The sequence below is a fragment of the Lutra lutra genome, chromosome 5 (assembly GCF_902655055.1).
Source record: "Lutra lutra chromosome 5, mLutLut1.2, whole genome shotgun sequence".
NCBI classification, from domain to species: domain Eukaryota; kingdom Metazoa; phylum Chordata; class Mammalia; order Carnivora; family Mustelidae; genus Lutra; species Lutra lutra.
Genome location: NC_062282.1, coordinates 40,790,001 through 40,934,179, shown reverse-complemented (window position 1 = coordinate 40,934,179; position 144,179 = coordinate 40,790,001). Strand labels below are relative to the sequence as shown.

Here is a 144,179-nt window from a genome sequence, read left to right as displayed (position 1 = left end):
CGGGCTGCAACGACCCTACAGCATTCCATATTAAGACGTGCACTGTTGAAGCAAACACACCTTGCTACTCTCAGAAGCAGACAAATTTCACTTTGGAAAAATTCTAAATATTATAAACTTTTATGCAGAACAAAAGCTATCTTTAGAAAAGTTCCCTCCTTTGATCTGCATCTGCTTTCTGGGGCCACACAATAAGCTAAGCCTCTTATATACCAGATAGTATGAAAATCTTACTTAGAGATCTATTGTTACATTTGTTCATTCCATAAGTATTTATTAAGCACCTACTATGTTCCAGGCACAGTAGCCGTGAATAAAGCAAAGCCCCTGCCTTCTCGGAGATGATATTCTAGTGGTGGAGTGAGATAACACATGAAAAAAAAATGACAAATGCATGTATAAGATAATGTCCAGTGCTGATAGGTATTTAAAGAGAAATCATTCAGGGGGTGCTGATGTGAATGGGAGGTGCCAATTTACAGAGAGTGGGCGGATACAGTGAGCACAGACTCTTTGAATCTATTAAGGACTTTATTGTACGTCCCTCGTAATACAAAAGTAAGATAAAACTGTTCTTCATCTTAGAGTTATAAACATCTGGACATGATTTGTATTCCTTCTAATTTTAGAGCATGACATGGCATCTGGAGATGGCAACGCTGTGAGAGAAGAACTCGTAAAAGAGAATGCCCGCTCTCCTGTAATGAAATGGTTAAATCCTCGCTGATCCTGGGTGGGATTTCTGAGAGAAGACTCTTATTTTAATGATCATTCAACACACAGCCAACATTTTAGGAACTGTCTAGATTATAGCATACGGACGTGTGATCTTGGAAGGCCAAGTGTGTGGGTCCAGGAAAAAAAAAATGTAGGCTACTAACAACCCATAAAATGCATATGACTGAACACTTTTAGATATTTGTTAAATATTTGAATGCATATACATTTGTTAAATATGTGTTTATAGTAATACCGAAGAACTGAAAATGCAATTTAGATAATCTTAATGTGAATGCAGATCAGCCAAAGAGAGAGCTAGCCAAAGCTGAAGACCAGAGTGAGTCCACATGTCTGTGACTCGGATGTACACTGATGTTGGGATACAGGATGGTGGGAGAGTTAGGAGTGAGAGAAGGGGGGGCAGGGTGGAAAAGTATGATAATTAGGTCTTCCTTGTGGTAACATCAATAGAGTTTAGTTGTGCTTCTTATTTACTTCGGAAAAGTCAACACAAAACAATCCCTGAAGGAAGTGGGATGTTTGAGTCTTGTGGGAGGTTGAGGAGCAGCCTTGAGTAGAGGCAGATTTCAAAGGGCTGCTACTTGTCATGCCCAGCTTACCTTATCTGAAGGATGATTCTGAGGCAGAGGGCAAATGTACACTCTCATAAATGGTTTTAAAGAATGTCACCCCAGACTGAGAGAGCTAGGAAGTATTTTGCCCACTTGGAGGAGATGTGAAGGCAAATATTTATATAATTTTGTAAACAATTATGTTAGTCTGAGTCACCCTCCATACTCATCCTTAATCACCTTGAGAAGATGAACGAAATACTATTTGTTAAAATGGGTAAAAGTGTCCAAACACCCGAGGTAGGGTAAATTTATTATTAATAATTATAGCAATATTAATAGTAATAAGCATAAGAGAAACCTAGAAAAAATTAGTCATTATGGATTTATAAAATCTCAGAAAATGAGCAACAGAAGAAATTTATTTAAAAGTGTAGTGACTTAGATGAGTTTCAGATTTAAAGTAGAAAATACTTTTTTAGGAGGTTTGGAAAAGAGTCAGTTTTCAGTAGGAAATGTCAACTTTAAAATATTGTTCATTTTCTTATTTTTCTTTCCTTTAAAGTTGGTTGATAAGTGGAATTATGAGTACACTTGGGAGGACCTTAGCACAAATAGGACTGTTGTACTAGGTTTTGTTAGGAAATATTTGCAGAAGTATTTTATTTGGAGTGAAGATTATTTAAGAATTATTTCACTATTTACCTATATTTTATTCTCAGAGTTTGCCAACAGAGTTGTGAATGTGTGTGTGTGGGAGGGTCTTTGAATGTAAGCTGAATAAGCTGTTAGGATATGTTTTAAAAGGCAAAGTTTATGATTGTTCAATAAAAAATAAGACAGCTGCTTCGAGTCCATTCATGACTTTGTTAAATCATTAAATTATTTAAAAGATTCATCCAATGAATTGGAACTCTTGTATGCATATTAAACGGAGGCTTCTGAACTGACATTGCTGCTACAGATGAGCATTTTCTGTCAAAACTTGAGGCTATTTTTTCTTTGCCTCACATTTTTGGTCTTCTCGTGCCTTACAACCTCTTGAAAAGCAGGTCCTCACATAATATCTCATCCTATAGAGGCAAAAACAAAAGAAGTCTTCTGTTAGTGTCTGAAGGTGCTTACTCTTTAGAAGACGTAGGCAAAGACGAACATTTCAGTGCGTGTATAAAAGAATAGAGCAGGGAGCCTGGGTGGCTCAGTCGGTTAAGCACCTGACTTCGGTTCAGGTCACAATCTTGGAGTCTGCTTATCCCTCCAGTCCTCCCCCCTCTGGTGCTCTCTCTCTCTCTCTCTCAAATAAATAAATAAAATCTTAGGGGAAAAAAAAAGAATAGAGTAGCCTTTAGCTTTGTAGCTTGAGAGTATCGTATCCAGCAACAGGATAAGTTCATTCAGCCTTGTGATGGGCAAATTAGGAAAACATTTAAATGAATCAACACAACGCTAAAAAACATTGTCTATACTAGCAAAAACATCAATTTACCTGAGTTAATCTTTTTCCTTTTTTTAAGATGGAAGAAACTGGATGTGAATGAGATAAAAAGTTATATCAACATAAGATACTCAAATTATTATTAAATTAGAGTAATGATTTAATCAAATCAAATAAAATTAAATTAATCACTTTAAATTAATTAAGTTAATCAAATCATTTAAATTGATTGAAGTAATTAAAAATTACTTTACCAGTGTGCAGTGAGGTTCAGGACATGCTATCAGAGAGTGAGGTTACTTAAAGATCCCCAACTTGGCCTGAAGCACAGGTCACAGCCCAAATATTCCTTGGGGAAGGGTGGATCGTGGAACAAAGGGGACCATGCCAGGACTTGCCTCTTTTCACACTCTGCAATAGGAGAGACCATAGGCAATACAATGGAAAAGGTGGGCTCATCTGCTCTCAGGTGCAGGTATGTTTTCTAGCTATCCAGCTTCCTGGTACCGGGACCTCTTTGTGCCTTTCACTCCCAACACTAGTCCCTGTCCATCCCACATTGCTCTGTAGCCTTCTGACTCTATTCTTCAGAGAAGCTAATGGAAAATCTTTGGATTTTGCACTTTTTGATTGCAATATTTTTGAGCATGCTATTTTAAACTATACGCATATCATAGGATTAATGCACTGTGTTTGTTATGAAATATATACTCAAAGTGGAAATTTTTAAGAGATAAAAAATAAATATGAAGGGGAGTTCTGAGATGTTTTTTCCTGCACCATTATAGACATCCCAGGAAACACTGGAGAAGTAAAAGAAAATGCCCTATGTCAGTGGTCTCCAGTGAGACTCGACCTCATTTGATATTGAAGAGAAACCAAGCTGGCACATATTCCACACAATAAATATTTCTGGAATGAATGGATTAATAGATGGATGATGGATGGATGGATGGAAAGATGGATGGATGGATGAATGAAAGTGTGGTTTGGTAGAGAGATGGATAGAAGGATGTTTGGGAAGAAAGATGGGTGAGTGAGTGGATGTCTGGAGGAATGAATGAAGAAAGGAATGAATGAATGAATGAATGAATGAAGCAGGTGATAGGCCTATCTCCAGCAGAGCAGGTGGAGCAGATGGCCTCCCATCCCTTTCACCTGCCAGCTACCATCTCCCCAATGGCTATTATCCTGCCTATTGGGACCTGAGGAGATTGAAAAACATGGGAACATATGTGACAGTCAGTGTATCTGACAAATACAGTTGCCCAGGGCAACAGAAACAGGGAGTGCTTCTCCATCAGGCAATGAGGACATTACTTGTGGTAACAAAAAGTGTAAGGTAATTTTAGTGGTAGTCAGATTGAGTTGTCATTTTCTGTGAAAGGCAACTGGGGAGGACTGTTGTTTCCATCTCATATTTTATTATTTTCCTTTATCCTGAGGTCCCTCAGAGTAAAGGATCAGTAGATATAATTCAACATCACATAGATATTTGGAAGGAAAATCAATTACTTCTGATCATCTATAGTTGGTGTTAATCGTTGAATGAAGGCCTGGCTTTAAAAGGGTACATGTCACAGACCAGCAATTCTCTAAGTTTATTATACATTAGAATTTTCTGGAGGCCTTGTTAAAATACAAATTGCTGATTTGGTATGTCTGAGATGAGGTCCAAGGATTTTCCATTTTAACAAGTTCCCTGGTGATGCAGATGCTGCTGGTTCAGGGGCTGCACTTGGAGGATCACTGGTAAAGGGAGATCTAGACTTGCCTAGAAAGGAGATAAACTAAGGAGTGATCAAAACCAGGCATTGCCCAATTTTCCCAACACCATTTATTGAAGAGGCTGTCTTTTTTTCCATTGGACATTCTTTCCTGCTTTGTCAAAGATGAGTTGACCATAGAGTTGAGGGTCTATTTCTGGGCTCTCTATTCTGTTCCATTGATCTATGTGTCTGTTTTTGTGCCAGTACCATGCTGTCTTCATGATGACAGCTTTGTAATAGAGCTTGAAGTCCGGAATTGTGATGCCACCAACTTTGGCTTTCTTTTTCAATATTCCTTTGGCTATTCGAGGTCTTTTCTGGTTCCATACAAATTTTAGGATTATTTGTTCCATTTCTTTGAAAAAAAAAAGGATGGTACTTTGATAGGGATTGCATTCAATGTGTAGATTGCTTTAGGTAGCATAGACATTTTCACAATATTTATTCTTCCAATCCAGGAGCATGGAACATTTTTCCATTTCTTTGTGTCTTCCTCAATTTCTTTCATGAGTACTTTATAGTTTTCTGTGTATAGATTCTTAGTCTCTTTGGTTAGGTTTATTCCTAGGTATCTTATAGTTTTGGGTGCAATTAAAACCACAATGAGATATCACCTCACACCAGTCAGAATGGCTAAAATTAACAAGTCAGGAAATGATAGATGCTGGCGAGGATGCGGAGAAAGGGGAACCCTCCTACACTGTTGGTGGTGCAACAGCTGGTGCAACCACTCTGGAAAACAGCATGGAGGTTCCTCAAAATGTTGAAAATAGAACTACCCTATGACCCAGCAATTGCACTGCTGGGTATTTACCCTAAAGATACAAACGTAGTGATCTGAAGGGGCACATGCACCCGAATGTTTATAGCAGCAATGTCTACAATAGCCAAACTATGGAAAGAACCTAGATGTCCATCAACAGACGAATGGATAAAGAAGATGTGGTATATATACACAATGGAATACTATGCAGCCATCAAAAGAAATGAAATCTTGCCATTTGCGACGACGTGGATGGAACTAGAGGGTATCGTGCTTAGCGAAATAAGTCAATCGGAGAAAGACAACTATCATATGATCTCCCTGATATGAGGGAGAGGAGATGCAACATGGGGGGTTAAGGGGGTAGGAGAAGAGTAAATGAAACAAGATGGGATTGGGAGGGAGACAAACCATAAGTGACTCTTAATCTCACAAAACAGACTGAGGGTTGATGGGGGGAGGGGGGTTGGGAGGGGGGGTGGGGTTATGGACACTGGGGAGGGTATGTGCTGTGGTGAGTGCTGTGAAGTGTGTAAACCTGGCGATTCACAGACCTGTACCCCTGGGGATAAAAATATATTATATGTTTATAAAAAATAAAATTAAAAAAAAAAGGCATTGCCGACCTTGTGAAAAGAATGCATTGCTTCCTAACCAGTTGATATTTCCTAACCAGTTGATTCATTCAACTTATTTTTGTTGTTTAAAGATATTTCACTATTTAAGCAACTGCGAGGGTTGAAAAATGTCAGAGAAACTTTAAACCATGGGGAATTGTCAGGGACAAATAGAAAACCATCAAAGGAGGCTGGAGGTGGAATTAGGAAACGGTCAAGGGGTGTGTGGTCTCATTGGAAGAAAGACATTCCAGAAGAGTCACCGAGGGTGCTATGTGTCATGAAGAGATCAGGCAGATCTAAAGAGTCCTCAGGAGGTCCCCAGTGACCATAAGAGAGCTGTGTCCATGGAGAGGTCAGTGTGGAAGCCTGAATGAAGTGTACTAAAACTGCATGGCAGACAAGCACTTTTCTAGAAGGTCATCTGGGAAGGACAGAAGGTCAGTTAGCTTGCAACTAAAGAGAAGAGCACCTAGATACTAGGAGAGTATTTGTTTCTTTCTCTTTCCTCAAGACTAGGGAGAAACCATTCTGAAGCAATGATAGAGTCTGATGTGCTTCCATTAATCCAGGTTATACCATTCCATTTATATAGATTCTTGTGACTTAATTCTCACAATGTTTATACATTTTCAAGCCCTCCAAAAATACAGTAGTACACAGAAAGCCAAAATATTGGAATTGAGGGGAGGGGCCCAAAGAATTCTAGTCTAAACCTTTTCTTTCACAGATGAAAATACCTAGACCCAAATAAATTTGGTGATAAAGTCTTGTGTGTGGTGGTGAAAACGACTTATCACCATATCACTTTTAGCCATTCAATATTTTTAAGTGAAAACATTCAAATCTCTTGTTTACTTACCACATAGTCATATATATGTATCTCTTGTTTACCTACCACATAATGTGTGTGTGTGTGTGTGTGTGTGTGTGTAATTTCTGCCAGTTGACATCAAAGCTCGGAGTCATTGGTTCTTAAACCTGTTTGTGCCAGTTATCACTATTGCTATATCACTGTTGCAACTCCGAGCTTTGATGTCAACTGGTAGAAATTCAAGCATGCAGGTGCCTCCCCCATGCCCCTGTGCCAGCATCCTTCACCATACACCATGGACATAGCCATAGTTGAATGGCATTGGGAGAGCAGGGGGACTCATGGTGATCTCGGTGAGATGATAAAGGGGAGGCCACTTAAGAGCACTTCTACTGTATGTTAGGTGTCAAAAAGCATCCTATGATGCCATAGGAATAATCTCATGTTTGTGAAAAAAAAAAAACATATAAATGGATATAAATGGAGATATTAATGGGGATGCTTACCTGATTCTTTGTATTTTTAATGATATTCCGAAATCTTTGCCATTAGTTTTATAATTGGGAAAAAGAATAAATCTCTCTCCACTTTTGGAAATGGAAATTGCAGCAAATTCAAGCAAGTGAAAATGAACTTGTGGTTTATTGCCTACATGGTGGCTAAAGGGCATAATCCCGTAGTTGTCATTTCAAGTGGTACTTGGTCATCTTGGCACTTGGTTAGCTATAGAAATAGGATTTCAAACCAAGTAAATGTAGAGAACTGTAATTTTCTTGTAAATCCTAGGAAGGCTACAAAGCACATTAGCACATTATACTTCTCTTCTGGGGGGAAAAAAAGTCTGGCCCAACAAAAGCAAAGCCAGTGAATCCTTAGGAAGTATTGATGAAAATCTCTGGATCATAACACATTTCAAATTACGATATACCTTCTGCACCTACACACAGAAATGCTATCTGCTTAAGCGGGTGGTTAGGCCACCAGGGTTTTTAAAGTATTTCCTGACACCTGTGAAGTTGGTAAATATTTCCTGTTTTTGTTGTGTCTGGAGAAAACAGGAATTTACAACTTGGAAGTGATTATTGAACAAACACTGTAAACGACGTCTCCATAGGCATTTCCCCAGTAGGAGGCTTCATTTTCTTCAAATCTATCATAACATATTTCTCTTAAAGGAAAAATGTAACTGTCATACTAACCTGACAGCTAATTGAATGGTAGAAGACATACCTTTAACCAGGAGGAAGGCACCTATCTTAGTCATGCTGTGTGTACTATGCATTTTCAGAGTTTAAATATAAATTCAATTGAAGTCTTTAAAAATAAGCAAAAGTGAGAAAGTGAACAATGAATTCTTATTGATGGCTCTGTGTTAACTACGTATAGTTAGTTTATTTGAAAAGTGTTTTTGATTATCTTAAGTGGTGTGGAAGGACCCTAGAGTTTTTGAGTCAGAGGGAGGCAGGATTAACTCATTGCAATATTGGGTTTGTTATTTCTACATGCTCCCCCTTAGTGTCCTCTGCAAAATGTGGGTAATGGCTTGGGGGTAAAGTTGTGAGGACCTTAGCTCGTATTCTATGTATGCCATTATATCCTCTCATTGTGTCTGGCATGTACGAAGGTTTCCAATAAATGGCAGATAATTTAAAGTATTGTCATATCAGCCAACTTTATTTTTTGTTTATATTTCAAATGTCTATTAATTGCAACAAGACAAATATTTCAAATATTTTAAGTGCTCCATTAAGGATGGACAGAGATTGAAGAAAACAGACTCCTTAACACACTTGAAGATGTCCATAAAAGGTAAATAACTAATCAGTGAAATTCGATTAGTATCATCTGAAACTCTCTCACAATTCTACAAAAGAAGTGACTATTTTTAAAGAACAAATAATAGTGTTCTATTTAAATCTCCAAACAATTATTAGCATGCTCCTGAAAAAAAAAAAAAGGTACAATGCTCCAGGAGAATGCAAGGGAGCCCTACAGATGTGGCACACTTCCCTGTGTGTTATTTTTAGTTTTCTATTCCTGCCTTTTATTTTGGGACTTGGCCCGCTTCCTTTGTAGTTTCCCCTCAACTAGTTCATACCTTTCTTTCTTATATAATGCATTTTAAGCTGCCTTTTTTTTCACCTCTCAAAGGAAACTCAAGGAATGTTGACCAGCTCAGAAATCCCCGCTAGTCTTGGCAGAAGCCGTGTTCTTGGTTTGAAACAACCTTGGAAACCCAGGATCTTGGTTGACTCTCTAGTTATTTAATGAATCAGAGCTGTGGAGGCATCCGAGAACAGAGATCAGTGGATTTTTGAATACCATTTTCCTGAAATTGTTTTGTGGCCTCGAAAACCAGAGGAATTTTTGTTAGATTATACAGAAGCAAAATCCAGTTTACCAAATGAGGAGAAGGTCCAGTGAGTGTACCACAGGACTCTTTCACCTTTTACCTGTGAGCGCTTAGGCAGTCTGCTTGGGGGAACATTCACTCTGCTCAGGTCAAAGGAAGCAGGGTGAACAGATGAGAAGATATGGTCCCTGTCTTTAAAGAGCCCTGCGCAGATGGGACAGACAGAAGTGAAATGCACAGGTGCCCAGTTCAATCATGTGTTGTAACTTGTGGTTCTTTGGTTGCAAGCAACACCAAACAAAACAGTGGGAAAACTGATTCAGCCAACTTCAACATACATGTAATGTATTTGTAAGATGGTGGTGCCTTGCAAAATGGGACAACACCACACCTGCTGAATCCATTGGTTTGGAGGATGCAGGACAGTTGGGGAGCAAATAGACATCACACTGGGGTGCTGCTCGGACCAAGAGCTACAGTCAGTTTGTTCATATCCCAGTGCTTCTTGATCATTCCAAGCCTCTCTGAAACTTCTTTTTTAGGATGTTATCCTCTGACCTTATGGCCCATTGTAATGAATAACTCTGTTGTGACAAACATTCTTCCTTTGTAGTTGGATTTCATTTTTGGACGTAGCCAAAGCTGTTCAGAGCCCAGTCTGGCCAGTAAGATGTTGATCAATTTGGGCAGTGCCGTTCTGGAGAAAAACAAGTTGCATAAGATAACAAGAAACAAGTAGGAGTAAAATTTGGGCAAGGAGTACCTTAGAGAACCAAGAAACTCACTCCATGGTCTTGGGGATTTAGGAAGTAGGGGGCCCCCCAGAGGTCATTTGTGTCATTGGCCCTTTGGGGAGAAGCACTGAATGTGAACACCTTACTCAAGTGTTTTTGCAGATTGGTTGGAGCTTCTTGATGCATGGAGCAGAGTCATGACTAGGTTCAGATGGATCCAGGAAGGAGGCAAGGGCTAGGGTGTCGGTGGCAGGAAATCATCACAGTTTGACGACTCTCTTGACCTATATCATAGTCTGAGCAATGATTACTTGTTGTTTTTTTTTTCCTTGAATGACTTTATTTGATATCAAATACAAAAACATTATTACTCCCAATCTCTTTAAGGCAAAATGATCTTAAAAATCCAGTTATTTAACATCAATGACTTTTTGTTCTTTGTCTTGAAGTATTACTTTTAAAAACCTTCTTCCTTTCAATCCTACCCAAAAGGCTGCAATTTACGTTCAAACAGGAAAAACAGACATGTACATATATTGAGAGAGAGGGAACATGCACATTTGAGGAATCTGGATGAAGGGTACGTGGGAATGTTTTCTCTTCTTCACTTGTTCCATTAATCTGAAATTAGGACAAGGTAAATGTTCAAAAAGATGATCAGTGATGGTTTGATCGGCATTTCCATGTTGCTTCCTTGACCTTCTTTTCTTGTTGTCTTGACAACAATTAGATCAACGTAACACCTATTAAGGACCTCGAAAACCACCACTCTTAGGAAATGTGCTCAGGGTGGTGACCACCCTCTTGCTTCCAAGGCTATGGAAAGGGCCCTTTCCGGCTCTGAGTCTGCCTGGTGGCCATGACACCCTGAAGTAACAATAAAGGCCAAGACTATCATCAGGGAGACTAGTACACCTGGTTTTTGCAGGTGGAGTGCAGCCAGGCCAGCGAGCGCCAAGTCAAGGCAGCTACAACGCAACTGCAGCAACATAGTGATTAGTAGTGTCCACCCCCTAGTGAGATGATCACTAGGTACCTCCTCTGTTCAATATCACCTTCTTTTATTTGTGCAACTATTTGCCAGACAATAAAGGACGTTATGGACCCAGCAATTCCATTTCTGGGCATTTATCCAAAGAAAATGAAAAACTAACTCAAAAAGATGTGTGGAGCCCTATGTACACTGCCGCATTATTTACAGTAAACAAGACATGGAAACAACCTACATGGTCCTGGATGGATGAATAGATTAAGAAATTGTGGTACACACACACACAAACACACACACACACAAATGTTATTCAGTCATTAAAAAAAGAAAACTTTGCCATTTATAACAACATGGATGACATGGATGGATCTTAAAGATGTTACACTATGTGAAATAAGTCAGACAGAGGAAGACAAATATTAAATGACCTCACTTATATGTGGAATTTAAAAAACTAAACAAAAACAAAAAACGAACTCACAGATACAGAGAACAGATAGGTGGATGCCAGAGGTGGAAGTGGGAAGTGGGCAAAAGGTATAATGGATATATAAATATAATATACAGAAGTATATTATATATATTATATTTATATAATAAATATAAGAGATGAAGGTGGTTGAAATGTATAAACTTTCAGTTATAAATAAATAAGTCATAGGGATAAACACACAGCACGGCAACTTTAGTTATTAACGCCGGACTGCATCTTCGAAAAGTTGCTAAGAGAATAGATTTTAAAAGTTCTCATAACAAGAAAAATAAGTTTGTAACTAGATGTGGTGACGGAAATTAATTAAAGCTACTGTGGTGGTCATAACCCCATGTATGCAAATATTAAATCATTAAGTTGTGCACAGGACACTAATATAACGTTATATGTCAATTTGCGTCATGAACCATGTTTATTTGTTCCTATTCTAGCAAGATTAATACTCTGTTTTCAGAGTTGAGGAGATTTTAATAGATGGGGAGCTTATTGCCAGATTGATATACTCCCTTCTTGAGGGGCTGGTGGTGGTGAAGGAGCCCGTGCCTGCACGTCAGGTCTGTCATTCTAAAATTGTGAATAAATAACATGGATAATGTGGATAAATATGAATTTTGACTGCTCAGGGGGTGAACACTAAGATGGGAAAAGCTGGGCCAGATGTTGTCACCTCTTCCAATGCGTTTTCTTTCCCTGGAGTGCTGCCCTTATGGAGTTTTTAAGCGCTGTGAAGTAAGGAGAAAAGGGAGAGAGGGAGCCAGTGGCCCCAGGAAGAAAGCATCCAAGGGCATTGGGAGAAACTTTCTCAGATGCCCTGTTCAGCTGTCTCCTGATGGGCAAGGGGGCTGGAATGCAAGTGGCTCTGGGGTTTCTTCTTTGAGGACATTTTCTGTGTCTTTTGGAATGACACACCTTGGCTGCAATGAAATGAACTCCACTCATCGCGCTGTGGGAAAAGTTTTTCCTGTAATGACTCAAAAACATGGGCTTGTTATTCTGAAAAAGCAGAGCACATCCTCATTCCACACAAACAATGTGACACAGACCTGGAGCCGGGCCAAGGTTTTCTATGAATAGAACTTCCCCAAGAGAGTGCTAGAAACACTTTGGATTCGCATGGCAATCCTGGCTGCCTGATCCCAAGAAAGGAAATGATAGACCTGCTCTTCAAAGGTGGAAATGAGAAGGATTCCCTCTTGAACTCCCACACATGGCTGGACCAGGGCTTCCTGGTAGGTTCCTGTAGATGTCTATACAATCGAGACGATGCTGGTGACTACCGTGAGAGGCGTTTGCATTTGCGTTGCATTTCGAGAAGTAAGATGGGTTTCTGCAGAGAGAGAGCACACATAAATGAGATATCCTGGAGGCAGTAGATGGCGTTGAACAGGGAAGGGCCAACTGGTCTGGCCTGTACCATGCTCTGCAAAGTCTATGTTTTTGTCTAGGCTTGTTTGATTACAAGAAACAGAAATCCAATCAAAAGAGCTCAAGGGGGAGTGTCATTTTGAGGATATAGAAATCTTATAAAGTAGGCCGGTCCTTTGGGAATTGAGAAGGAATCTGGAGTAGAGAATGCTCCTCTCTCTCCTGTGGTCACAATTCTTGTGACTTTGTTCCTAATCTTGTTCGATTCTTTATGCCTTGTCCAGTCTTCTGTCAATTGTCTTCTTCTGGTTAACCATAATATTAATAATCATACCATAATACCAGTAGTGGCTAACACTTGTTGTGTGTTTATTCTGCATAAGGCATGTTCTAAGACCTTTTCATGTATTAATTTGTATAATCTTCACAACAACCCATGAGGCGGGTACTACCTTTATACCCATTTTCCATTTGAGTACACTGAGGCATAGCAAAGTAGAGTAGCTTGCCCAGGATCACACAGCTGGTATGGGCAGAGCTGGGTCTCAAACTCAGGCAGTCCGGCTCTGGTTTGACTCCTCCATTACTTTGACTCACACAAAGCATTGCCATGTTTAGGCAGTAATTTCTACCCTAGCCCTACATAAACTTTTTTTTAAGTTTTAGTGTTCCAACACTCTACAGGACAATCTTTGGGTGTATTAGCACAAATTTGTGAGAGAAAAATTCTGCTTGGTCACAGCCTACCTTTTTTTAAAAAGACCGCAGTCTCCTCATCTGTGAAATGAGGGGTTTCACTGATTGACCTCTGAGACCCCTTTCTGTTATTCTATCTTAAAAGTCTTGAATTAGACTTCAATCCGTGGGGCTGTAGCGATTCATCTCATTGCTTGAGGTGATCGAGAATAAGAAGACTGCATCCAGGAAAGACGGGTGTATGTGGGTAAATCCATGAGCATACTGGATAATTGGCTGCCCATATAACACAATTTGAAGACACCAGAACTGTCACCTGTCCTCAAATTTCTCCTGGTCTAGCAAAGTGCCTGAAACTCCAGTAATCATACATTTTTAGGCTTGGGGGCAGAGATCTAAGTTATTTGTGACTATGTTTGCTCAGCTCTCTCTAATCACACTGGCTGTAATGCATCTTTTTCTCTTGCCTATAATGTCCCAGACTCCCATCTTCTGCTGCGTTAACTCTTAGACATTCTTCAAATTTCAATGCAACCATCCACTTTTAGGGAAACAGTCCCTGGGTTCCTTGACTTGGCTAAGTTCCTGTCTGATACCAACCAGTAACTCTGCAGGCAGTAACTATGTCAGCAATTAGCTATCAATTAGGCACATACCAGGTCTTTTCATGAGATTATAGGCTCCATGAAGATAGACATTTCATCTCATCGTTTTTGTTCACTACTTACCTCTAGGAAGCACATAGTGCTTGGCATCTAATAGGGACTCAATAAATATTTGTTAAATGTTTAAAGACAGCTTGCTTCATCATGGAAAATTATGTATAGCAAAGTTTTTCTTCTTGTGCATTTTTCCTTAACTTACATTTTACAAGTGTTGTCTGTGATTGGCTAAGAGCAGTGACAGGTGAGGAAAGAAGGTCCTAGAACTCCAACTCTTTCATTTAGTCAAGAGATAGCAGATGTGATCGGGATTTTCTTCCATGACCTTTACCCTCTCGATATAAACCCTTAATGCCAAGCATCATGTGGGACCCAAAGTCTCTCTTAAGAGAGTTCAACCAAGGTTCAACTCAACTTCAACCCTTAATTGGTAAGGTGAAAACCAACTTGCCACTCCTGGAAAGAGCTGAATTCACATACCCAGTTTACGTTCCTTGTTAACAAGTGTTCAGGGATCAAAGGTAGAGCTTGTTGGTGCTATTAGTGGCAATGAGAGATGGAGAAGAGCTGTCTTGTATTCCACACATCTCTTCACTGTACAAGAAAGACCGCCCCCTCCACGGACCCTTGATACCCAGTTCATGCCATCTAAAGGACAGACACAAAGGCAAAGTAGAATGTTAAATCTTGAGTTTGCCTCCTTGTCTCCCATTCTCCTCAGTATCCAGGAGGATATCAGTTCTGACTGTGTGGTCCTGACAAATCTGCAGAGAACATCGTGGCTCTGGGAAGCAACAGAAGAGCTAACATGGAGAGCATTGAGAGGCAATGCAGAGGGCCATCCACAGCTAGGAAGGATAAATACAGTTGTGCAGGTCTGTGGTGGGAATTGCAGCGCTGTCCAGAGACTCCCTCAGGAATGGAGGACCTACAGCCCATTTGCTAGGAGTGCTGCCAGCAGGCAGAGGCCCTCAGCTGTCAGCTTCCATCATTGCCTCTGCTGAAGAGAGTCTTTTTGAGGGGCTGTCTGAATCTACATGGCAGTCCCCTTGCTCTTCTTGGTATCTCTCTTAATGGTATTCCAGCTTCAAATCTTTTAGCAGGGTTCCCTGAAGTTTCCATGGAGACTCTGTGACAGCTCAGCTTTCCATATATCCTATCCTATTCCCTTTCCCCTCCCTACCCATCACTTCCCTTCCCTTCCTTTCCTTTCCTTTCCTTTCCTTTCCCTTCCCTTCCCTTCATTTCCCTTCCCTTCCCTTCCTCTCCTTTCCCTTCTCTTCCCTTCCTTTTCCTTCCCTTCTCTTTCCATCCCTTCCTTTCCCTTCCCTTCCACTGGTGTTGCTCCAAGAGTACTCCCTAACAGACCACCTGCACATCCATCTCCATTTCAGAGTTGGCTTTACATGGAATTCAACCTGGGACAAGGACTCAGCCTAGAGGGTTAGTGGGGGTTTCCACACAGCCCATGTTTGCTCACCAAGATGCACCTTCCTTTTTGTGATCATTTGCCCTATGGGAACCTTCTCTGAAACTCCTCTGCCTGAAGGAAGCGCCTTTGTGTAATTCATCAGCTGGGAGGAACCACCTTTATAATTCATTTGCCTAGTTGGTAATCTTTTGCAATTTTCATTAAACCACTGAGAAGTGTCTTTGGCCAACCCAAGCTCTATATCACCAGGCCTATTCCCTAAGTTCAGATAAACTATAAAAAAGATAAAAATATTTCTTGGGGAAAAAAAAATCAAGGAGGAAGTGAAATAAACTGTCTTGAATTTGAGGAAAAAAACTAAAAGGAAATTCCATAGGTAGTTCTTCAAGGCTCAGGTCCTTGGGATTTTATTAATATGAAGAAGAAAAATGCAAAACGGAAATCACTCTTCAGATTTAAAGGCAACCCCTCAGGTGACAGGAAAATGGCTGAGGAATCACTGCTGCTTGCTGTTTAGGCACAATCAAAAAATATTTTTGTGTGTTGTGTGGCATCTCTTGGGTATTGCGATAGCTCACCACTCTACCCATGGGCTCTTGGCAAACAATAGACAGGAACCAGAGAAAAGACACAATTCCATCAGGACTGATTAAATTTAATTTTAGGCCAAGTAAAAGAAACTCGAGATGGAACAGCCAAAGTGACCACATAGTAAAAATAGAAAAAATTCCTTTGTAAGTAGGACTTGAGACAATGAGTTAGGTTTGAAGATTTGCCTTGAATTGTTATCTGTATGTGTTGCTACCCTGAACAGAATGTAAGCTCCTTAAAGACAGGTGAAGGTCAGTTTGTATCCTTGATAAGGCTTGTCCAACATTTCACATATGTTAGAGGGGAAATCAAGTGCTTAGTTATGAATGAATGGATGAATGAATGAAGAGTGAATAAATGAATGAATGAAACAGCCCCTACTAATCAACCCTGGTCTTTCACAAGATGTGTTTTCACTGATTTATTCATTCAATAAATTTAGTAGCTGCTTTCTATAAACCAGATCCGGGATCTACAAAAGCAGTTCACAGTTCAGGAGAAGAGCAGACGATTTTAGAGAGGACAATATATTGGGCTAAGCTCTGAAGTAAGTTGTGTCCTGGTCGACCAGGGCCTCAGAGAAACATCTTGGGAAACATAAACTGAGATTTATAGTGGTTTGGTGAGGAACAATGTAGGTCAAGAATGTATGAGGCAGAGAGAACAGCTTATGCAAAGGCCTGGAGGTTTGTGAGATCGTGGCACACAGGAGGAATTTTAAGTAATTCTGTGACTAATGTATCTAGGGGTTGGAGAAATTTAAGATGAAGCTGCCAAGGCAGGCTCCACACAGATAGTAAAAGGTCTTTAATGCTATATATGGGAGTTGATTTTCTCCTGAAACAAATTCGAAGCTGAGCACAACTCTGTGCACAGTTGCATAATGATGAACTCAGTTCTGTATGTGTATACCGGTGGAACAGACACGGAACGACAGGTGGAGAAGTGTGCTCTTAGCTTTTTCAAGGTAGATGTAGTCCAGTAAGGAAACTATGAGGATGGTAAGTACCACAAGCAGGAAATTTGACCTGACAGGCTGTTTATTATGTTGTGGGATGACCTCACATCCAGGTTTGGATAAATACAAGTGCTATCCATACATGGGTAGAGAATTCCCAGTCCTCAAAGCTCTTCTAGATGTGATACCTTATGGATTCTAGCACTAGACAAGGAGATGGGCAGAGATAGCGATATTCCAGACTCCCCAGAGGGGAGTGAAATGGCAGATCTAAAAGCATGCAGTGATTCATTGTAGATACCTTCCTTCTATAGAAATTGTGGTTGCTGGAAGTGATCCATTTACTAGAAAGCCAGAAATCTGCATGTGGGCCTTTCCACACTATTAGTTCATCATCTCTGTAGAAACAGGGTCCTGGGCTAGCAGACCCACTGAGGAACAAACCTAAACAGGAGGTGATAAAGTGACCTTGAAGAGGTATGGGTTGGGGATGCTTTAGGATCACTGATTTACCTGTTACCAACACTCTAGTTAATCATTGGCAGCCCGTGTTAAATTATATTTGATCTGGGCAAACTAGTACAGTCTTCTTTAGCAAGATTCCAGAATGGAGATAGAGAGCCAACAAGAGTGAAGAAAGCAGTAATCCAGAGGAAGAATAAAATCCTTCATGAAAAAGGAAATGAGTGCTATTGGCTCCAAATTCTGCTGTTAGATTTAGAGTTTGTTGCTTGTTTTAGCACTTTGTATAAATGTGAAAGTTAGCAAAGTAAAAATAAATAAATAAATAAATAATAAAAATTTTAAATATGTTTGGGATCCAATATTAAGATAAGTAAAGACTCACATTGCTTTTGAGTACATTTTATTTTCATTTTTCAAATGGAGTGTTTGCCAAAAGAATGAGTGCATTTGAAAAAGTTTGGCCAAAAGATCCATAGACATATTTTGAATTTCCTATCCTACAGTTTAAATGGAAAATCCTGCCATATATTTTTGTAGCTCTCCAAAGCAGTCATTAGCTTTATACTTACTATGTTCAGCCTGGAATTTAGTTCATACAGAGTGTGTTGCCAGGGCAGTCTTTTATTTTATGTTGAATGTTTGGGGTTTTTTTTGAAATGGAATATATTTATGACTTAATAGTCAAGAACCAAAATTACTGTAAAACCACTTTGCCACCAACATTTTTAAAATGTCTCCAGAAATAACAAAGACTTAACTTCTCCTCTTAACAGAAGAAAGAAAACACATTGAAAATTTTAAATTACAGTTATCTTTTACAACTTAAAATGAGTTCCCATTTCGTATTTTTTTACCACTAGAGCTATGATTTAAAAGGAATGTATTATTTTTTAAAAAAAAGCAAATACACTTTTCTTTTTGTCCTTGAATATAAAAGTATTGATCAATTTCTGTCAAAGTGTCTCAATAGTTCATGTTTGAGTCATGAATCACGGATATTGAAAAAACAAAAAAGACGCAGCCAGATTAAAAACAAGATAAATGCCCTCATGAACAATTCTCATGAAATGGAAGATGCTAGAATGCGGTGAGCATGGCTAAAGCCACGAGCCTGCTGAACTGTATCTGCATCGGAAATGAGGGTTTCATTTCTGCAAGGATGGTGGGGACAAGGAAGCATTTTAAAAGGCAGGCAAGGAGGACTCAGACTCACTTGAAATGATGGGACCAGGTAGGCTTTTCGTAGATGGTGGAGGTAGGTTGAAACCTTTGCCAGAGCTGATTTAAGGAGGCTTCCGAACTGAGGAAAACCTGCCAATGTAGTTCTATGGGCCAAGATGCCCTTTGACTGGATGGATGAATCTCTACTTTCTGCAACAATCATCACCTCAGAAACTCCCTGGTCTGTTAGGTTACAAGCAGGACCAGTGGCATCTGATGGAGTCAACTACAAAACTACTAGATAGGGATGAGAGCATGGAGGAGGAAGCCAGAGAGAGAGAAAAATCCCACAAGAACAAAATCCTAAAACTTTCCACTCAAAAATATGCCTCCATACCAGAATTCCAAAATACATGTAAAGAGAGACAGTCAATAAAAATCAACAATTGGAGCATGAATTTTCTGAAAAGGAAATTAATTTTATAAGGCCTGAGCCCCCTAAAATACTTTTAAGTTTTTACACAGAAATTCATACACACATGCAAAGAGAAATGTGTTAAGAATAGGAAAGAAAATGTGTTAAGAATAGAGGGTTTAAAAAAAAGTCATTTAGAAATCTTGGGAATATAAAATATATTTTACCCCAGAGGTAAAAATAAAAATAAATATATCTACACTGAGCTACATGTTAGTGGAACTGTAGAATTTAGGAATAAAGACCAAAAAAAAAAAAAAAAAATCTAGAGTTTCCAGAGTGAAAAGAGAGATTCCTTGAAAAAGAGTAACATTTGGTCTGGAAGGGTCATTGGTCTGGCAGTGATTTCCTATTGGCAACAATAGATGCCACTAGAAACCGGAATAATATGTTTGGTGTTTTAGGGAAAATGACTAGCAACAAGACTTTTATATCCAGATAAACTGTCACTCAAGGATAAGGGCAAAATAATGGCATTTTCTGATGTGCAAGTACAAAAGGACTTTACCATCCACAGGTCTTTAGTGAAAAAATTGCTCCTATATCTACTTCAACAGAAGGAAAATTGCCAAAGAATATACACAGAATTAAAGACACAACTGTGGGGGCGCCTGGGTGGCTCAGTGGGTTAAGCCGCTGCCTTCGGCTCAGGTCATGATCTCAGGGTCCTGGGATCGAGTCCCGCATCGGGCTCTCTGCTCAGCAGGGAGCCTGCTTCCCTCTCTCTCTCTCTCTCTGCCTGCCTCTCTGTCTACTTGTGATCTCTCTCTGTCAAATAAATAAATAAAATCTAAAAAATAAATAAATAAATAAAATCTTTATAAAAAAAAAAAGACACAACTGTGAACAGAGAAATAATTTTTTTTAAGTTGGTAAATTGAGTTAAAAACTGACAGGAAAACGATCATTGCGTGTGTGTGTGCATGTGTTCAAAATAGGTAAAACTGAATTTTGACAATCTTACAATAATAGATAACATTGAAAGAGTTCAGACCTTTCATCTGTTCAGGGTAGAATTACTAAACTGAGCAAAAAAAATTCAAGTCATCCAAAAATCATACATACTCAAGAGTAACCACAAAAAATAAAAATAATAACTTCAAAACTCAATGAGGAAAAAAGGAACAAATAAAGAAACTTTACAACCTTTTTTTTATTGTTTCTGCCTTCTGTTGAATTTATGAGTAGAATAAAGTTTAAACAATAAAGGAAGAAATAAATTCAAATATATGAAAAAGTTTAAGAAGTGTAAGTGGATTCCCTGCTCATCCATTAAGAAAATAGAAGTTATTAGATTGGATAACAAAAAGCTAAAATCTATGTTTTCAAAAGTCATACTCTGACCTAAAGTGAAATCAGAAGATTAACAAAAAAGAAGTGGTAAAAATGTATTTAAGGCAAATCTAGAAAGTAATGCTTGCATATGCATATATTTTAGGGTTATTTTAAAACTTCAATACAAAAATGAAAATACTTCTCTTAAACCCCATATCACCAATGATGGTTTCATATATAAAAGAATGAGTTCTTGGATTTTCCAAAAAGCCATACAGGCCATACCCTACATCACACCGTGCAATAATGAAGTTGTCATTTGTTGATATTGTCTTTGAATTACTCAGCTTCTGATAGGCCGTTGCCTAGCGACTGAGATTTTGAGAGCTAAGTTGGCAGTAGCCGTGTTGGGTTCTGAGGCTCCGTCAGCGGACCACCATGCATCCACTCACTGGGAAGAACACCATCTATATGAGATCTCTTCTGTTTTTAAAGATTTCATTTATTTATCTGACACAGAGAGAGAGATCAAGGGTAGGCAGAGCGGCAGGCAGAGGGAGAGGGAGAAGCAGGCTCCCCACCGAGCAGGAAGCCCAATGCGGGGCTCAATCTCGGGACCCTGGGATCATGACCTGAGCCAAAAGCAGACACTTGATGACTGAGCCACCCAGGCATCCCCATATGAAATCTTAATATTAAGAAGACAAAATTCTTATCCCGAAAACAAAAGTTATTGGGCAGTGTTTTGCCTTATGATAGATGTCTTTCCCCAAAAACAGAGCTGGTGATAAAGTCTTGCATGTATTTTCAAGTACTCACAGGGAGTGGGAGAGAAGTGAAGAGAAGAGAACAGGGGAGCAGGGAAAGACATTATTAGAATGTGTTATAAAGCTGATCAGTTTGGGCCTCTTGGTCCCCCATCTGTGGGCCTTATTAGAAACTTTAGGAAACGGATCTCAGAGCAGTACTCCTGTGAGGTGACAGGGAGAAGCATGTGTGCCTCAGCTCCTGGTTCCCATTAGAGAAGGGAGAAGACCTCTGGGGTAAACTCCCTGACATTTCTAGGTCCTGCTTATCCCCATTTGCATCCAACTTCTAGGAGAAACCGGAAGCCACTGAGAGTTACTTAGCATGGATAGAGGGGAAAGGACATAGAAGCTTTCATGAAGCTTGTCAAAACCCAGTAGAACACTTTGAGTTTCAGACAAGGTATCCTCAAACTGTCTATGCAGCAAATGTCAGAGCAAAAATGGAGGACAGCTTTGATGGCTTAGATCATTAGGTTACCCACCCAGTTTTTACCCCTAGACCTGGTTGCCCTCTATTTGAATAATGAGAGCCCACAGTGATGCACACCCTGGAAGTAAACAGAAAAGCAGTTTGGGAGGAGGATGGAAGATTCACGTCAGGAGTAGGAAAGGAAAGCTAGTAGTGCGGATAGATTTTGCAAAAATTAAAATCATTTCAGAACATTCACTTGCTCTTGGCTGATTCTAGCATTTGATTGCCCCCCAAAAAGCTTTAATTGGGATAATGTGCCACCATTCAGCACTAAGGGCCTTCATTAGGCAGAATTCGCACACACTCCCCTAGGAGACTGGCTTTCTTCTGTCCGGCCCATTCACCCTCGCCCTTCCTTTGGCTCAGCCACTGAGCTCTGTTCACCTCAGCCCTATCAACATGACAGTAGCTGGCTTGGTTTCACTCAGAGGCAGTGGTAAAAATTATAGAATTGGGGCAAAAAAATGCCATTTAGAGCTTCTTTCCCTAAATGAGATGGGGTAAGTGGTAGGCATGTAAGGCTTTGTGACCTTTCCAGTTTACTTTAGCTTCTCTCTCTAGTTCCTGACTAGAGCACACTGATAGCCCACACTAGCTGACTGCCCCCCACTAGCCCTAAAGGAAGCCGGACAAGGATGATAGCGTGATAAGTCATAAATAGGACTGGTGGCTGTAGAAAATATTACTATTCTAACGTCTGACACCAAAATTTCCCTTAAGGAAGAATCAATCAGTGCAAAAGAAAAAAAAAAAAGCAGTATCCCCATTGCCTGGAAACAATGTGATAACTTTAGGCGAGAGTGAGCTCCTTCTTCTGCAAGAAGAAGGAAAGGAATTTATTTTTCTGGGCGGGGGCGGGGGGGTGTGTCATTCAATTTCAGCTTGATGACCCCGGGCTGCTTCTCTAACCATCCCTGAAGGCTGCTACCTTCCATTTTGGAAATGGAGATGCTAGTGAGTCGATCTAAGCCATGACAACAATATTCCATTTTTTAGAACAGGTAGGGCTGTAGAGATGAAAGAACAGAGGAGAAAGAAGGCCAATAAGATGGAGAGGGGCTGAGACCAGGCAAGATGAAGGGGCTTAAAGCCCAAACTCGCTGCTGGGTGAGCTGGGGACATTTCCTGAATGGCAACATCTCTGATTTAATGTGTAATCGTTCGTACTGCTTTGTTGTAAATGTGCTGTCCGTCCCCTGCGAACAAACCCGAAATCTTCAGGGAAGTCTACCACGCTGTCACATTGTTTTCTCCTTCCTCTGTGTCACCTTAGAAGGTTGCTTGTCCCCCTCTTAGATACTTGTCGTGTCTTCCCTTGTATTATCATTATTCTCGGGCTTGTTTTACGACCCCTGCTGGAGTGTGAGCTGCGTGAGAGCAGAGACCATTTTGTTTACCGCTGCTTTTGTCCCAGAGCTGTCTGGGTCTTGCGCATTCAGTAAGTGCTTGTTAAATGGAATTAACCGCAAATTCCAGAGAGAAGAGGAGACTGGATTAAATTGGTACATAGCTTCCATGTGCCAAGTTCTGGGCTAGCAGGTTAAGTGGGATAAGCAGGCAACTTACACATGAAGAAACCAGGGAACAGCAAGGTTAATTACCTGCAAACGACACATCTTATACCAGAAAGAGAAACTGTTGAAACTGCAGAGGAATGCTCTGTGTTGTCCAACAGAGAACTTGGCTCTGTAATGACATTTAAGATCCCCCTGTCTGTGTAAATCCCCAGGCAGTGGAGGGGAACAGCAGGGGTGTGCTGGAAGCCCGATCAGAGATTTGTTGCAGAAATGCCTTGGCTGGTGTCATCCTGACAAGAATTCCATTTCATGAACTTAAAAATCAATCATTCTTTCATCAACAAGGAAATCCTTCTCTTTAGAATCAAATCTGAGATGACTAGGTACAAAAGGGATAGAACAAAAGTTATTTATCTCTTTGCTTAGAGAAAAATCTTCTAGTGAAGTTTCAGTGGGAAAACAGAATCAACTGTGTATGAATTATCAATGCTCTATTTGGAGAGAGGCTTCCCCTTCATTCTCATTACACAGTGATTTTGTTTATTCTGTGATGCTTATGTTTATGTTACTTCGAAAATAATGCCCAGATTAGGAGAGTTAAATAAGATCGTATAAATTAGACTACATTAGTTTCTAATAAGGAACTTCATTGTACGATGTCCAGCAGCCCTTACCAGTCAAGACTTGTGGGGACTTGGACAAGCATTTTAATGTTGAGCATTGATTCACATACGTCTAGAACAAGGTGAAAAATGTTGGTCAAACATCTTAGAGTTGACAATGAGTTGACATGTCCAGTTCCTGGGACTTTCTATACATTGAGAAAATCAGTGGTTCGGTTTTCTTTCCATGTGACTTCTAGGTGCTATGGCCTTCAGAACCTCACATAAGGCCAGAGATACAAGAACTAACTAGCGACGACAGCCCCTTGCAATCATGGTGCGCTCTGTGCTCATATGCCATCATCACACCTGTCATCCCATGCAGCCTTCACAGCAACCTGTAGACCAGCCCTCATTTTGCAGAAGGAGGAAGTTATGGCTCGGAAAGGAGATGTCATTTGCCCAAGGTCATAAAGCTCAAGGTCAGAAAGCACAAGGACTGAAAATCTGAACTGGAGGCTTTTCCCTCATTTTTCTCTTTAGCATATGTAAGGGATCAACAGGTTGGAGGGGAACCTGGGAGTGGGGAGATGGGTAATAAACTTTGAGAGACCCTAGAGGGAAAGGGCTCCGTGTGAAATGCAAACAGATCACAAAGGTTAATTTTCAAACAACTGACTTCTGTATTTACAGGCTTTGATGTCCACCTAGCTGTGCACTTAAGTTTGTTGCTCAAAGGTGGGGTGGAGTGGGGGAATGGAGAAGCAGCCGGCAGATGGGCAGCTGACCACAGTAAGCACTTGGACCCCAGGACACAATATTGCTTTGCAATCCTTTTTTAATATTCCTGATTCATTTTTCAGGTTTACCAGATCTATATCCCTTATTAACTTGCTTCCAAAATGAAGGAAAACTGAGAAAGCCCGAGGAATGTAGAGACGTTGAGTTTAAAAGGCCACTTCATGGGACGCCTGGGTGGCTCAGTTGGTTGGACGACTGCCTTCGGCTCAGGTCATGATCCTGGAGTCCCGGGATCGAGTCCTGCATCGGGCTCCCGGCTCCACAGGGAGTCCGCTTCTCTCTCTGACCTTCTCCTCGCTCATGCTCTCTCTCACTGTCTCTCTCTCAAATGAATAGATGAAATCTTTAAAAAAAAAAAAAAAGGCCACTTCAGGGGCGCCTGGGTGGCTCAGTGGGTTAAGAGGCTGCCTTCGGCTCAGGTCGTGTCCCAGGGTCCTGGGATCGAGTCTCGCATAGGGCTCCCTGCTCAGCAGGAAGCCTGCTTCTCCCTCTCACACTCCCCATGCTTGTGTTCTCTCTCTCACTGTGTTTCTCACTGTCAAATGAATAAATAAGATCTTTTTTTTTTTTAAAAAAAAGGCCACTTCAGTCACAGGAAATATAAAAGTGGAAAGGGTTCAAACCTAAGTTTGAAGCTTAGCTGCAGCTTCCAATAGTATATGTTCATCTCAAAAGGTACTAACTTTCTAGTTATTGGATTTTAATTCCAGTTGAATCCCATCTTGGAAATTTGTTGCCCCATGAGAGAAATGTTCAATAATGTATGTTTTTTAGAAGAGAGCCTCTAGCTGCATGAGGCTATTAAGTAGCTGAAACATGGCTAGTGTGGTGAAGAAACTCAATTTTTACTGTTATTTAATTTTGGCTACCTTAAATTTAAGTAGCCACAAGTGGCTAGTGGCCACAGTATTGGACAGTACAGTTCTGGAAAGGTTTGCTGATGTCAGTCTTCATCTCCTGTTTTGTAGGCATATTGATATAGAAAAGAGGATTTATAAAAACAGCTGTGTTCCCCTAAATGTTTTTGATGATAAAGATTCTTGCTTTTCAATTAAAGTGGTCCTGAAAATCATGATAAATAGGTAGTTAAGTGACGATAAGAAAACTTTTGTACATATCAGATCATTCCAAGTTTTGTAAATTCTCATGAGTTCTAAAACACAGAAATCCAAATTGTCACCTGCCCAATAACAGTGTAGTTTCATCGGTATAGATTAGAACTCTCACCCAAGGTGAGAAACCCAAGGTTTTCCACATTAATTGGCACAAATACTTTGGCTCGTGAGAGTTCTAATCTATACCGATGAAACTATACTGTTATTGGGCAGGTGACAATTTGGATTTCTGTGTTTTAGAACTCAGAAAACTCAGTTATTTCTCACTGATAAGTCTTTTGAATTGTTTTCTATTTTAGCACGGGATCTTTCTAGACTATGGAAGTTCTCCTGCATGAGGCAATACACATTCACTGAGATAGCTATCAGCAGCACGTGGGAAAGCTGAGGGAACAAATGAATGATAACCAATTGTCTGTCTATACAATTCCACAGCGTTGGCCTTGCCAAAGTGTACAGCCCCTGATGAAAACACATTCGTGAGGTTCCCAGATGATATCCCACGACTGTGATCATTGTCACGTGCCTATTTATTTTTCCCTTGAGAAACCGAATGAGTAAAAAAAAAAAAAAAAGATCGCAACTAAACAAAAGCATATCAATAACAGGAAACTGTTGGTGAGAAATTCCCTGATGTTCCTGTAAATTCACGTCACCAGATTCCCCAGGGACAAAGGTGCATGAACTGCATGGGTAAATAATTATGATTTAATACAGAGACCTTGCAATGCTGTTTACAGTAAAACAACAAAAAAGAATTGTTTCTGGAGGCGCAAATAAGCAAATAATAGAAACACATATCAATATAATCAGGAAGTGGTGATGTTATGTCTAGGTCAGCTACTGAAAACAATTTGTAATCTATCAAAGTATCTCTTTTGCATTTGCAAGCAGTATAAGGTGGGACCTTAAGAAGAAGAATCATCCCCGGGGTGATTAGAAATGGTGAACAAAAATGGGATATCCCCCCTGGAGAATTTCTGAAAAGGTTTCCGCATCGTGGTACCTGTCTATTTGCAGGGTTTTATTCTCATAGATGATAAGAGGGATAATGACTGCAGATTCTCCCTCCTTCTTTAAAAGGATTTCCAACAGAGGGCAATGTCCACTTGTAAGTGTGTCCCCACAAGTGCATGTGTGTCCCAGCTAAGGAAAGAAGTGAGGGGCGATACTTCAACTGCTTGACTGTGTTCCTCTCTTTTTATGATAAATGATGTTTTTCTCAACAAAGATAGGAGACCCATAATTTTCCAATTTTTTTCAGAATCTACTTACTATAAAAAACATGAAGGCATTTGTCTAGTAGCCTGAAGAGAAACCTAAAGTTTTACTGGGGAGATTGGTCGGTGGCAAGAAGGAAAAGAGCCAGCAAGTAGTGAGAATCAGCACAGAATCCACACCTGAAATCTCTCTGTTTTGCTTGGGTGATAGGGTAAGACTGCCAGTCTCATTCTCGGAGTCTAAGCAATTTTTAAAATTTACCCAACTATTCAGCCAAAGGTGACTTCACTGTGATGTCCCCTGCTACCATTTCTCCATTCTTAAAAGATTCTGCAATGGGCAAAATAAAAATCCCCAAAGATATCCACATGCTGATCTCAGGAATGTGTGAATATATTATCTTAGAGGACAGGATAGACTTTGCAGATGAGATTAAAGACCTTGAGATGGGCGCCTGGGTGGCTCAGTGGATTAAGTGTCTGCCTTCAGCTCAGGTCATGATCCCAGAGTCCTGGGATGGATCCCCCCCATGGGGCTCTCTGCTCAGTGGGGAGCGGGCTTCTCCCTCTCCCTCTGCAGCTCCCCCTGCTGGTTCTCTCTCTCTCTCTCTCTCTCTCTCAAAGAAATAAATAAAATCTTAAAAAAAACTCTTGAGATGGAGAGATTATTCTGGATTATCAGGATAGGTAATACAAGAGTCCTGAGAAGCATTTGAGAAGAAAATGTGACTGTGAAAGCAGAGAGAATGAGAGATTTTGCAGATGCTGGTTTTGAAGGTGGAGGAAGGGACCATAGCCGAGGAATTCAGGTGGTTTCCAGATGCTGGAAAAGACACATTCTCCCTTAGGGCTGCCAGAGGAAATGCAGCCCTGCCTACCCCTTGATTTTGATTCAGGAAGACCCATTTTGGACTTTTGATCTCCAAAACTGTAAGACAATAAATTTGTGTTGTTTGAAGCCACTAAATTTGTGATAATCTGTTACAGCAGCAAGAGGAAGTTAATATAGATCTAAACTGTGTTTTTTATGTTCAATAACAATATTGAGTGTGTGAAATTATTACACAGTTTTCTAGTTTTAATCTTAGACTATTAGACTGCACATTGGAGTCATTTGAACACTTAAAAAATACGGAGTCCAGGGTTCCAATCCAAGTAACTTAGATTTAGTGAATCTGGAGTGGAGGTGGCACACTGGTATTTTTCAGACCTAGCAGATTATTCCGATTGTCAGCTCAGAATGAGAAACACCATTGTTAGAGGACTATCTCCTTTGTATGATCCCTTGGCTGTTTAAACTCAGGGAATAAGCATTTCATCAGTACAAATGACAGGGTCATTTTACAGTAAAAAAGTGTAGTCTAAATTCTTCGGTCTTTAACATTGCATTTGCTTTTTGTCCCCATCTGAACATAGTGCACCCTCTGGGAGGAGATGTCTGGGAAGCAAAGCCCCCTCTGTCTCTACTTCTTCCATTTCCTCTACATCTCAGTTTCTATTCAGAAGCAGTCAAGGAATGACTCCCCCAGCCAGGAGCCCTCACAACAATGGTTCTGACACTTATGTAAAAGAGGTATTGAGAGGCATGGAGTATATGGCAGGGATGGTGTCTTGGGATCAAGAGAGTGATACACAGAAAAGAGCCCACTCTCCCCTGTGCTTGTGTATTCCATGAGAGAAAGATGGAACTATGGCTTGGATATGGACATCATAGTGGAAAGGGACTTGAACTGATGCCAGGCAAACAGTGATCTAATTCTGGCCCTGCCACTTATATTAATAATACCAGCTCCTCTTCATTAGCTCCAGGTACTGGACTGAGTATTTCACACAGTGATGATCTCATTTTATCACTGTCCTTCATATCTTCGTTTGGTTGGTTCAGTCTTCAAAGAATGGACACAAGTGGTCTCTAGGATCCCTGGGTGTGTTGGTCATAGGTTGAAACTATAATTTCAGATAATTGAACGTGTACATGATGAACTGTCCCAGATAGTAGAATTTTCTATGCTCTGCCATCCTCTGATTCAATGCCAGTCACCTGACATCTTATAACAGTAACTGATTTCCGTTGAGTCTTGTAGATGTTTGGGTTGAGGAAGTAGAAGAAGTTGAAGCAACTGGTCCATGATCCATTTTTCTTTGGCCATTACTTGGGGGGAGGAGGTGGAGAATTACCCTTAAGGGAAAGAAAAGAAGGCAGGTGACCTTATTGAATCTCTTTGTCAACACAATAACTGGACCTCTAGGAAATAGACTAATGGCATTTTCTAGGAGGAGACTTTTTCTGTGGATTGCTCTTAACAGGATGTCTTTGATTTGTTTAGGGAAACATAGCTGGAATTTATGGATCATGAAGCATTGTTCCCTGGAGAGGGTCTTATAAGCAATAGTTTTCTTGGTTATGAAATAATCCCTGCTATGTAAGCTGATCCATGACTGTCACTTAGAGACTTTATCTACACTGTCCAGAAAGCACACATCGAGTGTGGGAGGAAGGACCTGGGGAGTCACATGGGATAATCTCGACCTCCCTCTGCTTTGTCTGTGCTTCCTGAGAGCTCGGATCCTTGCCTTATTCATAAAGCTTGATATTCGGTAAGATGCCTGATTCATGTGAGTTTGATTTGGAAATCTAATCCTTTGTGTTACCTCACTCTCCTATTAGACTCTAAGCTCAAGGAAGGCCAGAACTGTCCACAAGTGATCTCTGTGGACACGACATTATATCTTTAATATGGTAGCTACTCAATAAATAAATACAAATCAATATATTAAAGAATTGATGGGTTATAGGAAATCCAGAAGGACATGAGCCAATGGAAAATGTAGGAATATAAATTTATACAGAGAAAAGTTGCCCTTGCCAGTACTCTATTATCATACCGTTCTCTCTCCTCTGAGCATAATGACTTTTAAATGTAGATATAGTTTATTTCCACATTAAACTCAACATTTCTTTATGTGAGTGCAGTGAAAACTGTAAGATGGTTTGGGCTTTTAAAAGTTTTTCCACTTAAATTGAATTATAGGGCTTGTAGACCTATTTTGAATGCTGCTTGACCATTTTGGTTCACAGCAGCTCATTAATCAGTGGTTGTATCTGGTAGTGCCAATTCTGACTTCCCTCAGCTGTTACCACATTCATCATTTGCAGTTCAAATTGATCCCCGTGGAGAAAAAGTCATTTATGTCTTTCCCTAGTGAATGAAGCAGCTTATTTAGGCGTGGGCTCTCCATGTGTCCCAGTGATGTTGTAAAAATGGGAGAGCATGCTTTCTTCTTCACACGGGACAAAAGCCTGTGCATAAGAGTTTACACGGGTGTTTGCGGGTATTTATAGATGCTCTGTGCCTTAAAATGTCTCCACTGTGGACTAGAACTGTGCCCCAAATCACCAACTCCACTGTCCCTCTTATAACAAGGGATTTTTTTTTAATTTCTCTAAAAGGGGCATCTGTAATCACTCAAGTGTCATCTAAAAATGGCAGCTTAAAAATATAATGACTTGTTGAAAGATAGAATAGGTAATATCTCTTTGGGGGTTCCCCCAAAGGCAGACATTTACACAAAGACTCTGATGCAGGCAGTTTTTCTGGGGAGTGATTCCAGGAAGGTGGGAGGAGGGAAAAGAGGAGGTCAGACAGTGAAGAGAGAAAAGTCCTCAAAAGTTATATTAAAGAGAGAATTACTGCTATGGGCAACCAGGCTTCACTCCAGTTGAAGATCCTCTAAGAAAATTTGAGAAATGCACGTTAGGACTATTCCTTTGGGACCAGGTGCTTCTCCCCTGACATACATCCCTCTGTGGCTGAGGGTTTCCCATGGGAGTATTTAATCCGTGGACCATTCAGGACACCTCTGCATGCATTGAACAAGGCACAGGAGAAAGCCCCAAGTAGGGGACAGCAAGATGGGAGCACCAGATGTGGACATAATGCACAAGACTGCCCACAGCAACTGGGGAATGTCAAGGTGGAGTGAGGCCGTCTAGGATGGGACATCAGTGCTACCTGCCTCCTTTGACTCATCCTGTGATCTGGAACACAAGTGTAAATGAACGGAGCAGAGGTCAGGTGTGAATTGTTTTGGAGAGAGGAGATAGAATGAGAAAGGGAAAGGTGTACAAAGGTGGGATAACGGTCCTCAAAGACAGCTGAAATGAGGTTTCAATGTCCACATCTCTGGCTTAAGAACCCCAGGAAGACAGAAGGAAACTGGAAGACATACTCCCCAGCTGGTGTAGAACCTGTCCCGACCCTTTCTTTCCTTCTGTACTTTGGGATCCCGTGAACATAGTGAGAGAGGAGGGCTATGCTCCCTGGCCTCGTCACTCATCATAGCCCACTTAGTCCCTTAGCGCTCTCTTCCTTGGACTATTTGGTACATCTGTGTTGGGATGGGGCCAAGTGCAAAAGACCCACCCGTCTACACCATGGCTAGGCATGGGGCACAGCTGCAAAACTGGCTGGCATTCACATCCCACTTGCTCTTTGTCACCCAGCTTTTAAACTTTCAAGAGGCTCTAGGTCCTATGGATGTTTTCTCCCAGAAGAACGGAGTGTTTCATTTGTATTGATACATCTACATTTCACATGCCTTCACCTGCTTTCGGTTGAATGCCTGTTTCAGGCTTCTACCCAAATCCCACCCAGGCCTTCACATTCTCCTACCTAAAATACAGCTGTGGCCTTGTAAGCTTTCTCCTGCCTTCCACTTACCCTCCCCCCACGCTTCTTCCCTACTCTCTACTCCATCAACAGATCAACCTTTTTCCTAGCAGAACTCGTATCTCTCTGCTTTCCTGCTCTGAAGTACTCACTGGCTTTTTTGGGTTTTGTTTTGTTTTGTTTGTTTGTTTGTTTTTTAGTGCAAACCAGTCTCAGCACAGTTCCTAAGCCAAGAAATCAAGTCTCTTCATGATAGGACCCCAGCCCAAGCATGTTAGGTTTCCCATTATGTCTGTTACACATTAGAGGTGTTACACATTACACATCTATCACATTAGAGGTTGCGACGAGGCTGCGGGCTCTTGACTCAGTCTGCAGATTTGTTCAGTTTGTCTTCGTTCCTAATTTAAATTGCTGACTAAGATTGTTAATTATTACCAATTTCCATTACTGATTCAATTATCTCTTGCCTTAAATGATTAATTAGTTGCTCACATTTAGATGCTGAGGTGTTTCACACACACGGAGAGGTCGATCTCCAGCGTCTCCTGAAACAGGGAAAGATTCGATGATACTGGCCTCCCTCTCTGCAAGGTCACCGTCAGCTAGATCTTAGCAGCAGCTATTGCTTTCAGGTCACCTCAGGGTGCCCCGGTCCCCTTACCCACGCATGTCACTTATTTATATAATCTACTAAGCTTCCGAGGGCCCTTGTGTCCCCAGCTCTAAACACGCTCCAGTTCCTGCCCAACAGTTTAAGTCCTTGTTCTCCAAGTAAGTCCTCACTTTTGAGCAAATGCTGTCAGTGCTCAGCTAATATCCCCACGACACTCATCATTCCCTTAGCTATCAGTGAGTCTCTACTGAACTCACAATGGTTCTGCTGGAAGGATTCTCCCACCAGAAGCCTGAGCAGCCTGCATAGAGAGCCGGCAGAAAACTGGAGAGGCGATGCGGCTAGAGCTGCCCACAAGCAGTAACAAGGAAAGCACCTGCAGAATGCCCCAACTTCTTCGCCCTCCAGCGAGCGAGCCTGTGTGGGGAGCTCTCTGAAGGATGCAGTCTTGCGAGGGTCTCGGGAGTGACCGAAAGTGACCTGCTCCTGGGACACACCTGAACTGGCTTCGGTCCCTTCCCTCTCTCACTTCCCCTCTTTTCTACAGAACTTCTTGGGATCACCTCCCAAATTAACCATTGTATTCCAATGATCTGCTTCTTGGAGAACTTAGCCAAGGGGCTTTTCTGCGCTAAGTCCCCATCACCTTTGTCCTTGCTAGAATGCCGCTCTGCTTCCCTCATCTCACAAACTCCACTCCATTGCCACACCCTGCCATCACTCTGAGTTGGACTCCAATGTTTCTTCAGTCATGAAAATTTCCCTGACCCCTCTCCTTCCCAATTTGCCTTCCCACTTCCTTCTCCGAATCCCACAAAATACTTGGCTTAATGTTTTTCTTATGGCTCTTAGAGTTGACAAATTTTGATCCATACCTTCATGACTTGTATCACTATCTTCTTTATGCACTCTGTCAAGCCCTCCTTATATACCATCTCATATGCCCTCTTCCTTAACTGTCTCTTGTTCCAGCTTCCAACCAGTAGTGAGCTCTGGGAGGGCTGGGAGCCACCCTGTGAGGGCCAGAAGCAACTTTCATCTGGTACACTGACAGGATCTTTCCTCTTGCTCATTGCAGTCTCCATTGTCTTCTGCTGTGGGGATTCCCTGTGGCTACTAAACATGGAATGTTCTTGAACTTTGCTTAATAGTGGTGCAATCACAACCTAGAGGAAAAGGGAATTTTTGGCAAATGGAATAGGAGAGCCAATACCTATATTTCCTCCCTTGGATCAACTGTTCTGTGACGTTATGAAGCTTATCAAATGATCCAGTGGTATTGCTCATTGGTGTCACTTAATAGCAGCTAATTTGGTGACACATACTGTGCATTGGCTCTTCTTTCTTCCCTATGAGTGTCCCTTGTCCCTTACTTCTGCTCCTGGGCTTACATTCCTTAATACTGTAGTGACACATAAGCCTTTGCCTCAAGACTCTGATTTCCGAGACATCTACTATCTTGTGGATAAATACAGACAGCTCTTTGAGAGAAGGAAAAATGACCAAAGCTCAATAAGAAAACTGAGGTTTGTGGCATTTTTAACATACCCTATTTTCACACCCTGTTCCCCAGCTCAGGGGTAGTCTTGAGAGTCACAGCTGGTGTTCATAGTACCAGATAGAACCGAAGAAAGCCTGAGTCCTTCCAAACCTCATTCTCAAAGAACTGCTGCTGTTTGATTCATCTGGTGGCACCCTTGGCTACCCCAACCAGAAGACTTCCTTTACCTGATCCGACCTGAGAGCCACCCCAAAGGTAAAAACCTTTCTCCAGGATCATTTGTTGACCACATTTGTAGGCAAGTACAGCTATCTCACAGCTGCCCTGCAATGATAGGTAAGAGTCAGGACACACAATAAACAAAAGCTTAAAAGGAAATGCCAAAGAACGAAGCATCCGTAGATAAACTGAAATGCCCCCACACATTCCTGAAAACCTAGATGACCATGGGCAGACATAGGGCTTTGTGCTTGCCCATGAGTGATAATTGGAGACCCCAAGCTGTCACCTCTCGTTGACTTCGATGCTCTGTGTCTGTAGGAAGCAAAGGTTAAGGCAGGGCTGTAAACTGAATGTTGAAGTCACGGCCCAACATGCACGCAGAGCCCCACAGCAAAGACTGCAAGATTTATTAGTTCCCGGCACTTAAGAAAATCTCTGTCTGATCATTAGCTGATTATAAAGCTGAGTAGCGACTTCAGTGATAACACATGACAAAGAATCTTTATTTTACAGAATTAGTGTAGAAGAGTCACTGAATAAACCACTATAATGGGCAGCAACAAATGGGGGACGACCGAGAAAAGGGGTGGGTCTGTTTGCCAGCATTGGCACTTGACATTATTTGAAATGTCCCCAGTTTCAACAAAATTTGGTATACACACAGAGAACCAAGAAAGTCTGACCCATACCCAGAAAAAAAAAAAAAAAAAAGGCAAAAAAAAACCCACAAAAAAAAACAAAACAAAAATAATCCATTGAAACCCTCCTTTTGCAAGAGGGAGAAAAGCCCCTTTGCCTTCCTGTCAATTTCAGTCTTTCTAATGTAAACCAACTATCTCAGGAAGAGAAAGGGGAAAGTCCATTCCCTGGAATGCAAGCAAGCCTTTTCCTCCTGGGGAGGTAAGTTTTATTACCCTTTGAGTGGGAGCCTATGGCTTCAGATCTAAGACCACTTCATTTCCAAAGTTTGTCCTTTAACTCAGGTGTTAGTTTCCTTTGCTTGAAAGCCCTAACTGTGCAGAAAAAGGAAAATATTTTCTCTACCCAAGGTGAAGGTCACCAAAAGAATGCCTTAGGAGCCTTAATAATTGGATGATCTTACTTATTGGCTTGCCTCAACGGTCCCAGTTTGTGCCCATTGTGTGTCAATTAATGCTTGTTAATGATTTGTTAGTGCCTACTTTCACTGGCAAAACCGTCCCAGGGTGATGACTAGTTGTGCCATCACCTGCCCTGAAACACCCCTCGTGCCCTTCCCACATGGAAGAAGGGTAGTGGAAAGCCAGAGAGAAGGGGACGGAGCCTGTCAGTCCTGACTAAGTTGTCAGCTGAGTGAGTCACACATGCACAGAGACTGATGTCTCATATTATACAACCAGTACTTCAAACTTGACCCCAAACTTCCATGGCAATTAATAAAATGAGTTGCTCATGAAATAACTGTTCCATTTTGAGTTGAATAAGTCACCCAGGAGGGGAAGTCTAAAGTTCAGGAAATATAGAAGGTAGATAAGCTTCAGCCAAAGACAATAACAAAGGAAATAGCACAAAATAGCATAGAAATGAAACAGCCCTGAATCACAGGTAAAAAGAAAAAAATAGCTCTTAGTCCGTTTCAGAGATATGAGACAGAAGAGAATTTAAAAAAAAAAAAAGAAAGAAAGAAAAAAGGAAAGAGAGAAAGAAGAGAAAAAGAAAAAAAAAAGAAAAAAGAAAGGAAAGGAAAAGAAAAGAAAAGAAAAAAGGAAAGGGTCCCAGAAGAGTTTGGCTTTCAGGGAAGCTCGGGAGTCAGTGAATATTGACTCTGATCTGTACTTTTCCTCAGGAAACACTTTGATATTAATGATGCAGCAGAGGGATATTAGATTCTTTGTATTATCTGAGCTAAGTGCCAGTGTTGTCAGATTCTCGGGGATAAGCCTTCTTCAGTTCTGGAATGGTGTGACATCGAGGAGCTTATCCCAAAGCTTTCTTGTCCATGGATTTCCTTCACAGATGCATAAAGGCTTATTGGGGGCAACTCTGCGAGGCTCTTACTAATCTCCTTCACCTCCTGGTTTCTCAAGCATTTTACCCAGACATCTACTGTAGACTGGTCACATTTAAGCATTTATATACAGCATCTACTTCATGCACTTACTGGGCAGGGGCTGGGTCTTATTCACCATGTTAATGAGCACTTCAGCCTTTGGCTACAAAGTATGTCCAACACAGCTTGTTAACATGAAACAAATGTAGTAAAATTATTTGTGTGCCTCTGTTTCCAGACATCTGTATGCCTTTGTGCCAGAATCCTGCATCTAATCCTCTAAGGCAGCAATGCCTGCCCCACACCTGCTTCCATTAGCAATCCACTGCTAGGAGACAGTGGCTCAAATTTGCAAGCAATAAGAGTCTGGACATGAGATATAAAGAAAGGGAAGACCCAGCTGTTAATTTCTCTCTCTTTGACCTTAGATATTTCTTTAGACATCTGTTTTTGGGATAAGATAGTGGAGAACTCTGAGTCCGGCTGTTGAATTCTCTACCCACACATATTCCTTTGTCTTTTATTCAATCACACTTTTGAACTAAGTCCAGAAGGACCCAATGACATGCTACAACAGAAAGCCATCTCATTTTTTCAGTACCAAAAAGATAGAAAATGTGTCGCAAATTGTTGCTTGGAGGTGAGCCGCTCGCTCGAGATGATTGGTGTTGGACCATTGGGAGAGCCCAAAATAAACTTACTTGGATTGTTTGTTATAATGAGGAGGTTCCCTGACCAATATACCCTGTATGAGATCTCCATTCTGCAGAGGGTTTTTTCTGTGTGCCAGTGAAAATAGTTGTCACTGCCTCCAGGCTGTCCTGATTCCAGCAGAAAGAGACCTTCCTTCTCTCTCTGTCCACACATCAGTGCCAAAACAGCTCTAATTATCATGGACCAAGGGCCCCATTCCTGGACCAATTATGGTTTCTAAGATGATGAAATGGTGTGACTTAGTGGTTGAATATGAATTCTCAAACCAGACTGTCAGAATTCAAATCCAGGCTCTATCATTTTCTGCCTGGAATACTCTGGATGGGCTACTTACCCTTCCCATGGTTCTATTTAGTCATATGTCAAATGGGAATAATAATTAATACATTTTGTATTACTGTGAGGAGCAAAAGAGTTAATATGTAGAGTTAGAACAGTGACTAGGAGAGGAAGCACTTACACATTAGTCCCCTGGGTCATCTATGACTGTGGCTAAGAATGTCTATATGCTAAGAGAGGCTGTAATTAAAAGAAATACCAGAAGTAGAAATGTTTTGCAGTTTGCAAATTACTTTTTATATCTATTTTCTCATTTGATCCTTGCCTTAGTCCTGCAAGGAAGTCATAGAGGACACAGAGGCTCACCTAGCCCCCAATTAGCAAACAACAATGATGAGTCTTGAACTCAGAACTTAGGAGCCTTCCAAGGTACCCTGAGTGGTATGGACACTACCAGAGAGGGGGTAGGTAGAGGCACGGGCTGGCCTGAGCAGCTTGATAATTCACTGGGTGATACAACCCTTTTTGCAATCCGTGATTTGAAGTCATCCTCAGGAAATGATTTACTGGAGGCTACACTGCAAGTAGCATTCTTCAGGGAGCTGACATCTGGGAGCACGAGGCACCACATTCTGTTGCCACCAATTGTGGTGCTCATTGGTTTGGTGTTCGGGGTGGCCACAGTGTTTGATCTTTGGGGCTATTACTCAGTGTTCATAAGTCTCTATAAAGAGTCTCATTAACTCAGTAGCACAAACAGTTGCAAATACAAAATGACTTGGGCATATAATACAGCCCCTAAGTCAGATTCAACTTTGGCATCTCTCTCTTTTTTTCTGAATCTGAATGCAGCTGATCCATGTCATTTCATTTCCACATAGTATCAGGAGACTTTCAGCAAGCAGGTGTATCTACAAGTTAGAGTCAAGAATCTGGGCACCTGACACAGATTTGGTTTTTTGTTTATGTTTTGAGAATCAGATTTTCCTTTAAGATATATGAAGGCAAATAGACTTAAAACACCAAAGAAGGTTAATATGCTCAGATTGGGCCTTAAATTGGGGGATGAGGAAAGGAGAAGTTTGCTTTAGGGGAAGGTCTTAAAGCTGAGTGACAATGGGAAGTGTAGCAGAGTCTCCACTTAGGGAAACAGTCTCTTCCTTGCTTCCCTGTTCACACCTGCTGCTCCATCCACCAAGAGATGAGGTCCATTTCCCTTCCATTGGCGTATGAGTCAGCCTTGTAACTTAGTTTGGCCAATAGAATGAGCTAAAGAAGTCAATTCTAGACCCACCTTTAAAGAACTCAGTGTCTTTTACTTTCCTTCGGGAACCCAGATGCCATGCTGTAAGGAAGTGGTCTAGATTGCCATAGGAGAAGTGATTGTGGGGGAAGAAGCCACACAAAGGAGCATGGACGTCTTCCGACATTGGGTGTGGTCACATGTCTCATACCTGTGAGTGACGCCTTCCTGGGCCATAAAGCCCGCCCTGGCTGCCACCTAGAGGCAGCTGAGTCAGTGACACCAGCCAATGCCCTGTGGAGCTGAGCTGCCCAAGCAAGTCCTCACTCAGTATCTGACTCAAGGATTGTGAGAAAGAATAAATAATTGTTGTTTTAGCCAGTGAGTGCTGAGGTGGTTTGTTACAAGGCAATAGATCTTCCTGAAACATGGAGTATCCCTTAGTAACCCCTGAGGGGAAATCAATCTGTTCTATGTTCTTGACATGAATTCCAGAAGATGATGACACTGGAAAGTTAACCAACACAAAAAAGAGTTATAGAAGGAAAGTAGTACTTTCAAAGATGAAGCCCCAAGGATAATAGCCTCCGTCCATGTTTCTCCTCTGAAATAGTATCATCTCATCATTGGATCACAGCATTTGCTGAGTCCACTAACGTGAATCCAAAATCTTCACTAATTTCCATTTAAAAAGTACTGACTGAGCCCCTTCTTTGTACCAGATTCTCTCCTAGAAGCTGGAGGCTTATTATTAGACATGAGGGCAGAGCTTCTGCTCTGATGGGGCACAGATTCTACAAGGGAACCTAAGAAGAAATTATAAATATGGTGTCTTAGAAGGCACAGGGAGCAAAAAGTGGGAAGGTTTCTGTGAGGAAGTCCAGTCTAGGTTGGTACTGGATGAGGAGTAGAATCAAGCCAAGTTCAAGGGCAAAGGTAGGTGAAGGGACAGGGGAGGGCCAGGCAGGAGCAGCAAGAGCAACAGAGACCATCACTCAGATAAGAAAGAGTGGAGCACGACTCCTCAGAGTGGGGTCTGCTGTCACACAGTGTCACAGAATGAGGTCTGTTGTCACACAGTGTCACAGAGCGGGGTCTGCTGTCACACAGTGTCACAGAATGAGGTCTGTTGTCACACAGTGTCACAGAGCAGGGTCTGTTGTCACATAGTCTCACACAGGTTTGCTTCACTGTGCAGCCATTTCCAGATACTCCTTGTTCTCACTCTCCTTCCAGAATCAAGGACCATTCAGGAACTTGAAATGATTGTATGGCTGGTCCCTTCTTTCTAGTTCAGTAGCCTCTTGTGGCTTCTTAAATTTAAGGTAGTCAAGTAGACTGAACTCTCTCCCTTCCAGATGTAGGTTCTGTTCTGATTCTCTCAGCTCCTCAGGCTCCCTGGTTTGCCCATCAGGTGGGGCCCTGTGGGCTCTGTCCACAGCGACCCTGTGAGCTGCCTGTTCTTTGGCCCCGGTACTGAAATGTGCATTGTTTCCTGAGCTCAGTCTTCTTGAATCAGCATGAGTGGATTCTTTCTCATTCTCTCTCTGTCTTTCTCTCTGTCTCTCTCATTCCCTTTATACACACACACACACACACACACACACACAAAAACACAGAGGTGTCAGCAATATCTTTCTAAGTGAAGAGTTCATGCTCTCTCTTTTTCTTTGTGAACTGCTAAGGCTCTCCTCTAGAAAGGTTAGAGGTCTCTGGAATTTTCTTTTCTCCCAGAGTCCTCAAACATGGACTCTACCACTTATCCAAGACTATGAATCAATAGGCCACATTTCTTACCTGAGATTCCATTTTATCACTTATAAATTATTTAAAAAAAATAACACCTGCCCCTCAGAGTTTTTGTGAGGAACAAATGGGTTCATACTCATAAAAATACTATTCAGATAGTTTAGCTCATTATTCTTCCCAGGCAGGGAATCCAAAGTTGCCTTTGTCTGATGAGAGCATGAATCATGATATCGGAAAGGTTAAAACAACAACTACGAGAAAACCCATCAGCCCAGTGACAGCTGGCCTCTGTGAAAGGTGGCGTCAGCCTTGGGCAACAATTCTGGATTATTCAGTGAACATCTAAATGATGAGGCCACTGGGCGGAATGCTTGCTGAACGGACGGTGGGAACTTAACAGATACATTCTGCTCCTGAGGCTGTTGATGATGGTGGCGATGACGACGATTGTATCAATGGTCATCGCACATCAGGACACTGTGGCACGGAATCGCTGCTGACAACTGCAGAGGTTTCGCCATTTTTGTAATGATGCTCTCTGAGGTCTTCTCATATCTAGATTCACTGATGAGTGGGCAATTATTTTCCACAGATCTGGTTTTGCCCTTTGGCTTTCCAATTTCCTGCCTGGCTGCGGAGCTAATCAGCAGATATGTGCTGTGGAGTCTCGCTGCTTGGCTGAACCCTGGGCCTGCCAGCTGTGTCTGGAGGGCCACGGGCAATTAACCACACAGCTTTGTTTCACTGAACCGATCTTCCAGGGACTTGTGATGGGCTGATGTCTTCAGAAATAATCTTGTGGGTTTGGACAGAGGACAATAGACCATGTTTCCTGGTCCAAGACACATGACCCCCTTGACTGTGCAGTCAAAGTTCCAGGCAAATAGCAGAAGACTTATAAGGGAAAGCCAGGGGGAAACGGGATGGTCACTGCATCATCAGGTGATATAAACCCAGGGTCTTTTAGACATCTCTGGTGGCAGTTAAAGCTCCTGGAGAAAGTATACTGAGCTTTCCATGCCGCCAGGGGACAATTTAGCAAAGCTACTGCTGTGTTTCAATAAATTATCTCGTGTTCTGGTGACAGTTCACATCTGGAGATCTGTTTGATTCCTGCCTTATTTTAAAGTAACCCCCACTGCCACAGACCAAAAAATTATCCTCTCTTTTTTTCTCCTAGGCGTCCAGGATCTGACACGAGATGTCCCATGGTTGATACAGCCCCTCACCCCCTTACACTCTTAGTGGGCTTTCCAGTCTCTGAGAGATGAAGCTGCTTGGTGTCTTGACCAACAGGTGATCCAGGACCCAGAGGAGAAGCTTATGTCCCAGCTCAACAGTAAGACTGTGGGTGACCACCCACCTGGGCGCTCTGTGCCCAAGTTTGGTTCAAAGTCCCCATCTCTCATGCCGTCTCCTAAAACTGGCTGGAATTTAAATGAAAACTTGAAAAGGGAAAAAACAAAACAAAACCAAGTCACTTCTCCTCTCTTTACGTGCTTCCCCTTGGCAATCTCTCAGCTAAAACTATTAGTCTGCACCAATAATTCAACATGCCTTCCACTAACATTCACTGACCGCTCACCACGCGTCAGGCAGCGTTCTTAATGCTTCCTGAAACACACACACAGCCTCTAGTGTCAGAATATGGACAATAAACAATTAACAGAAATTTAGTAATCAGAGAAAATATGCAGAATGGCAGAGGGTGATAAGCCCTGTGGAGGGGGAAAAAAAAAATAGGGCCAGAAGAGTCGGTTGGGATGGGGTTACTGTCACTGGAAAGTGAGGGGTTACAGGAGGCTTTAAGGAGAAAATGACATTTGAGCAGAGTCCTCCAGTAGGGAAGGGGATGAACCCCGGGGATGAACCCCAGGGATGAGCAGCAGGGAAGGCTCCCAGAAGGAGAAGCAGCCACGGGCAGATGCCCAGGGTGCCGGTGGGACCCGTGGGGCGGGCCGAAGGCTGGTGCTGCTAGAGGTGGGACAGCGGAGCAGGGGCTGATGGACAGTGAGGTCTGAGGATGCCGAAGGGGCTGCTGCCCATCAGGTGGGGCCAAGCAGGCTCCTGTGAGGACTTGCGTGGGCATGGCCAGGCTTTAGCTGAGGAGCAAACTGAATGCCATTCTAGAAGGATCCCGTCGCTTGCTGTGTGGAGCACAGGTCGGGGGTGAGCCGGGAGTGCAAACACAGCAACCAGGAAAGGCGCATCCACGATAATTAGGACGAAAAACAATGGTGCCTCTAGGCAGGTAGTGTGGCGGGAGAGGAAATGAAAAGTGGCGAAAGTTTGGATGATGGTTAGGTCACGGCCACCAGGATGGACAGAAGCTTCCGAATACACATTCCCAGTTGATTGGTCTCCCAGCTGCCGGTCTCGCGACTTTGAGCTGGGACCAGAGGACTCCGTCTGGGATGTCGGTGTAATGCTCCAGGTGTGTCATGCCCAACCCCCGCCCATTCTAACCACCTCTCCTCTGAGGAGCTTTTTTTTCCTGGACATAGACTCTTAGAATCACGTGAAAGCCTTCCTAACTCTCACATGTACTTGCTGCTAATTCTAGATGTTTTTGGTATTGGCACTGGAATCCACGCTTCCCTTCCAGCCCTACTGCCATAACTGGAGGTAGGACTTTCCTGTCTCCTCTGGAAGGTTCAATTCCACACGTGCTGAGTGCCAGTGATGGGCAAGGCCCTGCTGGAAGTGCCAGGAGAAGTTGGATGCGATCCCCGCTCTCCAGATGGCTGGCCGGTGCTGAGATGAGACCGCAGTGAGATGGGAGGCCTCCAGCTGGTCACACAGCACCCCCGCAAGGCTTGGAGCCCAGACCCCTGATAGAACCAGGGATGGGCCCGTGCTCATGCCACCCACGAAGGCTGAGCTGGCAGAGGATGGCTGCGGCCACATCTCATCACCATTTCCCCCCAGCCCAGGCTGAGTGCTGGCTTGGCCCGTTATCCCAGAAAGACAGGCCTCAGCGTAGGGAAAGGATCATAACCTTTGGATCGCATACTCAGAGCTCGAATCTCAGTTCTACCGCGCCTTTGCTCCAGGCCTTTCATGAGTTGCTTAATTCTCTCCAAGCAAGATTCTTGGAGCTTAAAGATAATAAAGAGGCTTGCACACAGTCAGCATTTGGTAAATAATAATGAGTATTAGATGCTAGTTTTTCCTCCTTCTGATTAACATTTACAATATTATTAGATTCATTTTCCTAAAACACAGCTCTTGGATTGTTGCATGGTTATAGGATCATTTACCTTAAAAAAAAAAAAAAAAAAGAAGCAGCAGCAGCAGCAGCCTCAGGGGTAGAAAATTTTAATATGTGTGTATATGTTTTAATATTTATTATTGGAATATAGTTGACACACAATGTTCTATTAGTCTCAGATATACGACATGGGGATTTGACAATTCTGTACAGTACTCAGTGTCCCCAGGATAAGTAGAGTCACCATCTGTCACCCTATAAATGATTATAATATTATCGACTATATTTCCTCTGCTGTATTTTTCATCTTTGTGACTTATTTATGGTACACAGTGTACACACACACATGCACAGTGGAATATTACTCAACCGTAAAAATGAAAGACATTTTGCCATTTGTAACAATATGAGAGGACCTAGGAGGTTTTGTGCTAAATGAAATAAGTCAGTTAGAAAATGACAAATACTGTAAGATTTCACTTATATGTGGAATCTAAAAAAACAAACAAACAAAAAAACATGGACTCATAAATACAGAGGATGGGGGACTAGGCAAACTAGGCAGACATTAAGAAGGACAAACGTCCATTATGAGTGTGTTTTTAAACTTGAATCCATATTTCTGTTCAAGTCTTTGACATTCTCAAGCTTTTTCACTAGTAGTCATCACCTTCCTTTCCTTTAAAGAAAAGCAAGTGGTAGGAAACGTTTTTCATCTTCTTATTTCTCTTTAGACAACTCAGTAAATTTGAAACCATTGATTATGTGCCTGACATGTTGCTGGGCTGGGCCATAGGAATTCCAAAGATAGAGTATTTGTTTCTTGCTTTCAGGGGTCTTATAGTCCTGTGGGGAAGGCTGGTTTCACATATGAAACAATTAGAACAATATAATGGCAGAAGAAAATTTAAGAAACAAAATGATCATTTGGAAAAATAAAAGACAGCTCTGTGGAGAGCATGGACCTCACACTGAGTACCAAAAATTGGCTAGATTGGGCGAGGGAGAAGGCAGGGAAAGGAACTTCCAACGGGGATCAATCCCCTCTGTTCTGTTCTCTTTAACTCTCTCTAATGGTCGACTCCCCTACGGGATATCTCATTCTGAAAATTCTGCGTGAACACTGATACACTTTCTCAAACTCGAACACTCTAGAGCCTTCACAATACTCTCTCCCACAGGAGGTCTCTACAGCACCTTGTTTAGGAATGCCGGCCTTCTCTCTCTTCTCCTGCTGGTCCCCGCTGAAACAGGACCTGCGTCGGGCAGACAAAGTCTGATAAGGAAGCTGAGATCATATAGCAGCTTTTCTTCTCTCTGGGAGTTTTCAAACCCCCAAGTAAAGCAAAGTTTTCCCCCATGGAAACCGAACAGTTTTGATTTCCAGTTTAAAGTCAGAAGGCTCGTATTATGCAATTTGTTCCCACTATTATTCTCACTTGCCATTGGAATGTTGATCTTAAGCAACTGTCTCTTCTACAAAAATACACAGGGCATCTTTTAACACAGTATCCCTTTTTATTTCATTTGGCTGGGTAAAGGCAGCTTTGTAAAAAAGGGAATTTAGAACTTGTCAACTGAATCTTGGTTAATGTTGTTTGAGTCTAAAGAGACTAGGTTAGTTTCCCTTCCGTTTCCTAGAAGTGAGACCTAAACTCAGTCCTATTTCACAGAACTCCACACTTCAACGGAGCAGTTTTCTTAAAACCCAATGGCGCCCTCAAGTGGCACATCCCCTTTCAGGATCCTAAATTCTAACGACAGCCCTTGCAGAAATGTTGTTGCTTGGGAATTGGAGAGATTATTTTTCTAATGATCGAAGCTATCAGTTAGGTTTATTAACTTTGAAGATGACTATCCAAATTCTCCCTTATTAGCTTTTGTTCCCTGGAGCACTCGAGCTATTCCTCACTACCGGTTACCGCCAAGACAAAACTTTAAGACGTGTTGGCGGGTGCTGCAGAGCATGGTTGACGGGATCTGTGTACCTTCCCATGGGAAGGGTGAATTTGCTCTTATAAGTGGAGATTCATGTTGAGTTGATGTTTGAGTAACATATTTTACCTTGAAAAAAAAAATAAGTGCTTTGAAACTAAGCATCATGAGGACTTCTTCCTCCTACATAGACAGTCTCAAGAAGCCACAATGATTTATACTTTACAAGCTGGTATACATCGCTTCATTCTTTGGTTTCTTCTAAAGTGTCCATGGTCAAGTTATGCGTGGGATGAAAGAACCACTTGGGTCATTATTGTTCAAGGCTCCCTTTGAACGTAAAATCTTTAAAGCATTCTAAGTAGATGGATTCCGAGCTTTCCACAGTTTGGCAAACCATTCACCAGACCTCTTCACAACCCCCAGCACAGGAGGGATGAGGCAGCTGATATGAGACCCGGGAAGCCCAGGGCTGTGGCCGCATAGTTTGATTGCTGTTGCATGGGTGTTTTATTAGCCACTTGAAAGGATCAGCTCTCTAGAGGCTGGGAAGCATGGCACACCCCCCTCCACGCCTACCCCTACCAATTCTAGCAGGCTGAGTGGTTTGATCAGAAGAAGTTAGCATAAGCCTAGCTTGGCTTATGTGGACATGGTCTGGGGACTGGGAGAGCACATAGCTTCACCCAATTCAGTCAGAAAAGGACCTAGAATGAGTCTCAGGCTTACCCTTTCCCAATAATTTTGGCATTTTATGCAAACTTCACATAAGGATCAAAGCAATTATCTAAGAGCTTAAAAACTACAGAAATAAGAAAGAAAAGCACTAATAATGCCCCTTTATTGTTTTGAGGATGGAGGATCAATTTCATGAGGGTGTCACAGAGATGTACGCACAAGTAAGGAGATTCGCTGGTTTCATGGACACCAGAAGGAGGTTGCTGTTGTTGCTAAACTCATTAATATTCTTAGGAGAGCAACGAAGTTTCCTCTCTGCTGCGTTGGGGAGTACAAGGCCCCGCACTGACTTGTTCTATTTAGTTGGCACAAAAGAGAAAGAGTTCCCTGGTTTTCGTGCTCCCACTTCAGGAAAGGAAACCTTTGTGTCTACCTTGTTACACAAAGCTGTTTCCATAAAGTTAACAGATTGCGGGATTAGAGGAGAGTTCTCCTGAGGAGAGAAGCCTCATGCTCCACGCTGTCAGGTAAATTCGTGTGCTTGGGGGAGGGGACAGTACCTGTCAGGGATAGGACACCCCCTTGCAGCAATTCCATAAATAATGGAGACCTGGAGGCAGGCACCCATTGGATTTAGGCGCCGGAGATTCGCAATGGCCACTAGAGTGCGCCCCTGGGACTTGGGCTGGCGATTAATCACTTCCCCGCGGTGTGCGCAGCCCTACAAGTGCTGCCCCAGATGGATTCACAGGGTTTCTCGACATCGGCACTGTTTCTGTTTCGGAGCAGATCATCTCTCTGGTGAGGGGGCTGTCCTGAGCAAGTGTCACATGCGTAGCAGCATATCTGGCCTCTAACCACGAAATACTGGTCGACCCCGGCTCCTCTCCCACAAGTCAGGACAAAAAATTTCCCCAGACGTTGCAAAATGTGCCCTGGGGGACAAAATCACCCTTACCTCACAACCAAAAGTGGATTGAATGTCGGGTCTAGGCGTGGTAGGCCATTGTTCTAAGGCTCAGATTCCCTTTCCCCAAACTCTTGTTTAGTATGGGGTCCATGCATTAAAAAGACACAGAAGTTGTTCTCGTCCACATCTGCGGTCATTGCCCGGTTAAACCCCAGAGCCCGGCCTCCCAGACTGAGGTGATGGAGGTGTTTATCCCACTCCCCGTCTCTGCACCTGCCTGTGCTCCCTCTTCAGAGCGCTCCTCCAGCTCTGGTAAGAAGTACACACTTCTAGGAGGGGAGGCATTTTGGAAAGTAATTTACACGAAGCTTTGTCCTTCATCTGGACTACTCCATCACATTGTCACACTGAGGAGCGTGTGCATTGAAACTGAGGGAATTGCCGGAAGGAGGATGTGGTTTAAATGAACCCCTAACAGCAGAGTCCCAGGCCCCATGGGATTTATAAAACAGGGATATTAATAGTATTTATCTTTTAAAGTTATAATGTGGGTTAAATGAGTAAAAGCACTCATAGCGGCATCTGGCAAGAAGCAAACACTCTCAAATACTAATTTTTGTTGTTGTTATTAATAATTTTTTTTTCTTATCGATCCAAGAGACATGTTGGGAAGAGAGGTAGGCTAGTTTACAGCCTGAACCAGCTTCCCATCAAACTCTTCTTGTCTCCACAATCTGACCTGCATGCTTTTTCTACATACCTGAAATACATCCTCCCAGAGAACAGAGCTCAACATGGAAGATCTAACCCACCTTGAAATTGCCCCTTTGGAGTCACTTTTGAATATTCCATCCGGAGTCCAAAAATCATTGAATAAGTGAATGAGTAAATGACAGAGAAAATGGACACAAATATTAGTGAAGGACTTGCCCCGTGCAAGATGCCGTGAGGCTCTCTAAAATATTAGATCTAACTGCGTGGTTTATAATAACGATGTGGGCATTCCAATCATCAGGACTCAACAGAGCATGGCGGGGGCTGGGTGGGGGGTGCTAGGTAAGGTATGCTGTGTGGCATGACGGGGAGGAACAGGTGACCCCCACATAGCGGCTTGCTGGGGAGGGCATGTGACTGGGGAGGGAGTAAAGTTCTGAGCCTTTATCCGGAGCCCTACCGGGTGAGTGTGTCACCAGGAAGCCACTTCCCTTCAATCACAGAGTTCATACTGGGCGCAGGGGGGATCACTCATGTGCCATTCACACCGCAGCTTTTGTAGGCTTTGAAACCCCAAACTCACACAAATAGGCTTTTCTGAGCCTTCCAGTCATGCGCCCAGCATTCACGTTCCCTATGGTTTCTGGAAAATGCTCCATGGAGAATTAATGAACTAAATCACGAGTTTTGCTGAGCCAGGGAAACAGAGGTCGGCGAAAGTGCACACTGTTGCCTAATTTCCTCTGTTCCTTCCCATTCAGGCAGAGAAGTGAAGTTGAAGATCTGCATGCGTCCTTGTGTGTGTGTGTGAGAGAGATAGAGAGAGAGACAGAGACAGAGAAGGGAAGGGGGAGGAAGTATTATGAGCGAGCAAGAAATAGAGAGAAATGGAGAAATTGATGACTAGTTGCTTTACATTGGAAGGAAGGCAATGGCTACCCATGAGTGAAGGGCACTAGGGTTTACTCCTGGCAAGTAGGAGCAGAGGCAATGTTATATTGTCTTTAGATTAACTTATTTTAAAATAATTTGTATGAACCATGATTTTTTAAAAGATTTTTTATTTATTCATTTGAGAGAGAGAGAGCTAGCAACAGCACAAGCAGGGGAGAGGGGCAGAGGAAGAGGGAGAAGCAGACTCCCTGCTGAGCAGGGAGACTGACGTGGGACTGGATCCCAGGACCCTGGGATCATGAGCTGAGTCGAAGGCAGACACTTAACCAACTGAGCCACCCAGGCGCCCCTAAACTATAATTTTTATGTAAAGTTTCACTCCAAGCTTCTTTCTAGAGGTGATTAATAATTTTTTGAAAATCACAGGGTTATTCATGCAGAATGCTAAACAGAAATCTAAACCCCAGGAGTCGATTTCAGGGCACTTAAAGGACTCTTACTGAAATAAAACCTAAAAAGCATGTTAATTAGCATAAGGGATGTCAGATAATTATAAGTATTAAGTTTTATGGTGTGAGATAGAGTTTGATTTGGATTCTTTTTAAGACTCACTGTCCTTCAATGAATGGTGTTTAAAATTCTGCAAAGCCCAGGATTTTAATAATTGGTTTCCAGATCTAAAAATCCCTTTAGACCTACTTCTGCTGGCTAGAAGGAGGACGTTATCACTGGGCTTGACTACGAAGATGGGTGCCCACTCATTCCTGTGAGCGTGATTGTGTGACCAGGACAGATATGGGCCTCTTCTCCCCTCCACAGGCTGTGGGACTAAATCATGACTTTGGGGGGAATTTATCCCTCTCGTTCCACCACCGTGTAGTGGGTTATGGTGTAGGTGGTGTCTTCCAACCCTGGCCCCCCCGACTTTGAACCACCAAAAGATGAGCTTCCAATATCTACCAAAAAAGAACCGGATGTTTGCTGATGGTCAAACAAACGTAGACCACCGGTTTGCAACAGTGTCAGCAGCCCGTCGATGGCTGTGAGGAGCTGGGCAAGACTTCTCGTTTGAAAGTCTCTGTCGGGAAACCAGGTTTCATGAGGAGGAAGGACACGGGGATCCCCCACGTTTTGTGAAATGAGTAGTGGGGTGAGTCACCACCAGGAGGATCTCTCCGATCCTACAAGGTTCGATGAAGCACCAAGCAGTGGTCCCCCAAAACACACACTGTGATGGGGTCACAGCTGTTTCCTGGATACCGCTTCATCAGGTGACATCTTCCAAACCCCTGCCGGTGTCTGTGAATGTTCTAGCAAAGTGCCTGGTTCAGGGCTGCGAGCATGGGAGCCAGGGTGTCATGGCGCCCAAGGGCCTTGGTTTTAGAGAGACTCAGCTTTGGGTCCCAACCCTCTTACTAGCAGACAGGAAAGTCCTCACTCATCCCATAGTTTCTTTCATCTCATTTCCCTCTAGATATGTGTCTTTCTCTCTTGTGATAGAGTAACAGAAGCTGTTGCCCGATTCCTAAATAGGAAGGAGAGAGGGCGGGACTAGAGGCTAGAGGGAATGCAGAGAAATGCAGATACATCATGATGGTGTCACTTGGAATGGCCCCTCTCAGTTTCAGCAACTGTTCTGGCAACTGTGGGACCTATAAGGGACCTCTGGGTGGCTTGTGCTTGGGCTCACCAGGAATCTAATTTTGGCTAAAGGAATCACCTCCCACCGCCCTGAGTCTCTAGAGCTAACTCTTAGAAGAAACAGAAGAAAATCCCCACTGGCGCCTATCTGCTTTAACTTTCTTCCATCATTTTAAGGTCTCGCTCCCAAATGCTCTGGGAGAACAATCCTTGAAGAAGCCAAGGTTGATTTCTATTTCACTGTGAGAAATCTCAGGTCTTATCTCCAGCATAGATTTTCATTATGAGAAGTCATGAAGATTACAAAGCAACAGAAAGGTCCCAGGGGAGCAAGGGCAGGGCTGGCATTTTGGGGTAATGGTAGGTACACCTCACTGATGTCTAAGTTTTTTCCAGGGCCTCTAATTTCTGCTGCAGAAGGAATTCCTGGTTCTTAGTATTCACCCATGAAATCACCAAACTGGCAACTCCAAGTTGAAAAAAAAAAAAAACAAACACTTCAAATTAATTCCTTCATCAAATATTGATTGAGTACCTGCTATGTGCCAGCCACTGTTCCAGCCCCTGGGGCTAGGCCACAGAGATGATGGTGATGAACATGGGACAGCAGCAGAGACGGAGTGAGGCAGGCTGATTCGGGTCATGTTTAGAAGAAGAGATGCAGAACTTGGGATGTAAGGAGAAGAGATGAATGGAAGTTGATTCTTAAGGCTGAACTTGAACCACTGGGTCCATGTGGTTTTGGATACAGAGATGAGGGAGGACCAGGCTGGGGGCCAGAAACGAAGGGTTCTATTTTTGTCACATTAATTTTGAGATGTTTATTCGACCTCTGAGAGGGGAGGCAAGTAAGATTTCCTTGTGCAGCCCTGGGCTATTATCGCAAAATACCGTAGACTGGGTGGCCTACAGGATACATGTGTATTTCCCACAGCTCCGGAGGCTGGGAAGTCCAAGATCAAGGTGTCAGTAGATCTGGAACCTGGTGAGGGCTCGCTTTCTGATTTACAGACAGCCATCTTCTAGCCTCACGTGGCCAAGAGCAGAGATAGGAAGACAAGCTCTCAGGTCTCTTGCGTAAGGGCACTAACCCCACCATGAGGGCTCCACTCTCATGACCTAATCACCTCCCAAAAGTCCCACCTCCTCTTACCATCATATGGGGGAGTAGGATTTCAACACATGGATGGGGAGTGGGTGGCACAAACATTCAGTCCATAACAAGGCTTTTGGCAACACGAGTAGGGCTAAAACCCAGGGGTATCTTCAGAACTAGAGATATGAATTTGGGAGTCATTTCCATGTACTACCTCAAACCAGGGGATAGGGAAGGGTTTGCAGATGGAGAAGAAAGGAGGAGGAAGGGCTGAGCTCCGGGGTTTGGTGGCAGGCAGAGATTGCTTGGAGCACCAGGAGCCTGCCAAGAAGGCTGTGCTGGATGGAAGCCAGGAACACTAAATGCTTCAAGGAGGAAATAGTCAACTTGAATGCTACCAAAGGTAGGATATTATGAGAACAGATACACACCATTGGATGTGGTGACAGGTGACCATGATGCAAACAGATATTGGGGAGCTGGGATGAGAGACCAGGTGAGAGGTAGCCAGAAAGAGTTTTCCTTCTCTGTTATAGAAAGGGAGGTGTGTTCAGCTATAGAAACTGGATGAAATTTGGAGTCAGAAGACTGAATCCTAGGATTAAGACTCATCGGCTGGATGATTTTGAGCAAATGCTCTTCCACATCTCAAGGTCAATCCGAAACATGGGTTTGACAATAATGCCTCCTCTCCCTGGTTTTTGTTTTTAAATATTAATATTTTTTTATATCCTTGATTTCAGAAACTGAGCATAGGTTTAAGAATCACATATTCTCTTAGAACATCTCCCCAACTGGATCATGAGGACTTACCAAAATTCCATGAAGACAGACATGGCATTAATATTCTTAATAACCTACTCCTTCGTTTATTTACTCATTCCTTCAACATATCGTCATTAAAAACCCATGGTTCTAGATCCTGAGGCTGCTGCAATGACCAAAGCAAGTCCCTCCCTCCTGGAGTCCACATCATAGTACAGGAAGGCAGACCATAAATACCAGTTTCAGTGATAGACGCCATGGGGGAAAGTAAAGCAGGTTAAGTGGGATGAGGAGTTATTTTCCAAAGGTGACCCATCGAAGGATGTTTTAGCACAGACCCGCAGACATAATCCGGGCAGAGGAAACTGGGAGCATCAAGCCCCTGAGGAGGGAATGTCCGCAGTTAGGGTGATTTTCTAGTGTGGAGTCGACTTTTCCTTCTCACCCCACCGCAGACATATCTGGTGTCTTGTTGTTCCCTAGAGCTTTAGGTTTCACAAACTGCTACTCATAGAAAGGAGATAAAGTGTAGTAAAATGACAGGTTGCTGTTTGGCTAGGAAGCATGGTAATCTCTTGAAAAAGCACGCAATCACCACTCTTTCCATGTGGGCTTTTGATGTTTGCTAATTTAGGGCTACCTTATTCCCCACCCTCTCGCGATCCCTAGATTTCCCCCTCCCGTGCCTTCGCCAAGGTCCCTCGGCCTCCGTCTGTGTATCCCAGAAATCCCACAGACCTCCTCTGGCACTCTCGGGCGGTGGTGGTTGGGGTCTGTCTTAGGCTATGAAATGAAGTCTGTAAATTTGATGTGTTAAGGATCTGCGCTGTGCTATTTGCTGAACTTCTAGTCACTTCCCTCTGTCCGTCCCGCAGTGTCATCCTCACATAAATTCTGAGGCCATCTTCTTTTCCACAGAGGAGTAAACAAGAGGGGACAGTGGAGGGTTGGAGGTAAGCACAGGTCATTTTTATGGGCCTGGTAGGCCTTTGTAAGGATGTTGGCTTTTTTCCTGAGAAATCTCTAAAATCATAAACTTTTCTTGTCTCCTTATGCATAAGACAGAAGCAGCATTGATGGATGTCCTTGTCTCCATGCCACCCAACCGTCAGAACTTTCAGATGTCATGAAAACTTAGCTTTCTACTCCACCTAAAACAGTGCCAACACTGGGTTGGTATTATACTTGACTTCCTCTGGATCTGAGGCAGGAGTTTGCACACGGAAGGAAAGAACACAGTTGTGCAGAGTGAAGAAAGACCAGTCTCTCTCTCAAATATATATGGTTTATTGATCCATCTGGGACACTATAGAGATTGAATTGTTACTATAAATAATTATACCGTGACCACAGACATAAACCAGGCCTATCTTGGATACACCGGGAGTAATGTCAATGTATATATAAACAATTTTATGTAACAAAAGGAAGATAAGGAACTTGAAGGGACTCCATCTTAGAAAGGCTCCCCCTTGGGTGCCTTCAGGTCCCAGTTGTTAAGCCAGCTCAGGTCATGATCCCAGGGTCCTGGGATCAAGCCCCATATCAAGCCCCACATCAGGCCCCCTGCTCAGCAGGAGGCCTGCTTCTCCCTCTCCTGCTCCCCTGCTTGTGTTCCCTCTCTGGCTATGCTTCTCTCTGTCAAATAAATAAATAAAATCTTAAAAAAAAAAAAAAGGGGTCCATCTCTGCTATTTCCTGCTAGACCCTATTTACTCATGTTCTATATTTTTCCTTGCATCTGAGTAAAAACCACTATGTTCCTACTCAAAGAAGGAAGCCAGAAAGTGAATCATTTTCTGAGTGTCTCTGAGGCTTCAAACACCTGATAACATCTAAGGGCTGGCTCTTTAACATGTTCCAGAACATTCGCCTTGAACAAACCCCAGCTGACACTGGCATCAGTGACCCCCACCTTCAATGATTTATAAAATAAAACCTACTGTGCACCTGTCCCTCACCTCTGATCAGACTCGACCCTAGATTCCTGAAGGATCACGTACCCTGGACCCCTTTCCAATATAAACGTCTAGCCCTAAGCAGTGAAGAGACTCATTCTCCTTTCCTTTCTGAGCCTCCCAGGTAGCCTGTGTACTATTCTCTGCCACTCGAGCTGTTCTGTGTACTCTGTCTTCATGTTTTCTGACTCGAGTTTGATTTGCATGAATCCAGGGAGCCCCTTGGCTGGTCCTGGAGGAGCTCCCTCTGGGTCCTCAGCCCCAACCTGCCTACACCAAAAGGAGAGAGAAGAAGGATCACACCAAGGATTATGCTAAGTCTTTCTGACCCATGTGGAACCCATCCACACATAGCAGACACCCTTCATCCCATTTCATAGAGAAAATTGAAGCTGTCAAGCTCAATTCTCAGTGCTCTGACCTATACCTTGCCATATGCCTAAGTTCATCCTCCCCTCCTCTCTTCTAGTTCCAGATCAATGTGAACTTGTGTCTGGACCCCATTTCCTCCTGCCTCTTCTGGGGCCCACTTCTAGCATCCCCTCTCCTGGGATCGTCCATCTCTCCTTCTTCCCCATCTAAAAGCAAGCTCTAATTCTACAAATCCCTTTCCTGATATTATGTTTCCCTCGTTCCTCTTCTAACTTCATTCCTCCTCTTCCATCCAAATACTTGAAGCACGATGCACACATGATGTCCCTTCTTTGTGTTCTGCCCACTAAGGGCACTATAATTTCTGTCTCCCACTGAGTTATTAGAGCTATGCTCATCAAAATTAGCTTTATCTAAGTGGCAAGACCACTGGACGGTGTTCATCTTTATCTCACTTGACTTTTTTATTTTTTTTCCTTTTTGGATGGCTTTAGCACGGTTGAGCATTTGTAATAAACATTCGGGACTTCCTCAACTCCCGTTCGACTAGAAACCCCCGGTCTCTTGGAATCTCTCTCAGGTTGCTCACGTGTGGTCTCCTCCAAAGTCATTGTCACCAGTACAGTCACGATGAACTAATCCCGGAGGAAGATATCGAATACTCAGCCATTTCTAAATTCCTGCAGGTGGCACCAGACACACAGGATCATAGGCAGGTGAGCTGAGAAGGGGCTATGAAAAGTGGGTGCGGCTCTTTATTTCTGCCTGGAAGAGACTTAATACTCAGGGCTCTGGATCTGCAGGAGCCTTGTGGCCAAGGGGTCCCCTTAGGTCATGTTCATCTTTCCAGGCTCACCAGTTGCGGTTGGAGGTAGGACTCAGTCACATGTATAACTTCCATAAGGGGAGGCCAAATACAGCAGCCAATAGTCTTTGGAAAGCAGAGTTCAAAAATTTAAAAATCAATATTTTTGTCCTCAGATAGCCCCAAATAGTTGCTCGTGGTTTCTTATGTTTCCTTAACTAGGGTTACCAGAATACAGCTTTGTATTAGAAATGCAAGTTCGGCAGAAATGTGTCTTCCCTAATGAGGCCTGGTGCCTGTCGGTATTGTGTCTGAGTCCCTGGGGCTGGTCAGTGGGTGGTGGTGACACTCTGGTTTCCCAGTTGCTGAGGAGTCCACACACCTCCTGTGGACATATTAAGTGGCCATAAACTACCCTGGAGCTTGGGGACTCAATGCAGGGATTTCACACGGGGCCTGATTCTACACCAGCCCTGTGGGTGGGTTTGTGGGGAGAATTTCCCACTTGGAGCTGGTCACGGGGACCCCCTGTTACTCGGTGGGTGACTTCACATCAAAGTCTGTGGCTTGGTGGAGCCTTGGCTCTGAATGAGAAGCAGAAAATGGTATAGTTGGAAGAAGAGGATTCACCGCTGTGGGAAGGTTACAAGAATGCCATTGTGGCCACAGACAAGAGCCGGCTTTGTGTGCTCTGTGTTGCTGAATGGCCTCTGTAAAAGTCCATTTGTTCAAGGCAGCATGGAATGTCCTAGCTGGCAGACACCTCTGAGACCAGCTAACCCAACCTTCTCGTTCTTTTTAATATAGGTTTCAAAATGCAGACTGTGGTGGGACACCCCCGCCCCCCCACAATCATTGAGCACAGTCCCGTGATTTCAAAAATTTTTCCCATCCCTTGAAACAGACAAGGATAGGCAGGTAACACATGGAGATTTTTGAAATGAAATTCTTCACACTGACTGCTTCTGGGACAACCCTCATTTCTTTATTAACCTGTGGCCAACTGACTTCTGTCCTCACTCTCTAGAAAAACAGTTCTGAAGGCCTTTAGGTCCCCCTCATCTTGGGTTCTCATGACATTTCCGCCAACCCATTTGTCAAAGTCTAGCTCGAACCCCAAATTACACAATTGAATAGGGTTATTTCTTGTAAACTATACAGTAAAATACCCATTATTGATATGATAGACCCTCATGACCTTTCTCTTTGCTGGGATTGGAGCTGGTGTTATGCCCATGTATGGCATTTTAATGACAACAAAAGTCCCCTAAAATAAAAAAATTAAAAATCAAAAATTCTTCTGGGATTAAGACATATTTGTCTCTCTACATAAAGATTTTTAAATATATAGAATTAGGTTATATAATTCATATGTGTGTGGTTTTATAATAATACTCTCAAGTTAATAAAGACATTTAATTTCTACCATTGTTGTATGAATGTAAAGTTAGTTTTTAATATCACACTCATGTATGGTTTTGATTACTATCCCAGTGGAGTGATTATATGTATGCATAGGAATGTTTCGTTCAAATATATTTGGATTTTCAATAATCATAAATCAAATTTTACCTTTATGTATAAAAACCCTTTATGTAATGTAAAATGTATAATATTGTACATAATATTCAGAATACAATTATTTTTGGTAAATTAGTTTGTATTTTTAATGTCCCTCTCACGTCCATCATCTATGGCCTTTTGTTCTATCTAAAGCCTTTTTTAGTGGGGTTCTGTTCCTGGCAAGCAAACTAGTATAGGGGAGTAATCTTTTTTTTTTTTTAAAGATTTTATTTATTTATTTGACAGAGAGAGATCACAAGTAGACAGAGAGGAAGGCAGAGAGAGAGAGAGAGGGGGAAGCAGGCTTCTTGCTGAGCAGAGAGCCCGATGTGGGACTCGATCCCAGGACCCTGAGATCATGACCTGAGCCGAAGGCAGCGGCTTAACCCACTGAGCCACCCAGGCGCCCCGGGAGTAATCTTTTTTAAATGAAACAAATCCCTGCATCCTTCCACACCCACCTGTTTCCTTTTGCCCTTGGTCTTTGCACGTCTTTGAACAGAATCTTTCAAGGAAGGGAGAGCTCACTTTGCTTAAGGGCAGGTATAGTTAGCAGTCCAAATGCTGCCTCCTCTCCGGGACCAAGCATGTTATATAGATGGTCTCATTTCACCATTTCCATTTTTCAGATGCTAAAGCAGAGGTATGTAGGTTAAATCGCTTGCCCTACTGAGCGCTGGACCTGGGATTTGAACCTATCATCACTCACCCAGTCAGAGGTTATAGAACCTACATGAAAAGCCACCTCCACAAATCATGGGGCTATTACCCAACTGCTGCTCAGTTGTGTTGTCCCCCACCCTCCCCCTCCTTACAGTTAGTATGTAAACTTGGGTTTGGGGGTTCTTGACCTCCCACGGAAAAAGGCTGAATGGGCCTAGGTTCCTGACAGACTGGCCCAGCTCCAATCCCCCAATTTCCAAGCTTCTCCCCACCAACCACCCGCAAACATGCCTCAGCTTCCACATTATTGGCTGTGGGTTCTCCTCTGACGTAGAAACTCCCATCAAGTGTTTATCTTTCTACAACCAAGGAAGAGAAAAAACCTTTTGCTTTTTCCCACTTGGAGAAATTTCCCCTTTTCTACTCAGAACATCTATCTTGAAACAGTCACTTTAGGCTGGGCCGAGCACTCCACTGGCCTGGATGAGAGACTCTGCATGGGCTCCAGGCCACTGTGGTATAGGAGTATGGCCTTAGCTGTGTGGGTTTTGCAAGATAAGAAGAAGCTCTTCGTTGTTGGAGGTAGTTGGTTTGGCTGGAATCCCTCTGCTCCCCCTGCTTGGTGGTTCTGCTCTTTGAGAAATTCAGAATCCTTGACAAAGGCCCTCACTTTCCTCAGGCAGCTTTCTAGAACTCAGAGAATTTAATCTCTGTGGCAAACTCACACAAGGTTGCATTTGCCCTTTCTTCTTTCTTTTTGTTGACTTCCCAAGAGATTTCAAGTGTCCAGAGATGATCTTTTGAAACTAGTGTTTCTAAAGTTAGCAGTGACTTCTCAGAGTTCACCTCATTTCCGAATATCAACGCCGCTGAGGTCACAGCCATTGCCTCAAAGAAATTGCTGCAAATTAATCACCTTCAAACTAATCTGGGAGTAGGTTGGGTTCCGTGAGCGTTCTCAGCACTCCTGGATGGGCTCCTGAATATGGCAGATACAAGTCCCGATCTGCATCTCAGAGTTATAAGAATATTAACTTTATTTTTCAATAATCACACGCATGATTTCATATCCAATTCTGCTGAGTGGCTGAACTCCATCTTGGTCTATATAATGCTCCTCTCAACACCCAGCAGACTGAGAGGAATAGGGTTTCCTGCCTTGGGGGACAGGATAATCAGGGGAAGCGGCCAGAATGGTGACATTGGTGGATCCTAAAGGAAGGCAGGGCCCCATGGAAGCAGTACAATCCCTACATGGAGCTTTATGGCTTCAAGAAGACAGTAAGACACCAGGAGAGAAAATGCCTGTGGTGAGTCTTGGCAGCCAAGGCCTTACCCAGCTTCACAAAGAGTCCTGCCCCAGATTGGCTGACAACATTCAGAGTGGCTTGGGAGAAACAGAAAAGTTTCTGACAGAGCTATTCATGGGGGATTGAGACTGTCTCTATAAAGCCTGTGTAGACTGACATCCAAAGGCCACATGGGGTGAGGAATGTCTCAGAAGTCACCCCCACAAGGGCACTGAGGAGCAGCGAACCACCATGCCTCTTCTCTCAGTCTCCCCTGATGTCTTGGCACAATACATTAAGTCCCACGGGACTTCCACACAACTTAGGGAGGGAGATGCAGGAGCAAAAACCTCAGTTGACTGAGATACACCACAGCAAACTGGGAAGTCAAAACTGAAAGCAAGCTGAGTTTGGGAAAAATATAGAAAAATGATCATTCATGCACACCTGGATTTGTGAAGCTAGAGTTGTATACTAGCTCTAGCAAAGTGTGGATTTAGCAGAAGAGCTCAGAAGAATTTCATGGAAACAAAATTCAGGAGGCATATCTGGGTTTCATGGGAATGAGAAACCACTAACAGCTATTGCCTGTGGCTCTGACTGTCCCTCATAATCAGCTTTTCTCTGGGACATGGGACCAATCTCCTCTTGCAAACACTGAGACAGACACAGGTGGCTTTCTCTCCGGGCTCATAGCCTCTGTTTTCCCATTACTTCAGTAGACATGGGTCTTCGGTTGGTGCTCACTAAGGCGCTATCTCCACGTGACCTCTTGGCCCCGTAACTGCCACAAATTCATTGTATTCTTAGTTCCTCTTGGTTGAAAGTTTTGAGAGGGTATCACCTTTGATATTCTTGTTTGCCCTTTAGATCAGGAACTCACCCTGGCTCTATTCTGTGGGGTCAGAGGGTGTGGAGTCGGCTAAATCAGAGATGACCACTCAAACCAGTCATGTCATCAAAAGTATATGCATCATGGAAAGTTTCAGAGAAGAGGATCTTGGGCCCAGTAGCCTGGCCCAGGCCCTAATTTACCTTTGTTAAAACTACTGCTGTATGTTTCTTACACCTCTCTCTACCTTGCCACATCCTTGACAGTAGACGCTTGAATTCATCTTCCTGTGCCTTTTGCATTCGGGAGACAGAGTTCAGTGAACAATGAACCAGTGCTCGTCTCTCTGCTCTTATCCCTTCATTTCTCTATATTCATTCTCTGTTCTATATACCTTTATTTCTGAGTGAACCAGTATTCAGATTAAAACCCAAATAGAATAATTCTTGTTGCTGAGGCTTAACTGCTGAGTGTTGGCCACAGCAACTAGAGCCAGAGCTATAGGGACTCCCACCCACGGGGTCTAGGACTCTTCAACCTCAAAAAAATCAGAACTACTATGGGCAGTGGGGTAATGCCAGAAATTACTAACGTGGTGTGATTTGCCATTTATAATAAGAAATTAATATTTTGTCTTAATTTTTTGCTTCTCCTAAAACCCTTGGGAGCTCCTAAGTGAAGAGAATATCTTTAAAAACAAAAACAAACAAACAAACAAAGAAACAAAAAAAAAAACCCACCTCTTTTGTTATGTTAATAAGGTGGCTTTTGGAAAGCCTCCGGTACACTAAAGGTAGTGGCTGGTTGCCAAGGGAACCAATTGTGTGATTAGAAAGTAGGAACAGTCAGTCCCATCTCCTGACCTCCAAGGAGGGGAGAGGAGTTAAAGGTTGAATCCAATCCCTAAGGGCCAATGATTTAATCAATCATGCTTATGTAATGAAGCCTCCAAGAAAACCCAAAAGGAGGGGTAAAGAGAGTTTCTAGGCTGGTAAACTGGAAGGATTCCATGTGCCACTGATATCCCGGCACCTTGTAGGCCCTCTTTAGCATATGAAACCTCCCTTCCCCTCACCTTCCCCCAACCACAAGGTACATAACCTGCCATCTCTCACAACCTGGGGCAGCAGCTCTCCCCACCCACAGGTCCTGTCTCCGTGCTTTAATATACCACCATTTTGCACTGTAAGGGCCTATTCAGCCAGAGCAGCCCCACCCCGGTTGAACTGCCATTTTGCTGTAAAGCTTAAATTGACCGGGAAACCAGTCCCACGTAACAAAGTCCAAGTACAAGGGTGGGTCAGGCCAGGTGGAGGTATTCAATCAGTGGGGGAGCATACTGTCTCCTAGCTACCAAGGAGTTTGGGCCCCCGCCCTTTGGGAGCCTTTTGGCGCCAATCCTAACCAAGGTGTGATAGGCTGGTTCAAATGTCTACTAGGGTAAGTTGTAATTCAATTTGTCGCCTAGCATCACTGTGGAGTTTCCTGTGTGTGTGTTACAATCTCATTGGCCACCTGTGTGTGGCCAGGCCCAACCACATGGCCTTTGCTCTATAAAAGTTAGTCTGGAAAGCAGGGAGGGGTTGTCCTCTCTGGAGGGGCGGCCCCGACCAGTCTGTTTGATGGTAGTTCTGATTCCTGATGCTTGGCGCGAAATAAAGCTTTGCTTGACCTTCGCTTTGTATCAGTCTCGCTCCTTTAATCACGGACCCATTATTGGGGTACCCAATTTTGGGGGGACCCAACAGCACCAAAGATGTCTCAAGAATTCTTTCTTGGTCATCGGCTCGGGACCTCAGCCCACCGAACCTCACCTAGGTTCTAGAACTTCATCACTACAAGTTGATTTTTTTCAAGTTCTCTCTGGGTAGCTGGGATACAGGGGTACAAGAGCACCTGTCTCCTTTCCTCTGAAATCCCAGATCTCTACCCCCTTCTCCTTAGTTCAGAATGACATATCTACTTCATTTTGTCTGTCTTTGGAATTTCCATGTCTCTGTGGACTCCCTGTATGTACACCTATTAAATCTGAATTTAATCTGTTAATCTATCTCCTATCTATTTGGTTCTTAGTCCAGTTACAAGGGCCTTTGAGGGAACACGAATTCCTGCTGCCCAACATAAACCAGTATCTAATGTGTAAACTGGTTTCCCAAGGCCTGTGAGCCATTCTAGCAAATTAATTGATCCCAAGTAGGGGAGTATCAGGAGCCTCTGCTCTATAACCAGTCAGTCAGAAGGCCTCATAGCAATCTGGACCTGTGATTAGCATCTCAACTGGAGGGCGGTCCTGTGTAACTGAGTCCTTAACCTGTGGAATCTCATAAAGATAGTGCCAGAACTGAGTCCAGTCGTACCCAGCTGGTGTCAGAATATTGCTTGGGGTGGGGGAAAAAGCCCACACATTAGAACTGGTATCAGAATTGTTCTGTGGATAACATGAGTAGTCTTTAGCAGTACATATGGCTAAGCTCATGGAAGGAAAATAAGACAGTCCTTCATCCCTAAGGACAGATCAAAGATGACTCATTTTTAGGACTGTGTGTCTCCCAAGGATGCTCAGAAACCAGCCAGAGAAGCCCCACAGACTAGACTGGGCTCCCCGGTACGATGAGAGTGCCCAGCGATTCCCTACCTTGTGCCAGGTGTCATGCTCAACAATCACTCCTTATGAGCTAGCTAAACCACACAAGCAAGTTGTGTCCTAGTTAAGACAAATGAGAGATTTGCCCAAGGTCACATACCAGTGTCACTAGTACCCAAGCTGGAATCTGCACACAGATCTCTTAAAGCACCAGGCCTGTGTTCTTAACCAGAGGTGACATTTGAATAAAGCCTCCTTGGTGCACACCGGAGGCTCTCTGGGGAATCTGGTTTGGCACCGCCTATATTTTAAATTTATGTGCATCCCTGAGGCTGCCAGGAGAAATTCTGCACGCCTGGTCCAGTCGGAGCTGAGCTGGCTTCTCAGCCCCAGGCAAACTTATGTGACCTCTAACGCTTTGGTAGGACAGAGCCAGCCAGAAGTGGGGGGCAGAAAAGGGGCAAGAAGTAGGAAGCAGTTCCCCTAGAGCTGCAGGGCTAGGCTGCCAGGAGAAAGCGGGGAGGAGGTGCTCAGCAGGCCAAACACCTCTGCTCCCAAGTAAAACAAATTACAGATTGTCTGCTGACAAAAAGGTCAAAATTGGATTCTGTGCTTAAACACGCGTGCGCGCACGCGCACACACACATACACACACACACACACCAAAACCCCACTTTACTACAGAACTAAAAAAGGAAAGGAAAGGGATATGAAGTCATCCTTAATTTTATCAGGAATACACCGTCACTGGCATTGATTGCCCTTGTAGCCCTTTTGTTAGCATTTTGTCAAACCCCAGCCTTGCAGAGAACAGAGCCCCGGAAACTCATGGGAAAGAGAAATTGATCTAGAAGGCCCTTGGCTCTTATTGGTCAAATCCTGTTCTTGTCAGATCTTGGTCCTGTCCATTTTACCAGAAACCTCATACCTGGGTGGAGGCTCTTCCTGTGAACATGTGGCCCAAACCATAGGGTGAGTTTTTGCACACACGACCCTTGGGCCTTGATTAATTCCTCTGACAGAGGCTCCAAAAAATCCAATGAAAAAACCTGGGGGACCGTCCTTTAAATACAAACGAGGTTCACATTTGATAAGGAATGACTATGTCATCTTATCACCGCCCACTCCGAGTCGTTCATCCAACACATATTTGCTGGTGCCAACGCGCAGGGTATACACTGGACATCCGGCAAAGGGCAGAACAAACCCCCCGCCCTCAGCCGGGTCTGGGGAACTAGCCCACGTCCTCCATTAGTCCTTCCCCAGCCTCTCTTTGTCACCACCTCCTGCTGGCCCATGTCACCTCGCCACACCTGTCGCCCGCTTGAGCGGGGGCCACGAACCCTTTGCCCTCGGCGCCTCGTTGGGCGCCTGTCCCCCCACCGCCCCGGCCCGGTTTCGCCCGCGGCCTGGGAGAAGGAGGCCCGGCCCGGGCGGGCGCTGGTGGCGCGCAACAGCTGCAGGTCGCAAATGGCTCTCCCCGCCCCGGCCCAGCCCCCCGCGCTGGCTGGAGGCGGCGCCCCCTGGCCCGGCTGCGGGCCCGGGCCGCGGGGCGGAGAGGGGCGGGCGCAGGTAGCTGGGCCGCCGCCCGGGTGCGAGCGCGGGCGCGGGGCCGCCGTGGCGGGATGGGGCGGCTCGGGGCCCGCCGCCTCGTCCTGCTCGCCGCCTGCCTGGGGCTCTGCGGGGCGCGCGGGGCGCTCGGAGGTACGCGCCCAACTCCCCCTCCCCGTCCCCTCCCCGGCCGCGCCGCGTCGCGCCTGCCAGCGGAGGGTGGGGGCCCTCTCGGGACTCCAGGGGGCCCCGGGAAGCCGCGCGGCGACCCCGACTCGAGCTCTGGGGCCGGACGTTCCTGGGCTGGGCGGCGGGGAGGAGACTGTTTGGCCCCGCGCGGGGGTGTGGGCGCCGCCGCGGGAAACTTCCAGCCACCCCCACCCCACACACCCGCGCGAGGCCCGCCGCGCCAGTTCCGGGGAGCCCAGGGGAGTCCCGGGGTGGGGTTCCGGGGTGGGGGCCCCTCCCGAGCTTCGCAGGGCCCTCGCCGCCGACCGGGGGTTTCGGAGCTGGACTCCGGGGTGCACTCCCAGCAGAGCGAACGAATCCCGCCGCCCTCCCTTCTGAGCCTGTGCAGCTCTGCGCCTGGCCGGGGCCGGTGGGAGGTGCTGGGCTGCGGCGACCCGCCGGCCTGTGGGGCCTTAAACTCGTCCCGAAATTCTTTGGTTGCTGGCCTGGCCTGTTGTTCTAGAAGTACCTCTACAAGTTCACCTACATTTTCTGGACCTCAGTCACTGGAAATGCTTTGCATTTCCATGGCGCTTTCCAGGAGTGAAGGATTACTAATGAAAGCTAATTATTGGGACTTTTTACACAACCAGTCGTGCGCTTGGGCCTTCTCGCCCTCCTTGGCTCCTTGTAATTTAGTGTAGTTCAATGAAAGACGTCCTCTGAGACTTTTTAAAGATAAAGCATTATAAATCAAAGGCCTTGTATCTCTTTGTAGGATTCGGATTAAAATCTGAATGCTTATTTACTTCATTTTAGGCATAGAACAGAAAAATAGTGCCATTGCTGCCTACACCATCTCGTGATTTCACGAGGAGCTTGGGAGTCGAGTTCCAGCCAGGATGGCATTTGTACTATGGACCCTTCACTCTTACCCCAGTTGCTTGGGGTCTGACTGCAGCACTCCCTCTCCCAACCCCTGCCTTGTGTGTGGGCCCTTCCAAGCTCCTTCTCCCATCTTCTTCCTCCTTCCCTGATTCCTGCTTGGCCCTAAGGGTGGATTGCGCCCAGTACTGGAGGTCTGGGGCTGCAGTCTGAAGCTTTGATGTGGCTTTGAGAGGCAAGGTTCCAGTTGCAGAAAAGGGAGATCTGGGAGCGCAGGGAATGGTTTGATTGAACCAGTGGTCAGTGTAGGGTGATGGCCAAGTCCGTAATTTTGGAGTCAGATGGACTAGGGCTTCAACCCGGGTGCCATCTTGTGGTCTCAGACTGGCTTTGGGAAAGTCTTAGTTTTCCTTCTCTAGTTTCTTCTCTTAGTTTCCCTCTCTCTTAATTTTGCATCTGTGCAATTGAAATACTTGACTTCTTCAGAGAGGCTCGAGTAAAATACTGTGTAAGACTTTCTTACTGTCAGACAACTGCTCAGTAATGTTCATTTCCCTACTTCTCTACTCATTACCCTCTTTCCTCATCACCTGTGTGATTACCTTGGGTATGAGGCTAAAAGCCAATGGATTAGACACCCATGGAGGGGTACAGAATGCAGATAGGAAACGTTTCTGGAATTCCATAGCATATACAGTAGTTCCCCCTTACCCACAGGAGATACATTCCGGGCCCCTCAGTGGATTCTGAAATCATGGATAGTATCGAACCCTTACAGGTACTATGTTTTTTTCTATAATATATACCTGTGATAAAGTCTAATTTGTAAATTAGGCATAGTAAGAGAATAATTGTAAAAATAGACTATTAAAAGTTACATGAACATGGTCTCACTCTCTCAAGATCTTATTATACTGCATTCACCCTTCTCATGGTGCTGAGAGATGTCTGTGTGATGAGATGAACCACGTGAATGGCGGAGGCGTTGTAACGTAGCTTTCGGCTGCCATTGACCTTCTGAAGATACGTCAGAAGGAGGTTCATCCGCTTCCGGACCATGACTGACCATGGGTAACTGAAATCATAGGTAAGGGAGGACTCTTGTATTTTTAACGTATTGCCTCACCCATGGATCTAATGGCAGCCCAAATATTGGATACTGTGGTCTCCTCAAAAGCTGTTTTGGGGCACTTTGAAGAACATCTTCTTGAGTAGCTAGATGTGGGATCTAATTTTAGGTTTCTTTCTGACTTCTTTGGACGATTCAGCCTGTTGCTTTGAAGAAATCTAATTGTTAAACGTAGGTTAGCTCTGCTCTCAGTCCTTGAGGGACTGATTGTGTCCTCAGCTTGGAGAGTCTTGCCACAGCAAGGAGCCACTTTGTCTGGTAAACAGATACTGTCTCAGTAAGAATAGTCTTAGCGTTGGCTCTCAGCATATCCCTATTTGCAAATCAAATATCAATCCTGCTATCACTAACTACTTTCTCAAGGTACAACATGTACTCAGCACTAGACTCATGTTGTCAATAGTTCAACAATTTTTGATGACCTTCTTATCAGATCTCATTAGAATATTACTGCTTTGACTTTGGGCTGATGAAGAACTTGACTAGGAAGAGGAGAAAGGCCAGCCCTTCCAGTTCCTTTTGCCTTTACTGGTCTTCAAATTATTTCTCTCTATTTTTAATCTCTGGCTTATTTGTGGGAATTTTAAAGAGCAACTGATCCTGTTAGTGAGGATTTGTGTAGTTATAGTGAAATAACAACTGTAAGCTCAGTTGTCCAGGCATACCACGTGTGGTGTGTCAGTGAATGGAAAAGAGAGGGAGGCATTGGTGTCCGTCTTTCTGTCCTGTAGAGTTCCTACTGCACCATCAGAGAGACTTGGTACCCAGCAGGTGAGACACATGCCTAGTCTCACCTGGGCAACTGAGGCAGGACAGCCATCAATCTGTAAATTAGAGCTGAATAAAGAATTCTTATTGTTCTAGAGTCTTATTTTTTTTAGATTAAAGCAGGCTGTGAATTTTTAATATTTTCTTCAGGTTCCACAGTGAATATCTTGGCACCCCACTTTGCCATTTCTTTTTTCTCCTTTTTTTTTTTTTTCCACTTTGCCATTTCTGCTTAAGGCTGTGGTGTCCGGACCCAAATGTTCACCATGACCAGTGTGTCGCTGTGAGCCAAGCACCAGCTGGTGCGGCAGGAAGGGACCCAGCGTGGTGGCCCCAGCCCCACTCACTACCCATTCCCTCCCCCGCACTGTGGTAATAGACAGGTACCCCTCCAGTTCATGCAGGGAAGCCCAAAAATTCAGGTGTTCGATTATAATCTGTCTTTTTTTAAAGATTTTTTTTTAAAGATTTTATTTATTTATTTGACAGAGAGAGATCACAAGTAGGCAGAGAGGCAGGCAAGGAGAGAGGAGGAAGCAGGCTCCCTGATGATCAGAGAGCCCGATGTGGGACTCGATCCCAGGACCCTGAGATCATGATCTGAGCTGAAGGCAGAGGCTTAACCCACTGAGCCACTCAGGTGCCCCGATTATAATCTCTTTTATTTAAAATACCGTCATTTAATATTTTTAAAAATAGAGCTGCACGGTCCATACAAAGCACAAACAAGACTCATAACTTCTACTTATGGGGCCTTTCCCAATGCTTCTGCTTTATTGCCCTCCGTATTCCTGGCACATAGTCTAATACCTAGAAATGACAGGTGTCCAATAAATCCGAGCCCCTGAAGGACCCAATGCACCTGGGGGCTGTGGAAGGCAGAACAGCAGCTCCCCAGCAAGTTCACTCTTAATGCCCAGAACAGAGAATATGTTGCTTTATGTGGCAAAAGAGACTTCCCAGCTGTGATACAATTAAGGATTTTGAGGTGAGGGGTTACCTCAGCTTATCTGTGTGGGCCGTAAGCAAACACAGGGCATTGTAAGAGGGAGAAGATGATACGTTGGAAGCAGAGGCTGGAGTGATGTGACTGCTGGCTGGGCGCACCAGCCAAGAAATGTGGCAGTCTTCTAGAAGTTGCAAAAGGCCAGGAGACCGATTTCTCCCCTCCAGCTGCCAGAAGAAAAAATGTAGCCCTGCAGACCCCTTGATTTTAGCTCAGTGAGACCTGTGTTTGGACTAACTAGTCCCCAGGATAGTAAAGCAATAGATTGGGGTCATATTAAGACATTACATTTGGGGTAACTTGTCGCAACAGCAAGAGGAACTGAGGGGCAGGGGAGCAAACACAGCTGTTCACAAGGGCCGCATGCAGTGCTTCTAAGCTAGGACGTGGGCTCTATGTCACTAAAGAGGGCACTGTCAGCTCAACCAGCGCCCAGCTAGGGGCCAGGACTGCCTCCCCGCTTCATTCCAGAGGTGCTAGGGGCAGCTACGGAGCCTACAGGAATAGCTCCCCCTGGAGTGGTGCGGGACCCCCGTCTGCCTGACCTTAGGCAGCAGGTGTAAGGCAGAGAATGCCTCCCACCCCAGAGGAGCTCAGCGCAGGGCATGGGTTGGGTTTCTCTTTGCAACCTGAGCAGTTGGCATGGAGATTCATGTTTGGGGAAGGAACAAAGAGTGAGAATGTGGTGAGTCCCGTTCTACAAGAAGAATTCCAGGGCCCCAGATTGCTCTGGCCCCACCTGCAGACCCAAGATTTGCATCATCCCAGTGGCCCACGCGGCCTGCTACCCACTCCTTCCCCGCCCTCTCCCATGGGGCCAGCAACACGTTTGGCCGAGAGATGTGGTGCCAGAGGCCCCTGTCACCCCCTAAGCCGACTAAGCAACTGCCCATCCTGCGACCACGGAGCCAATACCTCTTTGCTCAGGGACTCTGTCACCTGACTTCTGTATTAGTGGACCTGAGTTTTGTGGGAGAGACTCTGAGGACGTCCCTTGTTGGGTTTGCTTTTAATGAACCAAGGAGGTTGGGCCTCTCAGGCGTGGTAAATGTTTATGGTAATGTCTGTGGTAAATATTTATGGTAATGTTTATGGTAAATGTTATTTCATAGTTGGAAGTTTTCTTCTTTCTCAGAATGAATTCTGGATGGTTAGATATCACTTGATAAATATTTGGCCTCGGTTTGATAAAGCATGCAACGTCAGTGCCACAGTAAAGCACTGTAGACGTTCCTCAGAGCAGATTTGTGAGGTGAAAGTGTGGCTTTTCTTTCCCAGCGCAGTGACTCCCCTTGCAGGGTCAGTGTGAGGAAGAGCTGCTTTATAACGTTGACCCTCCCTGAGCACTTCAGCTTAGGACTTTGTATAATGCAAACGCTTTAACAGAGTAGTTTGTTTTTGTGGTTTTGTATTTTAATTTTTGAAGTAAGCTTCTACACTTAAGATATATCATCTTTAGAATATGTTTGGAAGAAAGGCAATACATAAAAAGGTACAGTATGAAATTGTCCACGATAGGATTATTATGAAAAGGCAACTCTAGTTTTCAGGGAAAGTGGACAGTTCTGAAATCTCTTTTTTGGGAATACTTTCCTGATTAGTTTCTATCTCACTCTGGCTTTGTCCTCACACACTCACCAGGTCGATCTTTCTAAAATCCAGAACTGATGTGTCTCCTCCCCACTAAAAACTGTGATCTTCCCCGCTGTGTGCAGAATAAGCTACAACCTTCTTAGCTGGTTTGTAAGGCGACCCCACTCTATTCATGGGTCCCTGCCAGTGGGGAATCCGATTGGTCAGTCAGCCGTTTACTCCCCAAACAATCATTGAAAATTTCTCACATATATGTGCCAACAAAACCAAGCAAAACAAAACCGAAACTTCTCTCTCAGTAGGTGGATACCCAGCCAGAAATTCGGAAAATCATCTAGATTGCCCCGTGACCTCTTCCCTTCCCTCCTAGACAGTCCAGCTTTTAAAATATCTCTTGAACCCACCTGCTTCTCCCCCTGCCTGCTTCCCTACTCCCTACCATGCCTTTGAGCCCATTTTCTGCACTTCAGCCAGAGTCATCTAAATTGCAATTTGGGCATGGCATTTCCCTATTTGATCCTTTTATGGCTCTCTTTGAGCCGAGTTTGAACCCTTCCCTTGGCTTCCAAAGTTGCCATTATGGTGTGACTCCGGTGTGCTGGACACTCCTATAGCCACCTTGGACTGAGCAGTGACCAAGACTAGCCAAGCCTTCTGCCCTCAAAACCTCACATTCTGTTCGGGATGGTGTGGGATTGGAGCTGGGTAATAACCCAGGAAGCAAATAAAGAAGGTAACCAGAGCTTATGATAAGGGGCCTCGAAAGGAGTCACCAGTTTAAACTGACAGTCAGGGAAGGCCTTTCGTAGTCCCACCATTTGCCACCCCCCCAACTTTGCAGCACTCACCCTGGCTGTCCCCTGCCCCCCCGGGCCCCCTCCCCCCACACACTGTGCTCAGCCAGACTGGACCTTTGGATCTTTGCAGTCCCTGGTTTCTTTCTCTATTTCTCCCCTCGTTTATTTCCTCTTGCTCACATCTGTCCCTCACTAGGTCTTTCTGGAAGCCATTGTCTTGCTGCTGGAAACACCCTCAGTCCATCTACCCCCTGGGCTAGGCGGAGAGCCTCTGCTGTGCTCTCCATTTCCCAGGCACTCTAATTGCTTGATTGGCAGTCTGTGTCATTCACCTTTCAGTCCCCATGTTTGTGGTTTATTTGCTATATTTGTGGACAGCGGAAGTACGTGTCGGATGGGCTACTTACTCTGTTAGGGAGAGACACTTCCTAGGCACAGGGCTCCTTCCTTCTTACCCCAGCGGGGCCCCAAACAAGCCGCTATTATGCCAACTGCCCAATTAATATTGCCTGGATTGGATATACTCTTCCTTCCGAGCAGCTTTCTCTTCGGAGAGCCCGCAAACCCCCTTAGTCTCAGTAATTTCCTGCCTCCAACTCCCGATAGTACTTGGCACACAGTAGGTACTCAAGAAATAGTAAACCAGAGTATTCCCAAAGAAGCAAAACTGGAATCCAACAAACAAAAACAGGAAATTGTAGTTTGGGCGGGGGGGAATGGTAACTATTTCTAAGGTAAATAAAATGAATCAAATACCTACTGCCCCCCCCACACCCCAGGAGAAATGATAGAGAAATAGAAATGTTTACTTTTCCCTGGAAAGTCTTTTACCCACCTTATTGCCAAACTTTGGCTTCCATTCAGCCATGTCACCTTTTACATAAGCACATAAAACCAGGAAGTTGTTCTGATTTTTGTTCACCTTGACTTGCTCTACCCATATAATACTGAAATCACACCTTTTCCTTTGCTGTAGGTGGAGATCACTTTTCTTCTTCTGGGACCCAGTTTTTCTTGTGTTTCGATTGCCTTCTTATAGTTATTTTGAGGCACTTACTAGAAGCCATAAAATTTGAGATCCATTTGGAGATCTGTGAGGATGCAACTGGCTTCAGGCTGTCAGACCAGAAGTTTTAAACCTGCTTCCTTGATTTTCCCCTGAGGCAATGGAAATTTCTAGCCACCAGCTGATCCTGGAATTGATTTAGTGCCAGGAAGGTGAACTGTGGGAAAATATAATATTACTTAGTCATTCTCAGCAGTAGATTTTATTATTTAGAAAACATTTCCTGGTTTTGAGAGCTTAACAATACAGCCTCTAAGTCGGTCAAAAATCAGAGTGAGGGGATTCGGTAACCAGGAGGCCAGGCCCATATACACTAGGTAGGAGAGCTAGTGGGCTTATAAATGCTTGTTTCAACTTTTTTACTTCCTTGCTGCATTCTTGTTTTCCTAAATTTAATTATTGATGGCTGTTTTTTAACTAGAAAAGTGTTTTTATACCTACCTGAGAAAGTTTATAGAGATCGTAGTCATCTCTATATCAGCTTCTATCTTGGTGAAAACAGGGGATCTGAGATGGGGAATGTAGGGTTTGGGTCTTAGCTCTGTTTTGAACTACCTGTTGACTCTACATAAGTCCCTAAGCTTTTCTAGGCCTGAGTTTACTCAACTATAAAATGAGGGTCTCTTAGGTTAGTGTAGTTTGGTTCATTAAATGCTTGCTTGCTACCTATCTTAGATTGGGTTCCCAAAAGAGAGCCGCACGGGCAGGGATTCTTGTGAAAGTAAAATGCTGAGTGAGGTGGCCAGGAGAGAGCTGGAAGGAAGGAAGCAGGATTGGGCAGGAGAAGAAACCAAGCAAAGATCTGGGTTTAGCTGACCTAATCTTGGCCTGATCCCAGAGAGAGCTCTAGGATATGAATGGCAGCACAGAGCTCTACATATTTTATACATCTGTTTCAGTCAGTCATTGGCTATAGGTCCCCCTTTAGGGCAGGGGGTATAATTTCACTGAAATTTCTGGATAACACAGTGAAACAGCAGGAGGATGGTTATACCAGCTTGTTAAAAGGGATCTCAGTGGGCTACCAACAAAACCTGTTATGCCACCTGTGGCCAGGCACTGTGCTAGGTATTAGAGAGACGAAGATAAACAGAGAGATGGCCCCTGATCACAGGAAACTCATGGACTATTCCAGAAGATTGATGAATAAGCAAGGAATTTCAGTACAACATGGTGAATGCTGGAATAAAGGAATACGCAGAGTGTTGTAGGAACAGAGAAGCAGACATTGAAGACTGGGTTCCTCAGGAAGCAGAATCTGAGATGGAGACAATCATGCAGAAGCCTTATCCAGGACTGTTCTTAGGGACCGACATTTGTTCTCAGACCTACATATTACACCTCCTGGAGATACAGCAGGAGGTGTTTAAAGATCTTTAAAGACCATGTAAATATCTTTCACTTCAAGTCTTGGAGGACGGACCCTCACTCCACTAGAGTCTGGCTTCTGCACTGGTGATTCAGCTGTACCTTCATCAGATTGTTCTAGCACTCTTTCAGGGCCCCAGCCTCAGCCGTGTAATAGATGATGGGACTAGTGGATCCTATGGTCTTGGGCCCGTTACCACACCTTCCTTGGAGTAAAGGACATGTCTTTGATTGATGTGATGTTATTTGGCTTCCCCTATTAGTGGATTAAACACCCCGTGAGCTCTTCATATAATGGTGCTATCTGAGGCAAAAAAAGCACGTAGATACCCAGAATATGTGGCTATTTTATTTTTTGAAATGAATCACTGGCCAGTCTAAAAAAGAAAGGGTTTCACTGAAGTCAGCTCAACACCGAGTGGATAGTTGGTCTCTCTTCAAGGAATAGTAACACACTGGGGATGGGTGTTGGACTCTGTTGGGGGCCTGTTGGGCATTCAGCCTCAGTAAGAGAGCCCAGACTACTGGGTCTCCCTCCCTGGCACCATGGCTTCCTGCTGTGCCAACCTATGGGGGGCAGAGGTCACCTGCATCAATCCCAGACCTTCTTGTTCCTTCTCTTTCGGTCTTTGCATCCTGGGCTCTTGACCATCTGTCCAGGCCATTTGCCACTCTCGATCAGTGTTTATTTATCTGAACCTCAGTCCACTTCTCTCTGTGTGTAAAGTGGATGATTAGGCATTCTACCCAAAGTTCTATCCACTTGGAGCATTTTTTCTTGCTGCTGTTTTTCATGGTCACCGCTAAGGGGAGCTTTGGTGCAGTTGGCGGCTGTTCTCATCAGGCTCGCGTTGGATGAAGCTGATTCATCGGTGAACCATGCTCAGGTGTTCTGTTTCTCCCTCAGCTGGCACCACGAATTCGCCCATGCAGCCATATGCGTGAGCTGAGGAAAGGTGCTGGCGCGAGAAGGGTGATGATGGAGCTCTGGGCTGCCATCTTGTGCGCTCGCTTGTGCCTTCTGGTCCTATTTATGCTCAGTCCCGGAAGTATCACTTTCATCTCTCTCATCCATCTGTCATGGTAATTCTGTCGTGTCTCTCTCACAGTGTGAGACAGAAAATGTCTCGCATTTTCTATGCATCTAGGAGCCACTTTAGCAGTGAGTTCACACCGTTTCTGGTAGTCTTTGCCAGGGTGTTACATCCAATACCTTTGGAGAATTCCCCCAAATCTAAACTCTTCCTTATCCAGCTTCACTCTGTGCCCCCGTGATCAGGCACCCTCAGTCGTACGTCTGTTCTGGAAGCTACCAGGAGTAGAATACACCTGAAGATGTCCTACAGCTACCTTAGGGTCTAGTCCTTTTCCACCCCTATCAAACCCAACATGTCCCCACACAGGTTATGTTGTGACTTAACCTTTGTTTTTGGTCAAGTGGCCAGGAGGAGAGATGGGGGTGTATCTTCAGAGGTCAAGTGCTGCTTGTGGGGAGAAGTCTCTGCATCCTTTTCCAGCCAAGGGCATGCCAATTTTAATAGGGAAATAGGCCACTTCTGTAGGCTAAGAGGGTCCAGAGAGAACCAGGGACCCAAGGTATTTGAATACATCAACCCAGATGTCTCCAGTTCCTTATGTCAAGGTTCTGTTCTTTCCCAGCCAGGATCTTAGCTTTGTTGGAGCTTACCTTCCACTGGTCTCCTGCTGTAGGAAAGGGGGATTCTATATGCTACCACGGAAGCCCTCTTGATTTCACACTTGTCAGCAGATCTCTCCTAGCTTTTCCTTCTCTTTTTCCAAAGCTTTATTCAAATTTAGCAATAGACAGCCAATTTCATAGTCTTCATAGCTACTATTTGCCCTGTATCTTTCATGGCTTGATCTTTTATAGCTGAATAATGTGGTCCCTTCTCCTCTTACACCAGTTCACCACCAGTGGTGTGGGATTATCCCTGTGACAGGGAAGGAAGCGGGATTGGGTACATGGAGAAGTAGACTTGCAATTCAGTTTCAACAGAAGCCTTGACCACCCTTCTTGAGAGTTCTGAAGAGAGACTGACCCATCAGAGCTGTTTTGAGTTGGGGCAAGAGAATACTGAACCTTTGTACCCCCACAATGGAACTGTGGGCTACTCCAGGAACTGGCCATGGCCTTGGGCAGGGCAGCTTTCCTCAGCAGGGTCAGTCCCTGAAGGGAGAAGACACTCTAAAGTGGAATTGTCATTGTGTAATGAATTTACTCATTTATACTCCTTATTGAATTTTTCCCCTAGCATCTTTTTATGGTGAAAGCTATGTGGAGCTCAACATCATCGAAGTTTTGCCCGAGTTATCTCTTCAATTAAAATTTCAAACCAGCAAACCACAGGGATTACTTTTCCTTGCAGCTGGGAAAAATGACTACTGTATAATAGAACTTCTATCAGGAAACTTACGGGTAAGATTTTCTTAAATCTTTAAAAACTGTGGGTTTTCAATTACTGGAGGAAAAACCATGAGAGAGAAAGAGAACAAAATACCTATCCATTTTATTCCTGTTATTTTACTAGAATAAAAATGTGTACCATTTGAAAAGTTGGGATAGCCTCTGATTTTACCAGCATGCCTGAAATATTCTGATTCTGAAATTTTTAAGCCTCATTGTGTAGTCCATACCTGCGGAAAGTGGTTTCAAGTCCAAGTTTTTCTCTCTCCTCTCTCTCTCTCTCTCTCTCTGTGGACGGCCCTGTTTTCTCAGTAAGTTACTATGAGATGAGACTGATTAATTATGATTCTTTCTCTTCACAGGTGAGGGTGAATTTGGGTGCAGGTGAACAAGTGCTCCTTTCTGAGCAAAGGCTTCGTGTGGATGACTTGAATTGGCATTTAGTGGAACTGTACTATGTTAAAAACACTATCTCTCTGGTTATCGACAAACACTATGAGACAACTGGCCAAATCACTGGTGGGACGCACAGTTTGCACTTTCAACATGGAATCTACATAGCAGGCCATGGTGAACTTGACCTCCCTTACCTGGATGGAGAGCTTCCCGGTTTCCGTGGATGTATGGAGGGTGTGGTATTTAACCAGAGGGAGATCCTCGCATCCCTCAGGTCTTACCCTGGTTTTAAGAAGGTGTATGAGGTGTCACTAGGATGCAATGATGAATTTTTTGCAGGAGAGGATGAGGCCATCAATTTCTTTAGCTCCAGATCCTACGTCACCTTCCCAGAATGGAGGGTGCGCAGGGAAGGGCTGTTGGAATTTGCTTTGCAGACTGGAAGTCAACAAGCTTTGCTTTTGTTTCAGCCAGGTAGACAAGGAAATTTTGTTGCTTTGGAAATAGTTAATGGTCTGTTGAAGGCTCATGTAGGAAGGAGCAAAAGTAACACCCAGCTCTCTTCTTTAAGCGTAGTTAGTGACAACAAGTGGCATGTTATTCAACTCAGACTCACAGAACGGTATCTGGACCTGATGGTGGATGAGCAAGGGGTAAGGGCGTTGCTACCCTTGCAAAGCAAACCATTTGTATCGGAAGGTCCTCTCTTCGTGGGAGGTCTTGATAACCGTAAGGGAGAAGAAGTTAAGAAGTTAGAACTTGCCTCTGTGCCCAGGAAATCTGCTCGAGGAATCTCTTTCAAAGGGTGCTTAAGAGGCTTGGAAGCCAACTCAGAAAAGAGAGCATTAAAGAATGCCCTTGTGTCTAAAGATGTAGCCTCCGGGTGTAAATTGCAGAGTAGTGATAATGAAAACCCTTTCATAACGACAGCAGAAAACCTGCTTCGTTCAGAAGTTCCCCTTTCCACTACCGTCCCCGAGGCACGCAAGCCTTTTCTTCACCAGGCAAGTAGCTATTTCTTAAGTCTGAATAACCTGGAGGTCCAAGAAGGTGGGCGAGCCTTACTGGAAAAAAGGCACATGAACGTGGTTGTGGCATCCGAAGATGTGGGCATCCATCCTTCTGAAATACTATTTAAAATAGAGGAAATGCCCCTGCATGGGTTCCTTCAAATTGATGTTTCGCCTGCACAGGGAATGGAGGAGGCTTTCACTATGTTAGAATTGGGGCAAGGGAAAATTTGGTATGTCCATGATGGCTCAGAAGAACCTAGGGACTTTTTTACATTTTCAGTCTCATCCAAGAGCGGGAAGGAAATGCCATTGTATCTGCAAGGACATGTTCCATATGTGTTTAACATTACTGTCCTTCCAGTAAATGATGCCCCGGTCCTTAAGCTCCCTGAAGGAAACTTGCTCCTCCTGTTTGAGAACTCTAAGAAACGACTGACTCCAAATGTAATACACGTGTCAGATCCTGACACAGATTCCTTGAGTCTTAGTTTCTCAGTTCTTGGCAACTTCAATTCAGATGCTGGGTTTTTAGAAAACACCAATGGTCCTGGGAAAGCCATTAATGGTTTTACGCATGGGGATTTAAGAGATGGCAACATTTTCTATGTGCACAGAGGTCATCGGAACTCCCGGATCCTTCTGAGAGCAAGCGATGGAGATCTGGTTAGCAATACCGTAGTGTTACGGGTCATGGCTGTTCCTTGGGACTTTGAAGTGGCTGTTAGAACCGGGGTAGTCGTCCAGCAGGGGGGCGTGGTTCTGATTACACGGAGTAACTTATCGGTGGAGGTTAATGGTGAACCCCACGAGATGGAGACCCGCTATGCTATCACTCATCCACCCCAATTTGGTCAGATTCAGCAGCAGGGGTCAAGGGGTGAATGGAAACAAGTTAGTACCTTTTCTCAACGTTCCATTGATCGGGGTCAGGTCCGGTACCATAGCACATTTCAAGAACTACAGCCAGAAAATGTTACAGATCACTTTAAATTTAAAGTGAACATAGAAGGGAAAGTCAGTGAAGAGCTGGTATTTCCCATTACCGTACACTGGCTAAAGTTTGTACTTCTGAAAAATGTTCCTCTCGAGGTCAGTAAGCTGAGCAGACAAGTACTGAACTCTGACCACTTGCAGGCTGTGACAGAGGGTATGAGTGTGACCCAGAAAGAACTACGTTTTAAGTTACTGACACCACCTAAGGAAGGAAAATTGCTAGTTGGCAATAAAGTTCTAAAAACAAACTCCGTTTTCAGCCAGCAAGACATTGCAGACTCCAAGATAAGTTATGAGCCACGGGAGAGGCCTAGGGAAGACACAGAAGATATCTTTAGGTTCTTAATTATTGCAAAGCACATAGAATCCAAAAGTTATACTTTCAGAATAAACTTTGAAGCAGACAGGACCCGCATTATTGTAACTAACAGAGGGTTATCTGTAAAAGAAGGAGAAGGGAAATTAATTACGAAATCGGAATTATTCACTCAAACACTGGACAATCAGACCTTCCAATATATAATCACCAAGAGTCCTCAACATGGGAAGCTGAAACTGGTTAACTTTTCAGACCCTCCGGGAAGTCATGACAATATCACCACGTTCACTGATCAAGACATAGTGGGGAAGCGGCTGATGTATGTCCACGATGACTCTGAGACCCAACATGATGAATTCCTCCTTGTGGCCTCCGCCACGGGACCAGGCCAAGAGGGAGTGGTCAGGCATCTTGACGCAGAACATTTATCTACAGAAATCAAGTTGCATTTCTGTAGAGTTAAAAAATGATGAGAAACCAGTACGTGTGGTAGATAAGGTCTTTTGTGTTGTAAGGAATGGCCAGCGCCTACTGACCCTGGCAGATCTCTGTTACCATGACCCCGACTCAGATTTTGATGATGGCCAGTTGCTCTACACCCGACGGGGCATCCCAAACGGGGACCTGGTGAGAGCCAGTGATGTCACTCAGAAACTCTACCAGTTCAGGCAAGACGACCTGCGGGAAGGGCGAGTGCTTTTCAGACATCGGGGTGCAGACTTCGCCCGCTTTGTGCTGTTTGTGACAGATGGTGTCCATTATACATCATCCCTTCTTGAAGTCAGTGTGTCAGACCCCTACATCCAGGTAGCCAATAACACAGGGCTGGTTGTACAAAGAGGAGAGGACAGCAGCCTCACAGCATCCAACCTCAGTGTCACCACAAACCAAGATGTCCGAACAGACCACGAGATCGAATTCCACGTGCTACAGCCCCCAAAGCATGGTGGAGTGCTAGTCAACCAGTCAGTGTCCCACTCATTTTCCCAGCATGACTTGAAGCGGGGACATGTGATTTATAGGCATGATGGCAGCGGCAACTCTGATGTGTTCAACCTGACAGTGAAAGTTAAGGAGATACATATAGATGTGGGCGTCTATGTACGAGTGTACTCGGAAAGCCACCAACATCGTGCCCAAGTTCCACTCATCAAAACCCTTATAGTTGAAGAAGGAAAACCAGTAAAACTGAATAGAGGAAGACTCCAGGTAGGTAACTGTCCTACCACTGAGCATTCTCTTTCTCCCAGAGTAATCTGCTTCTAAGAGCTATTTTTGTGTTGATTTCTCCCTGGTATTCAGAATGACTTTTTTTCCAAATGTAAATGCCATCGAAAGGAAAAGCTGGAAGGTTTCATGATTCTGACACTACTGATAGTGCTATAGTTGGAATATAAGTGACCAGGCCTTATGTTAAGGCCAAGTGCACACCAGCACACAATATGTATGTTTGTTTCGTGTAGGATGAACTGGAAATTAGGAGATGATGTACATATTATAGTAAATTAAGAGATCTTTACTTTTTTTTTTTTTCATTTTTTATAGAAACACTGCCAATATTTCATTTGGTCAGGGTTACATTTGTGATGTGATGAGCAGGGTATATAATTAGAGCACTTAAACATGAAAAGGATTCCTAAAACAGCAGAAGATGCTATCTTACACAGTTAATTTCCTTAGCTCTGAATTAGCCTCATTTTGTTTCCTGAAATGGATGGATAAAACTGGCACAGACTACAGGAATACCAAGGGTGTGACCTTACACCAGAAACTACCTGGTTTCCTGGGGCTCCTACTTAGAAACTTCCAGCAGGCAAAGCCCTGCTGATCAGAGTTAGGAGAGAGTGTTTGTTTTAGGGTAATCCTGTACAGGGTTTGTAAACTGTGATTTATGACAGCTGGCCACAAATACAGGCTGTTGTGAATCTACCCTCAGGACAGCAAAGGAGTTTACTTGTTTGCTAAGTGCAGCCAATAACATCAAGAGGAAGTGAACTCAAATCAGAAGCATTTACTGAATGAGTTTGCTTAAGGAAATAACGGGCCTCCCCAGAATTTCTCAGTCCTTTTTTAGGCTCGTGGAGAGTTTATGTTTCACCACAAGGGGGCGTGTGTGGTTCAGTGACTCTAAATCAGTTACAATGACAGCTTTGAGATGGGTTTTGCTGAATCAATAAATTAAATATATATAGAAAATGCTGAGCTAGTTAAAAGGGGAGAGAAAAAATTCCTCTAAAGTCTTGCAATTTAAGTGATTCAACTTCTGCTTCTTCAACCATCTTTATTCCTTGTCCTTACACCATTTTATTTCTTTTAAGTCAACTGGCTGAGTCCTGGGTGTCTTGCTGCTGTGAATGACGCCTTGTTAATGCACTAGTAGTGAGGCAAGTGTTGTAGACCATAACTTTTCTTTGCAACCACGGCTAAATGCAAATATTGACATGGTCACCAGAACAGACCCAGGCTTAAACTCTGTATCAACCCTGATAGTAATTTAAGACTTTTTTTGGCATTAATAGAGAACCATTTGGTTCATCAAGGATCTTGACTTTTGTGAGTACTGACCTGTTTTCCTTTCTGTGTCTGTATATTGCATATATGAACTCCAGACTATCCATGAAGATAATATTACTTCTGAGGCAACGTTCACTGTTAGAGTTCCACCGATGCATGGATACCTCCAGAAATCTTTACTGGAAGAAGGGAGCTTCGGTGCCGATGCAAAGTCCCCTCTGATTTTTACACAACAGGAAATTGATGATGGGGCTATTCTTTATGTGCAGACAGCTCCTGACCAACAACACGACCGTTTTTTGCTGGATGTGGTGAATGGTTTCCAAGCTGTGAATGGAATTGAAATTTTAGTGGATATCGTCCCTAAGCGGATTCCTCTGGAGGTACAAAATTTCACAGTCCAAGAAGGAGGTTCCAAAGCACTTCTGGAAGACCATCTCAAAATCCCAAACAAATATTTTGAGGGAGTTGATTGTGAATTTGTTCTACTCAAACCACCAAAACATGGTTATGTTGAAAATTCTGATTTTCCAGAGTACAGCTAATGAAGGTTTACCAGGAAACAGGTATAATTCTCAGGTAGTTAATACATTTGGGCATGTGGGATAAGAGAAAAAAATGCTATTCATTATTTAGATTAATGGGCTCTCAGGATGTGAAGAGACTTGAAAGAATATCTAGTTTAACCTCCTAACAGATGCTAGAAGCCCCTTCCATGGTAACCCCATAAAAAGGTTATCTAGCCATTGCTTCAGTGTATTCAGTGGTGGAAAACTCACTACTTCATGCAATGGGCACTTCCGGCTTAAAATATTTCAATTGTTAGAAAGTTCTTTCAAACTCTTTTAGTCCTGAAGTCTGCTGCTCAGACGCTTCTCTAAGTCCTGACTCTGATAGCTCACAGCACAAGTCATACCTCCTTTCCTGAAATCTCTTTAAATATTTGAAAGAAAAAGTTATCAAGTTCCCTTGGACTTTATTTTCTTTAGGTGAAACATCTCTAGGTTCTCCCACTTTGGTTACTAAGTCACTGGTTTCTAGCCCCTCGTGCCACCCTGGCTGCCCCTTGCTGGAGGAGGTCCACACTGTCAGTCCCGCTCGAAGTGTTACACCTGGATAGGTAATGCGGATGCACTTTAGTCATTAGTGGGTCTACTCATCTAGTCATTCCATTATTCAGTTAACAGACGCTGACAGAGTGCCTACTCTGTGCCATGCCCTATGTAAGCGCAGTGAGCAATGACTGAATGGCCCAGTCCTCACAGTCAAGCAGCAGGACACAACTTCCAGTCTGGCGTTCAGCGTAAAATAACTGCTCAACTCGGGGCTGCTGTCATGTTTCTTTGCTTTGGGCTAGGTTGGTATTAGTGTGACATTTGGCTTTCTTATCGTGAATAAAAGAATGATGTCCGTTACTTTCTCAAGGTTGAAAGTAGCTTGCCACCATTTCCTGTGTAAGCTCCTGGGAATGTGCACTCCTCAGGTTGGAAGCCATTAACACCAACCTGGCATCTCCAGGTACCTTTGTCCAGTTAGCTATTAAACCCATGTGGGCTGCTTTATTTTGCTTCTAAGGATTTCATCTTATCAACGGACTTTAACTGATTTGCTAAACCCTTCTGTTCAAGTTGCTGTGCAAGGTTGCCATGGTAAGGAGCCATACCCCTTGCCCTCGGGAGATGCTGGGGGACGGGGGCAATAGGCACACAAGCTTTGCTCCAAGTACACCCTTCCGAGGCCTCGCAGAGCCTTCTCACAGTGGCGCTAAGGAAGTGCAGAGTGGAGCTAAGGAAGTGCAGAGTGGCGAGTTTGACTCTGATTGAAGAGAATAGGGAAGACTTCACAGAGGGAATAACGCTTAAGCAAGACTTGAGGAAAGAAGGAAAGAGCAGGGAGGTAACAGAGGAGAAACGGGGAACAACAACAAAAAAAAGCAACATGAGCAAAGGCAACAGCATAGCCAAGGATACGGAGGCATTAAAGTGAGTAGGTTCCGGGGGCAGGGAAATAGCCCACAAGACTTGCAGGTGGGCTCAGGAGTGGCAGAGAGAACTGAGGCCAGACTGGGGAGAGTCTTGAATTATACGTCAGGAGGGTTAGACTGAACCAGGAGGCATTAGGGAGCCGTGGGTAGAAGCAGAGAATCCTGAGGGCTGGAAATAACCTTGGAAATCAGTGCTTCTCTGCTGGGGATCCGGGGACGGTGATCCTTTAGTGAACTCCTGTGGGCATCTCTTCATCATGGCTTCCTTCACAAAGGCGGGACAAACCATCCAAGATGACCACTCACTCTGGTGCAAGTTGAATTTACTACTGTTTACCTCAGGGATGCTAAGTGAGAGACCAAGCACTAAATTTGAGTCCTGTCTTGGCCAATTCATTATGGATTGTGCTTTGTAAGAAGTGTGCGTTTAGAATAGTTGGTTGAAATCTCTATGTCAAGTATGTGTGTTCCCTCTAGGATCTATGGTATTGTGTAGCCTTGTTCACAGTCAAGGTCCCGGCTCTTCCAGATGACCCCTTCATGCTTTCTCTTCCTGTATGACTCTAAGGTCTCCAGGCTTTGCGACATCGTTGTTCTCATGTAAAGCAGCACTAACCCTTAACAGTTAGTGGCTATAGTGTTTAGTGGCTTGGAGGAGCCCGTGGCAATGTTAGCCCTTCATTCATACAGCAGATCGTTTCTGAGTGTCTGTTATGTGTCAGGCACGCCAGTTTTAGGTAGTGGGGATACAGGGTGAACAAACCCAGCATCACTCCGTGACATAATGCCCTGGTAGGAGAAAGAAGGAGGCAGAGAGAGACAATAGAAAAAATAAGTAAGTGGAATGGAAGGCATCTTGAGTGAAGTTTAGTGTGATGGAGAAAAATAAAGCAGGAAAGGGAGCTGGGAAATGCTAGAGCCTTCAGTGTTGTGTATGTATGAGTTCGGTTTCAGATCAAGCGGTCAGGGGAGGTCCCGTTGACAAGGCAGCATCTGAGCAGACACCTGGAGGAGGGGATGGGTGGGTGAGCCACATGGACTCGGAGGGAGGGTATTTAGGCAGAGGGAAGAGCCAGTGAACAGCTGGGTGGGGAGCAGCCAGGGGTTTAGTGGGGCTGGACCACAGGTGGGGAAGGGGAGACAGGGAAGGGGAGAATGAGGTTAGGGAGGTCCAGCATGGGAGGGCCTTCTACTTCACCTTTAACCCCGGGGGAGATGGGGAGCAAGGAGGGAGGGAGAAAGTGAGCAGAAGCCCGACACCGCCCTGAACATGCCTGGTGAGAAGGAACCAAACACTTTTCGGTCTTCCAAGATTTTCTACAGGTTTATGATATCTTTTAATTTCAGGTCAGCATATATTTTTCTAGTGTTGGAAGTTGAGAAATAAGCGACCCCCCACCAAATCTTCTCTTTACTTTTACGTTAATACATATTAAATGGCATATAACTTGGGGGCGTGCCACTCCTTTGAAAATGCTCTATTTCTCCAGGAAAGATACCGAGGAGGCAACCTGTATTAAATTCTAGGTTCCTAAAGCATTTTAAGTACAAATTCTCTCACATTCTGATCAATGCCATCTTCTGTGTTTGTTTTCAAGTAGCTTAAAACAGCGTGTTTCAGAACTTGTGGTCAGGCCTGTGGTCTGGAACTCCTCTGCCCACGGAACTCCAAAGAAATTCTCATAGCACCTGTAGACAAGTGGCCACAACTTTCCCTTGAGACTCTTCCTGAACTTTTCAACTCTTGTCAGAAGCACCTCCGAGAGATCAAAAGTATTTGCTCAAAGGAAGTGCACCATAGGAACGGCCAAAGTTGAACTGTTAAAATTTCTGGCAGTATTTTATCAAAACAAACACAACCCCAGAGACTTTTTCAGAAGTTCAGCTACTCCTGTTGGGCTTTGGAAGTTCTCTGCCATTTTGTGTTTGAGTCACAGACTCACTGAAGCCAACTTTCCTTCTAGCTTTGAAATTCTCTTCATCTCTAATTATGATCCTGTGCTCTTCAGTATTTTCCAACAAGCCTTGAAGACATGAGAGGCATTCTGATCAAATTTGTGGTTATTACAAATCCAAGAGGAGTAATTAATTCATTTGGTAACCATTTCAGAATGAAAATTAGAAAATGAAATCTAACAGGAATAAAAGTGAATGTTTTCATTTGTGTTATTACAGTAAGGAAAATCTACCTTGATAGAAATTTGATTTTGATATATTTTCCTATATTCTGTCCACAGAAGATAGCTAGTTATATAGCTAGTTCGATAGCTAGTTATGGTTCGCATCCGCTAAGAGATGCACCCAAAAAATGAGTGTGTTCTGAAGGAGGAACAGAACTAGGAGATTACATGTATAGTCTCTCATACAAAGAACAGTTAAAGGAATAAGGCATGCTTAGTTCAGAAAAGAGAAGTCTGGGGTAACTTAATAGTTGCCCTACTCCAGATGTCTTCAAACAACAAAATCCAACAAATGGGTAGAAGGGTAGGAGCTTCAGAGCCTAAACCTAACATTCTGAATTGTCTAGCAAAGTAATCCGCAACTCCAAATTAGTCACTGTAAGTAAACAAGGAGAGTCTGAATTTTAGTGGGTGCTGTTCCATGGAAAGGACAGCTGGATTGGATCACTTACCTAGAGCATATTTCCGTGTTAGAAATAGCCTTTGACTCTCGTCTCCTGATTACCAGTACAGTGCTCTCTTTCCTACACCGTCTGCTGCGTTGTTCCATTCCTCTTTCAACTTTTTCCTAGGACGTGGCATCACTTCATGAAAACTAGCCCTCCCATCATAATTTACACTCAGAATCAGACCTCCTAGGATGAACCCATGCTCCTGTGTTTTAGAGAGACATAAAAATTGGGATTATAGTAATTGATTCATATTTTTATATTTTCATATTTTTAAATCACATTTCAGTAAGTTGGTGATTTTTGTTGTTGGTGGTTATAGGTAGAAAATGAATTGATTTACTACATGCATGATGGTAGCGAGGAGCTTCTTGATGATTTCACCGTCTTTGCAAATAGCTCAGAACTTGGAAAACAGAGCTTGCCCCGAACTCTTTTTGTAACTGTGGAATCAGTAAATGATGAGGCTCCGGTGATAACAGCCAACAAAATCCTTCAGGTAGGTGCTCCATGCTTTTTGATTTATCATAATAACATTGGGGCTACCCATTTGATTTTCTTTCATATTGTTTCTAATGTTAAATCATATGACTATGTACTTATGATTAACACATTCCTACTGGTTTTAAATAAATGGCAGTTCTTATGGGGACATTCTGTTGGGTAACTGTTGGGAGATGAGGAATCCCAATGAGTTACTGGCGTGTTGTCTCTCTTGAGTGGGTGTCATTTGCACTGTATTTCCCGAAGCACAGCCTTTTCTAGTTAGGGTGGGAAGGTGAGAATCACCTCCCTGGTATTGAATGTGTGACCTTGGGCAATTTATTTAGTCCTTCAGTGCGCTTTAATTGAGGTGGTGGGAAATAGAAGCAGAGTTGTGAGGAGTAAGAGAGAAAATGATGTAAAACTCTCCCACACTTCCTGACGTGTGGTTGGGACTCAATAAATGGTAGCATTATTACTGAAAACTCCAAGGCTTATAGCAGTATCAGGATTTTAAAAAAACACTGTACAGTCATGTGAGGGTATTTTGCTGTTTCTGGGAACTTCCGTCACCCTTCACTTTTTCTGAGAATCCCCTGGGGGTGCTTCTTAGGCATTCACAGATAAACATGTTTTGGCAATCACATGATGTCCACCATTTGGCTCCTGTCCTGATCTGGGGCCCTGAAGCAATGTCATGGCGTCTATTGGCCACACAAAGGGCTTGATGCGTAGGGGTTCCTCTGGCTCTTATGGCGCCATCTTCTCCCACACCAGCATACTGATGTCAATGCTGGTGAACCCATTTGTGTCAGTTCACACTCAAGCATCCAAAGCTTTCACCCAGTAGATTGTCTTGTCTTAAACCACTCCTTCTTACTGTCCTTCTTCTAAGGACTTGGGCATGAATTTGTTCTCTGGCTTGGAGAAGAGTTGTAGCTATTATAATAGCAAATGCTCACAAAATAATTGCTAGCCATTATTTACGTGCCAGGTATCACTCTAAGGGCTTATAGCTCACTGAGAGATGTGTTACCATTTCCTTCTTTGGACAGATGAGGAAATTGGCTGACAGCTGAGTGACAGGCGGAGGACAGAGTGACAGCACACGAGCCCAGTGACTTGTCCAAGCTCCTTTTCAGGCTCTCTCCAGCAATGATGGACACATAATAAATAAGAAATATTTGTTGAACGGATGAGTAAATGAAAGTGTAAACTGTCCATTTCCCACTAATACTGGCCCGTGTTTCAGAAACCAGGCTCTTTCTTTCTTTAGGAGAGCTGCATTTCTGGAAGAATCCTTGACCCTTCACGCATTTCAGCCTCTAGGGGACACATTCATCGGGTATGCCCAGACACGGGAATCTGAAGGTGTTCACTTTGAAATTTATTAAAAACAAATCTTCCCACACACGTTTTTGACAACTTCAGCCCTGTTTACACCACTCATGAGGGTCACTAGCTAATAATAGATTCTTTAGAAGTCCAGAGGAAGTGGGTAGTCAGAAGGTGATAGGAATAGAGCTTACCAGGGGCTAACTTCACTAGAAAATTTTATGTTGTTAACATGGAACAGGCTGGGGTTTTTAAAAATCTGTTTTTATTTGCTCAATATAATTGGATTTAGGAACAGACTTTTAGTGCTTTATGTTATTTTATGGCTCGGCTCATTTTTCGGCCTCTATGTGTTAAGTGAAAAACTAAGGGCGTTGATACCTTCAGAACGTGTCACTTTATCCTGCGTGTACTCCACAGTCCTTGTCCAGACAGCCTGGGAATTGGACGTTCTAGCTGGTCCCATTTGTAGGCCTTCCTCTGTTCTCACAGATTCTTGGGGTGTTTCCATCTCCTGAACTCATTCTTAGCAAAGCGATCTAAGCGCTACATTGTTGGCTCGAGGGAGGGATCGTAGGTGTCCAGGATTATTAAGCACAGTTATAAAGTTTATATTTTTATATTATTTTATGTTTATATTATAAAAGTTATATTATTATAGTTATATTATTTTATATTATAGTTATAAAGTTTACATTTATTATTGCTTACGGAGTACAGTACTGGACATCTCTGGAAGTGGTGTCATTTTCACAATCCTACAGAGCACCTGCTGTTACTGATGTCCTGCTCCTCATGGGAGCACCGAGGCCCAGCGCGGCACCAGGGGAAGGAGTAGAAAGTCTGGCTGTCTCACTACCATGCTCTGCCACTTTGCCTGCTACCCATGACTGCCTCGAGCTCTCTCAGTGCATCCATGTGGTCAAGCACCAAAGCTGCGGGGCTTCTTGCTCCCGCTCATGTGGACTTCAGGGAGTAGGTCCACAGCAGTTGTACCGAACACATATATGTGTTCGCCCAGGAACCTCAGCCGAGGATTTGGGCACTTTGCCCTGTGGTGCAAAAACTGTAGATGAGAAAGATCCAGGGGACAGACCTAAAATGTAGACTGATCATGGGAGAAGAGCAAGAGCCCGCTGTGGGTGAGGAAGACCAAGGAATAAAGCAGTGAACTCTTGGGCTTCCTTCTGGAAAGGAATTGAAGCCCCGTTGTGGGTTTGGCTTTCCGTTCTGAGGTACCGTTCGTTATAAGAGTCACCGTTCGTTATAAGAGGCATCATCAACTTAATAATAGCTTTATTATATTGAAATATTCCTGTCAATTTAAGATCTTCAGAACATTAAATTGTGAGAGGAAGAATGTGTGTATGCTAGCCTTTGTCTCCGTCTTCCCTTTAAATTAAGGAAATACAGTCTCTGCCAAGAACCTTGAGCTTGCTCAGGCAGTTTGCTCCCACCCCTGCCTGCATCCTTGATTCCAGAGTGTTTCTTTCAAGAAAAAGGAAAGAGTGGCTGGGGGGCAAGGGCCATTTCCTTTATTCTTACCTTCTTCCCCGGAGAGCCTGGATCTAGTCCAGGAAGAGTACAACTTCCCAGTTTCAATGGATGTGGTCATTCGACTCTGGCTCTCTCTGAGTTATTCACTTATTTATCCAGTAAGAATCGCATTCTCTGCCTTAAAAGTTCTGGGTTAAAGTTCAAAGACCAGAGTTCAAGGTTTGTAAATTGCTCAACTTGAGCAAAATTTCTCTGAGCCTCCTCTTCCTTGACAGCAAAACCATGACTGAGTTGTGGATTAGTGCATGTGTCTGTAAAAATACATATATTTGGATTTATTACGAGGAACTGGCTTATGTGATTATGGAGGTGGGCACGTTCCAAGATCTGTAGGCTTCGTCAGCAGGCTAGAGACCCAGGAGAGCCAAGGGCTGGGTTCCCATATGAAGGTCAACAAGAAGAGCTGATGTCCCAGTTCAAAGGCAGTCAGACAGAAAAGAATTCTCTTTACTCACAGAAGGATCAGTTTTTGCGTTTTGTTTTTCTACTTAAGTCTTCAACTGATTGTATGAGCCTCACCCACGTAAGGGAGAGTGATTCTGCTTTACTCCGTCAACCGATTTAAATGTTAATCTCATCCAAAAGCATTCTCCTGGAAATACCCAGAGTAATGTTTAACCAAATATCTGGGTACCCTGCAGCTTAGTCAACTTGACACAAAATTAACCACCATAGTTGTGGGGTTTTATGCTGTCTTTGACTTTTCAAACAGAACATTCTCAAGACCTTCAGATTATCCCATATGACTACCCACACTCCTTGTCATCAGAGCTCGGGGCAAGTGGCAAGAAGGGTTATCTGTAGTCTACCTGGGAAAAGGAAGTGGGAGCCTAGTGGGCAGACCAGCTGATAGCATCTCAGACTCTGGATAGGAGTTTAAAGGCAGAAATCTGAACATTAACCATTCTGTCCCAGCATAACCTAACACTTGTTTCTCCTGATGTACTTTAAACATTTCATTTAGCCACAGAACCTGTGGCTGGCTGGTCTCCAAAGTCATTCAGTGGTACAGAAAATCATTTCTGTCATGACAGACTGGAGTTAGGAATTGGGATTAGACCAACTCTGGTGAATCCTTTGCATTTTACTCTGAAATTTATTCTACTGAGTACTTTTGTATTCAAGCATCACCAGAAATTTTGGTGCATACCTGATCAAATGTATTTGTGTCCACAAGGGGGCTTCATTTTCCTGTTTTTCAACTTTGGCTTTCAATACTGTACATTTTGTTTTGTTGTTGTCTTTTGTACCAAAAATAGAATCATTTGTTTGTTTCTGATAAGCACTTGTCATCACTAAAAAAAGCGTTGAGAGCCAGGGACCGTGGACGAATTAAGGCAGCAAAGCCAGAGATTTTGACAGAAGGCTTAGAAGGGTCAGATAGTGGGATAGTAATTTTATAAACATTTCACATTCCTCATCTGAAACTCAAAACAAAGGTCTGTTTTTTTTAAACATTAGAATCATAATTAGGATTATACTGGATTATAATTAGGTTTCTCAATCCCATTGACCTTCCGTTTATAAGTTAAAGTTGAATTTTTAAAAATGTGTTCCAATTAAGGTGCTAATTTTTTTTTCAGGTATGTATTCCTTAAACTGTTATGTCTCTTGGACTTTGGATCACTTGGAATTCCATATTCAAGTTTCAATCTTTGTTTTTCTTCTCCCCATCTACCTGAAGTGGCTATGGCCAAGGACTTTGCTCTCAATCGAGCCTCACCCAAAGAGTGGGGCTGTTAATTGAACTAAATCTGGTTGGAGTGGAAATAAAGACCTCAGGTTACTAGCTGTTGTTTTGAGTGGCAGGTTTTCCAGTTGTTTGGAAAGATAGTATATTCCAGAAGCAAGAAGGGGCAAAAGCAGAGTTGCACGGAGGAGTAGCTGCCGTGGAAAACGTGCTTCATTCAGCTTTTGTATGCCCGGTGCTGGAAAAAATGAGCATCTCAGAGTCACGAGACAAGCATGGCAGTACGTTTCCGAATCAGCGTGAGTTCTTAAAGAAAGGGAAAAAACATACTCGGATGGATTTTAAAATATGAAAAGTGGAAAAGTAGAATTAGTGGCCATGGAATTTTGTTAACTAGTCCGATTATATATTCTATAAACACTGTAGCCTTTCCATGGATTAACTGAAGACCAAAACCTTATGATTTGAACATTAGGTTGATGAGCATTTCTGGTAGCTGTTAAAGAATTGATGCCCTTAGAGTTTAGGGCTGAAAAATCCTCAGTGGCCATATTCCAAAAGCCAAGATACAGGAACATCCATCAACAATACCATCATGAAACAGATGAACTAGCCCACCCCAAATTATGGAGAGGACTAAACAAAACCCACTGTGCATGTTATAGAACAGTTCCAATAATCATAATCATGACACCCCATATGACTTTTAAGTAATGTTTTAAAAAAATTATATTAATCCTCAGAACTGAATCTGATGAAGAACATGGGATATCATAGAGCTAATATTTATTGAATTCTTACTATCTGCCAGGTGAAGCTTGTTCTAAGTACTTTACATATCTTAAATCACTCATTATATATAATAATTCTATCATTCCTAGTTTACTAATGAGGCAATTAAGGCACAGGGAAATTAAGACATGTGCCCAAGGTTACATAGCTAACGTGGCATGTTGTGCCTCACATGAAAAGTTAGGAATCTTATATAATTTCTGATATTCCTTTCTTAAATTCTGTTTAAATAGTTATTAGGAATAAGTGAGCATGAATTAAGATATTTCATAAACTCCCTATGCTACTAAAGAAAACAGTCTTTTAGATCAGAGAGGTAACTATTAAATCACTCAGGATTGAATTTTTAAATAGGTTGGTATCAAGCATAGAAGATGATAAGGTTCTAGTCAGAGAGCACAGAATGACATAAGCTTGAAAATGTGCATGGTGTTTCTATAAGGAAGACATTTATAAATACAGATAGAAATGTGAAAATTTAGTGAGTGATAATGCCACCCATTTTTAGTGTTCGTGAAATACCATGTGACTGCATGATTATAGAAACTCGAAAGAGCCTCCTTCCTTCAAATGGGATTCAGTGTCTAAGTACCTGTTTTCAGCTCAACATGTTCACAACTGAACTCCTGATCTTACTTCGAGAACCCACCCCCTCCACAGCTCTCCTCATTTCAGCTGGTGGTAACCCTGTCTTTCTAGGTGTTGAGGTCCCCGTCATTGAGCCATTCTGCCCCCTTGCCTTCTTCCACACCTCACCACATCTGATTCATCAGATCCTCCCTCCCCTCCCCGCGTTGGCTTCCCCTTCAACACACACCCAGAATTCGACCACGTCTTACCACCTCAACAACTTTGGGCCACTCTCTTCTCTCATCTCTCTCCAGGATTACTATAGTCACCTCCTAACTGGTGTCCCTGCTTCTACCCCTGCCTTTCCATGGTCTGTTCTTGACACAGAAGCCACAGGGTTCTGTTAAGACCAAGTTACTCCTCCCCAAAAGCCCCATGATGATGCCCCATTGCACTCAAGTAAAAGCCAAAGTTCTTACAGTGACCGTCAAGATCCTGCCGGATTTGCCCTTCAGTTACACTTTTGACTCATCTTCTTGTCCTCCTCCTCTCACTTGCTCTGTTCCTGCCATACTGACCTCTTGCTGCCCTCAGGTGGATGAGGCTTGCTCCCACCTTAGGGCTTCTCCCTCTCCCTGCATGTTCTTCCCCAGATATCCACATGACTCCTCTTTCACCTCCTTCCAGGTTTTCTCAAATGAGCCTCTGATTTAACATTCTCCCACTCCTGAGCCCCTTATTTGGCTTTATTTTAAAATTTTTCATGGTGCCCATGAACCTCTAACAGACTATAGTTCATTCCTTTATTATGCCTGTTGTTTCTTCCCTGTACTCCTTCATCCCCTCCTGTTGGAATGTAGGCTCCATGAGGGTAGGACTCTTTTGTTCACTGATGGGTTGCAGGCACCCAGAACAGGCACCGGAACATAATAGATGCTCAATAAATGATGAATTGTGGAACTAGGATGTTTAGGCAAGTGAAATAGATTTTAAATGTAATTGGAAAACAGAGACTATTACTCAGATATAGTTGTAGATGAGCTAGCCACACAGGAGGCATTGCAATATTTAAGAACTGATGAAATTATCCACTTCTTAAAATAATGAATAGCAGTCCTTAAATCCACCTTATGAGGTAGGGTTTACGATGATCTGAAACTCCATGGAGAATCTTAGCCTATGCTTCCATACTTAGCATATGCCAGGCATGCAAAAGGTGCTTAGTTACTACCAGCTTTTATTGTTATTATACTTTATATAAATAAATATTCACTTTAAATCATTAATTTTGAAGAAGTAATTATGAGTACTGTTTTTTATTGGGACCTTATAAACCTCAAAAATTAAACAAATACTACAGCATGCCCTGAATTTCATTTGGTATTTAATTCTGTGTCTGTTTTGAATTGACAATCTTCATGCTTTAGGGGTGCCTGGGTGGCTCAGTCGGTTGAGCCTCTGCCTTTGGCTCAGGTCATGATCCCAGGGTCCTGGGATCCTGGGATAGAGCCCTGCTTGAGCGGGGGCGTGGGGGGGTGGGTCGGGTCCCTGCTCAGCAGGGAGTCTGCTTCTCCCCCTGCTCATGCTCTCTCCCTTTCTCAAATAAATAGATAAAATCTTCAAAAAAAAAAAAAAAAAAAAGAGGATCTTCATGCTTTAAAAGCTCTAATGAATTGCTTTAGTTTCTAAATCTTTGTGCAAGAGGCCAGAGTAGCATACTATCCGGTTTACTTATGTGATATGATCGGAAGTGGTCTTTGCAAGATCTGTGCTTCTCTTCTTTTTAAGGTATGGGCAAATTCTGTAACTGAGATTACCAGGGGTGTCCTCTGTGCGGAAGATGAGGACTCCTCCCCGCAGGACCTCACCTATTGGGTCACTCCACCCAGCAACGGGCATTTGGCTCTCCAGTCCTTTCCTGGCCGAAGCATCCAGAACTTCACCCAGGCTCAGATCAACAAGGGCCAGCTAGTGTTTGTACACACGGGTATGTCATAGAGAAAAGTAATGCGAAACTAAAATGTGTTTCAACCAGAGGTTAACATGATAGTCAAACCTAGTAGTTGTGACTGAAAACCACAAGTCATCTAAAGACTTCCTGGGGTCTGTAATTTTTTTTTAAGTGGCACGTTGTAGTAAGGCTAATGATAGCAAACATCAGAGAGTACCTGTAACTCACACTTGGCTTACTCACATGGTTGTGTAAGGTCTAGGCTCAAATAGAACATTCCCAAGAACCTTTTCCTGACCACCCATTAAAATAGCATCTCTTGGGGCGCCTGGGTGGCTCAGTTGGTTGGACGACTGCCTTCGGCTCAGGTCATGATCCTGGAGTCCCGGGATCAAGTCCCGCATCGGGCTCCCAGCTCCACAGGGAGTCTGCTTCTCTCTCTGACCTTCTCCTCGCTCATGCTCTCTCTCACTGTCTCTCTCTCAAATAAGTAAATAAAATCTTTAAAAAAAAAATAGCATCTCTTTTCTGTCCCTCTCCATCCCTTCCTGACTTCCTGCCACTGTAGCATAGACTGCTTTGTTTGTTTGTTTGTTTGTTTTCTGTCTTCTATACCAGAGGGACCAAGAGCAGGATCTTTGTTTTCTTTGTTCTGAGGTTCTCAGCACCTGAAAGAGTGAGGAGAACAAGCAGGTGCTTAATAAAAACGTGTTGAAAGAATGAAATAATATTGAATATCTTTTATGAGCCAGGTTGTGTTCCAGACACTAGGGAGACTTTAGTGAATGAAACATAGTTGTTAAATAAATAAACACATGACTAAACTAATGAATGAAGATAGCTGTAATCCTAAGAGACCCGGACATTAAAAGGTTTTTTTTCTTCCATCTGTTAATCGGTAATCCTGTAAATCTGAGGAAGGGGTGATCCAGTCTGGCTTTGTTCCCAGGCTGCCCCTGTCACCGGATGGAGGGGGTAAGGAGCCCACTCCCCCAGCTGCCGAGGGAATGGGGGCGGGGGCCGTGAGGCAGGGAGCATGATGGGAAAGCTACCAGTCAGAGCTGGTCAGCCATTTTTATTAACTTCTTAGAAAAATGTACTCAAGAAAATAAAGACTAAAAAATCTTCTAAATTCAGATGTAGTGATTTCCTGATTATCTTTGCAGCTCATGCAAAGAATCCCCAAATAATCTGAAGATAATTTACTATGTGAATGCTCTCAACTAGTAGTTCTAAGCCTATAGCCCGGGAACCCGTGGGGTTAATTTTATTGTGATGAGATACTAAATCTCCCCACATAGGTACCAAAGTCTGGTTTCTAGACTGGGTGATTTTTTCCACGTAGGTATGTTCGCATTTTTTAAATGTGTACCGATGAGCTGACTAATAAAATACGATTCATTTAAAGAGATACTGAAGTAATAGGAAATTTCCTCCAATTTTGTGTGGTTTTGATTATTACATACCAACAATCCAAGTCTTTTTAGATGAGGGCCTAGTAAGGTTATTTTTTTTTTTTTTAAGGAATTATCAAAATGGAAAGAATGGCTCTGGAGACTCCCCCAAGGGAAGTTCCAGATTTCTACAACAATGCAGTTTGCAAGGAAAAGGAATCCTTGAGTCTCTGGCCATCCCTGGTGCTACCGGCGGCTCAGTCATGAGACCCATTTCATTTACTCTGCACAAGTCCTCTGAGCCATGTGGAGTAGTGACTCATTTTAGAGATGAAGAAACTGAGGCTCAGAACGAAGTAAGCTGCACTGACCCTGAAGCTGTGCTTTCTCAGCCGGCCACCCCCACTGAAGGACAGGGCAGGTTAAAGAAGCACACTTGCTATTTGTAGGACTAAAATGAAAATTAGCTCTCTGGATTTATTTATTTGTCCACTACCAGATCCATGTTCACTTTTGGCTGGTAGAGGAAATAATTTCTCCTTAAAAAAAAAAAAAAAAAAAAAAAAGGCAGGAAGGCGAGTTAAAGGTAATTCTCTTTGAGAAGCAATCCATTACATTCTCTAACTGACTACAGAGGTCGTAATGGCCCGCAAAGTGGCTGGAGCCCCGAGCAGACCAGGCTGTTGCTGAGACCAGTTGGTTCTCCTGCTACATCTGTCCATCATCAGCCCCAAACAAAGGCTTTGGTTTCATTAGTCTCTCTTAGCATTTATATTTGCCAAGTGCTCTACCACTCATCTAACTCATTTTTCAGATAAAAACCTAAGTAGTTTGATAAAACCAAGATGTGGGAGGCTGTGTCGTGTAAGGCTGCCCTTTGCAAAGTACTGTCGGAAAGATCTGGGGTTACGCAACAGAAAACCTACAGGTCTCCCCTCCTTTCGTGTTTCCCTCCTTTCCTCTCTAAGCTCATAGTTAGTGTGATAAGTTAGGGCATTCCCAGGATGCTATTCTAGTACGTATTTTGATAGGATCCCTTTTGATTCCGTTTCCACATTGTTTTTGGATTCGTGAAATGTGGAAAGTGCCTGGGGGCAGAAAGCATTCTCTTCCTCATCTCATGTTTCATTAAATGCAACTTCAGAGTGCTACTTCTAGTAAAAACAAGCAAACAAACAAAATTTGATTGTGGGCCCCTGTTCGAAATGAGGCTGACTCCGAATTTTCTCTCTCTCTCTTTTTAAAAACGATGACTCTTGAGTGTATTGGGAAATTTTTTAAAAGTCTGTAGCCTTTTTTTGTGAAGACTCAGAAACTCAAGAGGCTGTCAAGCCATCGACCAGCCCTTTATTAAATTGTGTTATTAAGGCAGTACTTGTACGTAATTGCAGAGTCTGACCCTGCCTTCTTTGTTCCTTGCCACATGTCCCTGAGGGCAACAAAGAGGACATTTCTACCCATTACATGATGCAAAGACCTGGGGGCATCCAGATTTACTGCTGGCTGAACATTTTCAAAGGGTGATGGGAATGCAAACATCAGGCTTTCTACATTGTGAGCTCTCCTGGTGCTTTGTGAGTCAGACTGGTAAAGCACTCCTGGGAATGGGATCGATAGGGGGCCTGTCTCAATTTCTCTTACATGCATAAGTTAATTCATAACTTTATTGATACCACTAACCCTTTGACAGAAGTGTGGGAGTACAATTCTCTTCCTGCTGGAGTTTAACAAGAGCCGGCCTGGGTCTTTCCCCGCTCTTTACCGCCTTAGCAGAAAAGAGCTAGTTCGAGATCAGTGAATAATTAGAAATTATTTGGAGGGCGGGGCTAAGTGTTATTTTCTTCCCCCTAGTTTTGATTTTTGGCATATCAGTATTTCAGAAATTGCTTGTGTGTGTGTGTGTGTGTGTGTGTACATGAACATGACATGCATGCATTCCAAAATAATAAAATGCAGGTGGTGGGCGCCTGGGTGGCTCAGTGGGTTAAGCCGCTGCCTTCGGCTCAGGTCATGATCTCAGGGTCCTGGGATCGAGTCCCACATCGGGCTCTCTGCTCAGCAAGAAGCCTGCTTCCCTCTCTCTCTGCCTGCCTCTCCGTCTGCTTGTGATCTCTCTCTGTCAAATAAATTAAAAAAAAAAAGAGGCCAGAGGGTCTTTTTTAAAAAAAAAAAAAAAAAAAAATAAAATGCAGGTGGTGAATACGTTTTAAAAAGATTTTTTTTTTTTAATTTCTTGGAGGTAACACTTTCTTCTATTAAGTCATGGGGAGGGGGCAAGGGGGACGGGTAAGTATGGATTTTAGACCTTTATTAATGTTCTTCTAGCATCACATTTTGGCAGTATTTGGTTTGGGGAGTTCAGTGACTCTATTAACACTTTCTCTAGTTGATAGGGGTTGCTTTGTGGGAGAGAGGGCGAAAGTGGATGGCTTTTGCCCAACATCCAGAGTGACCGGAATGTAATTCTTCTTTCGAAGGGCCCATGTCAGGAGGCTTTAATTTTCAAGTTACCGATGGTTTGAACTTTGCACCTCGACAAATTTTTAGCATCACCGCTCGAACCCTGACCCTTAGCTTAGAAGTAAACCGAGGACTGAGCATCTTTCCAGGTAAGATTTTATTTTCTTAATTTTTACTTATTTATTTGAGAGAGAGAGTGAGAGTATGGGAGGACAGAAGCAGGAAGAGCAGCAGAAGGAGAGGGAGAAGCAGACTCCCCACTGAGCAGGGAGCCCGACACAGGGCTGGATGCCAGGACTGTGAGATCATGCCTCCGAGCCAAAGGCAGACACTTAACCAACTGAGTCACCCAGGTGTCCCTCCAGGTAAGATCTTAACTTGAGCGCATTTGGGGTGAAGTGGTTTTCAGTTCATTTAGAAAGCGCTCCCTGCGAGGTTAAAAAGTGTCATCGTTTACCTTACAGTGATACCAAGAACAGTTACAAAGGTCCAGAAAGAATCCTCTCTTTGCAGGCACTTCGCAAATGCAAGGCTGTCTCTGTCCACCCCCGTCTCTTTCCCCTTTCTCGTTCGGCAGAGAGGGTATGCTGGCGCTGGCCAAGGGCCATGGGAAGGGAGGCCTATGATCCACATTCCCCTACTCTCTCCTTAGGGTCCTTGATGAAGCAAGGAGAGCCAGGCTCTGTGGTGATCATCGAGATCTTGGATTTTCTTTTTCTAAATATAGAAACCATGTGTGCATCAGGGATTTCACTGAGTGCTGGCTTCAGGGGCCTGAAGCCTCTGGATTGCTGTTTGCCCAGAATCTCAGCTTAGTGAGATGGAAAAATCAAAGTGAGCCTCTGGCTGAATGCCCTTGTGGCAGGGATAGGGAAAGACTTACCCCCTGGCAGGGGGAATGAAAAAAGAAAAAAACACTTAAACTTGTTATTTTTTAAAAAATGCAGTGAGGTAGATTGAATAGAAAAACGATAAAATTTATATTACAGTTAAAAAAAAAAAACTGGGGTGTCTGGGTGGCTCAATGGGTTAAGCCTCTACCTCCAGCTCAGGTCATGATCCCAAGGTCCTGGGATCGAGCCCCGCATCGGGCTCTCTGCTCTGCGGGGAGCCTGCTTCCCCCCCTCTCTCTGCCTGCCTCTCTGCCTGCTTGTGATCTCTCTCTCTCTCTCTGTCAAATAAATAAATAAATAAATCTTAAAAAAAAAAAAAAACAACCCTTACACAGTGACTTGTGTACTTGATACGTGTTACCAGTCAAACAGAGATGGAGAAAGACAGTAATCACTTTATCCATTATGGTTATTCCGTGGTCACTCTAACCCAGTTGTTCTCAACCAGGAATCTTCTAAAAGCAGCTGCATCCTGGCCCCACCTTACCCCAGTTGAACGGGGAGTCTCTGCTATTGGGCCTGGCCATCATATTTTTTTGCGTTCCAGGTGGTTCTGAAGTACAGCCAGAATTGAGGTCCACGGGGCTGGGCACGGACGGTACTAGTCTTTTACTCCTTACATGCACGTGAGGTAGGTGATACATTTACAGGAAGCTGGCGGGATTTGTGGCTTAGAGAGATGATGTCATTCGGCTGTGCGACCGGTAAATGGCGCATAAAGCTCGCATCCTTCTAAGGTAGACCTGGAGAAACATCACTGTAACTTCAGCAGAAACACAGTGTCTGAGGAGAAATGTTGCAATTTTTAGTTGCCTGAAGCGCTTGAGCTCATGAAAAGAAATCTTATTAAAATCCAATTAAAGATACGTTAACCCAGATTTTTCTATTCCAAAATCTTTTTATATTCCGTAATTTTTCTCTGGGAATAACTGTGATGTGTCTATCATTTTTTTTTTTTTCAAGGCAACGAGGGTGCCGTTTAGTGTTTAAAAATAAGCAAACTACTACACCCCAGTCTTCTGAAAAAGGCAGTAATCTACCAGAAAAAAAAAAAAAGTGTTCTAAAATCAAAGTAAATCTGCAAAAGATGAAACACTTTTCATCTCTTCTGGCTCAAGTCTGGTTTCATAATTGATGATGGTTGTGTCAGATTAAAGGAGAGTTATAGCCACTACAGCTTAGGAAGTTCTGTGTTTCTGGCACCTGTTTCACTGAACATTAGTTCAGCAAGAAAAATATATGAAAGGGGCCCAAATTCCCTTGTCACCTTTGTGGAACTATGCAAAACATATCATTTTCCTAGCCCTCTGTCTAATATTTGGACCCAGCCCCGGGTGAGCGGCAACTTTCTCCAAGCTTCCCCCAAGCTAGCACCTGTGGTCTGTTATTCTTGGTTTCCGAGTTACCCTCCCTTCCCTGGCTGTGACTTGTTTCCAGCCCCAGCTCCTGGCCAGTGGGAAGGAGGTTGGATTTTCCTGGGCACCTCCATTAGGTGGCTGTTACGTTTGATAAAATCTCCACCGGAGTGGGGGTGGGAATGACGACTGCAGTCACAGATTTTCGAGTTGGAATGGACCTTATGGGTCAGTGGGTCCAGTTGTCGTTGAGGCTTTTCCTAGCTTCATGTCCCAAGTGGTGCAGGCCCACTCGGTTCTGCCTCGGAATTCCCTGGCATGGGTGTGGCTCCAATGACCGCATCCCCTCCTCTCTCCAGGGACACAAGTGAGCCTTGCTCAGCTGGCTTCTACAGTGGCCACCCGAGGATGTTGGTCCCTGCTGCTGTGTGAAGTTGTGGGGGGATGATGACAGATGCCGTACTCCCCCTCCTCCCTGAGGACTGCCCCCTCCCATCATGGCAGGTCCTGCAGGCAGCAAAAAACTGAGTGACCTCTGCCTTGATCATCCATTCGGCAGAGCTTTGACTGAAAGGAGTGGGGGGCTCTGTACTCCCCTCCCTCTGTGACTGCAGGTGTCAGCTGTCAGCTCCGGCTGCTCTTGTCGGACTCCAGTTGACCTATATGTTCTGAAATATCAGGGAAATCATATTCCTTTTTATAGAACAATAGATTTTATAAAACCATAATAGCAGGAAATCTATTCCTGTTCTAGAATGGACATCCAGATGCTATTCATACCCTGTGCTTCTGTTGTGTTTTACATTTGCGTCTACTGCACTGGATTGTATGAAGGATTTCAAGGAAATAACGTATATAAGAGTAAGTTGCATCGCCCCTGTTTGAGCATGATGCAACATTGATAGAAAACCCTGGGGCTCAGGCAGTTACAAAGCCATATAACTAACAGGAATCATAAGCCCCAAGAGCGAGTGCCAACTCCAACCCCCAAATCTGGTGCTGGAATCACGACAGCTTCTCTCCTTTCTGGGCGTGTCTGTGTTCCAGGCCCGTCTCAATTTTTAGAATAACCATTCTCAGGGAATGCCTTCATCATGGAGGCTTTTTATTTTGTCTCCTTGATCTTATTGATGGATGGTTATACACAACCAGGAAAATATGCATCGCGATTTAATAAACAGCAATGATGACGTAGACATTTTGTGTGTTTCACTCTCTTGGAGTAGGAAAATCTTGCAACCCAGTGTCAGTCAACATTTGTTTTCACTCACACTGATCCCGTACCAATTGGACTCTCTCCAGCCGCCCGGCAGACTTTGGCCGGACTGTTTTGCCTTCTTTGTGGACTTAGTCTTAAAAAGTGGCCCTGACTTGGGGCGCCTGGGTGGCTTAGTGGGTTAAGCCTCTGCCTTTGGCTTAGGTCATGATCCCAGGGTCCTGGGATCAAGCCCCACATTGGGCTCTCTGCTCAGTGGATAGCCTGCTTCCCCCTTTCTCTGCCTGCCTCTCTGCCTACTTGGGATCTCTGTCTGTCAAATAAATAAATAAAATCTTGAAAAAAAAAAAAAAAGTGGCCCTGACTTGAGACCTGTAAGGATTTTTGTAGAGTGAGCCAAAATACTTATAAGAATACTTAACGGGTGAATATTTTGAGGTTAACATAGCTTCTGGTCCCTGCCAAATTTGAAAGTCATTTTGTAACTTTAAAATAAAACCTGTTATTTTAAAGTAAGGAGGACTGCAGTTCTAAATGAACTCTTTCTGTGTGTGCATGGAGAAAAAATGGCTACTTAATGTGTATTTTCATTATTTTGCATATAGGTGTGTGTACATAAACACACACACACACACACACGCACGGACGTTCTACTTCTTCCTGCAAAATTTATTCCCCGGAAAGTTTTGTAACCGGGTTTTCACCTTGAATGCTACCATGAAATGCATTTGTTTGTTTACCTTTAGTTGTGACATGTTAGAACATGTTGTGGCCTTAGGACCTAGTTTTTGTGCAGATCCAAATGGTGCTTGGCTCTTTTACAAAGAGTGTTGAGGAGGGGTTGACCTTGAGAGTTTTGTCAAACTGGTCTAGAATATAAGCTGACTGGTGAAGGGTATCCATAGCAGACTGTGTCGCTTCAATCCCCCTGGGGTTCGAGCATGCTACAGAGGGAATCACATCTCACTAATGGGCCATCTGTCCTTTGTGGGAATGGAGGGAGAGAAGAAAGCAGAAGGAAATCAGTGTGTTGCTAGAGTTTAAAGCAGAGATTTGTAAAACCTTTTAGTCCGTTAATCTTGCAACACTGAAGGGCGCCTGGGTGGCTCAGAGGGTTAAGCCTCTGCCTTCGGCTCAGGTCACGGTCTCAGGGTCCTGGGATCAAGCCCCACATCGGGCTCTCTGCTCAGCAGGGAGCCTGCTTCCCCCCTCTCTCTGTCTGCCTCTCTGCCTACTTGTGATCTCTGTCTGTCAAATAAATAAATAAATAAATCTTTAAAAAAAAAAAATCTTGCAACACTGATTTGAATATTGCAAGACTTAGTGGGAGATAATTAAGAGCTCCAAGAAGATTGTCAAGCCTTGGGGAAAAAAATGAAAGGCTTACTAATTGAGGAAATAGGAGACTTACCCTCTAGAATACACTAACCATCCAAAACATATGCTAAGAGTCCAGTGAGTGGTATAGACTTGGTGAGCTATACATGTTCAGGGGAGGGAAATTCCCCATAGATTGGAATAGTCAGGGAGAGCTGGTTGGCAAGACAGGTCCTGAGCTGCCCATGCAAAGTAGCATTGCAATGAATGGCAACAAAGTGGGGAACATACCAGAGGGCACGGGATGGCTGCAGAGGTGAAGACCAGGGAAGAGGCATGGTAGCGTGTTCGGAAGGTGGAAAGGAGAATCTGTTGGGTTTGTTGAATGATTCATCTCATTTTCTATCCCAGTTATCATTCCAGCACTGAGCTTAAAGTTGTACAGTGTAGATGATATAGTGTCAACTTTTAAAAATACCCATTTTGAGGGGCATCTGGGTGGCTCAGTCAGTTAAGGACTGCCTTCAGTTCAGGTCATGATCCCAGGTCCTGGGATTGAGTCCCACATGGGGCTCCCTGCTCAGCGGTGAGCCTGCTTCTCCCTCTCCTCCCTGACTCATGCTCTCCCTCACTATCTCTGTTGCTATCTCTTCTCTCTCAAATAAATAAATAAAATCTTAAAAAAATAATAAAAACAAAAATGCTCATTTTGGAGTCAGTGAGACCTACATTTGACCATTAGGCAAATCGTTTAACCTCTCAGAGACTTGTTATCCCTTCTTAGTGAGGAAACAAATCTGTATTTCTTAGGATTATCAAGTATCCAAAAGGAATGGCAAGACTGTCCGTGCTCCTTCCTAGTATATCTCTATTCCTTCTTACGGCTTGTCTCGTACGAGAGACTTGATAATGTCTGTTGAAGAAATGAGCAAGGCCCTCTAGTTTGGTGACCATGACGGAGGTGGTTGCTTTTCATGAAACAAACACAAGAGGAGATAAGTATGTTTGAGAAATGCTGGATTTAAAAGAAGAATAAAGTAGATTTCTTTACCCCGAGACTTAGTCTTTTACATGCTGATTGGCTTCTCAAATCTCGAAGAGGTGCATATAGAGCGAGGGCTTGACAAACACATATGGTTATAAGCCCTTTTATTACCTCACTCCTTGTAGGATGGTTACTTTATGGAGTATTCAGCTGGGTAGCACCTGAGAGAAATCCTTCCTAAATTAAGTGCCTGGAGATTACCGATGAAACTATCAATGCTCGGATAAAATGAAGTAGGTTGTGGGGGAAGTGAGGTTTGGCTTTCTGTGAACTGGGCTGAACGCTAGAAGACGTTCATCCGGCCGTTACAGCATGGAGCTGGCTAGTCTTGCTGACTGAGCATGCCCAGATGACTGCTGACTAGGAGTTAAAACCTAGGAACCCTTGTGGGTTAGGTAGCTGGACATGGGAATGAGGGATTGATAAACCCCGGCTGCAAAAAAGCACTCTTGGCCTGGAACATCTCTAGTGGGTCCTCTCCCCCAAAAGGCTAAGACAAATGAAATGATACTGTTTTAAAGAAAGAGTCCCTCCCATCCCCCACCTGCCGAAGGTAGCCCTGGACAGGGAGGAATAGTGAAAAGTTAGAGTCTTTTATAACAAGGAGATAATTAAGAAGGCACAGTGACTGGGGACAAGGTCTGAAAAAAGCTGAAGATAGAGAAGTTTGAGTGTCCAAAGACCGCACACATTAATACACGATCCACCAGACAGGATGAGGAAAGCCTATGTTGGCAGGTAACAAAGAGTGAGCCTTAGTTTTGACTTTATGTAACACTGACTGAGACTACAGAATGAATCCTCTTGGCCTCCCCAGGTGACCTCAGATCCTGGGCCCCCAGCACCAGAAGCTGGAAGAGGGCAGTGTCAGCAAAAATTTCAGCAGCAAAGAAGTAAGAGAACTGTAGGAGGCAGTTACAAGCATCACCTGAGTACTTTCGTGTAACAGCCAAAATTGTGCCGAGGCAGTCCTGACCCGGGGCCCAAATGTGTTCCTGAGGCTGACACTACCAGACACTCCTGCCTCACCCCCGGAGCCCCAGGACCTAGTGCCCATCCCAGGGGCTCAGACATTTTGCTTTGTTTCACATTGTTTTATTTTTCAGATTTACATTTTATTTGTATAACTAACAAAATTTGAAGCTATTCAAAGTATATAGGATGATGATTTGATATCCATTATGAAAGGATTATTACCCCATCAAGTTAACACATCTATCAGCTTATATACTTACCTTTTCTGTGTGTGTGAGAGACCATTTAAGTTCTACTATTTTAGCAAATTTCAACTATACAGTATAGTGCTATTCATTCATTTTATATAATCCATTATTCATTTTATAACTGCAAGCTTGTACCTGTTACCAACCTCTTCTCATTTCCCCCTCCCTGGCAATCACTTTTCCACTCTCTGTTTCTATGAGTTCAGCTGGGGTTTTTGGTTTTCTTTAGATTTTTTTTTTTTTTTTAAGTAAGTGATACCGTTCAGTATTTGTCTTTCTCTATCTGACTTGTTTCACTTAGCATAACGCCCTCCAGAGACATCCATGTTGTTGCAAATGACAACAAATGAAAAAGAATTTCATTCTTTTTTAAAGCTTGAATAATACATATTATATATGTACTTACATATATAATTATTTTCTTCAAGATAATGGTTTTGCTTGCTTTGAATATATACCCAGAAGTGGGATTGCTGCACTGTATGGTAGTTCTGTTTTTAATATTTTGAGGACCCTCCATACTGTTTTCCATAGTGGCTGCAGCAATTTCCATTCCCACCAGCAGTGCATAAGGCTTCCCTTTTATCCACATCCCTCATCAGCATTTGTCATCTCTTGTCTTTTGGACCACGGCCATCTTGACAGGTGTGAGGTGATACCCCACTGAGGTTTTGATTCCCATTCCTGTGATGATGAGGGATGATGAGCCCTTTTTCTTTTCTTTTCTTTTTTCTTTTTTTTTTTTTTTTTTTTTTGAGCCCTTTTTCGTGTACCTGTTGACCATTTCTATGTCTTCTTGGAAAATAGCTCTTCACATCTTTGGCTTATTTTTAAATTGCGCTCGTTGCCTTTTTTTGCTCTCAAATTGGATGAGATCCTTGTATATTTTGAATGTTAACCCCTTATCAGCTATGTGGCTTGCAGATATCTTCTCCCATTCCATCAGTTGCTTTTCCATTTTGGTGATGGTTTCCTTTGCTGAGCAGACACCTTGAAGTCTGATGGAGTTCCTCTTGTTCATGTTTGCATTTGTTGCTAGGCATTTTAATTGGAGCCTCCATATGGAAGGCTCAGAACAATGCTTGCACATCTGAAAATCTTACCCAAAGCTGGCTTCCCCTTGTGTTAGATGTAGTCAGTCCCCACTTTTAACAGCCTGATATGGTTTAAATACGGTAACTGGTGGCCCTCACTTTCTAAGGCTATGATGCTTGGTAAGTAAACCAAAACAAATGTCACTCAAGAGGCTTAGTCATTCTTGGGTGGTTGACTCAACTTCGTAAACAATTTATCAGGTGCCTACTCCAAGGGCGACCTGTGCGAGGCATAATGATAAAGCCCTTAGCCAGGGCTAACGTGGAATAGATAAGGTGAGATTCTGGACCAGGAGGACTATGAGAATCTCTTCCCTGCCACCCTCTCTGGCTGGGGACATTCCCCAAACCCGTGCGAACTAAAGGGGTATGTGCTCCAACTCTCTGCCTCCAAACTGTGGTCCACGGATCTTCTGATCTGTGAGCTGGTAAGAATAGAAAGTATTTAGAATCCTTTATAGCAATCTGACATTGGTGTGGCATTTTATTGTATTTTATAAAACTAGAGGTGTGATTAGGGGAGAGGGGAAACACCGATCCTTCACCACAGACCGTTTGAGAAACACTGCTATAACCTGAATGTCCCCCAGGCTCTCTAGCTCTGAGTTGCCACATGTGTCGCATTAGCACACAAACTCATGTCTTCCCAGTTCTTCCTCCCTTGGCATTTGCACAGCCCCTTCCCTCCCCACAGTGTCCTTGCAGCCTGCCTGTCTGGGGTCCTCTGGAGATGTCTCATGTTTGTTCAAGAGTGACTTGTCCCCCAGATGTCCACAGACACTCCACTGAGCACCTGCTGCCACCATCAACCAGGACACGCCTGTCCTCCCAGGGGAGGGCACTGTCTCCTGCTTTCTTGGGGCACCCAGCCGCTCCCCTTCCTGCACTCTGAGCCAGGGCCCACACACTGGCATTGCTTCTTTTCTCTGGAGATCTGTAAGCCGTGCAGGACTGGCCGGGACGGAGGAGCTCGTCTCATCTGATTTTCCTCCTTCATCTCCAGCCCCAGGAGCAAATCACACCCTTCAGTAGATGCCTTGGGGATCACTAGCCCCTCAAGGTACAGTTTCGTGCTAGCCAGTCCCCCCATGTAACCATGGAAAACCATGTTTTCCAGAATTTTCAGGGGTCTATAAAGATCATTTTGTTAACTGGCAGCCTTCATATGTTTCACACGTCAGTGCATGTTTTCATCTTCACTTAGGTTCCATGAAGCCCCTTTCCTCTGGTGACCTGAGAGCTGTGACCAATGATGCGGACAGCACAGGAAACAGAACTGTAACATTTACGGTTATAAGTTCCCCTAGACTCGGAAGGCTGGTGCGAGTCAATTCTGACAACAGCACGGAGGATGTTTCCGTGTTTACGCAGAATCTGGTGAGTCCTGGCGTCCGCGCAGTTGGGCAGGGCTGGCAGGCTCTGCGGGGTGGCCCCTTGCTTGTCTTCACCCTGTGAAGCCTGGCCGATGCGCCCCTTTGCCCAAGCAATGACCATTTCAGCTGTGCTGGTTTTCAAACCAAACACTTGGCACACACAGTTGACAGAAAACTCTAAGCAACTTCAAACTCTGTGTCTAATAAATGAAAAGGAATCCTTTTATCATGAAAACAGATTTAAAAGGAAACCCAAAGCAGAGGTGCAGGAGTAAATTCTTTAGGATATATCTGGGTACATCTAGATTTAACATGTAAAATTATATACATTATTTAGCATGTATATATGTACATAATCTGTGTGTGCGTGTTTAACCTGTATCCAGAACCATGTGTTCTAAACTTCACCAGCATTTTACCATCACCACCATCCACTTACCTTTTTATTTAAATGGATAAGCCTTCAAGCCTTTTGATATATATATTTTTTTCTTTTGCATCCTAGGAATGTGACTTACTAGGTATGTGTGCTTGTATGTGATTTTATTTTCTACAAGTCTACATTCCCAAATGGTCTTCTTGAATGTAATTAATTCTTGATGCCATTCACCCTTCTTTTTCCATTCTTAAACAGTGTGTACATGGATTTCATTGATGGTTTGGCTGTGGCTTTACAATTCTAAGGAATAATCACTCCGAAGTTAAGTTTAGAAGAAACAGCAAGACTGAATCACATGTCTGCCTTTAACCTCCAAGCCATTTCTCTCCTGTGCGATGCAGCAAAGTTGAATTTGGCTTCTGCCTTGTCTTTGCCTTTGTCTGCAATGCATTTAAGGGAGCAGATCATGAGGCTAGCAAAAGCTCTGAGTGTAGCACTGAAAAGAGGAAGTATGAATTCTCTAGTTTACGGATGCGCTCTAGGGGAAGAAAAAATAAATTAGGTCGAAAACTAAATTCTGTAAGGAGCTTAATGTGCCCAAAGGCATCAAAGCCTGCCCAGGGTCAGTTTGCATTTTGAATAATGACAAGAATGATATCAGCCCTATAAAGATGCCTTGGCCCTAACCCTAGTTCTTTAAAAAACAAAACAAAACCCACTTTTTTAGAGGGTGATTGTTTCAAGCATGAGTTTCCACTAGTTTTCATTGAAAATATATGCTCTTTTAGATGAGTTTGGTCCAACCAAGCTATAGTGAATATGGTAGCCAGCATCCAGTAGTTACACACTAGTAACAAACAACTCCCAACTCTCAGTGGGTAACAGTAATAAAGTGGAGACTGTATACAGTCTGTGGGGTGGATGTGGGTCTGCTCTCTGTCTCTCCTTCATTCCAGGACCCAAGGTCAAAGGGCAGCCCCTCTCTTGGGCAGCGGCTGTATTTACAGCAGGGGAAAATGATGTGAAGGTAGAGCCTCGTGATGACTCTTAAAGTTGGGCTCAGATGTGCCATGTGTCACCTATGCTCACATCTCATTGACTAAAGAAAGTCACGTGAGCAAACCCGATGTCAGTGGGCTGGGGAAGGTCAGTTAGTCATCCACAGAGAGGAGGCCCTGAGTAATTGGAACAACAGAGCAATCCACCAGAGGGGGGCTAGCCTGGTAATCTGAATGCTGTTTGTCAGACATTTTCCTATGAAAACAAACTACTTTTATAATACAACACAATTATAAACAGGAATTAAAACCCCCAAACTAGTTATAAGACTCTGGGGCAGGTAATAAAAGTCTTGATTAAAATCCCATTATTTTAAGGTTTTCTTTTTCCTCTCATGATTCCTTCCACTTTAAGAACCAAGAGGCGAATGTCAAGGAAATGTATTCACAATGGCAGGTGTTGGCTGGGGCAAGGGAGGGTAAGATTAGGGCTCAGGGCTGCAAGGGACCTGCAAAGGGGTGTCTGGGACCAGGAGACTTGGGCCCAACTGTTGGTCTTTTCTGTGGAGACAGGGGCAGGCTGGTCTGGAAGCACAGCCTGGGCCATGCCACAAGTCAGGCGTGGTGAGAGAGGAGATCAGTCTTCTTGAATGGACCAGGTGTGTGGCTCTTCTCAACATGCAAGGCCTTTCCCTCTCCAAGCCAAACACCCACCGTGCCTGCAGCCCAACCTAGTGCTTTTGTCACAGAGGACAAAGGCAGGCTCCTTTTCTTGTACACAAGACACCAGACTGTGTATCAGGTTTTTATGCAAGTATACTCCTAGACGGGACAATCTGTCGTAAAGCAGCATCTAAGCTATACTTAGAAGCTTTAGAAATTCAGCTCAGGGGCCCACACTCTCTGTGCCTGTAGTGTATGAGCATGAGGCAAACACCTCACTTGGGAATTGAGTGCCCTGTTGCTGCTCCTTGATCTTCTGCTAACTGCTTATGGCGAGGACATGTCCCTTGGCCCCTAAAATCAGATCTGGGTTAGCTCTGTGAATTAGAGCAAGCTACATATCTTTTAAGCCCCAGTTTCCTCATCTGTAAAATGAAAACGGTAATGATGATAACTGAAGCCATTCTGAACATTCATCCAGTCCCACATGCTATCCTAAACTTTCTTCTTTACTACTCATCATCTGGCCTTGGGTGCGGGGTGGGGGGGATCCTCAAGCATGGGGGAAGTTAAGCAACCGGTCTACAGTTACAGCCCAGGGGCCGCGGAACCTGGATTGGACCCCGGGGGCCTCTGACCCTAGGTCATGCTCGCATCTACCAGGCTGTCCTTTCTTCTAGGAGCTTGCATATGGATTAGCATGGATCATGGGTACTGAATGCCTAGCACACCACTTCACACACAGCAGACTTGAGCTAAATGATAGCTAATGCTGCTATTACTGTCTTTTTGTTCTTGGAGATGTGAGAGGCTCCTTGCCTCTCCCAGTAGCCAAAAGACTGGTTTCGCAGGGGAAGGCAATTTTTCTGGGACACCAGAATTGGCTGCCATCCTTATCCTTATGTGCTACAGTGATTTAATGAATGGAAATGAGGTCATCAGAAGAGGATGACATTTGCCTGTCACCCCGTAACCTAATTACCCTTTTCCTTTGGGGAAGAGCCCCTGCTGGTCTAGAACACATTTCTCTGAGTGATGATGAGAGCAGGGGGCTGAGCCAAGGTCAGGTCTTCATGCCTGGACAGAGCACTTCGACCTTGAGCAGGGGAGAGGCTGGAAGGCAGAATGAGGCCCCAGGGCTGGGGGCAGGGTCCAAGTGACCTGAGCCTGGAGAGCCAGGGGAAAGACTCCTCCCCAGAGCAGCTGCTGTGGCCAAGTTGAGGTGGGTTTGGCAGGATTTGTTTGACTAAATGTCTATGAATAAATGTCATTGAAATACCCTGACTACTCTTCCACTTCAGTAGTCACAAAACATGTCAATAATGTGGGGAGAGGAAAGAGTACACTGAGGAAACGGTAAAACTAGAAACCAAAGTGCTAACCCTGACTCTTTCCATGTGTGTGTGTTTCTGAGTATGAAAACAACACGTGGTTGTTGTCAAAATAAAATGAGAAGACATTAAAGCAGTACATTATATGGGGTGGGGGGGAGTCATTGTATATGACTCCATATACAATGGCAATGGAGTCAATAAATTCAGTACAACTGACATTAATTTGAAGACATTCCTATTGGGTTTAGGCTTGTGTCTTCAAAAATGCAGTTTTATTTGTGACTTGGGAAGAGGAAGAAACTTATTATTCATCTTCCTGGCTTTCCCATTTCCAGATCCTCTCTCCTTTTTCATGTGCAAATGGAATGTAAATCTGCAATTTTATGGCCTCTATTGAATAGGACCCTGGCTGGTGCTCAGCCATTTCATGATGGCTCAGATTTACTCCCCAGCAGCTACAGAACCATTTGGGACATAAAAGAAGTGGTAGAGACAGATTTTGGAGGTGATGAAATAATCACAATCTTTTCTCTGAAATGACTTACCAAAGACAATTATTGAGCATGTGTTTCGTGCTTTGATCAGCCTTCAATCTGGTTGGTGAACAGAGAGATATGACTCAGGCAGGAATCAAGTTCAATTATAGAAGAAGTTCAGAACTATTCAGCCATGTTCATGTAATCAAATGGCTTTGATTGCTTTTGGCGTTCTTCACCGTTTTTTCTAATTTCAAATTTTCTGATTTGTTAGCCAGTGACCTGCTAAGAGATTGTTTTAGGCAGTTGATGGTTGAGTTTGCTTTCACACCTTTACTTTAAAGGACGAAATTGTTTCCAGCCCTCTACCATCCTCAGCTGGGGGGACAAGGCCATTGTATTATTTTGCACATAAAACCTACACCCTTTCTTGCTTTTTTGATGGATAAACAAAAATGACCATTTTAATCAGTGACTCTGGATAGTTATAGCTTGTGAAAAAAATTTAGACCCTCCATTACGCTTAATATCATATTCTGGATGTAGGGATAATTGTAGGAATACATTTGTAATGTTATAACTCAAAATATTTTCTTATCCCAGATAAATTCACTTTTTTTTGAACCGTGCCATGTCAACCTACCAAGATAATCAAGTAACATTCTCTTCTACCCTGAAGAAATAAACACACACAGACACAGAGAAGGTGAATCATCAAATTTTATGAAATGAAAACTTTTTACAGTTTTAGAGCTTTATCGTTCATTTCAAAGAATGTGTGAACAAAAAAGTATAAATTGAATTCTATAAAGCACTCCAAATAGAGCCGAGGGCTAATTGAGTGATTTTCATTCCAGTGCATGTTTAGATCATTTGGAATCATTAAAAAGCAAAGTGTTCTGGTTTTGAGGTTTCTGATGTCTGGCCTTTTTTCTTTTCCATAAAGCCAGTAATTGTGTTTAAACCTCTGTGCTATTGTGGAGAGATGATCATCCATTTTTGTCAATGTCACTGCAACACAACGAACACAGCCTTTCAGGGCCACACTTAGAAAATAATACAATGCATGGGTGGTGTTGTGAATTCTGTCCAATTACTTCTTCTCCCAGAGTCTGAGTTTGTTGCACAAGATAACACTGATGTTTTAAGAAATTGTGAGCACATTTCCCATAGAACAGAAACTAATTTTTTGCAACTTAATGGAGAGCCCAATGGGATCGTTAAACTTGGCCCCTTTCATTTTCAGAGCAGAGAAGGATCAGTGTCTTTGTGTTACTGATCACTCTTGCCCCTCGCCCCCCCAGTTTCTTGGGGTCTCTTCACTAGCAAGCTCCATGCTAACTAGACTCAGTGGTCATTTTGGACATTCACCACCCATGTGTCATTTTGGCAGTTTGGTTTTACCATCACAGTTCACTGGACTATGTGCCGGCATATTTTCCACGTATAGAAATATTCAGTTGTCACTTGCTCACCTATTCACTGTTCAAACTGGAATTTGGCTCGTGGGTCCCGGCCCAGTAGCTTTGAATAACCAGATATGTTTCTTTTTCTTAGAACTTTGGCTCTTCCTTTGAAAAAGCAGATAGAATGAATTCCCATTTCAGTGAGAGTGGTTTCTCTTTTCTCCTTGTATTAATTTCCTGTGGCTGCTGCCATAAATTGCCATAAACTTGGTGGCTTAAAACAGCAGAAATGCATTACCTCACAGTTCTGGAGGCTGGAAGTTGAGACTCCATTTCACTGGGCTAAACTCAAGGTGTCAGCAGGGTCATTCTCCCTCTGGAGGCTCTAATGGGGAATTCCTTCCTTGCCTTTTGAAGCTTCTGGTAGCTGCCAGCACTTCTTGGTGTATGGCTTTGTCATCCAGTCTCTGCCTCCATTGCTCACTTTCGTATCTCCTCTTTTCTCTGAATCAAATATCCCTCTGTCTCCCTCTGTACAGATGTATGTGAATACAGTTCGGGCCCACCTCGGTAGTCCAGGGGAATTTCCAGTCTCAGGATCCTTAATCACGTCTGCCAAGTCTTTGCCAAAGAAGGTTAATATTCAGGGCACCTGGGTGGCTCAGTCAGTTAAGCGTCTGCCTTCAGCTCAGCTCAAGATTCCAGGATCCCTGGGATCAAGCTCGCATCAGGCTCCCTGCTGGGGAAGCCTCTGCCACTCCCCCTGCTTGTGCGCTCTCACTCACTCTCTGTCTCTCAAATAAATAAATAAAATCTTAAAAAAAAAAAAAAAAGGTAATATTCACGGGTTCAAGGGATTTGGATCTGATATTTTTGGAGAAGGGGAGCATTTTTAGCCTACCAAACTCATGTATAAAAAGAGCAAGATGTCACATACTACCTTCTGGTGTTTCCTAATGAATCACCTTTTCTGTAATCTCAACTGGTAATTTTATTAAAGGTTTCCATTGCTTGTAATGGCATAAAGCCCATGAGAATCAATGTTCACTTCTATATAAATGTGAATTTGGACCTTTCTGCCAAGTAGGGCTATAAATGGCTATCTTGCTGGGCTCCTTGAAAAGCTTTCTGATCTAGCATTTTTATGTGGAGATTGGCTCTGTCATAGAGGATCAAGTGTAATTATTTGGACCTGGTTTTCAGTTGCTTATTTCTAGCTGGAGATTTCCAGTTAGCACCAGTTAGGAGCTTAGGTCTTCTATTCATTCCTGTTAAGGAGAATCACTTCTAGGACTTAACCAGTTCCACTTTCTCTAGCATGGTACCCGGGCACCCTCCAAGCTGCCACTCCCTGGGCTGCTCCAGACTTCTCACCTCTTCTGGGAACCTTGAGCTCTCCAGACCTGACTGCTCTCTGCACACATGATGGTGCCAGCCCTGATAGAAGTAAGGAAGGGCACATAAAGAGGAGTCATTTGCCTGAGCTCATCCTTCAGGAGCATGGGACCTTGTGGTTTTCCAAGTGTTAGCTTATAGGACTTCCTGGTTAACCTACATGGAACCTTAGAGACCTTACCTTTCTGAAGTGTTTGGCTTTCTGCAGCCCCTTTTCTCAATGAAAATCTGCCCACGATAGAGACTTTTTGGCCAGTTCAGTTTCCCTTGCTTCTTCTGGACAACAATTATCCTGTCTAGAGACTGGGACCTTTAACAAACCCATCGTGTTGTGGAGAACCAAGTGAATGTGCTGCATGTCTTCCTTTCTCCCTGTCCCTTTTCCCAGCTGACACCAAGATAATTTGGTTACTCTCTTCTTCAGTGGGAATTTCAAACCTGAGATTGACTTTTAAGGCCCACCATGGGAGAGATGAGTATAAAAGACTAATGTTCTGTGTTCTTATCAGGACCATAGGGAACTGGATTTATAAAGACCCTCAGAATGAAGAGATGCTTCAGAACATTCTAGCCCATCTTTGGCCATCTTTGGTCTGACAATTTTATTCTCTTAACACTCAGTCCTGTCCGTGTGTACTTTTGTGGATCTACAGAATGTACACACAATTTGAGGGAAAAAATGGTCAGATTCTATGTCATGGTTGACTCCACCAAGGATGGTGTATCAAAGCTCCCACTTCACCCCAGGTTCATCCAAGACACTCATAATGACCCTTTGTAATATTTGAATGCTTAAGAATTATATCTTGCCAACACACACACACACACACACACACACACACACACACACACACACACACAATATCATGGCCACCCACACAAAAAAATCTGAAGAACACTGAGGTTTGTGTAAAATCATGTGGTCAAACAATGAGGAACTATAAAAATGCCTTCATCTTTAAAGAGATTAGCCTGAAGAAAATAGTTGTCTGCTAGTCACCTTGGGACCAGAAAGGAATTGCCCTCGGCCTTGATCCAAGTAGAAACTCCTTTTCCCTCAGTCCTCCTTCTTTCCTCTAAAGTCCTACAAGAAAGTTTGTACCTGATATACAATGGCAATAGTATAAAAGAAAATATAAAACACAGGTTTTCTTTAGCTTTCCTTTTATAGTGAATGCAGTATATAAAATGAGCTATTTCTTTGAATCCTTACAAGTTCTGGCCAATAGTGATTACGTCCTAGCCAGGCCAGACCACAAAATGGCATCTGTCTGCGCTAACCATCCCTACCAACTGACTTTTTACATTATTAAACTCCTTAAAATTGGAGCAAATATCTTGCGAATTTCTTAGTTGCCTAGAATCTCATTGAGCTTTCAATAGTGAAGGAGAGTACAGTGGAAAAAAACGTGACTTCTGGAGTCCTGTGGGACTAAATTAAAAACTGGGCTCTCCCACTTGTTGGCTGTGAATGAATTATTTAAATATTCTCACCCTCAGGGTTTTTTTAATCTGTCCAGTGGATATAATAAGGCCCCTAAAACAAAATTAAATAAAATGAGTTACATAATATGCCTTGCAGAGTGTCTGGCACATATGTAGGGCTCAGTAAAAGGTACTGTTTGTGTTTTTGTTAAATAAATGGGTTAGAAATGTCTTGGATCGCCTTGTTTCTACTGTTTCATGGTATAAACATACTTTATAATTAAATTTTCTAAAGCACTTTTTAAGTAGCTTATTCATTAAACAAATATTTATTGAAATGTCAAGCATAGGATGATGAGCTAATACTTATTTACAAAGCAACTGGAAGTAAGTTTCTGCAGTATGCACCAAAATTCCAGCCTAACTATTTCTTTGCTTTATGAGAAAAGATTTATTTTATTAGGCATGTTTTAGAAATTTCTCATTGCTTAATACTTTCATGCCATGGTTCTTTATTTAAAAAATATGTATAACCTTCCACCTTAACCAGAATCCTCTGATGTCCTAGTAAAGAATTGGCTAATGAGGACTTAGATACTTTTCTGAAAGACTCTGAAAGGCTCAGGGCATGCTGGTTCGAACGTTAATATGGCAAAAGATCAACTAGGTTAAGTGTATATATACAAGTGAAATGTTATTCCATATTTTAATGCAGAAATGTAGGCTCTGAGAGATTAAATGTCCTGCATAAATGCCACAGAGCTGAAAGTTGGAAGCACTTATATTTGAATGTAGGTCTGATCAACCCATGGTTCCAATTTTACTACACTCCCTGCTTCCATTTTTATATTAATGTGTGTCCTCTTCCTCCTTGGAGGAAGAAGAGTAATCATTCAGGCAGTTGGAGCCAAATAGTGTCCAATACAGTGCTCTAGGAGAAAGGGTTCTTATCTTCAAGTGTGGAGATCTGGCTTCTGGTCTCAGCTCTGCTCCCAACTAGGCCAATGATTGGGGGGGATGGAGAGGAGTTCCCTAATTCCACTCTCTCTGAGCTTCTCAGCAGCCTCTCAGCTGTAAACTTTAACCCAGCACAGAAAAGTCAGTAGGGCCCCTGGCCTTCTTGAAGCCAAATCTATCCTTCTGGCCTCTGACAAATACTTTTCTCTGTGATTCTGTAGGAACCAAGGATGTGAAATCCAGAAGACTGAGATCTCAGAGACCCAAGGGGGTGTTACCATATTGTCATTTCAAATGAAAGGACTGCTCAGGTCATTCTGCACATACTTGGTCATCAGAGAAAAGAAACCATTGATCCCTTCCTGAAGTTGATATAGTAAAACACTACGGGATTTACTTTTTAGAATTATTTTTTTAACTTTTTTATTTTGAGATAATTTCAGACTTACAGAACAATTGCAAAAGAGTACAAAGTATACTATTCATCCTTATTGCCCAAATGTTAGCTTTTAACTATCTCTTCTCTCTCCTCTCTCTCTCTCGCACACACACACACACGCACACACACTTCTGAAATTTTAAGAGCCAGTTGCAGGCATGATTAATCTCTATATACCTCAGCTCATATTTCTTTAAAACAAGGCCTTTCTCATATAACCACAGTATAATTTTCAAAATCATGAAATTAACACTGATACAGTGCTATTATATAATCTATAGATCTTATCCAAATTTCACAAGTTGTTTCAATTCATATCCTCTAGAAAAAAAAGAATGTCCAAGAATATCCTAAAGGAAAAATCCACAGTGTAAAACATAGCATTTAGTTCTCAGGTGTCCTCAGTTTGCTTTAATCTGAAAGCATTCTGCAGTCATGCTGACTTCTGTGATGTGGCCATTTTTTGAGGAGAACAGGCCAGTTATTTGTAGAGTGTTCCTCAGTTTGGTTTCATTGGACATTTCCTCACAGTCTGATTCAGATTGTGCGCTTTGGTGGGAATGGCATGAGAGACGCCGAGTTCTCCTCTCTTCCAGCCTCACGTCAGGAAGCACCAGTGCTCACTCCGCCCTGTCGCTGGTGATGTCCCCCACTTAGGTGCTCTCCTTCCGGTTTCTCCTTGGCGAACTCACTATTTCCCTTTCTGTAATTAAGTATTTTGTGAGGAACTACTTTGGAACTATTGAAATACCCTGTTTCTCAGCACAGCTTAGCTCACTAGTATAAGCAATCATTTTTGGATTCTTACCTGTGAAATATTTATTACTGTAGTGATTGCCAAACGGTGGTTTTGCTCATTCTGTTTTTCCTTCTGCATTTACTAGTTGGAATTCTACAAAATTTAATTTCTAATGACATTCCAGAAAGACTCCATCTGTAAAAGAGAAAATATCTGGGCTAATCTAAATCTGTGGGAAATAAAAACCTCTCCTCTCCTCTCCTCTCCTCTCTCCTTAATCTTAGAGCCTAGGTATTCAGCTAAGTGGCTTATCTATCTATATTTAATACAGCAGAAATATGCAGAGCTGTTGGAAGTTGACCCTAAGGCCACTTTCTATTCAAAATTCCTAATCCTGTCTGAGATCCTTCTCTTGAGGTTTACCTTACACTTTTCCCTATATGTATTGGTCTTCTTCTCCCTTTTCCAGCCCTTGCCACCAAACACATACATGCGCACACACACACCTCAGAACCTGGTTCTTATTTATTTATTTTTAAGTAGGCTCCTTGACCAGGGTAGAGCCCAATGCAGGGCTGGAATTCACAACCCTGAGAATAAGACCTGAGCTGAGATCAAGAATCAGATGCTCAACTGACTGAGCCACCCAGGCACCCCTGGAATCTGATTCTTAAAGCTCTCTGTCATCTATTAAAGACTCTACTCACCCCAAAGCTCTTTCAGGCATGAGTGCCAAGTTGACATTCCATAGCCACACTCATTCCCTTTTGCTTCTGGCACTTTCAATTACCTGCTGTCCAGTCTTGAAGCTCAGACACTCAGGATGAATCTAATTCAATTTTCACACTCTCCAGCATAGAATGAGTAAATACATTATTCACAATTACTCACTTTTGGAATTACTTTTTGGAAAAAGAACTGATAGCAGACCTCTCCTCCAGGAGTCTTCCAAAGTACACAGCTATGGTTAGGGCTCCTCTCCAATTAATTTCTCTCAGATTTTTGACCTTCATCTCAACTGCTCTCATCTTGAGAACCAATCTTTCCCTGGGACAATCATTCTTCATCCTGTAGACATCACAAGACCCTTAGATTATTCCAGTAACTTATGTATTTTGGGGGGAAGTTAATTTTTACTTAAACCAAAGAAGCAAAGGACAAGATCACTTCCAAGAAAAATTTTTCCTTCTGGTCAGTAAACTATGTTACTTTTAATATTAAGAAGCTGGATGTCTCTTGTCTTATAATAGTATGCCTCTTTCAAGCAGAATGGGAACCTTTAGGAACCACTCTCCAGTCCAAAACCCATGACACTGTCACTTGTTTTTAGGAAGAGGAATATATTTATGATGAATATTTTATCATAACTCTTTAGCTAAGAATAGAAATAGTAGGACTGCTAAATAAAACTAATATTTTTCCCCCAGAAACTTCTAGGGAATCAAGTCAGTGGTCACTACCAGAAATTACCTTTGGGGAAACCAATTCTTCATGAGTGACCTTGCTTCTTGATGAGGAAATGTTGAGAAACAATACTTTCTTCTCCCCCCTTAAAATCCCCAAATGACAGCTTTTCCTTGCCTTGCTCTTGAATAGGAAAAAAATAAAAAACTCAACAGTTTTTGGACACTCTGGAAACAGGAAGCTCATATTCTGTGGAAACTCACTAGACCAAAAGCCTTTCTAGAACTCTGATTCCAGGTGCATCCATTGCACCAGTGTTGAGCCAGAGCAGTACACAACCAAGCTTCTGTTAATTAATACAGTATTTCCAAATACTGACTGATGAAATAAACTCAACTGCTCTGTGAATTTTATGATAATTTATCCTAGACCCTTCTGACATGGACATAAACACCTTGAAAACAACCTACCTATAAGTTCAGATACTATCATAGAAGGCAGGTCAGAAAAAGATGTGACCTATAGGAAGGAAAGGGTGAGACATTTTATCTCAAGCCTTCCCTTCGGTGGTTTGAGATTTAGAACTTTCAGTCACTGTTGTTAGGGGAAGGACTACCCACAAGGGATCTGGACAGTAAAACACTGGGTGGGGCCCATCTCTATCAGTTGAGCTAGACAAGACATTGATAGGTAATAGGCATCAGGGGCTTAGATTAAATCTTGAAAAATACCCTACGTGAGGTGGGAAACTCTGAACATCAAGGAGAGTAAGAACTGCAATGGAATGAAATACGTCATATGTTAAAACTCATGAGTTTATAATAATCCCAAAACAAACAAAACAAAAACCAATGGGTATGTTTGCATATTGGAGCCACAGGACTCATTTTTCTAAAAATTGGTATAAAGGGAAAAAAATCGAGTATTTATCCTGTCTTTCCTGCATATGCTGTACCTCAGTGTAGCCAAGTAGCTGATGAGGGAAAGTTCTTCTTTATAGAAGAATTCCAGAAAAGAATGAAGAAGGAATGATTAAAAATATCAGTGCCTTGCCACTGCAAAAATAAGGGACTTAAGCATTCATATCAATGACTTTATAAAACTATCAGGTGATAAGGCTGGTGGGGAACTTTAAAATAGATCAACCTGGCAACACTTGAATTCAACTATTAATACTAACATGTCCAAAAGAGAAGCAGTCTTGTAATGAGATGCAGAGGAAATATAAAGTACACCCTGTAAAACAGTCTTAACAAAAACTTAAATCTTATTCTTACTACATTTCTAGATTTAACTACTAGTGTGTTGGAAATATAAGTGACAGAGGAACATGTTTAACAATACCATTGGGATGCAACCAGCAAAATCTAGAATATAGGAAGCTCTGTAAGACAAATGACCCAAACTCTCTAACAAATTAATTACAAGAAAAAAAAAATAGAGAAGGGAAACCTATAGACTAAGAGACTCCTATGAAAAGCATCAAACAAATGTGTTGTGGGGACTTACTAAGGATCCTGACTCAAACGAACCAACTGTGTAAAATAAACAAAAAACCATGTACTAGATCATCAGATATATTTGAACACTAATTGAATATTTGATAACATTAAGTAACTGTTGATAATATTTAGATGTGATGATGGTATTGTGATTATGTTTTTAAAAGAGCCATCTTTGTCAATATTTACTACAGATAAAACAGTGTTTGGGGTTGGCTTCAAAATAAGCTACTAAGCACAATGTGGGTAGGAGTATTACATAAAATAGGATTGGTTCTGAGTTGATAGTTTTTAAAATTATCAGAGTGGCAAATGAAGGTTCATTATATGCTTTCTATAATATACAAACCATAGCCTTAGATATCTCAAAAGCAATGTGTTTTCTTTCTCTGATAAACTATTTTTGCCATTGAACACTGAGTTTCACACCAACAAATAGGTTACCACATTGTTAGTGTTCTTGTGTTTACATAGATATGTGCCTAATTTGAGCATGAGAATAAACCCTGAAAAAAACTTGTATCTCCTTCAGTTGGGATATGTGTTAGTCCTCATATTATCTGGGAAGGCAGGGGCTGATTCTTCTTCCTGTCTGCACAGGTCAGTGAACGGCTGATATTATACCAGCATGTGGACCATGAGAACACCGGCTGGACTGCAGAAGACTCTTTCACATTCACAACGTCCTCCCCACCAGCAGCTCTAGGTCCTGAGGAGTTTCGTATTACTATTTCATATGAAATTACTGAGCCTGGTCGGCAGAGTCGTTTGCTTGCAAATACAGGTAAGGCCACTAAAAGATGTGGTCAGTGGCTTATCTGTAATTATTAAAGTAGGAACAATTTGGAAATAAATATTCTCCTTATGAATTGGAAATGGCATGATATCAACCTTTGAAATAAAATGTATACAGTTATAAAAATGTATTTCTTTATGTGTGCTCTTTCTCTGAGACTCTTTTTCCTCTCATAAGCTTTAATAGTTGTAGTTAGGGGGAAAATGGAAAAGCAGCTCTAAAGGATTTTATTTGTAACTCCAAATGGGGACTTTACCATGCCTACTATTGGAAACCATTTATAGAAAATGAAAATAACAATAGGGCAAGTTCCTGAAAGGAAAGGGGTATTGAAAGCTGCACCTGTTTCTACAGCAAGAGAAGGTCCAGTGGTAGATAAGTGAGAAAATTAACATTTTAAAAGTGAATCTCAAGATTTGAGAATTCTCTTGCCTGAAATACTGACCTAGTAGTTAGGATATGTATACTTAAAATACAATTTGTTATATGCATTGTTACCTTGAGTAACAGTGCTAATTCAGGTTCTTGAGCAACACAGGGGCTTAGAATAATCCACTAGGATTGGGAAATTTGAGAGAGAAAGAGCTTTTACAGGTGTCATCTGAAAGTTCTAGTGAAATGCCACTTTGTTCTTTATATTTTCACAGGAGCTGCTGTCAAGGAGGGAGACAAAGTTGTCATTGGTCAATCTAATTTAGATGCTTCCAACCTCTTGTTGAAACTGCCCAAATCTCAGCGATCTTATTATGAAATCTGGTTCCAGGTTACGTCTCTTCCTCACCATGGAACCATCATGGTTGGAGAGAGGAATATTACCAAAGGAAAACCCAACTTCTCTCAGTATATAGTTAATAAATTTGGAATCCTATACCTTCACGATGACTCTGAATCTCTGGCTGATAATTTTACCTTTGCTGTTTGGCCAAAACAAAAGAGCAAATCCACCACCAAACCAGAGGCCAACTTCCTTGAAGAGATGTTTAACATCACTATCTCCCCTGTTAATGACCAGGCACCAGAATTAAAGACAAAGGGGCTTCGGTTGAAGGTTCTGCAGGGGAATAGTTTGGTTGTGGGACCTGAAAACCTAAGAGTGGAAGATCTAGACAGTCCTCCAGAGGAGATCAGATATATGATCATCCGTAATCCTAATAATGGCATTTTAGCAATGGCTCACCATCCAGACATACCTGTTCACCATTTCACGCAAGCTGACATTGATAACTCTCAGGTATGGTTTATACAAGATGGAAGCCCATCTTCAGGTGTGTTTTACTTTAGTGTGACTGATGGCCAACACCGCCCACTTTATAAGCTCTTCCACCTGGATGTCATCCCCATTTCCATCACCCTTGTGAACCTCACGGACCTACTTCTCCCACAAGGCCAGACAACTGTCCCCATCACCAATACTCACTTATCAGCAATGACCAATGGGAAAAGTCCTCAAATCACTTACAAGATGACAAGTCCCCTCCAACATGGGCATCTGCTTATTGAAAACCAGGTGGTCATCAGCTTTGAGCAGGAAGACCTGCATTCAGGAAGACTCTGTTACCGTATGACAGATCTCATGGCCTCAGAGGACCAGCTGTATTTCTCACTATTTACACCAGAAAGCAACCTGACGGGACAAATGCTGAACATCAGAGTGCAGCCTTTACTGCGGGTTAGGTCAAACCTGACAATCGCCAACAGGGTGGTTTATCCGCTGAGAAGAAAGGACCTTGATGCCACTGAGCTTGCTAATAGGACTAACAGTGATCCCAAATTTGAAGTGACCGAACCCCCTGTCCATGGGAGACTTGTACGAAGAGTGGGCCGAGGCACAGAGATGGAAAATGCTACTCTGTTCTCTCAGAGAGACATTGACCAAGGGTGGTTGATGCTTCATGCACATGCCAACCTAACAGACATCGATATGCTGAATGATTCCTTCACCTTCTTGCTCAGGGCAGACCACGTACAGCCAGCAATAGGTCATCTCGCCTTCAGCATAGTGCCACCTGACCCCTTATGTTTGCAAACCTTTACCCCTGATGTTTCTTTATTAGTCACTGCCCATAACCTTGTGACTTCAGATCTCTCTCGGGGAAAGCCTGTGGTTTCCCCAGGACCCACGGCAAAGACAGAAACTCTGGGGAAGCTGGCCCAGACCAGGCAGCAGGAAACAAATCCCTGGGGACAACACCGTGGTGAAGAGCCTACTCTGGATGGCAAGGCCTCTCCAACCAGGGTTATTTGGCCACCGGACACTACCAATGCCAGGCCTGGAATACCCACCCAGCCCAGGGAGAGCAGTTACCCTTTGATGGTCATTGTACCCTTGGCTGTGGTGGTCTTCCTACTGATAGTAACTGCAGTGGCCTTGTGTGTCTGGCTGCTGGGCCAGAAGGTAGAAAAGACAAAACCTCTTATCAAGCCCCAGACTAATCTGGAACCTACAATCCCAAGTTCTAGGCCAGAAAGGAGCAGAACCGTTCCCACTGTCACAGTGACACCCCTTCTAAAAAGCTCCAGCAATCCCCCAGTCAGTCTTTTCAGGGACCCACAAAGTGAGCAGATGGTTTCTCCAGCCACTGAGCCAGTGGAGAAATGTGCTCCTTGGGAGACATGGATTAATCTGGATCCCGATATGGTCAAGCTCTGCCAACAAACCAACCCAACCCTGAAGCACAACCAGTACTGGGTGTAGACTGAGGGCTTTTGTTCCTGACTGACCACCTACTGTACTGGGATAGGCACTGGGATATAAGGTCAAAGAAATGTTAGATCGATCCGCTGAGGAAAGCCCAGCCCTGACAGTCACTCAGTGCTCAGTTATGGCGCCGTGATGAGATGGGAGCAAGTGTTTGTTGTAACTCATACAACACTCCTCTGATGTGCTCCACAATGAGCTTTGTCTGCCTTCTTGGGGACCTGACTCTGAGTATAAGATTTTGTCAATATTCAAATCCTTTATCAAGGTGCTACCAAACATGCTGGTCCAACTGGGATCAGCAGTATTAACTTGGGTGCTAAAGTTAATGGAGGAAGCCTTTGGATATTTTTCACTAAGGATTCATTCTAAGTGAGTCAGCAAGGAAATGCAGGAACTGTTTCAGCAAGCAGAAGAGGTGATTTATCAAATCAGCAGGTTTATTGCTAGTGTACTTCTGTAATGTCTTTTCCTCCTTGGGGTCTTGAGGTTTGACTTCCTAGGACAAGAAATGCCTTGGTGCTCCAGATAGTAGAATAGTGTGACCCCCCTTTGAAGGTATTCACTGAGCATATTGTGTTCCCTCAAGAGGCTTTATCTATTCTGATTTGTAAAGTCAAACCTGTGGTACAAATATGATTTGAAGCCCCAAGAAATAGAAAAGTCTGTTAAATATTTTGTGATGCCACAATTTGGCTTAACTTTACAATGAATTGAAGTAATGGCAAATTTGTATTTGACTTGTCTGGTTGAGCCTACGATTGGCAGATTCAGGCTTCAGTTTCTGTAATTGTAAAATGAAGATATGAGTACTTGTTTTAGTTAAGAATGCTTTGGGTTGCAAATCACAAGACATTAGCTATGAGTGGTTTGGATTGGGGACTGGCAAACTTTATCTGTGCAGGGCCCCATAGTAAACATTTTAGACTTTGTGGGCCCCATATGGCTGTTTATTTTTAACAACCTTTGTTTCTAAATGTTTTTTTTTTTTTTAAGATTTTATTTATTTATTTGACAGACAGAGATCACAAGTAGGCAGAGAGGCAGGCAGAGAGAGAGGAAGGGAAGCAGGCTCCCGGCCGAGCAGAGAGCCCGATGCGGGGCTCGATCCCAGAACCCCGGGACCATGACCTGAGCCGAAGGCAAAGGCTTTAACCCACTGAGCCACCCAGGCGCCCCACAACCTTTGTTTCTTAACAACCTTTTTAAAAATGTAAAAACTGTTCTTAGTTCCACAAATCATAGTTTGCCAGCTATTGATTTGGCTAAGCAAAAAAAGTGTTGAATTATTTCAACTAACAAGCAGCTTACAGTGGACATTCCAAGGCTGGTTCAGTGGTTCAAAGATATCATCAAGGACTGAAGCTCTTTTGTTCTTTCTGCTTTACCTTCCTCAAGCTGTTGGCATTTAATTTTTTTTTCTTTCTTTCTTCTTTTTTTTTCCTTAGTTTCTTGTGATTGTGAGGGGCTGCTTATGTTCCAAGCAGGATATTCACATTCAAAGACAAACATTCTAGTAGGGAAAAAAAGCAGATATGGCAAAAAGACTTTCTTTTTAGAGAGGAACTTATTTATAATTACTATTATTTTTAATCTTACAAAAGGAGGACTTCTCAAACATTTTCCCCCTTTTTTGTCTCAGTCCAGAACTGAGAAATGGGCAAAAGGAAATGGAATTTCATGACTCATCTCTCCGGGGACTGGGAGAAGATTCTGCCACGTCAGATTTCAGTGGATGAGTCCACCATGTAATCAGGGGAGGCGAGGCAGTGGATAAGATCTACTAAAATACTCTTCAAATATGAAACACTTGGGAAATAAGAACTTTGACCTTTCAGATGGGTGTCTACTTTAATATCTCCTCTTCATATTTTAATGATTGTCTTCAAGCCAGTGGCTAGTGTTTCTAGGGTGGAGGGAAGCATTGCCCCAGAAGGGGGGCAGTTGGCAGGTCTGGAGACATTTTTTTGTTCTCACAACAGGTGCTACTGGGTATAAGACAAGGGTCCTGCCAAAATCCAACACTGCACAGAACAGCCCCAACAAAGAATTTTCTGGTCCAAAACTTCGACAATCCCCGGGTTGAGAAACCCTGGTTAATGCCACAGTGAAGGGTCTTCTTGTCTACCCAGTGAAAGATTAATAAACCCATTACCAACTCTAAGCAGCAACTATGTTCTAAAAACAGAATAAAAGAGTGAAAATTCCATTATGTGGTTGAAACTGTAATTGGCAAATGTTTTTAAAAGAGGTTGTATTAAAAACCAAACAAAACTTGCAGGCAGCCTCATTTCTTTATATTCCTTGACAAAGGAACAGATTTTACCTTGTATTAACAGGTGGGACACATCAGGAGGAAATTCAAAAAAGTGAGGCAGTATATTTACAAAGGTAAAGATGAAGTCGAAGTGTCCCCAGATGTCTAATGCTCCTGATGTGTTCCATGTGCACAAGAATTTTTTCTCATCCTTTCCCTCTTCTGCTTCTCTAGGTTGCTTTTCTGTCCCAACCCAATTTTAACTGATCTTTGTGGAAACAGACTCCATAATCTACAGAATAAAAGGAAGCGTAGCGTATTTAGGCCTAGAAATAACTACCCATGTCTTAGAGCCCTGGATCGAATGCTATGGACAGCTGGTACTAAAGAAAACTTCTCCACTCTTCTTCCCAAAGTGATTCTCCCCTGCCTTTCTGTATTCCTGAATTATATGTCACCCCTTTCAAGTGTTTTTGTATTTGATCCTTTTTGAAAGGAGGAGGACCGAGAGCCTTAACCCAAGGTTGGTGTGATCACGATGCAACTCAGAATTATTCTCAAGCTTTTCTAGGCAGCCAGGCACTCCGAAGGAACAGAACGGCAGTGTGTGCATGAGCCCGCACTCAGAAAAGGAAGGCTGAGGGACAGCTTTGCGTCCAGTTAGTGGGTTTTGTGTTCTCTCTTGGCCGTGTCCTCTCTCTTCTTTGAGGAAGAACCAGATAGAGTTGGCTCTATGACCACATTGGCCTCTTGCTTGCTTCAACCATAAGATCTGTGAAGTTAGGTTTACCAACCTGGCCAAAAATTCTGATTTCCCATCCTCTTTTCCTGATAACTCTGCAACTTCAAACAAATAAAATTAGTATCCATATTGGAACGAAACAGACACCGATGCTTTGAAATGATATTGCACATTGTTTGTGAGTTTGCCTGCTAGAGCAAGAATATCAGCGAGAGGTCCAGATGTCAAGACTCAGTAATTAATAGAGCTTGGAAAGTTTTCTTCCAGAGCATCTAGAATATTCTTCTGATTTACAGATGGATTCGATTTAAAAAAAAATGCCTACCATTTGGTGCTGGCTCAAATAAAAAAATGAAATAAAAAGTTTTGGCAAATGCTTGTTTAGTGTTGAAAATTAAAGTGTTGAAAATGGAAAATCAATTTTAAATGGTTTCTCCCATACACAGAGCTACAACTGCCTAATCTCTGTCACAATTAATTCACTGCCTCTTAACAAATCACTGGAGATTTAATAAATAAATGTCAAAGGTTAATATCAGAAGAATGGCTGATTTTTGTTAAAAGAAGTTATGCTTTGGGGTGAGCTGGGAGTGAAGGGTCTAACATTTTTCCATATCTGGAGGCATCGACCAATTCTAATCTTTCAGGGACCCTGGTCCCCCACCTTCATGCTCTTTCTTGGAGTCCTGCATTAATTAGATGCTGTGGGACAGGTGCTACCCTTACTCACTGGTTTTTCAGATTTCCAGGACTGTAGTAGACACATTTGGAGGGTGGATGGTACGTAATGGTAGATGATGGTACATATCAGATGACATTTCCTGAATTTGACAATGGGACTGTGCTAATACCTCCTACATCTTTCAGAAACATTGTAATGAGTTTGAGCTTGGCCATGTGTAGGGAGAGATGTAGGGTTGAAAGCAGGCATAGAGCTCTCTGTGGGGCATGCTCAGTGATGGAGCCTTTGGCTAGGGAGCTCCAGTAACACCACTGACTGCTTGACAGATACCTGAGAGAGGCTGCCTTCTCATGATTGGACATTTATTAGGCACCTAGTGTATATGAGACTAAATATCAGATACTGCTTCTAGATATTACAGATGCAAGATGTTGTCCTGAGAGGAACTTTCTGGTTTGTTTCCTCTAGTAGGTTCTTCCAGAGTCACACACGGATTGCCAAGAGAGAGGAAGGTATGGAAAAAGAAGGAAAAAGAGAAATAGAGTTTAAGAAAGGGCTTCGTGTTTTCACTTGAAGTGCTTTTAAGCTAGTATGCCCATCCAGTGGTACAGAGTGAGAATGGGGGAGTTCACTGGACCGGTAAAGGCACTGTCAGCCCAATCTTGCACCAGCGGTCCCTCAAGGTGCCCCAGCAGGCCTAGGGACACAGTTTGCATCCATTTTAATCCTGGCTCTCTACTTCCAAGCAGTGTGACTTTGAGTAACTTATTCAACCTCTCTGAATTTCAGTTTCCTCAGCCAAAAATTGGGGATAATATTAGTACCTATCTTTTGGGGCTTTGCTAGGATTTAGTGATGTTAATATCATCATCATCATCAATCATCATCATCTTTGTACAACATTCTCAGTGCTCCAGGCACCATACTAACTGCCACAGAAACATTTTCTTATCTACAGTTTTAGTGCATTTTAAAAGAAGTAATGCAGGGCACCTGGGTGGCACGGTCTGTTAGGCCTTGGACTCTTGGTTTCCACTCAGGTCATGATCTCAGGGTCATGAGTCGAGCCTCGCATCAGGCTCTGTGCTCAGCGTGGAGTCTGCTTGTCCCGCTTCCTCTGCCCTTCCTGCTTGTGCTCTCTCTCAAATAAATAAATAGATCTTTAGGAAATAAATTAAAAATTAAAGAACCGATGTACTCAATCACTTAAAGAAACCAGGGGCTCGCATTCTACCCAAAGCAGCACATTACTGATAGTGGAACTTCGGTGGGTGAGTGGAGGATAGGGGATGTGTTCTTAAGATGAGGAGCTGCCCCAGCGCTCATGTCCCACTGGTCAGGCAGTGCTTTCCCCTTCATCGGTGGACAGAGCCTTGGCCAGAAACTGGATGAAAGAAAGAGCCCACCAGGAACATTCCTAAGGTCCAGGCTGGAGCTCAGGGGTTTTGACGATTCTCTGTCTTGTGAGGGATGGGGGTTGCTGAACTGTTGGTGAAAAACCCTGCTTTGTGTCCCTCCTGTCCCAATACGATCAAATCCCTACATCCACCAGGTCTTTGATTTTAAACCCGTACCCCTTCTCCCACCTCCCATCCCATTATTCTCAGGCATTCACAGGCTAGTAATTTTCTTTTGAAGTCCAGCATTGGCCAAGGACTGCCACTTAAAGAAAATAATAATATCATACCTTGCCGAAATAAAAAATGCTATTTGCCATCACCATAATTTCATTTCTTAAGTAAGGACAAAACCTTATAATAAAGAACTTTATGGAAAAATACTAAGCAGCTTTATGAAAACTTCTCTGCTTTGCCCAGATCTGATCATGGCCTGGAAAAACCTCAGCACACCCCAGCGGAGTCAGGAACCCCCATGGAGGCCGAGCTTACAGTTGTGTGGCCAGAGCTGAGGGAGAGACAGAGACACGGAAGAGGAAAATCAGCTCCTCAGCGCGGGTGTTCTTTAGGAAGATGCACTCCGGCCGTCCCTGGGTGTGTGTGTGTGTGTGCGCGCGCGCGTGTGTGTGCATGGGGGGGGTGCGGGGGTGGCATGGGGATGAGGAGTAAGTTGCTGTTTAAGAGTCCAGACAAGGCCAGCTTCAGGGGCATAGGCAACCAGTGAAGCCACACGGGGCTCAAGAGGGCCCTGGGCTTGCCTTATGCTCTGCTATAGCCATCTTGAAATTCCAATAATTTTTCAACAAAGCACCCATGGTTTCATGCCTCACTGGGCCCTGCTAATCCCAAGACCTCACAGAGCCTAGCGGATGATTGCATCAGACACCTCTCAAGCATCCCTTCAGATTGTCTCTGCTTGGCTTCTTCCTCCAGCTCTGCCAATTCCAGGCATCTTTGGGCTCTCAGTGAATGCGCAGTGTTCCTGGGCCCCTCTGTCTCCACAGCACGCCTGTGGGAACCTGGGCTGGCACAACCCAGAAGTGGGAGGTTAACTCCCCACAGGACAGCCCTTACCCAGTGGCGAAGAGAAGCTGGGGATTAAATACGTCTTCTTGTCATCCCAGGAGTGAACTCTTCTAAGATGCATTCCGTGGGGCGTCTCAGAATGTGGAAGGTGGAAGACAAATCATAAGGGCATGTGTACTCTCTTCCTGCCCTGAGTATTAGCCCTGCCCTCACTCCTGCTCCCGCTCACAGAGGAGCCTTTGCTGTTAAGGAAACCCAGGCTAGGACACTAGGCTAAGATACAGTTCTCCTTGTGTCATGTGCCCTGCGACCGTGGACCCTGTGGCTGGGGGTCTGCCGCCTCACGGTTCTCACGGGACCTTTAGGAACAGTTAGTTCTGGGTTATCACCTTGAGGGCCTGCACCCCGAGGGACCCCTCATCTCACGCAGCCCAGGCCGGTGGGACAGTGCTGTCGGCCTGCAGCTGGGAGCCCGGAGGTCTTGTAGCAGCCACAGACCCTAACCCCAGGCTCTGTTTTGAAATCAGCCAAGGAGGAGTCAGGGCTTTACCAAACCACCATCTAGTTAAAAATCTCACTTTTCATTGCAGTGTCTCTGCTGGTTGTACTGGGTTTAAGAAACAATAACTTATTCACCGCAACTTGTAGCAAGACCAAGATTTACTGCGTTTTGTAATATTTTACAAACATTCTTCTGCATTTCGTTTCAGCACTGCTCATGGTTTCCTCAAGGTAAAGACTACCTCAGCATTTGTTTTAATAATAGCTTTACTGAAATATTATTTGCATACCAAATAATCCACTCAAGGTATACAATTCAATAGTTTGTAGTATTTTCATGGAGCTATGCAATCATGTACTTGGCCATTTGTAGATCTTCTTTAAAGAAATGCCTGGGTAGCTCAGTCAGTTAAGCGTCTACCTTTGGCTCAGGTCATGATTGGGATCAAGTCCCACATTGGGCTAGCTGGGAATCTGCTTCTCCCTCTGCCTCTGCCCCTCTCCCTTGTTCATGCGTGTGCTCTCTCTCTCTCTGATAAATGAATAAATAAATACATAAATCTTTTTTTTTTAAGTCTACTGAGATCTTTTGTCCATTTTAAAAAATTGGGTTATTTGTTCTTATTCTCTTGAATTTTAAGAATTATTTACATATCATGGATAGTAATCCTTATCAGATATATGATATTCAAAAATTTTCTCCCATTGTGTGGATTGTCCTTTCACCTTTTTGATGATGTCCTATAAAACACAGAGGATTTTAATTGTGATGTCAAATTTATCTATTTTTTTCTTGTTGGTTATATTTTTGGTCTTGTATCTAAGAAACCATCTCCTAATTCAAAGTGATAAAAATGAAGGTCTCTGCTTTTTTTTTTTTAAGACTTTATACTTTTAGGTCTTAAAATTATGTCTTTGATTCATTTTGAGTTAATTTTAATATATGGTGTCTATGGTATGAAGTAGAGGTCGAGTCTTGCATGCAGATAATTAGTCCCAACATTGTTTATTGAACGGATTGTTCTTTCTCCCATTTAATTATCTTTACTCCCATGTCAAAAATGAGTTGACCATGAATATGAGAGATTATTTCTATACTCTCAGTTCTATTCTATTGGTTGATATATATGTATACATCCTATATGACATATATATCATATATGACATATATATCATGTATATATAACATATAAAATATACATAGTCATACCAGTACCACTTTGTTTGATTACTATAACTTCACAGTAACTTTTGAAATTAGGAACTGAGTTCTCCAACTTTGTTCTTCTTTTTCAAGATAGCTTTGGCTATTCTGGGCTCCTTTAATTTCCATATGAACTTTTGAATCAGCTTGTTAGTTTCTGCAAGGAAGGCAAGAAAGATTTTGATAGAGATTGCATTGAATCTGTAGATAAATTTAGAGACTACTGTATCTTTTTAAAAGTTATTTATTTATTTACTTACTTACTTATTTACTTACTTTAATTCCAGTATAGTTAATATACAGTATTACATTAGTTTCAGGTGTACCATACAGTGATTCAACAATTCTATACATTACTCAGTGCCCATCATGGTAAGTGTACTCTTTAATCCACATCACCTATTTCACCCATCCCCCTACCCACCATCCCTCTGGCAACCACCAGTTTGTCTCTGTATATAAGAGTCTATTTTGGGGGGTGCCTGGGTGGCTCAGTGGGTTAAAGCCTCTGCCTTCGGCTCAGGTCATGATCCCAGGGTCCTGGGATCGAGCCCCACATCGGGCTCTCTGCTCGGCAGGAAGCCTGCTTCCTCCTCTCTCTCTGCCTGCCTCTCTGCCTACTTGTGATCTCCGTCAGTCAAATAAATAAATAAAATCTTTTTTAAAAAGTCTATTTTTTGGTTTGTCTCTTTTTCCCTTTGTTCATTTGTCTTCTTTCTTAAATTTGACTTATGGGTGAAACCACATAGCATTTGTCTTTCTCTGACTGACTTATTTCACTTAGCATTATACCCTCTAGATCCATCCATGTTGCTGCAAATGATGAGATTTTATTCTTTTTTTACGGCTGAGTAATAGTGAGTCTTCTGATCCATGAATATGGGATGTTTTTCCATTTATTTAAGTCTTTTTTTAATTTTTATTTTTTCCCTAATTATGTTTTGTGGCTTTCAATGTACAAGTCTTACACATCTTTGGTTAAATTCATTTCTAAATATGTTATTGTTTGTGATGCTATTGTAAATTGAATTATATTCTTAATTTAATTTTTGTTTTGTTTATTGCTAGTGTACTGAAATAAAACTGATCTTTGGATATTGATTTTACAACCTGAAAGTCTGTTGTAGTATTTTTACTTTAATTGTTTCTTAGTGGATTCCTTAGGATTTTCTATATAAAGATTATTTCATTTGCAAGTTAAGATAGTTTTATTTCCTTTCTAAGCTAGGTGCTTTTTATTTAATTTTCTTTCCTAATTACCCTTTGTAGGATCTCCTACAATGTTGAATAGGAGTGGTGAGAGTGGACCTCCTTATCTTGTTCTTGATCTTAAGGAGAAAGTTTCACTCTCTTGTCGGTAGATATATTGCTAACTGTAGGGTTTTTGTAGATACCTATTATCAGGTTGAGGAAGTTCCCTTCCATTCCTAGTTTGTTGAGTGTTTTTATCAGGAAGGAATGTTGAGTTTTGTCACATTTTTTTCCTGAATCTATTGAGATGATCATGTAGTTTTGTCCTTTATTCTACTGGCAGGATATATTACATTAATTGATTTTTTTAAAAGATATTTAACTGACCAGTCCCACTTGGTTGTGGTGTATAATCTTTTTTGTATATTGCTGGATTCAGTTTGCTAGTATTTTTTGAAGATTTTTGCATTCTGTTAGTACTCTTGCTAGAAGCTTCTCACTTCAGGGGCATGAGCTTGAACAGAGGAATTTATATTGAATGGAAATCAAACAAGTTTTATCTAGGAAGGTTGGTTTTACTATGGAATAGAAATAGAATGAATTTAGGCATTTAAAATGTTTGAATCTGTGAAGAAGAAGCAGAAAAATTTTGTCTTGGTGTAGTGCACAGATCACATTTGGAAAGATAACTGGCATTTGAGTAGTCCTCTAGGATAAGAGAATCCACCAGAAATACACTGGAGAGGTTGACCATATATTGTTCCACCAGAGGTGGCTGTGTCTGCTGCTGTCCCTAACCCAGCACACCCCAGATGATTGTTGAAATTCAGGTTGTTCTAGCAAGTGGAAATATACAAGAGGGATCATACAAGTTTTTTGGTTTTTGTTTTTTTTTGTTTTGCTTTGAAGATGGATATCCAAACATCACAAGAAGTTAAAAGGGAAGATTCAGCCAAAACACCAAGCGAAGAGATGCCACAGCTGAAAGCAAAAGGCTTACCACGCTGAAATATTTTCAAAAGAAATGACAGAAAAGAGGCTAGATAACTCAAACTCCTCCTTTATATTTTGGGTGGAAAAGAGTCAGGAATTGGAAACAGGTGAAGAAGAATTTTAGAACTTTTTTTTTTTCCTGGTCATTAGTCTTACCCTTCTTCTACCCTCAAGAAAAGGGATACAAGTGTCTGAACTTCCAACTTAAGCTTAGGAAAAAGGGCTTCAAGGGATCTACATTGAGCTTAATATATGTTCCCTGCATCTGAGGAGAACAGAATTGTCTAAAGTATGAGAGAAAGACTACCTGTTGCTTTTATGGTGGTACAATGGAAAGGTGCCCATGAGAGGATAGAGGCCTTCCAGAGTCTGTCAGGTCAATGGGTAAATACATGAGTGTTTCTTGGGGACTAGAAGTGGATCCAGAGAGCAAGCTGGCATGGGGTCATCTTAGGTTCTATGCAAGAGGGTGGCCTAGAAACATAAGACTTGAGTAGAGAGAAGCTGAGGAACTCCTAGATTTCTAGAAAATGAAGAGGAAAGGAAGTGACGAGACAGAGAAGATTTGCATTTGCCCTGCCAAGGAGTTGCAGATAAGAGATCTCCAAAAATCTTTGAAGAACCACGTGAAAGCTCATGAGAAAAGTCACTTTAAACTTGCACAAAAACAGAGACTATAAAATCTAACTTTACAGATAAGTAGAAACTTTTCTGCTCCAGTGACCTATTACCATTACTGTGCTTCAACCCTAGAGAGACTGAAACATGATTAGTCAGAAGAACAGATGTGAGGGAAGAGCAACCCTTTCCTTCCTTGACTTCAGGCCCAAACCAGAGGAAGGGAAGAAGGCTCAACTTAGAAGCAAATTTGAAATTTTGACTATTACATAAGGCTGACATTTTAATGCTAATCTGAAATTATAATTTGTGACTTAAAATGACCCCTAGAATTGTGTGTATTACTCAAGAGTGACTAGAAAATTCTTGAGAACTTCTCCTACCCCTGACTGAAAACGTAGTAGATACGGACCCACAGAGTTGATTGAAAGGTTCAGTGGAAGACAAAAATAAGGTGGTTTTCTTCTTATACTTTAAGTACTGCTGGTTCACCACAACTTTTGTGTGAGAATGATGCATTTCTGTTTATCAGAATCTCACCTCTGCCACAGGGCTGAGTGCCAAATGCTGTTTAGTTTTATTTCAAATCTGGTTTCACTACAGCATTGCCCTATCTACATTCTACTTCCTCCAACGGACCTTGTCTGACCACTCCAGTTAGATGAACTCACCATAATGGACATTATCTTTCTTTCCAGCCAGTAATCATACTTATGTCTGGGAAATCTTCTATTTTATGAAATAGAGCTCCTTTCCAGAGATAGAATTGAAATTTCAAATACTCAAGTCCCAACCTCCTTGCAGCTTGTGTGTAAGCATAGCCAGCAACGGGAGGAAGCAGGGGCTGTCCCAACTCCATTCTGGTGACAGATGGTGGTAGCAGAAGTGACATCCAGTTTCTAGAGGCAGCAATGACACATAAGCGCCCAGTTTTGTGGTGGTGGTGGTGAAGCCTGAAGTGTCTGCCCAGCATGGGCTCTGTAGTCTTTGTTGGTCCAGTTCTTTGGGCCAAACACTGTGGGTTTGGCAACAGTTCTTGGATCTGTATCCACCACAACTGGTCCTCTGGTGCTCCTGGAGATTCATTGAACTTCTCAGTAGTTTTTTTTTTTTTTTCCCCTGAAATAATTATAGATTTATAAAAAAGTTACAGAGATATTACAGAGAGTCCTCATATACCCTCATCCAGCTTCTCCTAATGGTAATATCTTATACAACCGTGGTACATTTATCAAAAGTAAGAAACTACTATTGGTGTGATGCTACAATCTGAGCTACATACCTTATGTGGATTTCACTAGCTTTCCCACCAATGTCCCTTTTCTCTTCCAGGATACAAATCAGGAAACCACTTTCCCTTTGGTTGTCACTTCTCTTCTGTCTCCTCTCTTCTGTGAGAGTGGTTTCTAGTCTTTCCTTGTTTTCTAAGAGGACTGGTCCATCATTTTGTAGAATATCCCTCAGGTTGGACTTATCTGATTTGTTTTTTTATTATTTGATAAAAGTTATGAGTTTTTAAGCAAAAATGCCACAGAAGTAAATGCCTTTTCCCTTTAAGGGGTAAATATCAGGAGTACATGAACTTTACATGACTGTCGCTTGTGCTATTCACCTTGATCAGCTGTTATGGTGGCATCTGCAAGGCTTCTTCACTATAAAGTCTCTATTTTTCCATTCTGTACTGTTTGTTAGAAGGGAGTCACCAAGTCCAGCCCACACTTAAAAGGAGGGAATTTAAGTTTCATTGACTAAAGGAGAAATATCTTCATATGTCATGTGGAATTCATCTATAAGGAAGATTTGTCCTTTCTCCACCTATTTATTTATTTATTTATTAATCAAGCAGAAGAATAGGGCATTTGTTAGTAAATTTCCGGGAAATCTCTTAGAGTCCAACAGAAGGAAAAAGAGCCAGCCTGACAGAGTTTGCACAGATATTAAAAGCTGAGACAAGGGACCACATGGAGAAACCAAGAAAGATGCTCTCTGTGGCTGCTTCAACCAGCCGAAGCCTCTAGAAGGCCTAAGCCTCTCCCTTGTGCCTGTACCACGTGACCGTTGCTCTCTGGCATAACATCATGAGATGACAACTGGAGGTCACCTGGCTCAAATTTTCCAGAGAAAGAAGCTTGTGTTCTCAGCCAAGCCAAGGATGCATTTCTCCTGGGCCAGGCATCTGCTTGAACGCAGTGGTCGGTGATGCATTGCGCCCCCTCCGCACTAGCGCTCTAAGAACTGGTTGATTCTAAAAGGAAGGCAGGTGGCGGGCAGGCGATGCAAAATGCTTCCATTGCACTTTCCTTCTGCTTTTCCAGGAATACGGGTTCTTCTACTAAAATGGCACCAGCGCTCCCATTCCTTTCCAGTCTTCGTACCAGCTTTTCTGCTCAGCACACAATACTCTGTGGCCATCATCTCCGTTCTCTGACATTTTGTTGTTTCTGCTGAAGATTTTGTTAAACAGATAAAACAGAGCTACTGTCACTGACGCACGGGTAGGGGGTTCTCGTGTCATCCTATGCCCTCACCCGCTCCCTCCGGTGGCTGCCAAAGCACAGTTTAAGGGAGGTAGACCCAATAAATGGACTACTTCTCTGGACCTCAGTTTTCAAGTTCAAGAATGGAAAGTCACTGCTTTCATGGAACATTCTCCTCTCTGAGACTCTATGGAGCAGCCCTGGGAGATGCAAAGTCCCTACCCCTAATAACACCATGAAGCTGAACTGGGTGATAGAGCCTTCAGGGTCCCAGGAGGCACACACAAACTACAGCACTGAGAAGCATTGCCTCATGGACTCTACATGTGAACAGGACTCAGGAAAAATGAAAAGTATGGGTCAATACCCTCAGGACTTATGAGCTTTGAGAGCCATCACTCTCCTCAGACACAACGGACAAAAGAAAGGCATGGTTCCAGAAGCTGGAGAACATGGCTGTCTCGCTATGCCTCCAGCAGATAGAAGCAGTCCACCTTCTAGGGTCAGGGGAGAAAGCTGGGGAACCAATGCCTGGTCCACGCTCTCTCTCTGATCTCCTGCCCGGACCTGCCATCAACTGACCCCAGCCAGAAGCTGGAGGACCTGGTTGCTCTCGATTCAACCCTTAGGGAGCAGCCTCTCAAGACAGACAGCAGGGTGGAGAGAGTAGAAAATGGATCTGAAAGAAACACAAGGAAGTTCTCCAGCACAAGACAGACAGATGGTTTGTGACTGAGCCTGGCCTCGACCCCCTTTCTTGACATACCATCATTCCTACTCTGTCCCATCATTCTGCCTTCTTCTCACTGTCTCCTATCAATCGGCATTCTGGCCAGGCACTTCCAAGATTCTTTTCATGCCACAGATGAAGGATCACCTTAATTTTGAAGACTGTAAGGTCTCATTTGGCCTGCATTTCATACTCTCTCCAGCAGTGAAAGATCTGGACCTTCACTACTGCTTTTCTTGGCTTTCAGGCCAGCTCTGGAAGCCACAAGTCTATGTGATGGCCCCTTCATCCGGACCTCTGATGCACTTACTTCCACACAGAGTGCTTTGCTGAGAAGCCTCTCCTTATGAGCACAGCAAAACCCTCAGTGATTTTTGTTGTTGTGCGATGGAAAAAGAAGCCTCAAATTACTTTCTGAGTAAGTGAGGTTTGCATTCTTCCTGGAAAGAGTTTTCTTCTCTGAGGCTGCTATTGCCACGGCCAATTGAAAACTAGGAAGCTGCTTTCAGAAATGCTCACCCAGGCTTTGGAATGTAATTGAAAACAACTGTTCTTACGGAAACATATAGAGAGCTGGAACCAACCCTAGCAACGAGTCAAGGAGTGGGTGGGGACAGCATGGTTCTGAGGAGGGGAGGGGAAGGTTGTTAGGTCAGGGCAGTGAGGGAAAAGGGACTTATTGGTTAGAAGACAGGAAAATAATTTGAGGTTTCCATGTAGAATAAATTTCCATCTGACCTGCCCTGATGACAAAATAGGTTGAGGGTGAGAAATGCTGGGTGGCTTTCCAGAGTGATAACACGGTTTCAGATCCGGGCAGTCAGAAGGTTAGCCCAGAGCAAGAGTCTGGAGCTCTAGTCTCTTTAGAGCAAGTCATTCAGAGACAGGTGTTCCCATACCCCACTTTAAGGAAGAGACAGAGAGGCTAGTTTACAGAAGACACAAAGATATTCTCTGCACTTTCAGAAGGAAAGGTCCCATTAACTTTTCAGGGGTCATCTTATTTAGACAAAGAAGACTAGAATACTCACCCCCAATGTATGCTTTGCCTCGTGTTTCCTGCAGGCCCCATATTCTCTAGCCTTAGGCTTTTTGCATAAATCATAATTTTCTTCCTAAGCGAACAGCCCATACCAAACGCAGATGCTGGCTGAATGTCTGCCAGCTAGGTCCACACATGGAATAGATCCCTCCCTGAGCAATGTACCTTCCAGCCCTGCAGAAAGAGGGACTGTGGCTTTCTCTGGGAGGCCTGACACAATCTTCCAGTGCCTTGAAGAATACGGAGAATTTGGGAGCTAAGTTCAGAACAGAGTGCCCTTAAATGTCTTGCCTTATAAGACCTAGAACATTTTCCCCAATATACCAGGGAGAGATCAGAGCTGATCACATTCAGAAGCATTAACAAAGACATTTTAAGGCAAAATTACAAGTTTCCTTCTAGAGGTTTTTACAGTTGTAACATTAGGAATGAACGTGAAATGGTTTGAAATCCTTCATGCTAGGCATTTTGCCTGGGAATCTGGGCCTCTGAGAATGAACAACAGACCAGTCTATAGATAGGCTTCTGAGGGGGCATCTTCCTCTTTTTGATCTCCTATAAGACTCCTGTTAAGGCTTTCTAGGTGTAGAATCTTTGGTGAAATGCTGAGAGATCATCCACGTGCTTCCCATAGAATTGTATCTTCTTGACCCAGAAAAAACATTTGTCAGGCAACCCCATTTTATCTTCTACAGATGAGGACACTGAAGTATGGAGAAGGAAAGGGTTAACTAGTGGCAGAAATAGCTCTGGAACCCTGTACTTGCCCTGCCATTCAAAGGCTCTTTATATTGTTCTGTCCTTCCATTTTGACATTTTGTGAAACATTCCCAGTATTATGAGTGTGCCATGGACGATTGGCACAGAGTGATTATCCCATGTATTCCTCTAACAACTACCAGCCTCCTTTACCTTTAAGTTGGGATCACATGACCTCCTAGCATTGGACTGTGAGTAGAAGTGGAGTATACGCCTATTCTAGTGAATTCAGATCAATATTCTTTCTCCGTCCTTCACATGCTGTGCAGAGGAGAACTTGGAGATCAGATGATACATATGGCAAAGGTACAAGATGGAGGAAAGCCTCCCAACACATATGAAATGTTATGTGAGCATAACATAAGCCACTGCTCTTAGAAGAAACTGAGATTCCAGGAGTTTGGCATCTGAAACAGCTAGCATCTACTACCCCAAGTCAATGGGCTTCCATTTCAGCCATTTTGCTTGAAAAGGACATCATGACCAAGGTTTGACAATGACAGCCCACCATTTGGAAGAAGTCAACAGAACTGTGACACTCATCACTTGACCACTCTTCAGGAAATCAGGTTTCCACAAATGTAGAGAAGGCTGAGTTAGACAGTTCTGGTGTGTTCTACCTTGGTTCTCTTTCCACTCCCAAGGATGGGTTGTGGCCACACTGTCGGTTCAGCCCAAGCCCAGCTGCGTCCCCTCTCACAAGTGCACTGGGAACTTACAGGAGGAACTGAGTCAATGCAACTTCTCTGTGAAAGTTCTGCTGCAGACCCCACTTCGTGTCCCTGCCTGCAGTGGGCCTCTCAGGACATGGCTCTGAACAGGGAGCTTGTGCCACTTCCCCTGAGAGGCACAGTGTGACTCCAAACGAACTCTGAAGTAAGTCAGAGGAAAGGCAGGGCATCCCCCCTGCTTCGTTGCTGGTCTTATAACTATCATTGGGTGACTTGTGGCTCTGGGACTTCAATTTAAAAAGTGGATCGTTGATCTGTATTGAGTTCTGGTCAACGGGCCTTGTAGTCTTTGCATTTCCTGCCATTGAGCCTGGCTCTTCCACAGTGGGGAGGCTCGTTGATGGAGGTCTCCTGTGCATTCTCCCTCCTGGCCTCTTGTTTTGGAGTGACTCCCCTTTGGATGATCATGAACACACAGCTTGGTGCCATCAGGTCCAAGGCCAGCCTTTCATATTCCAAATTCATGTAGCTTCAGATAAGCCTGACTGTTTGAAGTCATTGATCTGTTTCACTGATCTCTTTTTTTATATCATTCAAATCCAGAGTGTTTCAATTACTGTGGCTTTAAAGTATGTTTTGGTATCTGGGATAGCAGATCTCTACTCATTACTCTTCTCATGCATTTACTCTTCCAAATGAAAGTTAGAATCAATGTAGTTTCCCTACACCAAAAAAAAAGAGGAAAAAATTGCTCTTAAGACCTTATTAGAATTATGTTACATTTATAGATTAGTTTGGAAAGAATTGAAATTTATATGAGACTGACTCTTCCTAAGCAGAAATGCAATATAAAAATCCATTTGAGTCTTTTGTTTTTCATGGAAGCCTTAGAAAAATGAAATTTTTTAAAGACCCCAAAACAATAGCATAAGACTATTGTTGAAACTTTGTAAAATATTTAGGAATTTCTAAAATATTTCAGTTTTATGCATAACTGTTTGATAATTAAATATTTTTCTCTTATCTGAACATTTTAAACTCTCCTAGTTCTGGTTTTGAGGTATAACCATATTGCAAACAATAACCCTATGTCTCTTCCTTTCTGATATTTTACCCCATCTTACTGAATTGTTTAGGACCTTCACAAAAATATTTGATAACAGTATAAAGTTGGTCATATTATGTTACTTCCGATAGAATGTACCACACTAGCATTAGCTCCATTTGGTATGTGTACTCTCTGTTTGACAAACTCTCTTTGCCAAATAAAGGAAATTTCCTTCCTTACCAGTTTTATAAGTTGATATGTATGCATGTATGTGTGAGAGGGCAGAATTTCAGGGTAAGGGGGAAGTGTCATGTAATTTTAATTGAACTTGACATTTAGGCCCATATCCCTTCCTCCCTTCACTAAGAATAATACAGTATTTGTTAAAAACTGTGTTTAATGAGATGGTAAAGATCAAGATAGTTCCTCCTTTTTTTTCCTTGTATCTATCTATTCTACATGAAACCACCTATGTAAGACTCTGTTTCTATCAGTGTCTATTAGCTTATTTCCCTGAAGTGAGTTAAATAATATTTTTTAAAACTAAGTCAACCAGTTTTTCCTTATTAATTTTTAATGGTGCAGAGAAAGTTTACCTTCCTCTTCAAATTCTTTGATCAGCTACACTTATGATTTCTCCATCCTGTCCAATTATTATGCTAATAACCCAGGACTTTCCCCTCTTTGTCTACATTCTGAAGAACTTCTCTGGGTTATCCTTCCTATTGTGGAAAGGGCTGTATTTTCTTTTTTTAAATCTCATCGGGCATCTTCTTTGTCTTTCTTGTCTCAGTTCCCTGCCTTACCAGCATTGTTCCCCCACCCACGATTTCAACCTTTTGAATGCCATCTTTGGACATTAATCAGGAATGGGAGGAAAGAAATCTTGTGAAAGAGGGTCTGCAAAGAAGAGCTCCAGGGTGAGGATTTGCGATGTAGGTGAGATTAACCTATTTTACTAAAATGTCACCAGTCACTTACAAAGGCCCTTTCCGGCTTGGACACTTTGATCCTACCATTCTTCTTTGCTTGCTTGTTCTTTGACTCAAAACTCTCTCTTCATGTGACACCTTGTAAGTAGAGTGAATTAAGAAAAATGAGGTTTATTGACAACCAACACAGAGTACAGATTCTTGCATACTGGGGCTCTCTTTACCCCAAGCCCCCACTCCCTTACACGGTGACCTCTGGGAGGCAGCGCACTTTTTTTTTCTTTTTTCTTTTTTTTTAAGATTTTACTTATTTGACAGAGAGAGGGAGATCACAGGTAGGCAGAGAGGAGGAAGCAGGCTCCCCGCTGAGCAGAGAGCCCAATGTGGGGCTCAATCCCAAGACCCCGAGATCATGACCTGAGCCCAAGGCAGAGGCTTAACCCACTGAGCCACCCAGGCGCCCCGCACTGTACAATTCTTGACAATTTGCAGAATACAGTCAAAAAGCCATTGGCCTGGAAAGGCTCTGAGAGCTCTCCCTGCTCTAAAACCCTATATACCTGCCCTTACCTGTCCTTCCCACCTATCCAAACCACACCACCTTTCGAAACCCACTTTCTCCAACCTACACCCCAACCTCACTCGGATATCTTATCTTCTCCCTCTGTGCCCTCGCCATGCTGTTCCCTCTACTCCAACCTCCTTTCCCACCTTCCTTGGTCCTGAAAACGTGTAGAATTTTCAAGTAATATGTTGCATTCCAGTTTGACTGGGGCACGGGATTTCTGAGGGAAAATGGTAAGAAAATTGGGTCCAGATCATAGAAAGTAATACTTGCCACATACACAAATATCAACCAGCTGGTGGATAATGTGTCTCCCCAGTTCCTTTCCAGTCTCAGCCCTGACTTCAGTGATGAGGAAGGTCAGTAGGTGTGACAGCAGGGGACGGCGGTGGGGGGCAATGGAACAGGCAGGACCACAGCCAGGGTCTTCTAGTCCTTGACCAGTGAGTTGCAGAGAGTAAGAGTCACAAAGAGGCGATGTCTACCGAAGCATCTTTCCTTTATCACTTTGTGATGTGTCCCAAGCGGGTGTTGCTTCTCTCTGCAAGACTGGGGACTCTGAAGTCACCTCAGGTAAGCACTTAGGTGGTGGACGGTGCTTTTGAACTCTTGGCCTCTGCATTTCTCTCTCTGTGCTCACGTTTAGACATTGACCTAACATTTGGAACGTCTTAAAGCACTTCCACATCCACAATATCATTTTCTAGTCATAGCAGCTTAGTAATGGGAGAAATTATCCTCATTCTGCAAAGGAGGAAATCGGGAGTCTTGCGGGTTAAACGGGTGAAGATCAGATCAGTAACGAATATGAGTGGCCGAGGTGCAACAGAGAAGAGATGAATGGGGAGGCCGGGGGCCAGGGAGACAAACGTCCGTGCTCCTAGTGCCAAGAACATTCTCTGGGAAGGGCCCCCTCCCTGCCACCGTGCCCACTGCCACGTTAAAGAGACACTAGCCCCATGAAGTCACTGTCTACTCCATGTGACGGTCTCCACTGAAAGAAAACGCTTTGGGGCTAATAATCTTTGCTTTTCAAGATGCGGATCTGGGGGAAAACTGGACGTTCTGGATGGCTTAGGAGCTGGCACCATCAGGACAAAGGAGGCTTTCAAAATCTGTTGGAGGCAAATAGGCCAGGAGAATATGGTAAGCAGATTTTGCACATCTAAAATACATTCCTATTTAAGAAAGAGAGACTTTCTAAATCAGCTTAAAGCAGTGCAAGATGGAAATGAAGGTCCGACGCCAAAAGTCCGGCCACCACACACTCAGTCCGGTCCCCTCAGAACCGGCTGTGCCACGTGACAGGCTGTCTCTCCTCCAGGCCCCGATGCTGGCCCCCCTCTCCTCTGCCCCGCTGCGGTTCCCGTTTCCCCGGCCGGGACTCTGACACCTTTCAGAAGCTCCACGTTTGGAAGGGAAAGCCAGGGTGTGGTGGGGGGCTCTGTGAGTACTGGGAGAGGGTGTGGGACCCGGCCCATGGGCTCAGAGGCCCCGCTGACGTCAGCCCCTCGCCTCCCTCTAGCTCGCCCTGGAGCGAGCACACGGAAAACTCCCTTTTGCAGCTGTGCAAACTGTTCCCGGGGAACTGCCATGTGCCCACTGCTCCCTCCGGCTCTTCCAAATCCCCAGTTTCCCTGGCCATATTCAGGGGGAAAGAAAAAGCCTATTTCCCAGTTGGCCCTTTTTCAGTCAGACGAAATTAAAATAAAGCCTGAAGTTTAAATGAAAAACGTTCTTCAGTGTATGCTCTGGAGTTTCCATGCTCCTTCCACCTCAGCCCAGTTAGGGCAGAGCAGGCCAGCCGAGGGCTTTCCTTCCAGTGTTTGCTAAGGAACATCCTGGAAAGTTGGCTGTAAGGCTGCATTTCTGTGTAATGTGCATCTGCTTCAGGCTTCAGACGTGCCTCCTTCCCTCCTAGTGGAATGTGGAACTGGCGCAATCTGTTCTGAAGGCGGGCCCTGGAGAGGGAAGGGAGGAGGGCACAGTAGGTGTGTCCCAGGTCTTCTGAGGGCTCATTGTCCCCAACGCTCGGGCATCACACAAACCGCCCAGGACTCTGTCTCCCTCTCTGAGGGACCCCAGCCAGGAAGGAAGGCATTTCCCTCGGTGGGAATGAATGTTGGGATCTGTACCCTTCGGTGTAAGCTCAGCTGAAAAGGGATAAAACACCTCTTCCAAGCCCCCCTGAACTGTGCTCCTGGAGTTTAACATTAAGAGTGGTATTAGGGGGCACCTGGGGCCTCAGTGGGTTAAAGCCTCTGCCTTCGGCTCAGGTCATGATCCCAGGGTCCTGGGATGGAGCCCCGAGTCGGGCTCTCTGCTCAGCGGGGTGCCTGCTTCCCCTTCTCTCTCTGCCTGCCTCTCTGCCTACTTATGACCTCTGTCTGTCAAATAAATAAATAAAATCTTTAAAAAAAAAAAAAAAGAGTGGTATTAGGGGCACCTGGGTGGCTCAGTCATTAAGCATCTGCCTCTGGGTCAGGTCATGATCCCAAGGTCCTGGGTTAGCCTGCTTCCCCTCTCTCTCTGCCTGCCTCTCTGCCTACTTGTGATCTCTCTCTCTCTCTC

At 43.3% G+C, this 144,179-nt stretch overlaps 3 protein-coding genes across 5 annotated transcripts in view; all 3 read left to right on the top strand.

The window, feature by feature from the left end:
- The window catches only part of ESM1 (endothelial cell specific molecule 1), an 8,950-nt gene extending 6,813 nt beyond the window's left edge, over positions 1-2,137 (top strand). Inside the window, exon 3 of the mRNA XM_047731598.1 lies at positions 630-2,137. Coding sequence (XP_047587554.1) covers positions 630-727 — 98 coding nt within the window. The 3' untranslated portion in view covers positions 728-2,137. The remainder of the gene's footprint in view (positions 1-629) is intronic.
- A 40,059-nt stretch (positions 2,138-42,196) lies between these two features.
- Positions 42,197-77,896, top strand: LOC125101138 (chondroitin sulfate proteoglycan 4-like). The gene is made up of 7 exons (XM_047731777.1): positions 42,197-42,334; positions 42,464-42,525; positions 54,655-54,790; positions 57,534-57,687; positions 63,140-63,514; positions 74,415-74,578; positions 74,929-77,896. Exons 1-7 carry the CDS (start codon positions 42,197-42,199, stop codon positions 77,755-77,757), a joined length of 3,858 nt encoding a protein of 1,285 aa, XP_047587733.1. The 3' UTR covers positions 77,758-77,896.
- A 2,339-nt stretch (positions 77,897-80,235) lies between these two features.
- On the top strand, positions 80,236-123,786 carry LOC125100192 (chondroitin sulfate proteoglycan 4-like). Of its 3 annotated transcripts, none has more exons than XM_047730152.1 (7): positions 80,236-80,367; positions 84,737-84,913; positions 92,630-92,828; positions 96,664-96,795; positions 105,994-106,166; positions 119,880-120,063; positions 120,723-123,786. In XM_047730152.1, exons 2-7 carry the CDS (start codon positions 84,761-84,763, stop codon positions 122,768-122,770), a joined length of 2,889 nt encoding a protein of 962 aa, XP_047586108.1. In that variant the 5' UTR covers positions 80,236-80,367; positions 84,737-84,760; the 3' UTR covers positions 122,771-123,786. The 3 variants fall into 3 exon arrangements, with proteins under 3 accessions (XP_047586108.1, XP_047586109.1, XP_047586110.1); XM_047730153.1 differs by lacking the exon at positions 80,236-80,367 and adding an exon at positions 89,373-89,760 and having other exon boundaries at positions 84,788-84,913; XM_047730154.1 differs by lacking the exons at positions 80,236-80,367; positions 84,737-84,913; positions 92,630-92,828 and adding an exon at positions 95,612-95,760.
- Positions 123,787-144,179: the final 20,393 nt, after the last annotated feature.

Coding starts and splice junctions, on each gene's coding strand:
- LOC125101138 (XM_047731777.1), top strand. CDS start 42,197: ATGGTTAGGTCACGGCCACCAGGATGGACAGAAGCTTCCGAATACACA. Junction 42,335..42,463: donor ATGTCGGTGTAATGCTCCAG/GTGTGTCATGCC, acceptor TGCTAATTCTAG/ATGTTTTTGGTATTGGCACT. Junction 57,688..63,139: donor GAAGCTCTTCGTTGTTGGAG/GTAGTTGGTTTG, acceptor CGCCCGCTTGAG/CGGGGGCCACGAACCCTTTG.
- LOC125100192 (XM_047730152.1), top strand. CDS start 84,761: ATGCATGATGGTAGCGAGGAGCTTCTTGATGATTTCACCGTCTTTGCA. Junction 92,829..96,663: donor GCTAGTGTTTGTACACACGG/GTATGTCATAGA, acceptor CTTCTTTCGAAG/GGCCCATGTCAGGAGGCTTT. Junction 106,167..119,879: donor CCGTGTTTACGCAGAATCTG/GTGAGTCCTGGC, acceptor CTGTCTGCACAG/GTCAGTGAACGGCTGATATT.